The following is a 140,603-nucleotide window of genomic DNA, read 5'->3' as shown; positions in this document are numbered from 1 at the left end:
GCAACTGTGTTCTTTGACGTCAAGAAAGCATTTGACTCAGTACCCCACCCACAGATCATATCCTCTCTCCAAGCCGTAGGCATTTGTGGCAACCTACTGCATTGGACAAAAGACTATCTTACCAACAGAGAGCAAAGGGTAGTCCTGGAGGGAACTATGTCAGACCCTGTTGCAGTGACCTCAGGTGTCCCACAAGGGTCAATCTTAGGACCGCTATTATTCAACATTTTCATGAACTCAATTGCTAACATCAACCTGTCCACCAATGCCAAACTCATTCTATACGCAGACGATATCCTTCTCTACAAGCCCATAAACTCGACAATTGAAACTCAGGACCTACAGGGAGATGTCAATGAAATAAACTCCTGGATGCAATCTCACGGCCTCACAGCAAACCACTCCAAGACCAAACTGCTTACAATAACTCGCTCTACACGCACTATCCCAATGAATATAGATATAAACAACCATCGGATCTCCCCATGTGATACTGTAAAGTACCTTGGTGTTACTATCAATAATGATCTAAAATGGGCATGTCACATACACAACACCTGCAAGAAGGCCAAACAACATCTTGGCTTCATCCATCGCAAGTTCCATAAATCACCACCTCAGATCAGGAACCAGATCTACCGCACGGCTGTTCTGCCTAAGTTAGACTATTGCGGTGCAGTCTGGGACCCTCATCACCACACAGATATAAAAAAACTGGAAAGCGTCCAAAAATTTGCAGGGAAAATTGGAACGAAGCAGTGGAGGGCAGAATACCCTGACCTGCTTGCCTCCTTAAACTGGAAACCTCTGTCATCTCGAAGGAAAAACCAAAAACTGAAAGTCTGCTTTAATATACTTAACAATTTATCTATAATATCTCCCAATGTTTTCACCCTCCATCCTCGCCCTTCCCCCCGTCACCCTCATAATCAAATTATTTTTAAACCATATGTTAAAACCCTAGCCCATAGACATTCCTTTTTTGTAAGCGTAATCCCCATTTGGAATTCCCTTCCCCTAAATGTTATCAGTAGCCCTAGCCCATCTGCTTTTAAATTATCCCTGTCAAAATTATAGCAATAAGTTAAAATTTTTTTTTTCCTTTTTTCTTTTTTTCACTTAAGTAGAACTGCACCTGCACCTTTACTTTTTGGTTATGGACTGACTTCATTATTAGCTTCGTTTAGCTACCTTGTCATATCCTGTATGCTTCCTCTGCATCAAACATTATAAAAAAAAAAAAAAAAAAAAAAAAAAAAAAAAAAAAAAAGCTTGAACAGAACTTGCACATGTGTTACTTATAACTGAAGTGATCCTGTACCAGGTCCAGAAACAATGGAACAGGGTCACTAAAGTAGAAAGCTGTATATACCAGGAACAATGGAACAGGGTCACTAAAGTAGAAAGCTTGCTTTAGCTGACTGGGATCCAGCAGGACCTGGAGCCATACTTCTCTGAGACTCCAGGCTTCTCTTTGCTGTGATCCTAATCCACAGTGCATATATCTATATAGTACTACTACCTGTTCTCAAATGTTTCAGCATGCCTCCAGTCTGGTTTAGTTTTATTGCTCCTGAGTTGCTGTGCAAGTCATGCATGCATGATGATGATAACAACATCACTATAATTATGGCAATGCACTGCATTATATGGTTTCTTTATAATCATGTCACCAGCCGAGGGTTTGCACTTTAGTGCTCTAGTTATGTAGTTTTCCCTCGCTAAATTCACTAAAAGGACTTGTCAAAATCTTTGCGTCTCATTTGAAAAATGAAACACTCTGAACGTATATAATTATAGCCATTGAGTTTGTCAACGATGCCATGCTTGTTATAATGGGGCTCGACACAAACGTGGTCTCCAACTGCTGCATTAATTTCTTTAGACTCAGCCATTGTTTTGGTAGATGCATGCATGTGTTCAGGCACTGCTTCTCCCCTTAAATACCGTCTGGAATGTGTGGTTTTCCTCAGCATGCAGTGAATATTAAATATTTGTTTTTGGCTTATTTATCAGTAATTTTGAATATACAACACACTTACTTCGATTGTTACTGCTGGATTTAATTGCATTTTTATCTCCTAAACAAAAAGGAATAAATAATTAATGCTTCCCTTTGTTTTATAATTAAGTACACGAATAACCATACTATAATGATTGCTAATCGTTATGAAACTTACTTGCTCTATTTGTGTACATGCATATGCATGGTACCATGCGTATATCATTAATTTAATTATTTTTACTTTAATTATTTTGAGATTTTATCAACTGAAAGGGTTGTTCAGAAGGTTTAAGTAAAAACCTATAAGAGTACTCCCCTGAGAATACAAACAAACACATTCTAATGTACATGAATTTGAAACGTCAAATAGCTTAGTTTTGATAACTTCAATGAAGTTGAGCTTACAATGTCTTCTGGAAGAGTGTTCCATAAGTATATGGGGCATTAATGAAATACGAATGCCTATAACAGTTCATTCTCGATTGTTCACAAAATAGTGTGAGGTGGTGATGCCTTGTATTTGTTGTAGTTGTCTGAAATATTCCTCGAAATTGATGCAGTCCAAAGAGTTTAGGATCTTATAATTATGTTTGGCAACATGACAGTATTGCATGCCTTTGCGATAGTGTTAGCCATTGGAGTTCAGTTCGGGCTTGGTTGTACGATTTTGTCCAGCTGTGACTATATGTTTGTCCCACTTGGAACAGATCCAGTGGGCTGCTCTCCTCTGAACTTTCTCCAAGGCAGCTTTCCCAGTAGCTGTACGCATGCATGGGGACTCCATATCGGTGGCAGCGTACTCCAGAAGAGGTCTCACCAGGGCTGTGAACGCTCTTTTATTGGCTGATCTCCTGCATCTGTACATTGATCTGCGTAGATGGTTGAGAATGCGGGTGGCTTTGTGTGAGGCAGATGAGAGGTGCATAGTCCTTCCATTTTAGATGGCTGTCTATAATTATATGTACTCCTATAGGTACTTAAAATTGTCTACAAATTCCACTGGAGTATTGTTCATTATGTAAGTGTAACTGGGGGTGAATGTTTGTTTGATATGCATATAGAACCTGAGATATTGAGGGATAATTGCCATGTTTGTGACCACAAGAAGATTTTTTTGAGGTCCTTCTGTAGGGAAATGTAGTCCTGTTTGCATGATACATTTCCATAGAGTGTATACAGTCATCGGCGAATAGTCTAGTTTCTGAGTTCGTGTTGGCATTGATAGACTAGAAACAGTTAAGGCCCTAGGATAAACCCTTGAGGAACACCTGATGTGACAGTTGACCATTTAGAGCTTTGGGTGTCTAGAACAACGCGTTGTTGGCGATCATTGAGAAACGCCTTAATTCATGTAATTATATAGGCTCACTGTAGCAAGCTATAATGCAATGTGAGTAAGTAGATGTTTAGCTAATGGTCCTGTACTTTGTACTCTGTTAATTGTCGAGCTGTTCAACTCATATAATTAAGATTTCTGTTACCAATCAGTGGTTCCATAAACCATGCCACTATAGTGTAGACCTTAACGTTTAAATGCATGCATGTAAACATTACCGCTTTTTCTGGCTTATTCTGTTTAACTTGATAGTCAATATCATAAAATGAAAGCACCGCGGGTGGGTGCTGATGCCTCGGTGCACGTGGCTTTCCAGCAATGAATTTAAAGCTACTACATGCATATAATAGCAGACTATTAGCATGCACCATACGCTGGCGTAAAAGTTTCTTAATGTCCTTGATTGTTCAGGGTGAGGAATAACCCTAAATGATCTGAACTGGCCAATTCAGGCATGAAAGTATATATACAATTCACATTGTTCGGCCTTGAAACCAGCACTAAATGTATAGTTGATGAATGGTCTGTGCCTGAAAACCCCGAGTGGGACACTTAACAATTTGTGACAACGAAAAGTTACATAAGTGCGCATACATGTATGTAATGTGAAGGATGGAAATTAGCATTGAAGTCACCAATAATAATTAAATCCGATAGACAAGACTGATTTATAGTAAGTATATAAGTAATGCATCTGTGAGCGTATCAAAGTTCCTGAGGACGGTGGACGATAAGAGACACCAAGACATGGATGCAACGAACTTTAGTATATACGTGTGCATTTCTAAAGTCTTGAGTACTATAGTAAAACAGTGATATGCCCATAATTTTTGAAATAGTGCATGGCTATTTTAAACCTCAAACTCACACTCCCTTTTATGTAAAATGTATAGGCCTAATTATAAGTGGTAGTTATTTTTTTCTAGTGGTGGTTATTTTATTTTGGCCAGAGGTGGTTAGTATAGTACCAAGGGCATATGAAGAGAAGAGGGCATGCAACTATATACGTATTATAAATGGGCGGGGGTTTATTTCTAAGAATGTATTGCACGTGCACTTTATACTCTGACTAGCCTTTATTCCCTAGTGGGCGGTTGGCTAAATCATGGCTAAATATATATATAGCATATCCTGCTAACTCATCAATATAATACGACGTATATTATACACAGTATGCATTGTGAGTTGCATGCCCTCTTCTCTTCATACACCCTTGGTAGTACCAATTAGTTAATGGGAAATAATTACCAACCAAGCATGTGGCGATTGTCTGATCGACCATTACTTGAGGGACATCCCAGGTTACGGAGTACAAAATTAATGGTCCAAATGTTCCCATTGTACGTATAAGCAAGAGTATATGATATAGAGAGAGAGTATCGAACGTAGGCATACTGTACATCAGATGTATGCGGAGAGTAACGTGACTTCCTGTATCTGTCACAAGCTTGGAATTTGCACACTGATCAATCCAAGTGTGCATGGGTGATGTCATCTACTTTCTTGTAGATAGATAATATTATTACATCACCCACGCTTGGATTGGTCAGTGTGCAAATTCCAAGCTTAATCTTGTGATAGATACAGGAAGTCACGTTACTCTCCGCATACATCTGATGTACACGGTATATGCCTACGTTCGATACTCTCTTCTCTATATCATATACTCTTGACGTAAGTTGATGACAAGTCATGTGATGCTGAATAATTATGTGTGGGCATGTGTGTGACATTATAATTATAGCTCAAACTGTGTCTTCTCCTTCCTTCCTCAGCTCTGTAGCTCAGTAAAAATAATGTCCCCTGCATGCCCATAGTCCTGTGCCTTGCACTCTGTTGGTACGTTGCCGAGCTATCTCGATCTATAGCCTCATACAGTCATGTAGTTGATATTGGTGTACCGATATCAGTACTGTTTTGCAGTACTGTAGGTGCATGAAATTAAAGTTGATAGTGCATGTTTGATTAACAGACCACCCCCGCCCACTAGCTCCAATAGCAGCTATAACGAAACGCCTGCTCATGATGCTTGACTTCGGTCCCTAACTTATTTTCCGTAAACGCTTGCAGTTATTAGTGATCAAGGTGCACTCTCACGATGCTGTGGGGAGGGGGGAGGGTCTTTTGCAATTGTTTTAGCTATTACTATACCATGTTATGTAAGCCCTGTAAGTTGCTCTGTATAGTGTTAGACACTATTTTGATAAGATCTACATGGGAAGTACATGGGAAAAGTGCCTCAGAGCAGGTATACTATGGAACTTAGTATACCTGCAACTTACTTAGTATACCTAGTATTCTGTTGTTAAGTAATTGTATTGTTGTTAAGCCAGGCTGCTCCTCGAGGGCAAGGTTTGCGCATGCGCACTAGTATCTAGACACTGTTTTATTGGTGTCCATGTGATTTAGAAGCCCTCAGCCACTTTAGTACTAAATCAATGCCTTTGGGCTTCTAAATCCCATAGACTCCTCCAAAACAGTGTCTAACTATTATATAGTAACCATAATTTTTTATGATTGTATCACGATTGTATTGTCATAAAACGTAAATTTTACCTTTATTAAGTTATACATACGTAATTGACTACGATGTTATTGCCAATATACTTTTGCGTGCAATGGCAACCATTTTAACCAACGGGTCTTTAGCTTGATCTTGAATGTTACTGTTGATGATATCATAAACAGTTAATCCAGTCTTGCAATGGATGCAAAAGTGTCCACAGTTATTAGTCAAAAGGTCGTAATCATCCCATTCATTAGGATTCTCAGCGAAGTACTCAGCACTTTGTAGTACTTCAGTCTTTGTCAAACTCTCCAGTTTGTGTGATACGGCACATAATTCAATCGAGTTGTAAGTTACCAATCTCAGCGGACGTCTATCTAAGAATTCGTCCAAGCTTGCTCTCCTTATTTTAGCTGTGGACTTTGATTTCATCTTCCCTGGATTTCCCGTGAAGTGGATTACAATGTGTACTCCTGACTTGTTTATGCCGATGTAGATACCATGATGGGAATATACTCCCCACCCTCTGTAGGCGTAGATGTGGTCTCCTCGTTTCAAGGTGTTTCGATGAATTCCATGATAATAGCGACTTATCACTCTGTCTTTAGAATCATCTGTCTCAGAATCATTAGCCATTTTGATTCCAAACCTGTATGCACTTTGTCTTGTGTGTAACCAGATACGTTTACTGTAATAGATGTTGACTATTATAACTAAAAAGGGTGCGCCCACTCTGATAAAAAGGTGATAACTAGAATGGTGTTAAATATGGGTGGACCTGCTATATAGGGTACTCCCCTGGCACTTTTGGGTCCTTCCTAAAAATCAAAGCTTCAGAATGCCAGTATGATCAGGTGCAGGCCAATAATCTGATCAACTGTGAACCACAATGCCGCATTGTGGTTCACAGTTGATCAGATTATTGGCACTTGTAGTGATCCTGCATGGCCATGGGCCTAGGAGATCTTGTGCAGAATGACTACAAGTGCTATAGTGTATTGTTGGATGTTATCAAGGGGGGCGTATCTGTATACGCCCTTGATGTTATTAAATGACATGCATTAAGGTCACTGTTAGTTGCATACTTGTTTCAGATCAACCTCCCTCCTCGGTTTTGCTCACCTCCTCAATTAAGTCATTATTGCTGATGTCAGCCATTAATTGAGGCCAACCTCCTTTTTTTTTGACATTGCATTATTTTACCATGTGCCGCCATGTGCAAAGTTGCATTGTGCACCAAAGAGCCAGTGCGTAAAAAACATTAATTTTTATATAATTATTGTTCAGACTCTGTCCTTTTGTGTAGTTTCGTCAGTTAAAAAAACAGGATACGACGTCATCAAATAATGGGTAATGAAGACCTCCCTCCCTCATCGGGGTCGAGCTAGTATTCTCATCTGAAACAAGTATGCAACTAACAGTGCATGGCCTAATGCACTGAACTTGTAGTGAAAAATTTTGTGAAACATTATTATGTCCAGGGGCTATGGCTATAGAGTTTATTTTCACAGATAGATTTGTTTGCGATTTCAAAGCCTATATATACGTATACCTGAATGACCACTTATTACTACTTCATGTGCTGAACTGCATGCTTGCGGCTGCATGTAATAACTATATAGGGATGTATGCACATCACGGTATCTATACGCTGGCAAGAACAAAGCAGGAGAAAAAATTTAAATTCATTGACATGGGCACGTCGAAGCTAAGAGTTTTTACATTTTCAACACAGCAGCCAACAGAGCTTAATCACTTATGTACAAGTATAATTATACACTATATAATGATGTGCAGTATTATGATATCGCATGCATTGATGAATAGTCAGGTATAGCTTTCTATAGACGTAGATGTGATCACCTTAGCCACTGCCATTTTTTCTTGTTAGTGTGTGTGTGGTCTCTATCACTGTCATTATTATCACTCCTGTCTCAGGAAATGGCCTTGTGGTGAGTGTGATAATTATAGCGAATGCCACATATGCACACACCCATTGCTATTATGAACGTTTATATCAATGATGCTCAATCACAAAGTTTGGTGTATAAACCGTACTACAACAACTTCCTAAGACAATAATTATGGTAATTATATGCCTTGAACATGCAGAGCTCAGTTGTCCTAATGAATATTGGTATTAAGTCTCTCCTGTATCTTCTTTGTCATCGTTTGAACTGTCCCGACGAGGTAGTATACGTCTGGCCAATGGTCCCGTACTTTGAACTCTGTTACTTATCACGAATTCCCGAGGATCACTGTTGATGCTGGAGTTAACGATCAAAGATTCTGCCCCTGTTTTGCAGTAGTAAGCGAACGTTTCACAGTTTCGATGAACTAAATTGTATGTTCCCCAGCTCATGGGATTGCTTAAGAGTTCCTTTGCCGTTCTCACCACATCTTCAGCTGGTCTGCTGCAACTCGTGTGACTAGTGCCATATATCTTAAAGTTTGTGCGTGGATCGTTATAAGAGACCAGATGTAGCAGTCCACCATCAAGGAACTCTGATAAACTGCTGGAGGTGACAGTAGCCGAAGTCTTGCTGAACTTGTGTCCACTGACATGAATGACCTCTCCTCCTCCCTCCTCCCCCGTGTAGATACCGTGATGCTGGTATAAATGGAGGACTCGGTACACGTAGATATGGTCGCCTGGTTTCAGGTTTCTTCGTCGCTTTAGATGACTGGCAAAGTGTACTCTACTAGCCGAGTCATCTTCACTCATAGGGCAGCTGGGAGATCTCTCTCGAAGTACATCAATGCCCTCATTTGTGGAATTGTGTTCTTCCATCATTGTGTAGATCACTGTATAGATCTTGTGATATTGTTTCTTTTAGGTTCCCTGTTATAAGTTTTCTGTGTTGCCTCAGGGAAATTCCATTGGGTGTTTGTGTGGTTGAGCTGTTTTTGTTTGGTTGCCGTTTCCCTGGGGATCTGGATCCATGGTAGATCTAGTTGATCACTATTAAATGATCATTAGACACTGGAGTTGATAAGATCTGCATTGGAAGTACATGGGAAAAGTGCCTCAGAGGAGGTATACTATTAATGGGACTTACAATTTAGTCTATACTGCAACTTACCATAGCGGGAAATTTCGTGGGTGCACATACATTTTTCGCTATTTGGCTCCAGAGCCCTCAGCAGAAATGTTCGTGAGTTCTAGTATTCACCTCATGAAACCACACCCACCAATACCGGTGCGTGGGAGCTTATCCCAGTTTTAATGATCGCGTCTCCCCTCGAAAAACAAATACACATAAACAATGCAGCAAAGAGCATTGTACCGTGAGTAGTACCACTCCCTGCATGCATGGAGTCGGACATTCTCGTAACTATACACCGACCTGCATGATGCATCTAATCAGTTGGTTCCAACCTCCATGCATATTAAGAATTTATGAACTGTGAAGATTAACTGTTACTGACATCATTTAATGAGGTGATTAACAGCTGCTCACATTATTTTCATGGAAGCTGCACTGTTGTTGACATTAAGAAGGAGGTGTTTCCGAGGACTTTCATGTAAATCAAACTTACTAAATCAGCTAGTGCCTTTGGGCTTCTAAATCCCAATCAATTTCAACATGGTTTGGAGAGTGTGTGTTGTCTGTATCAGGCAGAGGGCTAGCACTGAATAGAGTGGGTGTAGAATGTTGCCACAAGTATGCTGGTCTAATGAATATTGTTGTGCATGCATCACCTGACCTGTCACTGCATGTGAGAACTGTGAGCTTTGAGTTTTTTCCCCTGCATGCGCTACTATAACAAAGGTGAGCATAATTGTTCTGATACATTTGTTTGCCTGGTGCATTCCTTTGTATTTCGTTGCTTTAATTATTTGCTCTAGTATACCGTAAGACCTCGATTTAAGGCGACCTACTCCAAATATGCGACACCCAGGAGCTTCAGCAATTTTCTTACCTCTAAAAGTAGCGACAGCTGCGTTGACAATTATTTTTTAATGTCGCGTTCTAAATAGAGGTAAATGTAGCCACTCCCTAGCCTCGATTGTAGCTAGCTATCCCACTGGAAAATCAGTGTTTTTAAGCGGCCTGAAATCGAGGCATATAGACTCTGTAAATTTACCTCCAATTAGATGCAACTCTCTAAATATGCGACACTAGGACTTCAATACAATTTTTCAACTCCAAAAAAGCGACCTCTGGCTTCGTAATTATTAAAAAGTGTCGCTTTAAATCGAGGTCTTACGGTAGGTCAAGATACAAGTAGCCTATTGTGATCCATTTCTTCTCTCCGTCACAGTTTTGTTTCAATGTCTGAGAGGCTAAGAACTGTTATCAAGACTATCGATGATCTCAAGTTACCTTATAGAGTGGCACTCAACCAAGCTGGCGAGATAATTGTGACTGAATACAATGCTGGTATTGTCTCGATATTTAGCCCCACAGGAGACAAGCTGCGAACATTAGACACTCGAGGCACAGCTGTTGGGGAGATGAAGGGTCCTCGTGGTGTGGCAGTGGACGGTGATGACAACATTCTGGTGGTGGACGGTAGTTTTGACGGTAGTAATGATCGACTGTTGAAGTTCTCACGTGGAGGAGACCTGATAGCAGCAGTAGGTAGTCATGGTGATGGTCCTGGACAGTTTAACAATCCATGTGGTGTGTGTGTCAACAGTGTCAATGGGAAGGTGTATGTGGTTGATAATGGTGCTTTCTGTGTTTATATCTTCAACTCTGACCTGACCTTTTCCAGCAAGTTCGGATGCTCTGGCACTGGTAATGGACAATTTAACAATCCCTGGGACGTTGCATTCGATCGTAGTGGTTGTGTGTATGTGGCTGATTATAGTAATAATCGAGTGCAAGTCTTCACACCCGATGGTGACTATCTGAGGCAGTTTGGGAAGCGAGGCAAGGGAAAGGGAAAACTTAACTACCCTGTCTGCATCTGTGTGGACAGTGATGATCTGGTGTATGTGGGGGAGTATGGGAACAATCGTGTCTCCGTGTTCACGTGTGAGGGAGTGTTTCTCAAGTCGTTTGGATCAGACGGATCTGGACCAGGACAGTTCAACCGTCCTTTTGGCATAGTAGTAGACCAGTGTGGTGTGGTGTATGTGTCCGATCAGGGCAATAATAGAGTGCAACTATTTTCCTAGTTTATTAAATTTGTTTTGTAATAATTTATTGCTAATAAATATTGAAATTGGAACCAGTGAATTCTTTGCCTATGCAGTAATGCTGTCCCTGCATGTGTACGTGCGTATTGAGTCTCTCCTGTTATAGTCGTACCTTTAGTATCGTACCTCACCCCACCCCTCCGCTGCAGGGTCTTCATGGTGACATGGTGCTGGTGGCGGGCGTCAAAACTGGTACTGCCAAGGTCAAGGTTTGTCTGAGGTGGAGCCTGACATCATCAAGCTACTACCATAAGCGTTCTAATTATAGAACCAGCTCGGTTAGGACGCCCTCTTTTATAACGCCCATAATTTTACTTTTTTCGTACATTTTTTCATGCTAATTATTTTTTACAATTAGAACAATTACGGTAGTCATTGAGAACATAATGCTATACATCACTCAGAATACTCTATATACCCACCCCAGACCTCCTCACTACAACAAAAGGACTCAGAAAGTGAGCATGTGTTGTTGAGGGGGACAACTTTTGCCACTGATTTTAGCATACAATTAGATGGTTCCTATAAGAGTTAAATGTGCGCTGTACGACTTTGAGAGGCTGTATTAAACTAGATTTTCTGTGGTCCAATTTTTAAAAAGTCTTAGAGTTTTTTAAACTGTCTGAAAACGGTGAGTTAATTAATCAACTATGAAGTGAATAAAGTCATTGACGGAAATGGCATATAATATCAAAGGATGAGGACTTATATGCATGTAGGAATTAACTTTTAATTAGCTTAATAGATGCATATATGCACAATGTCATTTGCCGTATTTGATTGTGTTCAAAGCGTGTCTGTTGTGCAGCACTAGTGTGTGTGAGACTGGGAGGTGTGTCCGGTGCAGCTGTTCTCACGGCCTCCTCCAACCAGCCAGTGTAGATGGGCTGTACCAAAACTGCATGGACCCAAAAATACGGACAGTGCAGAAAGTGACCTACAGAAAATGAGATGATTATGCCCACACAAGGAAACTATGACCCCAGTTTTGATATGTAAAATATCCCGACCACAAGAGAAGGCCGGTGGTGTGAGTGGGTGGGGAAAAATGGAGTCCACTGTATGCATCTAACCTTATTTATTAGATAATAGTAGAGTGGGTGTACAATGTGATCATTTGCATAGTAATGATTATTGTTCCATATTCGTACAAACGTCAATAATACTACAATTATTAGACACACGTATTATTGTACAAAATTAATATGGACCACTATAATTATCGATCAATGTTATTATTGTGCATACATCACCTGACCTGTCACTGTGAGAGCTGTGCATGAGTATCTATAGCAGCTGCTGCTTTTGCCAAGCTTCGAGCTTTTCTTTCTGCTACTAATATAAAGGTGAGCATAATTATTGTACACGTTCCGTTTGTAGTTTTCATTTAGCTCTATAGGTCAGTCGATACAAGTGCCCTTTTAACTTGTTGTTATATCCTTTTCTTCTCTCCATTACAGTTTTGTTTCAATGGCTGAGAGTGCTGAACAGCCTCTGGTCAAATTGAATGGACAGTATGCTGAACACCAAACAAAAATTGAGACCAATATCCGCTTGAAATTCAATGATATTCGTGAAGCTCTTGATGCTCGTGAGAGGGATGTTATGGCCGAGTTGGAAAACCACACGCAACAACAGCTCAAGTCCTGTTTTGCATATTCTACTCAAATTGTTGAAGCTTGTCAGGATTCAGTTCACATCTGTACTAGTAAAGAAGTGACTAACTATTGTGCGTTGAAAGTGGTGCCCTCAAGACGAATGAAGACAACCCAACCTCTTCCTGTTGCCATTCTGAATGCAATAGATTCCAAACAACGAATTGTTGGCTTGGATTTGTTGAACATTGAAGCCAAAATTGTCTCTAAGCTGACGAACGAAACCACAAAATGTGTTGTGAAGGAACGAGGGAAGGGAGAGTTCGAGATATCCTACCAGCCAACAGTGGGTGGGGCCAGCGAGCTGATTGTTAGTGTGGGTGGAGAAGAGGTGGCAGGAAGTCCATTCCCTGTGGCAGTCAAGACTCCGATCGATAAACTAGGAACTGTTATCAAGACTATCAATGATCTCAAGAAACCTCGAGGTGTAGCACTCAACCAAGCTGGGGAGATAATTGTGACTGAAGAGGATGCTGGTATTGTCTCGATATTTAGCCCCACAGAAGAAAAGCTGCGAACATTAGACACTCGAGGAACAGCTGTTGGAGAGATGAAGAATCCTCGTTGTGTGGCAGTGGACGGTGATGACAACGTTCTGGTGGTGGATAATGGTAATCATCGACTGTTGAAGTTTTCATGTGTAGGAGACCTTATAGCAGCAGTAGGTAGTGATGGCGATGGTCCTGGACAGTTAAACAATCCTTGTGGCATGTGTGTCAACAGTGTCAATGGGAAGGTGTATGTGGTTAATTACGGTGCTGACTGTGTTCACATCTTCAACTCTGACCTCACCTTCTCCAGCAAGTTCGGCAGCTATGGCAGTGGTAATGGACAGTTAAACAATTCCTGGGACGTTGCATCCGATCGTAGTGGTTGTGTATATGTGGCTGATGCTTCCAATCATCGAGTGCAAGTCTTCACACCTGATGGTGGCTATCTGAAGCAGTTTGGGCAAAGAGGCAGTGGAAATGGAGAACTTTATGGACCTGTCAGCATCTATGTGGACAATGATGATCTGGTGTATGTGGGGGAGCTTGGGAACGGTCGTGTCTCCATGTTCACGTGTGAGGGAGTGTATCTCAAGTCGTTTGGATCACATGGATCTGGACCAGGACAGTTCAACAGTCCTTATGGCATAGCAGTAGACCATTGTGGTGTGGTGTATGTGTGTGATTTTAGCAACAAAAGAGTGCAAATAGTTTCCTAGTTTATTTTTTGTTGTTGAGTTATATTTTTTTGTAGCATACATGTTGCTTAATGAAATTGAAACCTTGAAATTGAAACCAGTGAATTCTTTGCCTATGCTGTCCCTGTGTGCGTGTGTACTGAGTCTCTCCTGTTATAGTCGTACCTTTAGTATCGTACCTCACCCTGTCCCTATTCCTGCATGTGCATGTTGTACACTAATGTCTATTTAAATTGTAGATTGTGTTATTTATGTTTATGCGAGCAATTTCCTGAACTAATTTTCCATCCCCCCACAGTCTCGTGCATGGACAAAGATGATGTGCATATATAGTTTTGGAGTGCTTGCTTGTGAAGTGGATGCCAGATTTCCTGAAGCTGCTGTATTTCTTGGTCTGCTATCGTCGTATCGAGTATGGAAGGTGTATGGCGGGAGCTCCACCCACTCATCACCTCCTATACATGTGTCTCTCACTCCCCCCTCAGGACAGACCCTCCATGGACACTGTGCTACACCACATCAAACTCTGAGTCTTGGTAGCAGCCACGGTCCTCATATATATATATATACTCGTCTGCTCCCTTCATAAAAAAGCCAGCTCTCTGGGGAAGCTAAACTTACCGGTGGTTTTACTTCCCTATGTCCCCTCCAGCACTGGGGTCAAGTTAACTTCACTCCGAGCTCCCCTCAAGGTTGCTTCTCTTGGTCAGTGTACCTACTGTGTGTGTGTGTAGGGGAGGGGGGATACTGGTGCAAGCTGTGACCGTGAGTTACAGTCAATAGTTAATTAAGCTTGGAGTAATTAAATGCAAAAATTCGGCCTAAAAATAATTCTAACGTGGCTTGATATTGCTTGGTGAATTCCAGCGTCCAATAGTTATTAATAATTACGTATATTCCACCCACACACCCTCCACACGCCCACACACACACAGCTGCAGGTTGAGTATTAAACCGGACATAGTGTTAGTGAAGCCGCTGTATTTGGAGGAGGAGCCTGGATGCTCTCGGGAGGCAGAGCTCACGGCTCAGTCCACTCAGCCAATAAGATTGAGCAGCATCATCATCGCTGAAGAGAAGTGGTTAACCTTTCAAACTAAGACGCCTGTATGCCATGCATTATGACAAATGGTAGCCTATATAGGGACCCGACTAATTAGAGTGAGTTTAGGTCTCTCAAGTATTTACACATGCACAGTATGTTGGGAGCTACATAAATCGACCATTCTACCAGGTAGCTATACTGGAACAGGGAGAAGAACACAAGGCATTATTAGTCTTTGGCCATCGGTATTAGTGTTAATTCGTACTTTTTGGGGTGTTAATTGGTGGCTGTGATTATTATGATCTATGTCTCATGATGCTCCACAGAAGAAATGGATGGCCAGAACTCTCTATTGTACAAAATAAAGAACCTGTTTCATCTGGAGTTCTTAATGTAAGTAGTTAGTGCACCCACACACAACAATTATTCAATAACTTGAGAAGTAAGTTTCAAATACCGGCCTACAACACACCTTCCCACCCTACACAAATACACACACTTGTATCTTCACCCACACACACACTACACACACACACACACACCCACACACACACACACACCCACACACACACACACTCCAGTTAACAGCTCTGGAGGATGATGCAGTGATTGCTGCGTACCTTCTACCTGCTACTGGTGGTGTCAGGTCAAGAGAGATTTTCCTCTACAAGTTCAAAGCACATGAGGTTTGTTATGCAATATACCGTATATGCTCGATCAGAGGCCGCTTTTGTGTAAAGGCCGCTCTTAAATAGTACCCTCAGTGAAGTTTGACTCTAGCATTTCTGCACGTGGCAGACAAATTAATACCAGCACAGCTAGCTACATGTACGTAGCTACTAGGTACAGGTAGTAGCTTGTTAGTGCATTGCAAAAACTTTATCATGGCAGAGTTCAAGTTTATGTAGGTGAAAAAAAACTTTTAATGACAAACTAAAGGTTGTTGAATTAGCTGGAGTTAATAAACGCCTCTCTTAAACAATGGCCTCTCTTCTAGCTAAAAGTAGCCGCGGCTCCTGATTAAGCATAATTATACGGTATTTATGAATAGAACGTTCCCATGCATGTTATCATTCATTTATCCCTGCATGACATGATAATTATTGGATATTTTTCCCGTAAAATGTCCTATAGTACTGAGAAAATATCATACACAGAGCTATATAGCTAGCTAGCTATAGCTGGAGACAGAGCTGTGTAGGTTTGTTGTACAGCTATTTTCTTCTGATAGAGCAGCAGTATAGTAGACTTTCACCAAAGTTAGTGTTAAATGGGCGTGGCCTGTCCATACAGGCTCTTGTCAGCTTTCACTCCATCGTCATCCACACTGCTGTGAGTCTTTTGTTAACATAGCAGGCTAAGGGTAGCTATCAGAGAATGCTATCCGATGGGCTATAGAAACCTGTGTTGTCATTATTTTACTGAGCATGCATATACGATGCTATCCAAAGCCAGATACCAGGGAGATATTAGCGCATGCGCAAGCAGTCGATACCAGGCCCACTTTCCTGAGTGAAGTGCGGCCTGGGATCGAGGCTACCTTCTAGTCTATAGTGAATTAGATGAGCAGTCGTTAAATGTAAGAAGGATAATTTCGTGTAGCCTCCTGTAAGGGTGGGCCGGAGGCAGTACTTGTGTGTCTTAAGACAGCATGCATTTATCACTTGGGCAACTCACTTGATCGATTGTGTCAATGTGGATTTGCTAATTGTCTAGCAGGTCCACTAGTCCACTGTCTAACAGTTTTAGAGCTTCTCTTGAAGGCTGGGTTTCAGTTGCACCAACTCTTAATCAATGTGTGTATTCTCAATCCCTCTCAATAATGATGTTTGTTCCTTGTAACAAGTGGTCCCAGGCTGCTTGTATGGGCATTGGGTTGTGATGGACAATGAACACTTGGAAATAATTGCCTAGTGTTGATTGTTTCGTCTCTGTCTCGCTGGGTATCTCCTGGTGTGTTGTTGAGCTTGTATATATTGCTCATCCCTTCAACACTGGATTATTGTCATTATCAATAATTGATACGTAAATATCTCGACCACAAAAAAAGGTTGGTGGTGTGAGTGGGTGGTGTGAGTGGGTGGGGCAATAGAGTCCACGTCAACCATGCATCTCATGGACCCAATTAAGAGTGTTCTAACATAATTATACACATAGAGATTATCATCCGTATGTATGTATGTATGTATGTATGTATGTATGTATGCTGATTTTTGTATTATGATAAATTTTGTGATCTTGTGTGTGGGCAGATAATTATTGCTCAATCAAAGACTAATTGCTAGAGCTGCACCCACCTGTCATACCTCCTCGTGTGTGCATTGGGTGCATGATGTGAGATCAATCAACATGGTATGGAGTGTTGTTAACATGGAAGGTGACATTGTATGAGTGTGCGTTGTCTGTATCTCAGGCAACTGGTCAGGGGCTAACAATAGAGTGGGTGTAGAATGTTGCTAGGCAATATAGCCACAAGTATGTGTGTACCAATCCATAATTAATACTATGAATATTGTTGTGCATGCATCACCTGACCTGACACTGTGGGAGCTGTGAGTCTATAGCTGCTTTTGCCAAGATTTGAACTTTTCTTTCTGCTACTTATAAAGGTGAGCATTATTGTACATGTTCTGATACATTCGTTTGTAGTTTTCGAATTCTTTGCTATTATCATCGGCGTACGAAGAGAAGAGGGCATTCAACTCACTATATGTATGCTGTGTATGCATCATATTATAATTAATGAGTCAGCAGGATATGCTATATTTAGCCAACCGCCCACTAGAGGAGGTTAGTCACGATTAATTAAGATTATTCTTATTATTATTTGTCACCATTTTTTTAAAAACCCTCTGTAAAAAAAACAGCAACATTTTTTTTAAAACACACCTGTGAAAAAAACAGCACCATTTTTTAAAAACCCTCTGTAAAAAAACAGTACCATTTTTTAAAACACACCTGTAAAAAAACAGCATCATTTTTTTAACTGCTAATTTTGGCGATAATCACCCATAACTGCTGAGTCGGCACTTTTGATCTGCTTTCTTCCATTAGCTGGTTTGTCTCTCATACGAGTCGTAGTAGTTTAACACTATGATTGCTATACCTGCTACATCAAGACAGGAGTCAAAGAAACCTATGATTTGAGGCAACAACTCAAAGTTTGTGGTTTCTGGTTTGTTGCTTCTAGTACGACTATGCTACTCACTTTCTAGTGTCACTGAGTATTGTTAGCATCATTTACTACTAGTATAGACTGCTACAATCATGTTAGCTTAGCTAGAATAGTTTCCGTATGCACGCACAAAAACGGTGCATGCATGTGCAATGCATTCTTTACATATAAGACCCTGCCCATTTATAATAATTTATGATAGATTGTAGTTGCATGCCCTCTTCACTTCATACGCCCTTGTTATTATTATAAAGCTTGACACGCCTCCTTTTTAGCCTATTGTTATCCTTTTCTCTCCACCCTCAGTTTTTTGTCAATGGCTGAGAGGCCGAGTGCTGCTCAAGAAGCTCTCTCCAAAGTGGAGGACCAGCTGTCATGCCTAGTCTGTCTGGAGCCCTACACCAACCCTCGACTGCTCTCCTGTTTCCACGTCTACTGTCAACATTGTCTCGAGGATATAGTTGCCCACAATCGACAAGGCCAACTGGAATGCCCCAAGTGTCGCCGGCCCACCCCCCTACCCCCCACTGGTGTGAATGGCCTCCAGGCTGCTTTCCATGTACACCATCTCTTTGACATTCAGGAAACACTCAAGAAGGTGAGAGAGCCTCAGAAATTGGCCTGTGAGAAATGTTCTGTTACCAATCGTAAAGCCACCAGCTTTTGCCGACAATGCACCGAGTTCATTTGCGCGAAGTGTACCGATATGCACAAAGAATGGAAAGAGCTCAAGAATCATGAACTTGTTAGTATTGAAAAAGTGGAGGGAGATTTGATTCGCTTGGTTTCCCCAAAGAAGACGTTCCCTCGCTGCCCCAAACACGACGACAAAATGAGAATTTATTGCGAAACTTGTGGAGAACTGATCTGTATCCATTGCACCGTCCAAATACACAAAGACCACAAGTACAGTGTAATTGCCGACACCTTTGAGAGCCACAAGAAAGAGATCCTAGACTCCCTGGGACCCATTGAGAAACAGCTAGAGGCCACCGACACAGCTCTCGTCAATCTGGATGGACGACATGCTGAAATTATTGAACACGGAGGAAAAATTGCGACCAATATCCACTCGAAATTCGATGAGATCCATCAAGCTCTGTATGCTCGTGAGGGAGAGCTTGTGGCGGAGTTGGAAGGCCGCACCCAACAACAGCTCAAGAGTCTCTCTGCTCAGCGAGAGGAGGTAGAGATCCTCCAAACCCAACGTAGCAGCTGCCTGCATTTCGTGAGAGAGAGCATTCGTACCGGGTCTCCAGGAGACGTGCTCAAGATGAAGCAAGGTGTGGTGAAGCAAGTGAGAGAGCTGGTGGACACCTTTGACCCCAACACCCTAGAGCCTCGTGAGATAACCAACACCTGTTTTGTGCCTTCTGCTCAGCTAGTCAAAGATTTCAAAGAATTTGGAACCATTGGCACACCATCAGTAACTGTCACCCCTACAAAAAGACTCGACAAAACTAGAGTACAAGGAACCACTAGTCTTCGATTTTCAAACACAAATGATCAACTGACTCAAATTCCATCCTCAACCATTAAAGCCGAACTTATATCAAAATCAACGAATCAGACGACAAAATGTGTTGTGAATGAACGAGGGAAGGGAGAGTACGAGATCTCCTACCAGCCGACAGTGGGCGGGGCCAGCGAGCTGATCGTGAAAGTGGGTGGAGAGGAGGTGGCTGGAAGTCCATTCCCTGTGGCAGTCAAGACTCCGATCGATAAACTAGGAACTGTTATCAAGACTATCAATGATCTCAAGACACCTTATGGAGTGGCACTCAACCAAGCTGGGGAGATAATTGTGGCTGAATGCGATGCTGGTATTGTCTCGATATTTAGCCCCACAGGAGACAAGCTGCGAATATTAGACACTCAAGGCACAGCTGTTGGGGAGATGAAGAGTCTCCGTGGTGTGGCAGTGGACAGTGCAGTGGACGGTGATGACAACATTCTGGTGGTGGATAATGGTAATCATCGACTGTTGAAGTTCTCACGTGGAGGAGACCTGATAGCAGCAGTAGGTAGTTGTGGCGATGGTCCTGGACAGTTTAACCATCCGATTGGTGTTTGTGTCAACAGTGTCAATGGGAAGGTGTATATGGTTGATTATGATGCTAACTGTGTTCATATCTTCAACTCTGACCTCACCTTCTCCAGCAAGTTCGGCAGCGGAGGCAGTGGTAATGGACAGTTTAGCTCTCCCTATGACGTTGCATCCGATCGTAGTGGTTGTGTGTATGTGGCTGATTATATTAATGGTCGAGTGCAAGTCTTCACACCCGATGGTGGCTATCTGAGGCAGTTTGGGAAGAAAGGCCGTGCAAATGGAGAACTTAACCGCCCTGCCAGCATCTGTGTGGACAGTGATGATCTGGTGTATGTGGGGGAGTATTGGAACAATCGTGTCTCCGTGTTCACGTGTGAGGGAGTGTTTCTCAAGTCGTTTGGATCAAAGGGATCTGGACCAGGACAGTTCAACTATCCTTATGGCATAGCAGTAGACCAGTGTGGTGTGGTGTATGTGTCTGATTATAGCAACAATAGAGTGCAAATATTTTCCTAGTTAATTTTTGTTGTTAAATTTGTTGAGTTATTGTAACATTGCTACTGTATATTGAAATTGAAACCAGTGAATTCTTTGCCCATGCTGTCCCTGTGTACGTGTGTACTGAGTCTCTCCAGTTATAGTCGTACCTTTAGTATCGTACCTCGATAGCTCACCCCACCCCCCTTCACTGCAGGGTCTCCATGGTGACATGGTGGTGCATGGGCGTCAACACTGGTTCGGCCAAGGTCAAGGTCCGTCTGAGGGAGAGGGCGTTACAGGTGGTGGAGCCTGATATCATCAGTAGTCATTGAGAACATGATGCTACAACCCTCAGAATGCTCTACCCACCTCACTATACAACAATTGTATATTTAGCTTGTAATTATATATTATACATGATAACGCTAGGTATACTCCGGTCCATTCTGGATAATTATAGCCAGGCACGTACAGCCACACCACGTGCATGCTCCTGATAGTGGATCATTGTCTCCTTGCTAAATAATACAGAGCTACATTCGTTTATGCAGAATCTCTTGTGCCGAGCCTGTTTCCATGACGATACATATACAACCAGTGATTGGTCATATACCAGACTGCCCTCTATTGACTCAGACCAACAATCACAATATTCAGGTGCACTCTTAGCTTAGTTAAGTACTAAGATTTAAGGTGACGTATTTTCACATGTAGAAATGTGTTTCCAACTCTGAATCAATGTCTTACGTCTTTATTGTGTTGGTCTGTAGTTTCGAATTCCTGTAACGAGTGGATGATTTTAATTTTGAACCTTGAAATAACGCTGTATGACAATGTGGGTAGGACGTTTAAAACTTTTGATTGCTGCAATGTACGTGGGGATCGTCCAATCAGAATGCTCTACCCACCCCCCAGACCTCTTCTACAACACAAGGACTCACTGCCAGATAGTAAGTGTGTTGTTGAGGGGGAAAACTTTTGCCACTGATTTTAGCATACCATTACTTTGATAGAACTTCCTATAAGAGTTACATGTGTACAGTGGTGGCTGTACGACTTTGAGAGCCCGTAACTTGAATTTCTGATATCTGCATGATTGAGAATTTTGGTAGTCCATTTGATTTTCTGAAAGCAAAAGGAGAGCTCATTCAAAGGTTATTTTTTGGCCCAATTTCGGCAAAATATCATTGAAATAATTATTGGTGCCTTCAAAATGTGTAGGTTGATTGTGCCATTTTATGAGATTCTTCTCCGCTGCTCGGGTGTGTGTGTACAGTTGACTCTTGTTAATCCGGTCACCCTTGTGACAGTGCAGCTAGGTGGCTGTATGTATAATTATAATTTATGTGTATAATCTACATGTAATTCTATAGCTTTTGTTGTTGCTATTAATATGAGTCCTTACTAAAGCAACTACATATATTAATTGCCTGAATATTATACTACACACGTATACTATACTTATCCACAATTCCACACACACACACACACACACACACACACACACACACACACACACACACACACACACACACACACACACACACACACACACACACACACACACACACACACACACACACACACACACACACACACACACACACACACACACACACACACACACACACACACACACACACACATGCAGCGGCAATATTCTCCCTTAGTCAATTTCTCTCTTTCCTTCGCAATCCACCAGAACTGACATCTAACGAAATACTGCTCTTCAATCACCCTCTAAACAAGGGCGCCCTCACTATAACCCACGGCTCTGATCATTCTCCTGATAATGTCATTCACTTACTTGCCACTGTTTACTGCACCCAGACACTGGTGAGGTTCATGACGTCCCGACCCTCATAACCAAGCACCAGGTGGTGCAATAGAGATCAACGACCCAGTGCAAGTGACCACCAAACACCTCGTCATTCTCTGGGACCCCCAAACAGAGTTCAAATACCAGCACCAATTGAATGTGAGTGTGCTAGCTAGCTTGTTGAGAGCTAAACCTGTGTAGGGTACCAGCTACATAGGCTTGTACATGGCTTGTAATACTGTATAGCGGGTTATTTTCGTATAGAAATGTACGTATTTTTCGTATTGTAGAGCTTCAAATTAAAACTGCGAAGTTATTCTATATCGCAATAGGTTCAACATCATGGCTACAGGTCCACGTCAAGCTACAATTGTACATTTAAAACACCAGTTTTCTAGCAATAATTCATTGATTGTTATGTTTAGCTACCCCCCACCCACACACACACACAGCTCCTAATATCTACACTGAGAATGAGCAGGTGGCCGAGTATGAGATCATGCCGGGATGGTGCTCCAGTGAGGGGGGAGCCCATCCCCATCCGTCTGTTCCTGGCAGGCTATGACCTCACTCCCACTATTAGGGACATTAACAAGAAGTTTAGTGTTGGCTACTACCTCAACCTCGTGCTATAGTGGATGAGGAGGAGAGGAGATACTTCAAACAGCAGGTGAGGGGGCGTGGTGTTGTTAGAGGGGTTGCTAGCTAGGGGGTAGCTACTGGTAACAGTGGGGTGTGGTGTAGCTAGTGTACATGAGACTGACTAAATTGGCTATAATAATAATTATACATTAAAATTGTTAAATAATTATGTGTGTAACTTATAGTAGAGTAGACGTTAGAACGAGAGGGTTAGGATAGGGAATAACAATTGCAGTGCCGTTATTACTGGAAAATTTGGTGGGTTAAATGGCTTGCCCATTTTAAATTAAGTTTTTCCGGTGGACGCAACGTCATTGCAGCAGTGTCCACGCCTGCATGATCTGAGATGCCAAATAAAAAAACCCTAGAAGTCAGTTTGAATAATTATAATCCGCATAATTTTCCGGGTATACCGGTATGCTATTAATTTTTGATGTTATGTAAATTAAGTGATTGCATGATTGACGTGAACTCCTCCCCTGCAGGAGATTGTGCTGTGGCGGAAGAGAGACCCAAAGAGAGAGCAAGGAAAAGTGCCCCCAAGACAAAAATTACCTCACTGACTCTGATAGGACTGTACTTTGTGTGTTGTATGTTTCTCTATTGGAATGTAATGTGGGGGCGTTGTGTGTAAACAAAGGGAGGGTCTGAAGTGGGTGGTAATGGATGCAAGATGGCTACTGGTGCCTTGTTTATAGGTAGAGCTAGAGTGGAATGGAGCAGCTCTCTTGTTACCTTCAATTCCATAGGAGCAAGGGTTGCTAATAACACAGAGCAACACAGTAGCCACTAGAGTGAGGGACCACGACTATGGTGTAGTGTTCACCAGTGAGCCACTACTTGTTGGACAGATGCTCACGGTCACTATGACAGAGAAGGGAGAAGATCCATCTTTCAAGAGAAATCAACTGGTACATTGGACTGGTGGAATGGTGAGAGTTCATGTGACGGTGTTAGCCTCGACCCCAGGCCGATCCGTCTCCAATTGAACGCTAGGTCGCCTCCGAGCAATTGGAGACCGATCGGCCTGGGGTCGAAGCTAGTGGTGTGTGCATTGCTTGTTTATCACAATACCTGTCATAAAATCAATCTATACTGCTCTCTGGCAGGATATTGGTAGCCTCCTTCGCAGCCTCTCCTTTTTCTGTTCTTTGTCACAGAAGAGAAAATTGGAGGAACAAAGAAAGAACGAAGGAAGCTCTTCCTTCTTTCTTTCTTTGTTCCTCCAATTAGTCCCGTATTTTATCTTATTGAACTGTGATAAAGGACAGAAGAGGCTGCGAAGGAGGCTAGGATATTGGTTTCACCGGAGAGAACTCCACTCTGACACTCTGAGCTGAGAGAGATGGGACTGGTTACGATACCTGAAACAATGGGACCACAGTCATATTTACAATTGCAACAAGGGATTGGATCGACCTGTGCCGCTGAAACAGTCTCAACATTACGTTCAGAAAATGACCAACTACAGCACCAGCTAACACACTCTAATGAACAGTGGGCGAGAGCCAACCATCAGCTCACACATGCCAACAACCAACGACAATGATCTGACACAAAGAACCAACAGCGGATAGAGACCCTCAGAGGACAAGTAGACGTCCTCCAACGAAGAGTGGCCTCTCTCTCAACCACCAATCATAGCAGCCAATTCGACGTGAGATTCGCCACCCCCAACCTTGTCCTCTTATGTTGCTGCCACCTTCAACGAGTAAACAGGTCTACTATACCTATCTATGTTCTGCCTACCAGGACAATCGTGTTGGTCCCAACAAGCAAAGGATCCTTGGAGACATCTCCTCAGCTCTGGTTTATCTCCACCGACAGAGCTAGGGAACCCATCATCCACAGAGATGTGAGTTCTGTTCTGTTCTCCTCTCTCTACCCAACAACAGATGGCTTGCCAAACTCTCTGATTTTGGATCAGCCAACCTAGCTCGAGATGCCACTACTCCTGGAGAAGGTGCTATCCTGTACACTGCCCCTGAGGCATTTCCTCAATCTCCATACTCCCCACAACCAGCACCACAACAGACGACAAAGATCGATGTGTACAGTTTTAGAGTGCTTGCTTGTGAAGTGGTGTCTCTAACATTTCCGAAATCTGAACTGTTTTTCGTCTGCTATCGAGTATGGAAGGTGTATGGCGAGAGTTCCACCCACTCAATACCTCCTGTGTCTCTCACTCCCCTCAGGACAGACCCTCCATGGACACTGTGCTACACCACATCAAACAATTGGACTCGGAGCCTTAGAACGTTTAGCATCATTTCTAAACGTGTGAAATAGTTTTGCGATCGACTACCCCATGTTAATCATTATTAATTTTTGTTTTAATTTTTGTACTTATTTTATTTATGTGATTATTATTAATGTTTGGCCGTCTTAGCATTATATTGGTGCATGCATAATTATTTTTTTGTCTACTTTATAAGAATTATTCCGAGCGAAGCGAGGCTCTAATCGGGTCATGTTGAGAAGAAAAAAAAGTGGACGACGTCGGACACTTCAAGAGAACTAGTGGCTCTGGTTGCTGCAGACCGTAACGGTTCGACTTGGTTGGAGGACGTGTTAGTGATTGTACTGAGGACACTTGAGCTGCATTCTACAGCTCAGAAGGCCCTTTTTCAAGCGTTCTGCTCATAAGCTAGACAATGGCCAAGGTTCTAATTAGATTGATGATTCGTGACATTTCGACATTACTGCTTATTCTGTAGCCTCCACTTGGCTCACGGTTCTCCCACTATCGGAACATGGATTCACACTACACAAGTCGGCCTTCCAAGATGCCCTGGCACTACGCTATGGCTGAACCCCAACTTGCTTGCCCTCCAAATGCGACTGTGGCAAAAATTTCAATGTGGAGCACGCCCTCTCCTGTGCCAAAGGAGGGTTTCCTACGTTAAGGCACAACGAAATAAGAGATACCACAGCATCCCTTCTCACGGAAGTATGCAGTGAAGTGTGTGTGGAGCCCAACCTACAACCTGTGAGCACGGACCAACTCAACGGGGCCTCAGCGAACAGCCAAGAAAACGCACGTTTGGATATATCGGCCAATGGTGTCTGGGGGGAAGATTCCAAAAAACATACTTTGATGTGAGAGTGTTCAACCCCCTCGCCCCCTCCAACAGAAACCAGTCACATGTACATGCAGCAACATACAGAAAACACGAACTGGAAAAGAAACGGGCTTATCAGCAAAGAGTCCAGGAAGTTGAACACTCCTCTTTCACACCGTTAGTTTTATCCGTTACAGGAGGCATGGGCGTAGAAGCATCACTCTTCTACAAACGCCTGAGCTCACTACTTGCCCAGAAATGGGACATCACCTACAATAAAACTCTATGCTGGCTAAGATGTCGCCTAACCTTCTCCCTCCTACGCTCAGCCATCCAAGCAATTAGAGGTGCAAGATGTCGGTGGGACATGCAGCCAGGACACCCATTGAGATCGACCTGATCTCAGCAGAATCCCATCTCACAGGACAGTAATTAATATTAACAATAGTTATCTACTATTTTACGCGTACCCTTGTCACTGTACATGCCATTCCTCTAATAATTATTTTTACCCCACCTGGGGCCTACAAAAAAACAAAAAAACAAAAAAACATTGGTGCATGTATGTGTGTTATTATTCAAACAAAGTGGGGGAGGGGCTGCTCAAGATGAGGGGGTGTTGCATGGGGTCAGAGATCAGAAAGCGATGTGGAATCACTGAAAGCTATATAAAAAACTACATGAACTATCTCTCCTATACTACTAGATATCAAGATGAAGGCAGCCTTGATAGCAGCCACGGTCCTCACACTTGTCTGCTCCCTTCATAAAGCCAGCTCTCTGGGGAAGCTGAACGTACCGGTGGTTTTACTTCCCTATGTCCCCTCCAGCACTGGAGTCAAGGTCAACTTCACTCTGAGCTCCCCTCAAGGTTGCTTCTCTTGGTCAGTGTGTGTGTAGGGGAGGGGGATACTAGTGCAAGCGGTGACCCTGAGTTACAGTCGATAGTTTGAATGCAAAGATTTAAGCCTAAAAATAATTCTAACATGTCTTAATAAGTATTGCTCGGTGAATTTTTTTAATGTTCGTTTGGTGTTGGTTTATTGTGTCCTTGAGTGTTGTCCGGGTGTATCCTCCGTATTGCTTCTTACATTTAGTGCAGGTTATTAGGTAGATAATGTTGTTTGAGTTACAGGTGAATGAGTTTCTAATGGTGTATTGGCGACCTGTCGATGTGCTTTTAAATGAATTACCCGTGTTGCAGTGCTTGCAGGTTACACATCTCAGATGCTTGCATGTTTGGATTGTTGTTTTAGTATTGACGAGGTTAGGCATCATACCTGCACAGTCGTGTGTGGTTGACAAGCTCCTTCATTACCTAGCATAAGAATAATATCTATAATTTGCTCGTCTGTGTGGTTGATTCGTGCTACCACTAATTCATTGCGTAGAGTTTTGTGGCCTAAAGTAATAAATCGTGGATACGCTACGTATTTAGAAGTTTTGTAAAATCATGGATTTTAACAGACTAAATACTGGTGGAGGTAGACATTTTAAGATTGGTGGTCGCGTAGAGTTTTGGGGTGGTGTTGGTGAAAGGTATTGTTGTCTATCTTTGTACGTTATAGTTTCATTGTTTTGTTGATAAGTTTTTTGGGGTATCCTCGTTGTAATAGTCTTTGTTGGAGTAGTGTAGACGCCGGTATTGGTTAAACATATCTGATGGAATGTCCTCAGACGCTCTGGGGTAGTGAAGGCAGGAAATCTACGTTTTGCCTCGCACCACGTACTGGAAGTAGTTATCCTGGGATGGAATTATACTTGACTTAAAAAATGTGATTATAGAAATAATACACTTTAGATCAAAAAAAGGAAGTTTCCACATGATTTAGAAGTCCTCACGAGTCAGGGCTAGTAGAACCCTCACCGTGTTCGGGATACTACAATTACCAGCCCTTTGGGCTTCTAGAAACTTCCTAAACAGTGTCTATACAAATGCATGCATGTGATTGTTAATTTACTTGCAGAAAGCCCTTTGCAGAGACTTTCTTGATCTGTAGCTGGTAGCTTCTTCCTTTAATTCGGCAAGGCTTAGCTCACTGCTTGAAACCTGGAAAATTAATAATTAATATTTAGAGCTGCATGGTTGTAGTATCCCGAACGTGTAGAGAGGGTTCTACTAGCCCTGATTATAGATCATGCATAATATAGCAACCATGATTCTCAATTTAGTCAATCATGCACTATTCTTATCTAATCTTTGCTACATAAGTGAAGTAAATACCGTATAGCGCGAAATGTTCGAGGGGCTTAATTTTCGCGGATTTCGTGGGTTAGAATTCTATACGAAAATTAAGTCCACGAAAATTGTTCTTTAATTAGAATTACCTGCTATCGTGCAAATATTTAAAGGCGTGGCTTCCCGTAAGCAGTCATTCCGCGAACATTGTGCAACGAAATGGTTTTTAGAGGCCAATCCACGAAATATAAGTGCCTCGAAAATTTCGCGCTATACGGTAAGTATACTAAGTTGGATAGAACACTTCCTCTATAGCCTATCAGATTGCAGGCAAACATGATCTAAAAAACTGTTACTATTAATTCATAACAACTTCAATGCAGATATAAATAGATTACGCTGTCAGGCTCCTATATTATACCTCTGCATGTGCTTCTTTACACGTAACAATATTATTTTGTCTATAGAAAATCTTCTCAAGCGCTTGTATACCTTTGATAACATTTCCAGCTTGAACTCATCAGGAAGGCACTGGATTGGGCTAAAATTTTGCTGCTTAAACTCGGGCTTTGTAGTCAGAGATTTTGTTGAGAGGGTCTGGTCTTTCAGCTCCCCCTCCTCGTACAAGTTCATGACCGATATGGCCAATGCCCAGACTTCCTTAGTAAAGCTTGCCTGCTTAAAGATATTCTCCATTGTGCAGCGGCCCATATCCTAAGATTTGGACAAATATTATGAGCATGCATGGATCAGTTCTGTAAAGTACAATGTATATTAACAGACGAAATAGTATAATACCTGAGGTAAAATGCATCGCTTGCACACATCCTTCCATTCCACCGAGTCTTTTGGGGTTTCCTCCTCAGGAGCCTTACCGCACATTGAAAACAGTTTCGATCGGCAGGCCTCAAGCTATAATCATAGCAAAATGAATGAACACAGCTTATTTCTTAGAGGAATTTTGAATTCTTTAACTTACATAGTCCCGATGTGTCATCTTGTGGATAAAATGACTATTTGTGTTGTGGCGAGAGGCGAGCCTAAGTGCTTCATCGTCTGTCAGACCAACATACACCTCAGCAAGGACAGTCTGTAGCAACGTATTGTCTGGAGACTTGGCTGCTACTATCCTTCTTGCCAAGGCTGTATGCTGGCCTCCAAGCAGCTCGTACTTATAGGCGTCCACTCTGTTGGTGTCAAACACATCTATGCTCTCAACAGAAATGCACAGAACAGCAATCGGAGGTACACCTGGAGCAGAGGGATTCTTAGTGAACTTCTTCACTAGTTCCTCCACAAATACAGTGTCAACCGTTCTTAAACAGCATTGTGTTTTGGGTTCTGAGAGGTTTCTCAGCTGGAGATCAATAGTTCCTGCATGCATGCATATACAATATCAAGTGAGAGAAGTTCAATTGTGCCTTGGTGCGCATGCGCAAGCAAGGTTGAAATTGCATGTGTGATACAGTTGGCACACATGCAGCTTACCAATCTTCTTGGTGAAGATCGCATCGTCCATAGTATCTTTGTGCTTCATCCTCTTTCTCGATACTTCCTCCTCCTGCTGACTTCTCTTTTCTCCAAGTTGGTGGCTGCCGTCTATGCTTTGGGTACTTGTCAATGAAGACAGCGGGTGGTCATCCTCAGAGTCACCACCATCAGACAACGCCTCCTCAGTTAGCAACTCCGAACTGGTTGGCAGGGGGCTTACAGGAACTAAGAAGCCTCGGTCAGAATTGAACTGTAGATAAAGTAAGAATATGTACATACATATAGCTGCTGTAACAATTTTAATACCTTATCAGGTTAGCTAGTGTAGATTATAAACACGAGGTTTGTATACAGTGCATGATGTCAAGATATAGAATTCACACGTACAAACATTGATTGCCATGCACTGATTGTATGTTCAACTGTTTTCCCACGCATGATGCATGCATGGGTATATAATAATTATTATAAGCATGCATGCAGACAGCAATTTAAACGGTTATATATTGGTGGGTTAGCGATCATATATGAACTCTATACTATAATTATTAAGTAAACTTTATAATTATATAGAGTTATTATTATGTTAATTTTATGTACAATGTATGTAAACAAGTGATGTACATGAAAAACGCATTGTACATCAATTATTACATTTTCCCTATCACAAGGATCTATATGACCCCCCCCCCCCCATTATTCCTATGTGAAAACAGGGACTGTATCAACTGTTGTACACCTTAGCAATCACGCAGAAATGGGCAAGACACATTATTATGATACCTTTGTCAGTTGGTTGAAGACTTGAATGAAGTCGACTGCTCTCGCCCCAGGAGACAGCCTCAACAGTCGACAAAATGCTGATTTATTCCATTCAAACTCCTTCCGGTTCAGGAGCACAGTAGTCTTGCATTTAAATGTGACCTGTATGACCAATAAAAACCAGGATTATATCTGTGGTGCTTATTACTAAAATTACAACATTGTTATACATTATAGCTTACCTCAATGGCTTGATCTAGGTATTCTTTAACCTTATCACAAGTCTTTCTAGTAGAAGGAGTACCTATTGAATATACACTTTCCAAGACTGGGCGATTTGGGAGTTTGTAGCTCTTAATCCTTGCACCATTCTTGTACACAGTGATACCACTGACTCCACCCACGAGAAACTCAAAGTGCCACCTCTTGGTTGCAGGCATTCTTCACCTATGCTGTAAACTAGGGAGCTACAGTAGCTAAGCACGTACTACTAAGTGCAGCGCAGTGCAGTGCAGTTTTAAATGCAGCTGAATAGTGCTAGTCCATCGGCGCATGCGCAATAAAGTAGCCATGCGTGAACCCGCAGGTGTGATAGTTCAGTGCGCATGATTTGTGGCTTGCATGCATGCAATGATGAATGATTCATGTCCTCTCTATGATGGCAGTTATAGCCAAGACTCTCTCCTTATTGTGTCACCAGGGACAAGCAGTAAGCAAGACTCACAAACTAGCATCAGGGGTGCATGCACTCCTGCTAGCATAGCTAACAACAAGCAAGACTCTCTCCTCATTGTGTCTCCAGAACTCGAAACAAGCATAGTGCAAGACTCTCTCCTCATTGTGTCTCCAGAACTAGAACTCGAAACAAGCATAGCGCAGGACTCTCTCCTTATTGTGTCTCCAGAACTCGAAACAAGCATAGCGCAAGACTCTCTCCTCATTGTGTCTCCAGAACTCGAAACAAGCATAGCGCAAGACTCCCTCCTCTTTGTGTCACCAGAACTCGAAACAAGCATAGCGCAAGACTCCCTTCTTATTGTGTCTCCAGAGACAAGCATGACTACCAACACGCAAAACTCTCTGCTCTTATCTCCTGTTGTAGACAGCAGCCAAGAGTTGTTTGTGTCCTCCAGCTTCACTAACTGTGATGCTGACTCCGAACTACTCGAACTCATGGATTTTGATCCCCAATTTGAAGCTCCTTTGAATTCAACACCTGTCAAGAAGCGAAGGACAGAAGATCCTTTGGAATATGAGAGTGAATCTCCTGTAAGCTCTCATCGGTTTCAATGTTGTGGAAGGGTGTGTATTGCTGCATTTACTCAGCAGGAAGTACAGAAAGTTAGAGGTATCTTTAACAAAAAGAGAAGAGCTGACCAGAAACAGTTTCTGTTTGATACCTCATTGATATTTATTCCCTCATCAAGCAGACAATCATCGAGCTCAAGCAAGCTTACGATGATGCTCGAAGGAAAGCATGTATGCAAGAACGCCTTCTTGAATATTCTTGGAATTTCAAACAAGAGATTCAAAACAGTAACCGAATAATTCTCAAATGGCATTCACAAAGCCACTAGAAAACCCCACGTGAGAGCCGAGGCCTCAAAAACGTCTGAAGCCAAGACTTGGATGAGGCAATACTTTAATCTCATTGGAGATCAGATGCCTAACATCGATCGTGTACACCTTCCTCATTTCCTCACTAAGTACGATGTGTATGTCAGGATGAAGAGGGAGCTCATGGCTGGAGGAATCCCAGAAGATGCTGTTGTGAAAGTTTCTACCTTTTACCGCTTTTGGAAAGAAGATTTTTCGAAGGTGCTCATTCCCAGTGTAAGTATTAATTCTATTATACTATTATTATATAACCATAACCATATAATTATCCAATTTACAGCAAAGCGCTTTCAGCAAGTGTGATATTTGCACTAAGTTTGACCAGGAAAGAATGAAGAGTGGATGGAGGTGTGGATTTAAGGAGGAGTATGATCAACATCTACAGATTGTTCAGTAAGTGACTCTGCAAGCCTTTACCTTGTATTCGAGTACACATTACATTTCCACGCAATTAATTCTTTGCCTTTAGTCAGACAGCAATAAAATGTACCTAAATTACTCGTCCCATGTGCATAATTATACATCCAAAACGTAATTATGCATGGGTGCATGGGACTCACAATTATATGCATACGAATTTTATTCCATCTTGCTATTATTATTATGGTGACAGGCAAGAAAGGCGGAAGTATTATGGTCATCGGGAAAAATCTAGAACAAATCCACAACACAGTGTTACCATCATCATTGATGGCATGGATCAGCACAAGACCAATCTTCCTCGCCTCGCAAAGATCCCAAAGTCTGTGCAGGGATTGCTTCCTCTCAGAACACACGTCACTGGAGTGCTAGTACACACCCGGGTACCTCATGGAAAGTTAGCTCACGTCTACATTGACATGCTGCAATTCCCTCATGACTGCAACGTTACGATTCATGTGCTGCTCAAATCCTTGATTGCTCTAGATCATCTCCCACCAGTTCTCAACATCCAACTGGACAATACAGCAAAAGAAAACAAAAACAAGTTCTTCCTGGGGTTTTGCGCATTGTTGGTAGAACGAAAGATATTCACTAAGGTATCATTATAGTAATTATTACATAGCAACTGCATGCACTGCCCTGCCCTAATGACTATAATTATAATCATTCATGCACACATTGTCAATGCATGGTTGCCCATGCATGCATAAGACACTGTATACATTGTGCTATAATAGGTGCGGGTAAACTTCCTACCTGTTGGTCATACTCATGAGGACATTGACCAGCTTTTCTCAAGGATATCTAAGCAGCTCACTCTAAAAGGAGCTGAATCTTTACCAGGTAATAATTATGCATTCATAATTATACATGTAGTATGTAGGTATTATGCATGGTGGTCAATTATAATTATAGCTATAATTATACTTCCTATAAATTTATTAAGGTTGGTTTTGAATTGATTGTGACATTACATAATTATTGTTGCATGTATAATTGTACAGATCTCCAAAAGCAGATTACACAGTCAAGCACACCTACCCCAACGGTTGAGGTACTCAATACTATTTCTGATGTGAGGTCGTGGCTGGAACCTTGTATTGACGGACTAAATGGTCACTCTCTTCCACATTGCTTCAAATTCTTTTTAGAAGATGGGAAAGCTGTGATGTATTTTCGGCATTGGAGCAGTGATGCTTGGTGCAATGCTGATGTAGCAGTGAAACTACTTCTGGCAAGTCCGCATGTAATAACGTTTTTTTTGTCAGTGATCATAATAAATACCGTACAAGCACATGCATACTACATTATGTATGGCAACACACTTTGTGTTAGGGTGTATGCAGTTGTTATAATAATTAATAGCAGTTTTTTACAGACGCTGAAGTTCGAACCATAAGTATATTCTACAGCTCTCTAGGCCCTGATAATACACCCATTCGATTCTTGAATTCTTTAAAAAATTAATGTGCCTATTATGTTCATAAAAATTTGGATTTTGCACTATATAGCGTAACATTTTTGAGGGTTAAATTTTTGCTGATTCGTGCATTTTACTGTAACAAAAATGGACAATGTATTTATCGACCTACACCTCTTATGGCTATAAATTAAGCTCATGCATTCGTATAGATCAAATTACACGCTTTTAACTTTACATGCAAAATGTTTACTGTGCAGGAGATTCCATGTGGCATTCCAAATAGAGTTCACCTGTCTGACAACAAGATAGACCTGCCACGTCTACACATAGATATTCCAAAGTTTTATTCTTGGATCTCTGATGATGCTCGTATTTGGTGGGAGCAATTTGATATGGACGCTGTCTACTCTGATGATGAATTTGGAATTACCCCCTGGCCCTTGCTACATCTCCAAGAAGGTGAGCAAACTCTCATTTCAATCAGAATTATATACGTAACACCATAATATACTTTACATTACGTATATCACTTATATTCTAATAATTATTACACAGTTCGTCAACTGGCCCAACTCCCAGCCTCAGGATCAGCAGATATGAGCTGTGATGCGCCTCAGAATACCCAGCTTCAAGCTCTATTTGCTGCAGAGAATGAAGAGTGCAATGTAAGCAATAATTATACGACAGTTCAGCACACCTATTGCACTTTCCCTAAATTTATAATAACCTAAATTTAGGTCACTTTGCATAATTCTTCAACTTAGGTATATACGTAATGCATAAGTATATACACACAATTCCCTAAATTTAGGTCAATGTGTGCATGCACACACACAAATTATACCATCCCTAAATTTAGGTCACTGAGTAGGCTTCCTAAATTTAGGTTGCTTTGTTCACATGGTATCTACCTTCAAATTCAATGTCATACAGGTGTACACTGGGGCCTACCGAAAGCAATCACGGACAGACGTTAGGGAGGTGCAGGATTTAGCAGGTCTCAAGATTGATCAGTTGCTGGCAGTCAGAAGCTGTCCAAGCAGTAACATCGAGCCATGGATTGCTCAACTTCGATCAATCTCAGATTCAGAGGTAGGAGTTGTCTGGATGGAAGGGAAGTACAACAGCAAATGGAAAGTGGCAAGAAGACAGGATCCAGAAAACAAGAGGAAGCGAATTGAGTGGGAAGATTCAGTCACGAAATCCTCAATACTCTTGTACGATTTCCAGTTGACGTCCACCGGTCATCTACGTAAAAAGACAATAGAACATTTAAAGAGTGTATACCAAGAGCTAAAGCAAAGTATAACACCTAATGTTGTGTATATTTCATTCTGTTTATCGTGATACAAAATATATCTCTGTTAGCTTCTCCAAATCTAGTATGCTAAACAGAGTCAATAAAAACAAGTTAACACAACCATGGAATACAACAACAATGCAGATAAGATTTACAAATAGACAAAAAATCAAACAATTTTTGTTTCACTTAACTAATAAAACAGTGAATTCTATTCTGATCCTGCAAAAGAGAAAGGGAACTTTTAACAGTGAATGTGTTCAACACATTCACTGTTAAAAGTTCCTTTTCTCTTTTATTTTAATATGCTATGTTTTTTGTTCATAATCAGTTTAATATCCCTGTTAATTTCTCAAAGATTAGAAAACACCAATTATTTTCTATTGATACCCATTGACTTGCTTAACCAGATGAACATTCAATAAGATGAAGATCGAGTCATATACTCCGCATATACAAAGTAACATAGAAGTTAACGGAACGCTTGAAACAGTATAGTATAGTCTAGTCCATAGCTAGCTATGTTGTTGACAGTTCTGCAAGCTGGCTTCTTGCAAGTGCTGCTTGGGCCAATGCCTTGAGTACCACCACATCTCTTCCTGCTTGTAGTGAGGCGATTGCACAGTTACCTGCATGCATGCATGAAACGATGTGTTATGCAATTCTACCTAAATTTAGGTATACATGTACCATTAACTTTGTACGTTGTACCTAAATTTAGAGACAGTTGCATTATAATAATACCTAAATTTAGGTAAACTGCATGCATATACATGAACTCTACTTGTGTACATGTGCATGCATAGATACATTCCCATGCACTATTATACACATGATAATTACATGTATGTGCATGTATATAATATTATGCATGTAATCTTATTACATGTACTCATTACATATATACAACTACGCTATGCTGACGAGGCCCAACAAGGCCGAAACTATCTGACTATCATGGCAGGTGGTCCATAGTTGTTTGTACATCACAATCATGCTGGGTATCTAAAACATAAAATAGTAATCATGCATGCATGCACTGTCATCCTATAATAATTACCAGATTCACTTGTGGCATCAATAACAGTGCTCCCTTCAAAAGACAGCTTCTTTATAATGCCTGTCAGCACACAAATCGGAATCTTAGCAGTGGATTGATCAATACAGGGGAAGAAATTGGACCGCCCTTCCTCAACGAAGTTAAAGTGGTCCTCCTCCAGCTTTCCACTGAGTGAGTAGTGTCCCACTACCACACATCCAATTGATGGGATAAATCCCAGTGGATGAGTGGAATCTAAGCCACCTATAACAATAATGTTATGGGCTGTATAATAATTATTATGCTTATAGTTATGTACGATATAATAGGCTGCATGTGTACATAATAGTGCGAAATGTTCGAGGTGCTTATATATTTTGTAAAGGCCTCTAAAAGCAATTCGTTGCACAATGTTCGTGCTTACCAGAAGCCACACCTTAAATCTTTGCGAGTTATAGCAGATAATTAGTAGGATTGCTAACCCACGAAATCAGGAAAAATTAAGCACCTCGAAAAAGTTCACGCTATTATACAGTTGTTACACGATAAATATTATATACAGTCATGCGAAATATTTATAGCGTTGTTATTTTGAGTGTATAATTATAGCAGAGGCAAAAAACCGATGGATTTGCACACACCGTGTGACACAAGTTGTTAAATGTATAATGTCGATGAATTATTATTGAACATAGTTTACCTGTGCACGCTGTCTGCCAGTAGCACACATGCACTGACGTGTTCGTAGCACTTCAACAAACAATTCTTCAGTTCTTCAATTTTTGAGAGACTGGTGCTAATCAATGCAACATTAAATGTGCTCACAGTTTTCTCGGGTATTGTATTCAGCTGTTTTGTGGTGTACACAAGGCTTTGAATTTGTTCTGTTGTCCACGCCTGCACGAAGTTGAACAACATGTAAGTATAATATCAGGAGTGTTTATATACGTAGCTATAACATATACATGTGTTATAGCTGTACGTGCATGCATGCACATAATTATACCACGGGTATGTCAGCCAGGAAGAGATTTGAGCCCATGAATGTAGGGTAGACATCCCTAACATCTTGGCAGCACATGTTTGCTGCATCCCCTTCGACCACATAAGCCTTGCAGTGCCTGAACTTATATATATCAGCCGAGGGGACAACAGTGTCTGTGCTGCCTGATTTTTCTGCTTTTAGAGCTGCCTCACAATATGAACGAAAAGACGCCGGTATTGCATAGTAGTTACTAAATATCCCGACCACAAGGTGTGAGTGGGTGGGGCAATCGAGTCCTGATGTATGTATGTATGTATGTACCGTATATGCTTGATCAGGAGCCGCGGCTACTAAATGTTTCATTTTGCTGGAAGAGGAGGCTACAATTCAAGAGGGGCCACTGTTCAAGAGCGGCGTTTATTAGCTCCAGATAATTTAGTTTGTCATCAAAAGTTGTTTTCACCTGCATAAACTTGAACTCTGCCATGAGAAAGTCTTTGTGAAGCACTAACAAGCTGCTACTCATAGCTACGTACATGTAGCTAGCTGCTAGTAATAATTTTTTTGGCTGCCACGTGCAGAAATGCTAGAGTCAAAGTTCACTGAGGCTACTATTTGAGAGCAGCTACTCATTTTGCTAGCAAGGGAGGCTACTATTTGAGTGCGGCCTTTATACAAGAGGGGCCTCTGATCGAGCATATACGGTATGTGTGTTGATTTTTGTAATAAAATTATTATGATTGCAATACATTGATTTTGTTAATTAATCTATGGTGTGAATCAATCTCAAACGTGTATATTTAGATGGACCGTACCAAAACCGCATGGACCCAAAAATGCGAACAGTGCAGAAAGTGATCCACAGAGAATCAGAGATTGTGCCCACAATTAAAGGAAATTATGACCTCAGCAAATTTATTACCGTATAGCGGGTAATTTTCGTGGGGTAAAATATTCGTTATTTTCGTGACCTCCACGAAATTTTATCGTAGGCGTGGCTTATCTGAACGTAGGAATGCCGTGCAGCCACGAGACTAAACGAAATTTTTACTCACGAAAACTACCGTTTCTCGAGTTGAACGAATTTTTTACCCCACGAAACTTACCCGCTATACGGTATAACAGACAACAATAGAGAGTGGGTGTACTACTTGATCAATAGTAATGATTATATAGTGTTCCATATATTCATACAAATGTACAATAATACTTGTGTCTATAATTATGTATTGTATGTATTGTAAGTAGGACAAGTATTATTGTACGTTTGTATGGACCATTAATCATTACTATTGATCAATGCTATTGTTGTGCATGCATCACCTGACCTGTCACTGTGAGAGCTGTGAGTCTATAGCTGCTTTTGCCAAGTTTTGAGCTTTTCTTTCTACTACTAAACACTTTTCTAAAGGTGAACATAATTATTGTACACTATAATTATAGCTATACATTCGTTTGTAGTTTTCGTTGCTTGAATTATTTGCTATTATTATTATAAAGCTTGACACGCCACATTTTAGCCTGTTGTTATCCTTTTCTCTCCACCAGTTTTGTGTCAATGGCTGAGAGGCCGAGTGCTGCTCAAGAAGCTCTCTCCAAAGTGGAGGACCAGCTGTCATGCCTAGTCTGTCTGGAGCCCTACACCAACCCTCGACTGCTTTCCTGTTTCCATGTCTACTGTCAACATTGTCTCGAGGATATAGTTGCCCACAATCGACAAGGCCAGCTGGAATGCCCCAAGTGTCGCCGGCCCACCCCCCTACCCCCCACTGGTGTGAGTGGCCTCCAGGCTGCTTTCAATGTACACCATCTCTTTGACATCCAGGAAACACTGAAGAAGGTTAAAGAGCCTCAGAAATTGGCTTGTGAGAAGTGTTCTGTTACCAATCGTAAAGCTACCAGCTTTTGCCGACAATGCACAAAGTTCATCTGCGAGAAGTGTACCGATATGCACAAAGAATGGGACGAGCTCAAGAATCACGAAATTGTTAGTATCCAAAAAGTTGAGGGGGATTTGATTCGCTTGGTCTCCCCAAAGAAGATGTCCCCTCGCTGCCCCAAACACGACGAAAATATGAAACTTTATTGCGAACCTTGTGGGGAGTTGATCTGTATCCATTGCACTGTCCAAATTCACAAAGACCACAAGTACTATGTGATTGCCGACACCTTTGAAAGCCACAAGAAAGAGATCCTAGACTCCCTGGGACCCGTTGAGAAACAGCTAGAGGCCACCGACACAGCTCTGGTCAATCTGGATGAACGACACGCTGAAGTTGTTGAACACGGAGGAAAACTTGCGACCAATATCCACTCGAAATTTGATGAAATCCATCAAGCTCTGTATGCTCGTGAGGGGGAGCTTATGGCTGAGTTGGAAGGCCACACCCAACAACAGCTCAAGAGCCTGTCTGCTCAGCGAGAGGAGGTGGAGATCCTCCAAACCCAACGTAGCAGCTGCCTGCATTTCGTGAGGGAGAGCATTCGTACCGGGTCTCCAGGAGACGTGCTCAAGATGAAGCAAGGTGTGGTGAAGCAAGTGAGAGAGCTGGTGGACACCTTTGACCCCAACACCCTAGAGCCTCGTGAGACAACCAATACCTGTTTTGTGCCTTCTGCTCAGCTAGTCAAAGATTGCAAAGAATTTGGTGCCTTGTGTTTTGTTAATATTCCTCAAAAAGCAATCGCTGGACAAAAAATAAATGCACATTGTCGATTCCTCTCCGCCAAAAATTCAGCACCGCCAGAAGCCGAACTCGTCTCTAAAATAACTAATAAAGCTGAAAAATGTGTTGTGAAGGAACGAGGGAAGGGAGAGTACGAGATCTCCTACCAGCCGACACTGGGCGGGGCCAGCGAGCTGATTGTGAGAGTGGGTGGAGAGGAGGTGGTAGGAAGTCTATTCCCTGTGGCAGTCAAGACTCCGATCGATAAACTAGGAACTGTTATCAAGACTATCAATGATCTCAAGAAAACTCGTGGAGTGGCACTCAACCAAGCTGGGGAGATAATTGTGGCTGAATGGAATGCTGATATTGTCTCGATATTTAGCCCCACAGGAGATGAGCTGCGAACATTAGACACTCGAGGCACAGCTGTTGGGGAGATGAAGGAACCTCGTGGTGTGGCAGTGGACGGTGATGACAATATTCTCGTGGTGGATAATGGTAATCATCGACTGTTGAAGTTCTCACGTGGAGGAGACGTGATAGCAGCAGTTGGTAGTCATAGCGATGGTCTTGGACAGTTTAACGATCCGATTGGTGTGTGTGTCAACAGTGTCAATGGGAAGGTGTATGTGGTTGATTATGGTGCTTACTGTGTTCACATCTTCAACTCTGACCTCACCTTCTCCAGCAAGTTCGGCAGTAAAGGCAGTGGTAATGGACAGTTTAATGATCCTCGGGACGTTGCATCCGATCGTAGTGGTTGTGTGTATGTGGCTGATTTTATTAATCATCAAGTGCAAGTCTTCACAGCCAATGGTGGCTATCTGAGGCAGTTTGGGAAGAAAGGCAGTGGAAATGAAGAGCTTAACTATCCTGTCAGCATCTGTGTGGACAGTGATGATTTGGTGTATGTGGGGGAGTATGGGAACGATTGTGTTTCAGTGTTCACGTGTGAGGGAGTGTTTCTCAAGTCGTTTGGATCGTTTGGATCTCGACCAGGACAGTTCAATGGACCTTATGGCATAGCAGTAGACCAGTGTGGTGTGGTGTATGTGTCTGATCATGGCAACACTAGAGTGCAAATATTTTCCTAGTTGTTATTGTAACATATATACTATTAATTTTGCTTATAAATAAATTATTGAAATTGAATTCTTTGCCCATGCTGCATGTCCCTGTGTACGTGTGTACTGAGTCTCTCCTGTCTCACCCCACCCTCCCTCCGCTGTAGGGTCTCCATGGGGACATGGTGCTGGTGGCGGGCGTCAACACTGGTACGATCAGGGTCAAGGTTCGTCTGAGGGAGAGGGTGTGGCAGGAGGTGTAGCCTGATATCATTAAGCTACTCTAATACAGTCATTGAGAACATGATGCTACAACCTAGCTCGGCGTAGCCCGGCATCCGTTCCCAACGGGTGGCCGGGGGACATGCTTATATAGGATTTGTACTGCTGCACTGAGGCCAATCAGGTTGCAGTATTTCTAAGATAACGATATTCATAACCGGACATGCGGTTTTGCAGGGGCGTAGCTAGACATTAACTAAAGGGGTTTCCAGAGGAGGTACGACATGCGGTAAGCTCACGTGGCTGGTATGTCTTGATTGAGGCAAGAAAGACAAAGAAGTCGTTAAAAATGCATTCCAATGACGACATTCAACAGGTGGCAAGTAAGCGCCATAAAGAAACAAGTTGAGAGCATAAAACTCAGTGAATTTGTTGCTGGCTAGTAGCTAGAGTTTTACAAGTAGAGATTAGATTTGTTGTAAGAACCAAGGCTCAGATGTTGGCAGTGATCCTACCCTGAATGCAGGCACAGAATACTTATTAAACCGACTAGAAAAACATTTGCAATGTGAAAAATTGCTAGGATTGGCCAGGGGAACCACAAAAAAGCGTGGGAACAAGAAATCAGACGAGAGCATAACTCCAATCCGTTACAACGTCAATCACATGTATACTGGTAGTTTTCCCATGTTTTCCCAGCCAATATGCCACGCAATTTTTACTGGTGGAGTGATGACCAATCCCTATATATATTTATTATACATCCATTTTAGAATGTGGGGCACATAATCATGATGATTTGTGATGAATTGATGTTCCTAATACATGCAGTGTTGAGCACAGGTACACACAGTCCATCCATGCGTAGTAACATGCACGGACCGTACTGGTGACTGCATGGAATGATGTGGTGGAAGGAAGCTGATAGGTGGATCTGGAACACAGTCTATTATTTAATATACTATGTATTGTACATGTTCATGACGTTGTAACAGATTGGAGTTATGCTCTCGTCTGATTTCTTGTTCCCACACTTTTTTGTGGTTCCCCTGGCCAATCTTAGCAATTTTTCACATTGCAAATGTTTTTCTAGTCGGATTCCCTTTCTTTTTCAGTACAGTTTACGTATCATGACATGCATAAGTGGAACGTCAAGAGGCAGTACAAGAAGAGAAGACAGGACTAATCAGATATCTTCTCGAATATCTCTGGACTAATAATTATTGTGTAATGAGTAATAATTTATTGCTTGATAATTATGTTGAATTTGCGAATCAGTATTAAATGACAGCCATTTTAAGAGCATGATATCTAGCCAGTGCATATAGCATGCCTGTCAGAGAAAGGGAGCTAGAGCTGAACAGTGTGAAGAAAAGGAACACCTCAGGCTCTGGAAAAGCACTGCTGCACTGATTTTAGGCACACGGTTTATTAGCCATGCCTATCTATTATTATTGGCCACAACGCAATTGCTGAGTCATTAAAGATGGCGGAATTGTCTAGGTAAGAGAAATAGAGACTGAGAGGTCATCTGCCTCGTGGAAGCAATCGCAAATCTGAAGAAGCGCTTTGTAATCCAGGTTGTAGTCGTTTGGAAACCCTGTGCAGAATGTCCTGGAGATGGCTGTACTTGGAGTAAATGCTGGGCAAGAAACTTACTTACTTACTCACTTACTTACTTACTTACTTACTTACTTACTTAGTCAGTCAGACAAAGAGCGGTGAAACGTCGAAATAGTGCAATTTTTAAAATGAAAATATTCATTCGTTAAAATGTTTATGGATTATGAAATGAGAGATACAAAGAGAGAAAAGGCTAAATAAACTATCTGTTCAGCCAGTTTCTTGATGTGGCCTTTCCCTGCAGAGATAGAACAGTTTGAACATGAGTCAAAATAATTGAAATATTGCTAAACACAGGCAAACCCACTGCCAATCCTATGTAAAACCTACTGATACTCTAAAACAGAATTACACTAAAAACAATAATATCTCAAAATCTAAGTGGTGGTTGAAACTGGTTGAAAAGCTATTTCACATCAGTATAAGCCCAGCAATCAACCATCCTGATCTTAGAAATATCAAGTGTATTTCTTGAAAGATACACGCCAAACCAAATCCACTATCAAAGTACACAGTCTTGAATGATATTCATGCACAAGTTAATGAGATTCATAATCCTTTTGGCTGGTCATGTGACCGTGTCTTACCTCCTCTGAGGGGTTTCTAAGGTATAAGGCGGCGCGATAGCGAAATTTTTTAAGCCACGCCCACTTCCGGTGCCGCGCCCCTTAATTATGCCGGTTACACCCCTTATGGCTACATTTTTTGATAAGTCATAGCTTCAGTTCTCCTCGGCCTCATCTCCTAAACTTTATAGTTTATAAGTACAAATGTACTACCAGGATCAGTACCATTGGCATTGACAGTGGGCATGAGCTCTGAGGTTGGTGGCTGAGAATCAGATTGTGGTGAGACTGCATATACATGCAGTCTGGAGTCTGAGCATGCAGTAGAGGAACTGGGCTGACAATCAGGTCTTTTATCTTGGATTGCAGAAGCTAAACTAGTATTAATAATAGGCATTGAAATAAATCCAGGCTAGATATCAATCGCACACTCTTGCTAGTCTCCAGCCGATAAGCAGTATACACAGTCTGGAGTCTGACTCTGAGCAGTAATAGAGGAACTGGGCTGATCTTGGTCTCTTATCTTGGATTGCAGAAGGTAACTAATAGGCACAATAAATACAGACTGGATATTAATCTACTTGTGGTCAATATTAACTTCAGCACATGATCAGCCTCACCCATTTTTCAGCAAGCAAGGGGGTTTCTGGGCAACTAGGAAACCATTAAGCTACGCCCCTGGTTTATAATTTTATTCATAAGCAAACAGAGCAGCATTCTGTGGTTTATTCACGATGCTTACTAGCCTCGATCCCAGGCCGCACTTCCCGCTAGGGATGTGGGCCTGGTATCGCTGCTTGCGCATGCGCTAATATCCCCCGGTATCTGGGGGCTTTGGATAACATCGTTTATGCTCAGTAAAACTATGACATCACAACGAAAGGAAGTGGATTGAAGGAAGTAGATAGAAAGTTCGATTGAAGGTTTCTAGCCCATCGGATAGCATTCTCTGATAGCTACCCTTAGCCTGCTATGTTAGGCCACTCCAAGTGACACTCTGGTTTCTGGTCCTGAAGTTTTTCTAATTGCATGCGGGCGGGCGGCTTTTCTCATTATGTCATTATCAATTTCACCTTATGAATCTCATTATTTTGCAAATGAATATCATTATCACACTATTTTGTACCACATGGACCATTCTGCGCATGCGTAGTAGAAATAATGGGATAGAAATCCAATAATGAGATAGAAATCCAAGAATAAAATCTGATGCGGGCGGTGGACCAGAAACCAGAGTATCACTTGGAGTGGCCTTAACAAAAGACTCACAGCCTGCAACAGTGTGGATGACGATCGTCTGAAAGGAGTGACGGCTGATAACAGCCTATATGGACAAGCCACGCCCATTTAACACTAACTTTGGTGAAAGTCTACTATACTACTGCTACTGATTCTATCAGAAGAAAATAGCAGTACAACAAACCTACACAGCTCTGTTTCTAGCTAGCTAGCTATATAGATAGCTCTGTGTATGACTTTAGAATAATTATTTTCTCTGATGTATCCAGTATTATAGAAATATTTACCGGTAAAAAATCCAATATTATAGTATTATAGAAATATTTACGGGAAAAAATCCAATAATTTGGCGCATGCGCAAGCAGTCGATAGCAGGCCTTCTTTCAAAGGCCGGTGAAGGAGGCTAGATGCTTACTAGTCTCGATTTCCAGCCTCTTTGCAAGAGTCTGGTGAACTTCACTATCACCACTCGTGTCAGGCCCTAAGTGCCGCGGTTAGATAACCTAGTAGTGATAATTGGGTGTTAACCAAATAGTGTAGTGGTGGGTGTTACCCACTGTGTGGTGAAATTCATGCAATCACTGAATGGGTACAGGTACTAGGTGTGGCCAAAAATCAGTGTGGAACATTTAGTTTATGACTTTCAAGATTTAGTACATAATTATAGTGCAAGACTATGGAAAGACACATGAAGATGCAAGACGTGATAATTGAGAGTGCTAGAGCAATTGGGATCCATTATTTAAAGCCAGAGCAAATGAAAGCAATGTATTCGATCATTGGAGGAAAGGACACATTTGTGTCACTGCCAACCGGCTATGGAAAGTCAGTAATCTTTGCTGCATTACCTATGGCCTTTGACCAATTGAAAGGTGAACTAAAATTGCTGTATGAGTGTACCTATATATACGCCTTTTTCTGTTTTGCAGGAACATCTGGAAGCATTGTACTTTGTATTAGTCCCCTCACTTCGCTGATGATGGATCAACAAAAAAAGTATGCAGCTGGAGGATTGACAGTGGAATACGTTGGAGAAGCTTAGACAGACCGTAGTGCTATTAACAGAGTACTGAAAGGAGAAGCTCAGTTGGTGTTCATCTCCCCAGAGAGCATATTAGCGAAGGGTATTTTTCAAAATATGCTTCTGTCACCACCGTATATAAAGAATCTCGTTGCAGTAGTAGTTGATGAAGCCCACTGTGTTAAAACCTGGGGAGATGATTTTCGAGTCGCTTTTTCGGAGATTGGAGATTTAGGAGCCTCATTCCAGACAATGTCGGTGTTCACGCACTTACTGCTACCTCTACAACAGAAACATATTACATTGTCAGTAGAAGGTTATGTATGGACGATCCTACTTTAATTGCCTCCCCTCCTTTCCGAGACAATATTTCTTATGAGGTTCACTCTAAGATTGACGTTGAAAGCCTTGGTGAAAAAATTGCTGATGAAATTCGAGAAAAACGGAAGTCATACCCTAAAACAGTAATTTACGTACGAAGTTATGCCGATTGCTCATCTTTATATATGGTGATTAAGTGCAGTCTCGGATCCTATATAACTGATCCACCTGGATGTCCCAATGTTAAAGGTCATCGACTAGTTGACATGTTTACTAGAGTGCTTTCTGTTAGCAAAAAAGAAGATGTGTTGAATTCTTTCACCTCAGTTGACAGCACATTACGTTTAGTGATTGCCACAACAGCTTTCGGAATGGGTATTGACTGCCCAGACATACGAACCATTATTCATTGGGGTATGCCTTCATCAGTTGAGGAGTATGTACAAGAAACTGGGCGTAGTGGCAGGGATGGACAACCCTCACAAGCAATACTATTTGCAGGAAAAGGAGGAAGATATGCTAGTAAGAAAATGAAAGACTATGTTTTAAACAGTAGCATGTGTAGACGTCGTTTACTTTTTAAAGATTTTTTATATTACAAAGAAGACAGTATTAACGTAGAAGGTAGTAGTGGTTGTGACATTTGTGGCTTTATTGCAACGAACTCATGATTACATTACACACAACATGCAAAGTATTATTCTAGACTAGCTTCTTTAAGGTTGTGTTAACTTTTTTTTTAAGTTCATTTCTGGAGTTCAGTTTGAAAATACTTTTCTTGAATTTATAACTGGGATGGTTTCGGCCAGGAACATTGCTAAACACTTTGTTTTTGATCAGTGTATCAAAAATTAGCTTAAAATCTTTTTCAAAAGATGGATAGGGATGCCTATCACTTCGTATTTCATTGGTAGTCTCTTTCTCAAATGCTTCGCACACAGTTTGTATCGGCTGTAGTGTTTTCCCAGCTCTCTGTATTTTATCTGGTGACACATTGGAGCCCATGCCACGAACAACTGTCTTCAATCTTCGATTGAGATGCTCCATGTATAAATCACATGGTATGTTAGCACCTTTGTAACCTCTTGTGTTAATACACCTGCTCCACAGCAACTGCATCTTTTGCCTCTCAGAAAATACATAATGATACTGAAAAAGAATATTCACTGCTTCTTTGGCATAATTCCTATGCGCTGATGATTTGAAAGGCACCAAAAGCAGCTTCCAGTATCTTAATATGCGGTCTCCATCTGCCTCCCTTACAGCATCGTGAAACCCGTACCAAAGAAGACCCAACGAGAGAAGCTCTGTGGCGTATAGGTGCACCTTATCATTAGAATCGGGTGTTGTTTGACCAATCTGAGAAACATCTTGAAAATGCACAAACGTATCGATTATCTCCTTGGTTAACGTGGCCAAATTGTGAGCTTTCTTTTGCATTAAATGATGTGCAGCTGCTGTGACATGGCAATGTACAAGGAGGAGCATAAAGTCTTCGGCTGCATTCATGTTCTTCTCCGGGTCAGCTGGTACAACATTCCTGCATATTAGATTTCGAAGCTGATACATGGTGCCTACTTCCCGGGTAGACTCTTTACTATAGTGACGCCCCCAGACAAGCTGTGGCAACAAACATAAAAAGTTTATTGCAACATTCGAGGGTATAATTATTGCATGCATGCATGCATCCACATATAATTATTGTACTTTGCTGTACCCTCAAGAAGGTCATCCTAGTGTGCCAGTCCTCCACCACAGGGATGATGCCCTCAAGCCGATCTCCAGGGCTTTCCTCAGTGTCCCTCAGAGTCTGTGTTCCACGAATTCTGGCTACCGTTAATTGATCTCCTCCAAAAAGCACTTCCTATAGCCTTGTATCGTCGAACGTGATAGTGGTTCCGTTCCCAAGAGTAAATTTGCTTTCACAAGACAAAGTAGGGACCAGCTCCATGTAGTGCTTCAAAATTTGGCTCATCTCCTCCAGCTTATTCTCATTAAGAAGCAATACACTAAGCGGAACCTAATTAAAAAGTTAAGAGAGGCAAAGTGTTAGTATATGCATGCATGAGTAAATGTATACTAGTGCACTTTCTTTGTACGCTTCATACCGTTTTTGATGAAGATGCCATTTCCTCCGAGTATTTACTGGGGATGTGTTTCATGACGTTTTTCTTCTCACTGTCAAATACATCTCCCATGTGCTCAACTAGTATTCTGCATTATAATACAAATAACCTAATGGAACGCAATAATTATTTGCTGATACTTTACCGTGAAATTAGTATCTCCAACTCCGTTTTGTAAGCTGAGACGTCATCACTGGAGGCTAGTAGCTCTGATGCCTGTGGTTCAACTCGAGATGGTTTCTCTTCTGAAAACCTGCACATATCTATTCTATCACGAACAGCAAAACCATGAAAATAGTGCCCTTCATGGCCTCTCATATCTGCTCTTTGATACCGTGGCTTCACCCTCTTATCGAGGTTGTCCCCAACAAATTTAAATCCAGTCCAGGTGAAAGTGGAACTTGATGTTGGCTGGGACTGGTCACTTTGATTCTGAAGAAGTCAGTTTTAGATGGGCCTACAGTATTTATTCTAACCTACCTGAGGATCATCAACGATTAAACTGGTCTCCAGATCATCTGCTACGTTCTCATCCACCTCATTATCCTCAACAGATGTAATCGGACTAAAATCTGGATGACTATAGTCATCAGATGAGAAGCTTGCGTTAAGCTTGCTCAGAGGTACATCCTGTTCTGTCAGGGAGTAGTCCGCATCAGTAGCGGTTTGTGATGGTAGTGTCAGCGATCGATACTGTGATATGAGTATTCTATATACGCTAAAATTACTAAATGATACAAATTTTACCGATACATCCGCAGTGGGTTTGGGGATTCTCTCAATCAACTTGTCCCGCCACTCTTGTACTTCAACGTCATAGTCTTGAGAAATACCTCTCACAATGTTCAGCGATCCTTTGTGGGAGAGGCATAAGTTCAGTGGCTGCAGATTGCTGAACACCTTGGAATTAAACAATATGTGTTAATATTATTGAGTTATGATAACAATTAATTAATACCTGCTTGTGAGTTCCATGTCCATACAACATGACGGAAACAACCCTCTGGACTAACGATAGGTGTTGATGCCTGCACTTCAACAATTGGGATGCAATAGTGCAAATAAGGGGTATACGGTTTTCTGGGTTTGGTATCAGCAGCGAAAGCAGACTAGTGACATGAGAGTTGGAACCATCTTATAAAGCTCCAATCTCACTGTCTCCCAGCTGAATCGTTTCACTGCTTCATTGTTGTCCCTTAAAATTGAATCATGTTTATTTGTACCTATCTTCTTCATCTCATTTTTGATTGTCAGTGCCAACTGTGATAACAATGCCCTCTTTGCCCTAGGAGAGTTTATGGTACCAGAGGTAAGAGCGGTGTAACTCTTTCGGACCAAACGCCTAATGGCAGTCTGTCGAGATACATGTGATCAATGTACCTCAAAACTGGGAAAATTAGAGCTGCTTTGCGGTATCTGAGATGATGGTAGCTGAGTGGCTGCAGTTGTTCGTAGATTAGCTGCTGACATTGCTGCTGACGCTGATGGAATGGTTGCTGCTGACACTGGTGGAATGGTTGCTGCTGACACTGATGGAATGGTTGCATGGTACTGAAACAGATGATGGAATGGGTGGTGTGGGGGGTTCCTGCATAACTCTACTTCTTTTTGGCGGTGGTGGTAATAAGTTATCTTCTGCATGTCTTGAAAGCAGACCATTTATTAGCTCTGTTGCTTCCTTCTTTACCTTGCATAGCTTTTCTTGTTGAGCATGGACATTCTTCAGTTGTTTCTCGCACTGGTGACACAATATACTGTCACTATAGCACTAGTTTCAGGGATGCAATGCAGAGGTACTGGAAGGAGCTGCACAAGTACTTCTCTTGCTTCAGAACAGCTATGACCATTGAGCTTCTTTCGCCTTCGGTTGTCCAGAGACTCATTTGCACACAAACAGCAGTAGAGGCCCATATCTAGCTACTTTTTCGTGATGCAATAGCTTACGTAACAGTTTACACAACAGGCCACAACGGCCCACAAGGCACTTGACAAGCGGTTTCACACCCCAAGAAAATCTTGGGGTGTCTGCACGAACTGTTCATTGCAAGTTCACCCGACCATATACGAAGTATGGGAGGGCGTGGCCAGACTAGATGCTTACAGAGCAGTATTGCATAACACAGCAGTACAAATCCTACATAAGCGTGTCCCCCGGCCACCTGTTGGGAACGTGTGCCGGGCTACGCCCAGCTAGCTACAACCCTCCATGGATGTGTACATTCTGTCACTGTCCTATCGGGTGGAGAGACGGGAGCATGGGAGGTCAGAGGTCATCACCATGCCATCAGCAGTATTCAACGGAGCTGACCAATACGACACGACAATGGGGATACTCCACCCACAGAGGTTAAGGGCAACCGGACTGGTGGTGGGCTACACTGAAGCCATCCTACAAGACATCATAGAAGCCTATAGAAACTCTTACGTGCACTTCATTGATCCTTAAGCAGCTGTAGCAGTCTCTCTGTAGTATCCTAATAATTATTGTGTGTGTGTGTGTGTGTGTGTGTGTGTGTGTGTGTGTGCAGTTGCTTAGAGGCTTTGTCGGTGATGTCACCATTTTCTTAGCCACCCTCCAGACATGTTACAACTGTTTGCAGCACCCGGACACTGATGAGACTCGGCTCACTTTGATAAAACAGAGATACCGTACATTATGCAGTATGTATTGCTAGGAGCTCATAAAGAGGATTATCCAACTCCCACGCACAGTCCATTCTAATCTCCTGTTTAGCAATAAATTCAGTAAAAATTTAGCCGAAATTGGAATGAATATCTTTCATTAGCCATAAGTTTAGTTCCGTTGATCTAATGAAATGTTGCAATTTTCTGAAAGCTTAGAAAGAGACATTAAAATGATGTGTTTCAATTCGTTGCAGCTAGAATTTGTCACTTTAGGCCTTGGACCATGGTGTTGCCAAAAGTTTTATCTCTCAAAATAATAATTAGGCTGTCTGTAATCAGTGGACTGGACTACTGGACTGGACTGGACTGGACTTTGACCTGACTATTGCAACACCAATTACATTCCTTTTCCTCATAACAAGACCACAATAAGATTGTAAAAACTTAACACATGTACATCTATAGCTACATTACAAAACGCCTACTGTGGCAAGAACAAAAATTAATGTCTTTAGGTTTGCATGATGGAGTTAGCTTTCTGTATAGGAGGACAGGTAACTGGCCTAGCTGGTTGGGACCATAATGCATTCTTGCTTAATTGAACTACAATTGGAGCATCTATTATAGTTTTTAGGCTCAAACGTAGGTTAAATTGAAAATGGTACATTGATTGTCTGTACATTGTTGTCCGTGGAGAGTGAATATTTGCCATCTTTCATAGTGTACGAAGATCGAGTCTATGTGCATGCTCTGTGTGTATACCCCTGTCGTACTTTCCATGAAGCCGTTGCACATACACACTTATCTTTTCTAGTAAATTATAAACCACAAACAAGACGGATGAGCATACCCCCCTGCTATTTGTATCAGATCCGGTCGTAGTAGATACAAAGGATGTTATCCTGTACAAGGAAAATCACTTGAAAAAGGTGCTGTTTCAGGAGGGATTTGAAAAAAGGGCATGAATGTTTAGAGACACACTTGGGAACTGTTTACTCACTGTAGATCTATCTGTAACGTTTCCGTGTTTGTGTAATTTCCCCTACTTTGAGCCTATGTTTAACAGTTCAATTGTTGTGCAAGCAAGAATGCTGCTTATCATTGTGTTCTTATAATAGTCATGTATAGCTAGATATCTATGTTGTGTTTTTTGTTTTTTTATGTTTACAATCATTTGTCATTGTGGTCTTGTTATGAGGAAAAGGAATGTAATTGGTGTTGCAATAGTCAGGTCAAAGTCCAGTCCAGTCCAGTCCAGTAGTCCAGTCCACTGATTACAGACAGCCGTTTATAATAACAATTATAAACTTTGATTGATCAATATCACTTTTTGCAATAGTTAAAACGCAATCAAGCTTGTACAATGTCATTCACAATCGATTAACCTCGCATTCGATAGTACTGTCCCTATTCCTGTATTGTAGACTACTGTCTATTTAATTGTAGATTACTCATGTGATCAATTTTCTGAACCAATTTTCCCTCCCCCCACGTCTCGTGCATGGACAAAGATGATATGTACAGTTTTGGAGTGCTTGCTTGTGAAGTGGTGAATGCCAGATTTCCTGAAGCTGCTGTATTTCTTGGTCTGCTATGAGTATGGAAGGTGTTTGGCGGGGCTCCACCCACTCATCACCTCCTGTGTCTCTCACTCCCCTCAGGACAGACCCTCCATGGACACTATGCTACACAATTGGACTCTGAGTCTTAGCATTGGTGCATGAGTGTGTTGTTATTAATTTGTGTAAAGAAATTTTGTTAGCTTATTTTGTAAACAAAGTGGGGGAGGGGCTGCTCAAGATGAGGGGGTGTTGCATATGGGGTCAGAGATCAGAAAGCATGTGGACTCACTGAAAACTGTACTACATCATGCAAGATGAAGGCAGCCTTGATAGCAGCCACGGTCCTCACACTCGTCTGCTCCCTTCATAAAGCCAGCTCTCTGGGGAAGCTGAACGTACCGGTGGTTTTACTTCCCTATGTCCCCTCCAGCACTGGGGTCAAGTTAACTTCACTCCGAGCTCCCCTCAAGGTTGCTTCTCTTTGTCAGTGTACCTACTGTGTGTGTAGGGGAGGGGGGATACTGGTGTAAGCTGTGACCGTGAGTTACAGTCAATAGTTATTAAGCTTGGTGTAATTAAATGCAAAGATTTAGGCCTAGAAACAATTTTAACGTGGCTTAATAATATTATTGCTCGGTAAATTCCAGCGTCCAATAATTTATAGTGCAATAAATAATTAATGCCGTTTAATTATTATGCCACGCCCACACACACAGGTTGAGCATTAAACCAGACATAGTGTCAAAAATCTAACCATGCAGCTAACATACTTGTAGTGATACATGTCTGTCTCTCTCCCCTGCCCTAACCACACCCCCTCACACACGTGCAGGTGTTGGCAAGTCCACCCTCCTCCGTTCTATGGTGTGTCGTGAGCTGCGTCTACCAGCTGGTGTGAGTGTACTACACGTGGAGCAAGAGGTCACCGGGGACAACACACTAGCACTGGATAGTGTACTCGAGTGTGACACTGAGAGAGTGTAGCTGCTCGCTAGAGAGGGGGAGCTACTGGCCTCAGGGGACAAGGACACAGCAGCAGGCAGGTCTGTGTACCAGGGGTGGGAGGGGGGGAAATGTTTTAAATATAGTAAAATTACAAGTTATTTTATTACCAAATCAGTTGGTATCCAGCTATAATTAATTTAGGGTTACCAGTGGTTAGGTGTCCTAGTGTGTAGTGTACTGTGTGTTTGACGGCTAGTGAGCATTCGTATGATTATGGTTTGTGTGTATATTTTCAGTACTTATTTTTTCAGTACTTTATTTACCTTTCATCTGCCCCTCCCTCTGTATGTGTAGCGCTTCTGATGAGCTGACTGAGGTATACCTTCCACTACAGGAGATAGACGCTGACAAAGCACCAGCAAGGTAACTGTACCCAGTAGATCAAGTACCATCTTACACACTGTGCTCACTCACTCACAGAGCTGGCTGTATTCTGGCTGGTCTGGGGTTCACTCCGGAGATGCAAGGAATGCAGACCAGGTGAGGGGGAGTGGCTAGTAGGTGTGATCACATTGTGTGAGCTGACCCCGCCCATTTTATACAGAGAGATTTCCGGAGTATGGAGAATAAGATTTGCTCTGGCGACACTGTTTGCAAGGTAAGCAGTTTTTGGAGAGACTGAAGTGCTGACTTTTATTGGTATTTTGTGTTTCTGCAGACCTGACGTTCTTTTAGGGTTAATATAGCTGCTGAAAATGTATTCGTACGGAAGGATATTAAAGACATACCTGCTGTGCAATCAGCAACCCAAAGACTCTAGAGTTTCAGGTATAAGAACAAATACTGTATTAAGTTATTAATCTTGTTGAAACTTCTGTTTCAAGAATTTTTTAGCCCTCCGCTGTTGTAAACCTTTGTCATCCTAATAAGTGGCCCGGACCACCCTACTCTCTGGACTACTCAAGACTGTGGCAGCCAACAAGAAGATGCCTCTGCCCATGAAGATCTTTGAGATCTCTGACATTGTGCTGAAGGACACAGAGAAAGGTGGGAAGAAGTTACATGCAAGTATAGGCTTATAATAGTCACGGTAGATAGCTGAGTAGGAATGTCCAATTTCCAACTAAAAGATATTTAGTAGCTGTTTGGTAGTGCTACAATAATAATGGTGTGCTTATAAGATCAGTGATTGCATTCGGGCCCAAATCTTCTGTTTTCTGGGGGAAGGCGTGGGTGTTCTTTCAGAATCAGCCTGTTTTCAGAGTTATCTTTTAGCTGCCATAACTTGAATTCCGTGGATCCAATTCTAATGATTTTATGATTTTATGAAAGCTTAGAAGAGACCTTTCAAATGGTGTCATCAAAGTTTATATTTGAGAGATAAAAGTATTTGCCAATTTGGCCATACCATGAATAATAATAGCCCATGGTCCAAGGCGGAAAAATGACAAATTAGGGCCACAAAAAAATTTCGGATTAAAACACATCATTTGAAAGGTCTCTTTCTAAGCTTTCATAAAATCATAAAATATTTGACATTGGATCAACGGTATTAAAGTTAATGCCTATTGAAGAATCATGTTTGTCTTTAGAGCTATCTTTTATAGGCCATAACTTGTGTTAGGAACGTCCTATTTAAAAACCTCAAACACGCATTCTGTAGCTCTGAGAAAACACTGCATGATTAAAGTGTGTTAAAACCGCTAATTGCTCGCAGTGCCAAAGCTCACTAATTTGTGTGTCCTATGTTGTAGATGTGGGAACACGGAACCATCGTCGGTTGTGTGCAGTGTATTATAGTCGTACCCCCGGGTTTGAAGTGATCCATGGACTACTGGACCTTGTCATGCAGCTGCTGGAGGTGTCCTTCACCAAAGATGGCAGTGGATACTTCCTCAAGGCAGCTAAAGGTGAGGGTTGCATTTAAGCACAGCTGTGTATGTGTGTTATAGGGACTTGTGAAGGAACTACTGTATATGCATTCAGTCCAGTTTGTTGTAAATTTAGTTGGGAATTAGTGGCCTTGAGGTTTTTTGAAGTGCGTTTGTTGAATCCACTGGAAGATTATTTTGTCAGAAAATTAATTCCTAAAACTACACTTGCTCACTGCCCACACTTCTTCACTGCTTGTGTTTACCGCCCCCTCCCCTGCACACACACTCCACAGACTCTACCTATTTCCCGGGCCGTTGTGCAGAGGTGTGTGTACGTGGGAAGGTGATCAGGAAACTGGGTGTGCTCCATCCTGGTGTGTCTGTTGTGCAGCTCTAGTGTGTGTGAAACTAGGAGGTGTGTCTGGTGCAGCTGTTCTCACGGCCTCCTCCAACCAGTACCTGCCCTCCGTACTCTCCAGGGAGAACCTATCTCCTTAGGTTAGTGTGTGTTCATCTTGACCTCCTTGACAGTATGTACCCAGGTGTGTGTTTAGGGTCAATACTGCAAGGTCATGTACTGTACACATGTCATGTACATATAATTATAGCCTCGATCCCAGGGTAGGCCGGTGAACGAGGCTAGTACATATAATCCTTTTGTTTGTATTTAGGGTGCTTTAGTAACCATTAAAGAACGTACTCTTTTTAGAGGAGGGGTAGTTAAACACTAAACAGCCATAACTTTCAATGGCGTAGGCAGAGGGGGGCTGACGGGGCTAGAGCCCCCCCCCTTTTGTGTTTCATCAACTCTAAACCAGCTTGAATCACCTTGATCTGTCAATCTATTCTGCACTGCACTGCACTGCGTGCGTAGTTACTAGAATGATGTCATTCAATGGAAATGTGCGTGGGCAGGGTCATCTACTGCGCATACTGCTGATGAAAAGTGATGACCTTTTTTTTTAGGTAAAATTCCAAGCTATTCAGCGCCTGCACTCTGGCCCTGCTAATGGATTTGAGCCCTGCCCTTCCCAAAATCCTGGCTACGCCACTGACTTTAGTACCGTTGATCCAATATATGTCTTAAAGAGACTTTCAAATGATATGTTTAAATTGGTGTCAGAATTTGTAACTTTTCGGCCTTGGACCATGGATCCATGGTGTCGCCAAAATAATTGGTAAATAGTTTTGTAGCTCATGACATTTGATGGCACCATTTGAAAGGTATCTTTCATGAAACTAGTTGAAATTGAATGCGTTTTATGGCAGCTGAAACAGTCCCTATACAATTGATTGTTAATTGTTTGATTGTACTATTGTTTGGTGTAGTAGTTATAGCTCTTTTCCATTTTGAGCTAATTTTAATACCATGCCGATTGTGTTTAGGCTCATGTGATTCCCATATCTGGGTATCATCTTACGTTTAGGTGTTGTAGCTACATTTACAATCAGTGTAAGATCTAACCTCAGTTCTGAGGATGTACATGTGTATGTGGATTTGTTAGTGTGTGTGTGTGTTTGGAAAGGGGGTATGTATAAGATCTAACCTCGGTTGGATTTGCAAAATAAAATACATGTAGATGCTGTAAAGTCGAGAGTAGATAAGAGTACTCTTATTGAGTTTGACCTTCATAAAGTTGTTAACTTTGTCATACTTCAAAGTTTCATAATTATACCATTAGATTCCTTGTTAAAAAGCGCTTCTATCTATAATTATGCTGTAGAGCTGGTAAGCTCCAACCAGCTAAAAGTTAGCATTTTCCATGTAGAAGTCCCAGGCATACTTGTCCACTACATAAAGCATAAATGAAGCCATGATTTACCACATAACTTCCAGGGTCTAACTCAACGCAAATATACTTTAGTTTTGTATGTAATCTGTGTAAGAGCATGCGAGTGGTTGTAGTACGTGATCCATGAAGTGGGCAGAAGGGGAGAGCATGGAATTAGAATGGGAAATTGTTGGTCGTACCGGGGTAGTGTCGTACATATTTTGTGGATTTTGGGTATTCTGTAGAACTTGGGAGGTTGTGTATTTTTGGGGTTGGGAAGTGAACATTTTTTGAGGTTTTTGTGTATTGCGTTTAGTTGTGGTGAAAAATGTCTGGTGGTTTCTTGTAGTTGATGTTCTATATCTTGAGTTGGTGTTGTTATGTTAATCTGTACGTACTTTGGTCACAGAGTACAAGAGAGCATTAATTGTTGTATGTAGTCGTCCGTATCTATGCCAAGATTTATGTCTGCTGGTTTTATAGTACGTGACTTTGGGTCTTTGTTTATTAAGTTTGGCGAGGGCATATCGTGTGTTTGTTCAGGTTGGATGTTGTTTGGTTAAATATAAGTGGTAGCTTTTCATCCAATTCTGTTTTTTGTTTGGTCAATGTACGCTTCTAAAGTGGGCATTCGTGAATATACTTGAGTGTAAGTTACATAATTCAATTTCTGTAAAAACTTAATTCGTCTGTAGATATAATTATGGTCTATCTGTAAGGGATTGTTCAGGTTGGTGGGTGTTATGTTCGGTTTGGAAACTGCGTGTGTGTAGATTGGTTTAAGTGATTGATTCTGTGTGTGTGGGTTGGGTCTAGCAGGTCCACTAGTCCACTGTCTACCAGTTTTAGAGCTTCTCTTGAAGGCTGGGTTTCAGTTGCAACTCTTAATCAATGTGTGTATTCTCAATCCCTCTCAATAATGATGTTTGTTCCTGGTACACAAGTGATCTCAGGCTGCTCGTATGGGCATTGGGTTGTGATGGACAATGAGCACTTGGAAATAATTGCCTAGTGTTGATTGTTTCGTCTCTGTCTCGCTGGGTATCTCCTGGTGCGTTATTGAGCTTGTATATATTGCTCATCCCTTCAACACTGGATTGTTGTCATTAGTAAGAAAAGTTTTGCCGGATACGTAAATATCCTGACCACAAGAGAAGGCCGGTGGTGTGAGTGGGTGGAGCAATAGAGTCCACTCAACCATGCATTTCGTTCACCCAATTAAGAGTGTTCTAACATAATTATACACACAGAGATTATCATCCGTATATGTATGTATGTATGTTTTGTATGATGATGAATTTGAATACATTTTGTGATCTTGTGTGTGTGCATTGGGTGCATGATGTGAGATCAATTTCAACATGGTATAGAGTTTTGTTAACATGGAGGGTGACATTGTATGAGTGTGTGTTGTCTGTATCTCAGGCAACTGGTCAGAGGGCTAACAATAGAGTGGGTGTAGAATGTTGCTAGGCAATATAGCCACAAGTATGTGTGTACCATTATGGTCTAACCATAATCGATACTTTGATCCTATGAATATTGTTGTGCATGCATCACCTGACCTGTCACTGTGAGAGCTGTCAGTCTTTTTCCAAGCTTTGAGTTTTTCTTTCTACTACTAAACACTTATCTAAAGGTGAGCATAATTATTGTACACATTCTGATACATTTGTTTATTCCTTCGGTATTATTATTATAAAGATTTCCACGCCCCCTTTTTAGCCTATTGTTATCCTTTTCTCTTCCCCCTCAGTTTTGTGTCAATGGCTGAGAGGCCGAGTGCTGCTCAAGAAGCTCTCTCCAAAGTGGAGGACCAGCTGTCATGCCTAGTCTGTCTGGAGCCCTACACCAACCCTCGACTGCTCTCCTGTTTCCACGTCTACTGTCAACATTGTCTCGAGGATATAGTTGCCCACAATCGACATGGCCAGCTGGAATGCCCGAAGTGTCGCCGGCCCACCCCCCTACCCCCCACTGGTGTGAGTGGCCTCCAGGCTGCCTTCCATGTACACCATCTCTTTGACATCCAGGAAACACTCAAGAAGGTGAAAGAGCCTCAGAAATTGGCCTGTGAAAAATGTGTGAAGACGACTCGTAAAGCCACCAGCTTTTGCCGACAATGCACCAAGTTCATCTGCGAGAAGTGTACGGATACGCACAAAGAATGGGAGGAGGAGTTCGAAGGTCACGAAGTCGTTACTATCGAAAAATTGGAAGGAGATTTGATTCGCTTGGTCTCCCCAAAGAAGACGTCCCCTCGCTGCCCCAAACATGACGATATAATGAGACTTTATTGCGAAACTTGTGGAGAACTGATCTGCATCAATTGCACTGTCCAAATACACAAAAACCACAAGTACTGTGTGATTGCCGACACCTTTGAGAGCCACAAGAAAGAGATCCTGGACTCTCTGGGACCCGTTGATAAACAGCTAGAGGCCACCGACACAGCTCTCGTCAATCTGGATGGGCGACATGCCGAACTTGTTGAACACAGTGGAAAACTTGCGACCAATATACACTCGAAATTCGATGAAATCCATCAAGCTCTGTATGCTCGTGAGGGGGAGCTTATGGCGGAGTTGGAAGGCCACACCCAACAACAGCTCAAGAGCCTGTCTGCTCAGCGAGAGGAAGTGGAGATCCTTCAAACCCAACGTAGCAGCTGCCTGCATTTCGTGAGGGAGAGCATTCGTACCGGTTCTCCAGGAGACGTGCTCAAGATGAAGCAAGGTGTGGTGAAGCAAGTGAGAGAGCTGGTGGACACCTTTGACCCCAACACCCTAGAGCCTCGTGAGACAACAAACACCTTTTTTGTGCCTTCTGCTCAGCTGGTCAAAGATTGCAAGCAGTCTGGAACAATTTGTACAACATCAGTAACTGCCACCCCTACAAAAAGACTCGACAAAACCAGAGTACAAGAAGCTGCCAGTCTTCGATTTTCAAACACAAATCATCAACTGATCCAATTTCCATCCTCAAACATTGAAGCCAAACTTTTCTCTAAGCTGACGAACAAACCCACATACTGTGTTGTGAAGGAACGAGGGAAGGGAGAGTACGAGATCTCCTACCAGCCGACAGTGGGCGGGGCCAGTGAGATGATCGTGAGAGTGGGTGGAGAGGAGGTGGCAGGAAGTCCATTCCCTGTGGCAGTCAAGACCCCGATCGATAAACTAGGAACTGTTATCAAGACTATCAATGATCTTAAGTCACCTTGGGGAGTGGCTCTCAACCAAGCTGGGGAGATAATTGTGGCTGAAGAAGGAGCTGGTATTGTCTCGATATTTAGCCCCACAGGAGACAAGCTGCGAACATTAGACACTCGAGGCACAGCTGTTGGGGAGATGAAGAGTCCTCGTGGTGTGGCAGTGGACGGTGATGACAATATTCTGGTGGTGGACGCTGGTAATCATCGACTGTTGAAGTTCTCACGTGGAGGAGACCAGATAGCAGCAGTAGGGAGTCATGGCAATAGTCCTGGACAGTTTAACGATCCGATTGGTGTTTGTGTCAACAGTGTCAATGTGAAGGTGTATGTGGTTGATTGGTGTGCTGAATGTGTTCAGATCTTCAACTCTGACCTTACCTTCTCCAGCAAGTTCGGCAGTGAAGGCAGTGGTAATGGACAGTTTAGCTCTCCCTATGACGTTGCATCCGATCGTAGTGGTTGCGTGTATGTGGTTGAATATATTAGTGATCGAGTGCATGTCTTCACACCCAATGGTGTCTATCTGAGGCAGTTTGGGAAGAATGGCAGTGGAAATGGAGAACTTAACTATCCTGTCAGCATCTGTGTGGACAGTGATGACCTGGTGTATGTGGGGGAGAATGGGAACAATCGTGTCTCTGTGTTCACGTGTGAGGGAGTGTTTCTCAAGTCATTTGGATCAAAGAGATCTGGATCAAGACAGTTCAAAGACCCGTATGGCATAGCAGTAGACCAGTGTGGTGTGGTGTATGTGTCTGATCATGGCAACAATAGAGTGCAAATATTTTCTTAAATTTTGTTGACATTGCTAATGAATATTGAAATATAAACCAGTGAATTCTTTGCCCATGCATGCTGTCCCTGCATGTGTACGTGTGTATACTGAGTCTCTCCTGTTATAGTCGTACCTTTAGTATCGTACCTCACACCACCACCCCCTCCGCTGCAGAGTCTCCATGGTGACATGTATGGCCAAGGTCAAGGTCCGTTATGGCAGTGGGTGGAGCCTGATATCATCAAGCTACTTGTTATAACGCTACAACCCTCCATCCATAGATTCTGCCACTGTCCTTTGTCGAGTATCGGGAAGCATGGGAGGTCAGATGTCATCACCATGCCATCAGAGCAGTATTCATTGGAGCTGACCAATACGACAGTGGAGAGACTCCACCCTCAGAGGTTAAGGGTCACCGGACTGATGGTGGGCTACACTGAAGCATCCTACAAGACATCAGTATCCTAATATTGTGTGTGTGTGTGCAGTTGCTTAGAGGCTTTGTCGATGATGTCACCATTTTCTTGGCCACCTTCCAGACATGTTACACACTCCATCATGCAGCCTCTAAACCAAGTGCTGGAATACACGTCGTCCCTCCTCATCACCTTGGTGAGCAAAGGGTTAAACAAACAATGCTGATTGTGCATTCTTATGATTCTCCCTTCTCCAGGTTTCTCCATCGCCCCCGGCAACAGCTGGATGTTGGAGATGGGTAGAGACTACGCCATTACTGTGAATGTGTTCGATAAAATGAACCACAAGATTATCATCACTGAGGTCAGCCCAACACACACACACACACACACACACACATATGCACACACACACACACACACACTTGTTTGTAATTATTATAATTATGCAAGATAACGCTAGGTATACTCCATTCCATGAGTTTGGATAATTATAGCCAGGCACGTACAGCCACACCACGTGCATGCTCGTGATAGTGCATGGATCATTGTCTCGTTGCTAAATAATACGGAACTACATTTGTCCTTGCAGAATCTCTTGTGTCGAGCCTGTTTTTCCATGACGATACAACCAGTGATTGGTCATATGCCAGACGGCCCTCTATTGACTCAGACCAACAATCACAATATTCAGGTACACTCATTAGTTAAGTACTAAGATTTAGTCTACCTTAAGGGGACATATTTTCACAGGTAGATTTGTTTTTCAAACTCTGAATCAATGTCTTAATTAATTGTCTTTATTGTGTTGGTCTGCAGTTTCCTGTGCGGAGTGGATGACTTTTGAACCTTGAAATAATGCTGTATGACAATGTGGGTAGGACGTTTACAACTTCACATTACTGCAATGGACGTGGGGATCGTCCAATCAGAATGCTCTACCCACCCCCCAGACCTCACTACAACACAAGGACTCAGATAGTAAGTGTGTTGTTGAGGGGGACAACTTTTGCCACTGAATTTAGCATACCATTACTTTGATAGAATCCTATAAGAGTTACATGTGTACAGTGGTGGCTGTACGAATTTGAGAGCCTGTAACTTGAATTTCAGTAGTCTGATTTCAATTTTCTGAAAAGTTAAATGGAGCTCATTCATTTGGTATATGCTCATAATTATAGCCAGATTTCAGTTAAATACCATGGACTACATGCAGTCCTGGTCTTTTTCTGAAATGTTGTTGCTCATAATGTGGGGGTTGATTGTGCTATTTTATAGAGCTTCTTCTTAGCTTTCATGAAGCCATTGAAATTGAACCACCAGAACATAATGTAGTACGGTATCCCAGTATCATAAGGTTGGTGGAATTGTGTTGACTGCATGCAACGTGTATACTAGTACACAGTACATCCTTTGTTATACTGCACACCACTACTGTACTTATCTACACACCCACTCAAACACACACACACACAGCGGCAATATTCTCCCGGAGTCAATTTTCTTTTTTCTCTCCTCCTTTGCAATCCACCAGAACTGACGTCTAACGAAATACTTTTCTTCAATCACCCTCTAAATAAGAGTGCTCTCACTATAACCCACGGCTATGATCATTCCTGATAATGTCATTGACTTACTTGACTGTTTGCAGTTCCCAGACACTGGTGAGGTTCATGACCTCCCGACCCTCATAACCAAGCACCAGGTGGTGGAGATCAACGACCCAGTGCAAGTGACCCCCAAACACCTCGTCATTCTCTGGGACTCCCAAACAGAGCCCAAATACCAGCACCAATTGAATGTGAGTGAGCTAGCTAGCTTGTTGAGAGCTAAGCCTATGTAGGGTACCAGCTACATAGGCTTGTACATGGATTATTCTGGTAATACAAATAATTATATAAGCATAATAAGTGTGGCTTAGTGGTTAGGGTGGTGGCTTAGAAGATCAAATGATAGATAAGGTGTGGGTTCGATTCCCTTCTGAGGACTTTTCTTCCTTTCTTTAAGTAATTTCCCTAACTTTTAAATACATCATGCTTCTGTCAAGTACATAATCAAGTTGGGTCGTGACCCGGTTTCATCGGGCGACGACCCAACTTGCCCCAATCAGGTAGATTAGATTCTCAGATATCTGTGCTAGATTTTGTAGAAGTGTATAATAGTTAATATGTACGCACATGCATGATTAGCCACGGGTTGTATATTTTAGGAGAAAAAAGGAGAGGACTTGCTTGAGAGTATAGAGAATGAGATTTGGTATGAAATAGCAAATCAAGATTGTGTTACTTTTATGTGATCAACTTCCTGAACCAATTTTCCCTCCCCCCACAGTCTCGTGCATGGACAAAGATGATGTGAAGAGTTTTGGAGTGCTTGCTTGTGAAGTGGTGAATGCCAGATTTCTTGAAGCTGCTGTATTTCTTGGTCTGCTATCGAGTATGGAAGGTGTATGGCGGGAGCTCCACCCACTCATCACCTCCTGTGTCCCCTCAGGACAGACCCTCCATGGACACTGTGCTACACCACATCAAACAATTGGACTCTGAGTCTTAGCATTGGTGCATGAGTGTGTTATTATGTAAAGAATAAATATTATGAAGACATATTTTTTACCTTATTCTGCAAACAAAGTGGGGGAGGGGCTGCTCAAGATGCGGGGGTGTTGCATGGGGTCAGAGATCAGAAAGCCACTCACTGAAAGCTATGAACTATCTCTCCTATACTTTCAGATATCAAGATGTAGGCAGCCTTGATAGCAGCCACGGTCCTCATGCACACTCATTTGCTCCTTCATAAAGCCAGCTCTCTGGGGAAGCTGAAGGTTTTACTTCCCTTCCCCTCCAGCACTGGAGTCAACGTCAACTTCACTCTGAGCTCCCCTCAAGGTTGCTTCTTTTGGTCAGTGTACCTACTGTGTGTGTGTAGGGGAGGGGGGATACTGGTGCAAGCTGTGACGTGAGTTACAGTCAATAGTTAATTAAGCTTGGTGTAATTAAATGCAAGGCCTAAAAATAATTGTAACATGGCTTAATAATTATTATTCGGTGAATTCCAGCGTCCAATAGTTATAGTGCACTGCAATAAATAATTTTTAATGATTACGTATATGCCACCCACACACCCTTGATCCACACACACTCCCATGCCCAACCACACACACACTCCCACCCACCCACAGGTTGAGCATTAAACCAGACATAGTGTCACAAATCTAACCATGCAGCTAGCATACTTGTAGTGATACATATCTCTCCCCTGCCCTAACCACACCCCCTCACACACGTGCAGGTGTTGGCAAGTCCACCCTCCTCCGCTCTATGGCGTGTCGTGAGCTGTGTCTACCAGCTGGTGTGAGTGTACTACACGTGGAGCAAGAGGTCACCGGGGACAACACACTAGCACTTGATAGTGTACTCGAGTGTGACACTGAGAGAGTGCAGCTGCTCGCTAGAGAGGGGGAGCTACTGGCCTCAGGGGACAAGGACACAGCAGCAGGCAGCTCTGTGTACCAGGGGTGGGTGTTTTAAGTATAGTAAAATTACAAATGAAAAGAACTACCATATTGGTATCCAGCTATAATTAGGGTTACCATGCAGTATGTAGGTGTCCTAGTGTGTATAGTGTCCTGTGTGTTTGACTGCTAGTGAGCATTTGTATGATTTATGGTTTGTGTGCATATTAATTTTCAGTACTTATTTTCAGTACTTTATTTACCTTTCATATGCCCCTCCCTCTGTATGTGTAGCGCTTCTGATGAGCTGGCTGAGGTATACCTTTGACTACAGGAGATAGACACTGACAAAGCACCAGCAAGGTAACTGTACGCAGTAGATCAAGTACCATATTACCCACTGTGCTCACTCACTCACAGAGCTGGCTGTATTCTGGCTGGTCTGGGGTTCACTCCATAGAGGAATGAGATTTGCTTTGGCTAGGACCATTTGCAAGGTAAGCATTTTTGTGAGACGCAAGTGCTGACATTAATTAATATTCTGTTTTCTGGGGGAAGGCGTGGGTGTTTTTTCAGAATCAGGCCTGTTTTCAGAGCTATCTTTCAGCTGCTATAATTTGAATGATGTGGATCCAATTTCAATGATTTTATAATTTTGTGTACATGTAAGCTTAGAAAGAGACCTTTCAAATGGTACCATCAAAGTTCATATTGGAGAGAGTAAAACTGTTTGCCAACTTGGCCATATCATGAATAGCCCATGGTCCAAGGCCGAAAAATAACAAATTAGGGCCCCAACGAAATTTCGGATCGAAATACATGATTTGAAAGGTATCTTTCTAAACTTTCTGAAAATCATAAAATTTTTTACATTGGATCAACGGTCAACGGTATTAAAGTTAATGCCTGTTTAAAAATCAAGTTTATTTTAGAGCTATCTTTTAGAGGCCATAACTTGTGTTAGGAACGTCCTGAAACTCAAAGACGCATTCTGTAGCTCTGAGAAAGCACTATTGTATGTATATAATTAAAGTGTGTTAAAACCGCTAATTGCTCGCAGTGCCAAAGCTCACTAATTTGTGTGTCCTATGCTGTAGATGTGGGAACACGGAACCATCGTCGGTTGTGTGCAGTGTATATTATAGTCGTACCCCCGGGTTTGAAGTGATCCATGGACTACTGGACCGTGTCATGCAGCTGCCGGAGGTTTTTTTCACCAAAGATGTCAATGGATACTTCCTCAAGGCAGCTGAAGGTGAGGGTTGCATAAGCACAGCTGCATGTGTATGTGTGTTAGGGACTTGTGAAGGAACTACTATATACCGTACGGGTAGAAAATTCGAGGTGTTTTTAATTTCGCGTTTTTCGTGGGTGGCTGCAGAACACGAAAATTAAAACCCGCGAAAGGCTTTGTTTACGCATGCGAGATAGTGACACACCCTAACTCCACGAAATTTATTACCCGCGAAATTTTCCAAATAAGACAGAATATTGAATTGCACGAAAATTTACACCCTCGAAATTTTCTACCCGTACGGTATGCATTCAGTCCAGTTTGATGGAAATTAGTGGCCGTGAGGTTTTTTGAACTGTATATATGTGTTGAATCCACTGGAAGATTATTTTGCCAGAAAATTAATTCCTACAACTACACTTGCTCACTGCCCACACTTCTGCACTGCTTGTGTTTACCGCCCCCTCCCCTGCACACACACTCCACAGACTCTACCTATTTCCCGGGCCGTTGTGCAGAGGTGTGTGTACGTGGGAAGGTGATCGGGAAACTGGGCATGCTCCATCCTGGTTTGTCTGTTGTGCAGCTCTAGTGTGTGAGACTCGGAGGAGGTGTGTCTGGTGCAGCTGTTCTCACGGCCTCCTCCAACCAGTACCTGCCCTCCGTACTCTCCAGGGAGAACCTATATCTCCTCAGGTTAGTGTTTGTTCATCATGACCTCCTTGACAGTATGTACCCAGGTGTGTGTTTAGGGTCAATACTGCAAGGTCATGTACTGTACATAATTATGTCATGTACATATAATTATAGCCTCGATCCCAGGGTAGGCCGGTGAACGAGGCTAGTACATTTGTTTGTAGTTAGGGTGCTTTAGTAACCATTAAAGATCTAACGTACTCTTCTTGAGGGGAGGGGGTAGTTAAACACATTATCATAACTTTAGTACCGTTGATCCAATGTCAAAATTTTTAATTGCTTAGAAAGAGACTTTCAAATGATGTGCTTCAATCCCAAATTTCTTTGGTGTAATTTTTCGGCCTTGGACCATCAGCTATTATCTATGGTTGTGTCCAAATTAGTTTTGTAGCTCAAAATAATTTGAACTTTGACGGCAACATTTTTAAAAGGTATATCATTACAGAATATTAGAAAATCGTTGAAATTGAATGCCCAAAGATCATACTATTGTTTGATGTAGTAGTCAGAAGAGCAAAATGTAACCCACGTGACAACGTTAGAATCTTTCTCTCCATTTTGAGGATGTTCTTTCTTTGCAGCTAATTTTAATACCATGACGATTGTGTTTAGGCTCATGTGATTCCCATATCTGTGTATCATCTTCGGTTTAGGTGCATGTTTTGTGGCTTGTATAGCTATGTGTACAATCAGTGTAAGATCTAATCTTCTGACAATGTGGATTTGCTAATTACTTGAGTGTGTGCATGTGTGTGTGTGTGTTTGGAAATGGGGTATGTCTAACCTTGGTTGGATTTGCCATTAGTCAAAATAAGCTATAATTAAAGGTCAGTTTGTGTTGAGTTTGACCTTCATAAAGTTCTTATAACTTTGTCATACTTCAGTGAAATTGGATTCCTTGTTAAAAAGCGCTTGTATCTATACTCTGGTAAGCTCCAACCAGCTAAACATACTCCATGTAGAGTCCCAGGCACTGATGCTTGTCCACCACGGCATAAAGTATAAATGAATCCATAATTGACCACATAACTTCCGGGGTCGAACTCAACGCAAATAGACTTTAGTTTGGTAGGTAATCTGTGTAATAGCGTGCGAGTGGTTGTAGTACGTGATCGATGAAGTGGGCAGAAGGGGAGAGCATGGAATTAGAATGGGAAATTATTGGTCATACCGGGGGAGTGTCGTACATTTTTTGTGGATTTTGGGTATTCCGTAGAACTTGGGAGGTTGTGTATTTTTGAGGTTGGGAAGTAAGCATTATTTTTTTGAGGTTTTTGTGTATTGCGTTTAGTTGTGGTGAAAAATGTCTGGTGGTTTCTTGTAGTTGATGTTCTATATCTTGAGTTGGTGTTGTTGTGTTAATCTGTACGTACTTTGGTCACAGAGTACAAGAGAGCATATGTAGTCGTCCGTATCTATGCCAAGATTTGTGTCAGCTGGTTTTATCGGTTCTTTGTTTTTTTAGTTTGGCGAGGGCATATCGTGTGTTTGTTCAGGTTAGATGTTGTTTGGTTAAATATGAGTACGTGGTAGTTTGTCGTCCAATTTTGTTCTTGTTTGGTCAACAATGTACGCTTCTAAAGTGGGCATTCGTGAATATACTTGAGTGTAAGTTACATAATTCGATTTCGGTAACAATTTCATTCGTCTGCGTGTGTGTAGATTTATCTAAGTGATCTTGTGAACTCATTGTATTGACGTAGTGGTGGGGATATTGTACAGTATTATTAATGTTAGGGGTTGGTGTGAAGGAGAGTCCTTTACTGAGTAGTGTTGTTGTTCAATGTTCAGAGATCGTGATTATGGACGATTACATTGGGAATCTTGTGCGTGGTGGAAAATCTATCTTTGTTTGTTTTGGTTCCTTGGTTTTCTTTTTTGCCAAGCGTCTCTGTCTCGCTGGGTATCTCCTGGTGCATTGTTGAGCTTGTATATATTGCTCATCCCTTCAACACTGGATTTTGTCATTATAGCAACAAAAGTTTTGATACGTAAATATCTCGACCACAAGAGAAGGCCGGTGGTGTGAGTGGGTGGGGCAATGGAGTCCACTCAGCCATGCATCTCATGGACCCAATTAAGAGTATTCTAACATAATTATACACATAGAGATTATAATAATATCATCCGCATGTATGTATGTATGTATGCTGATTTTTGTATTATGATGAATTTGAATATATTTTGTGATCTTGCGTGTGTGCATGGGTGCATGATGTGAGATCAATTTCAACATGGTATGGAGTGTTGTTAACATGGAGGGTCACATTGTATGAGTGTGTGTTGTCTGTATCTCAGGCAACTGGTCAGAGGGCTAGCAATAGAGTGGGTGTAGAATGTTGCTAGGCAATATAGCCACAAGTATGTGTGTACCATTATGGTCTAACCATAATCAATACTTTGATCCTATGAATATTGTTGTGCATGCATCACCTGACCTGTCACTGTGCATGAGAGCTGTGAGTCTATAGCTGCTTTTGCCAAGCTTTAAGCTTTCTTTCTACTACTAAACACTTTTATAAAGGTGAGCATAATTATTGTACATGTTCTGATACATTCGTTTGTAGTTTTTGTTGCTTGAATTCTTTGTTATTATTATTATAAAACTTGACACGCCCCCTTTTTAGCCTATTGTTATCCTTTTCTCTCCCCCCTCAGTTTTGTGTCAATGGCTGAGAGGCCGAGTGCTGCTCAAGAAGCTCTCTCCAAAGTGGAGGACCAGCTGTCATGCCTAGTCTGTCTGGAGCCCTACACCAACCCTCGACTGCTTTCCTGTTTCCACGTCTACTGTCAACATTGTCTCGATGATATAGTTGCCCACAATCGACAAGGCCAGCTGGAATGCCCCAAGTGTCGCCGGCCCACCCCCCTACCCCCCATTGGTGTGAGTGGCCTCCAGGCTGCCTTCAATGTACACCATCTCTTTGACATCCAGGAAACACTCAAGAAGGTGAAAGAGCCTCAGAAATTGGCCTGTGAGAAATGTTCTGTTACCAATCGTAAAGCCACCAGCTTTTGCCGACAATGCACTAAGTTCATCTGCGAGAAGTGTACCGATATGCACAAAGAATGGGACGAGCTCAAAGATCACGAACTTGTTAGTATCGAAAAAGTTGAGGGGGATTTGATTCGTCTTGTTTCTTCGAATAAGGTGACCCCTCGCTGCCCTAAACACAACAAAAGCCTCAAGCTGTACTGTGAACCTTGTGGAGAACTGATCTGTACCCACTGCATTGTACAAATACACAAAGACCACAAGTACTGTGTGATTGCCGACACCTTTGAAAGCCACAAGAAAGAGATCCTGGACTCCCTGGGACCCGTTAAGAAACAGCTAGAGGCCACCAACACAGCTCTCGTCAATCTAGATGGACGACATGCCGAAATTGTTGAACAAGGAGGAAAAATTGCGACCAATATCCACTCGAAATTCGATGAAATCCATCAAGCTCTGTATGCTCGTGAGGGGGAGCTTATGGCCGAGTTGGAAGGCCACACACAACAACAGCTCAAGAGCCTCTCTGCTCAGCGAGAGGAGGTGGAGATCCTCCAAACCCAACGTAACAGCTGCCTGCATTTCGTGAGAGAGAGCATTCGTACCGGGTCTTCAGGAGACGTGCTCAAGATGAAGCAAGGTGTGGTGAAGCAAGTGAGAGAGCTGGTGGACACCTTTGACCCCAACACCCTAGAGCCTCGTGAGACAACCAACACCTGTTTTGCATACTCTACTCAAATTGTTGAAGCTTGTCAGGATTCAGTTCACATCTGTACTAGTAAAGAAGTGACTAACTATTGTGCATTGAAAGTGGTGCCCTCAAGACGAATGAAGACAACCCAACCTCTTCCTGTTGCCATTCTGAATGCAATAGATTCCAAACAACGAATTGTTGGCTTGGATTTGTTGAACATTGAAGCCAAACTTGTCTCTAAGCTGACGAACGAAACCACAAAATGTGTTGTGAAAGAACGAGGGAAGGGAGAGTACGAGATCTCCTACCAGCCGACAGTGGGCGGGGCCAGCGAGCTGATCGTGAGAGTGGGTGGAGAGGAGGTGGCAGGATGTCCATTCCCTGTGTCAGTCAAGACTCCGATCGATAAACTAGGAACTGTTATCAAAACTATCAATGATCTCAATAAACCTTGTGGAGTGGCACTCAACCAAGCTGGGGAGATAATTGTGGCTGAAGCCGATGCTGGTATTATTTCGATGTGTAGCCCCACAGGACACAAGCTGCGAACATTAGACACTCGAGTCACAGCTGTTGGGAAATGTGTGGGAGTGGACCGTGATGACAACATTCTGGTGGTGGATAGTGGTAATTATCGACTGTTGAAGTTCTCACGTAGAGGAGACCTGATAGCAGCAGTTGGTAGTCATGGCGATGGTCCTGGACAGTTTAACTATCTGATTAGTGTTTATGTCAACAGTATCAATGGGAAGGTGTATGTGGCTGATTTTGGTTCTAACTGTGTACACATCTTAAACTCTGACCTCACCTTCTCCAGCAAGTTCGGCAGTGAAGGCAGTGGTAATGGACAGTTTTGCTCTCCCTGGGTCATTGCATCCGATCGTAGTGATTGTGTGTATGTGGTTGATTATTCGAATTGTCGAGTGCAAGTCTTCACACCCGATGGTGGCTATCTGAGGCAGTTTGGGAAGACAGGCAGTGGAAATGGAGAACTTAGCTTCCCTGCCAGCATCTGTGTGGACAGTGATGATCTGGTGTATGTGGGGGAGAATGGGAACAATCGTGTCTCAGTGCTCACATGTGAGGGAGTGTTTCTCAAGTCGTTTGGATCAGAGGGATCTGGACCAGGACAGTTCAACAAGCCTTATGGCATAGCAGTAGACCAGTGTGGTGTGGTGTATGTGTGTGATCATGGTAACAATAGAGTGCAAATATTTTCGTAAATTTTGTTGTGAGTTATTTTACGTAACGTTGCTAATGAATATTGAAAATTGAAATTAGTGAATCTTTGCCCGTGCTGTCCCTGTGTACGTGTGTACTTAGTCTCTCCTGTTATAGTCGTATACCTTTAGTATCGTACCTCACCCCACCCCCCCTCCGCTGCAGGGTCTCCATGGTGACATGGTGCTGGTGGTGGGCGTCAACACTGGTACGGCCAAAGTCAAGGTCCGTCTGAGGGACAGGGGGTGGAGCCTGATATCATCAAGCTACTAATTGAGAACATGATGCTACAACCCTCCATGGATGAGTGCATGGATCTGCCACTGTCCTTTGTTAAGTATCTGGTGGAGAGATGGGAGGTCAGACGTCATCACCATGACATCGGAAGTATACGACAGTAGGGAGACTCCACCCACATAGGTCAAAGGTCACTGGACTGGAACTTCAATGGTCGTTTTGATTGTCCAATCAGAATGCTCTACCCACCCCCCAGACCTCCTCACTACAACACAAGGACTCAGATAGCAAGTGTGTTGTTGAGGGGGACAACTTTTGCCACTGATTTTAGCATCCATTACTTTGATAGAACTTTCTATAAGAGTTACATGTGTACAGTGGTGGCTGTACCACTTTGAGAATGTGTGGGTTGATTGTGCCATTTATGGAGCTTTCAGAAAAGCATCAAATCATTGAAATTGGACCGTCAGAACATAAAATTATGTATAATGGTATCCCAGTATTATGGAGGTGTGGGGTGTGCCTGGGTATAGCTGTATATAGGACTTTGAGAGGCCGTAACTTTAGATTACGTACACACATTATCATTTGCCATATTTGGTTTTGTTCAAAGTGTGTCTGTTGTGCAGCGCTAGTGTGTGTGAGACTGCATGGGAGGTGTGTCTGGTGCAGCTGTTCTCACGACCTCCTCCAACCAGTACCTGCCCTCCGTACTCTCCAGGGAGAACCTATCTCATCAGGTTAGTGTGTATTCATCATGACCTCCTTGACAGTATGTACCCATGTGTGTGTTTAGGGTCAATCTGCTCTGGTGTATATAATCTCGTGTAATCCTAGTTCATGTATTTGATTATGTGGTTTCACACATCCGTCCTCTAACCACTATAACCACTTTCAATGCAAACAGCCACTTAGTCTGCACAAGTAGCTCATGTGTAATTTGCTAGAGGATACATTGTAACGGCTGGCTTGCGAAGACTATAGCTCTGATAATTCCTGATTGACTAATTTCGCATTCGATAGTACTCTTGTTTTTACTAATATGTGTTGATAAAAATATGATGATCCCAGTATTATATCGAGTTTCAAATGCAGCGATTTTTCGATTGTGAATGAATTCTTATGTGTCTAAAGAAATAATTAGATTGCAATTTAAAACGCAATCAAGCTTGTACAGTGTCATTATAACCTCGCATTCGATATTACTGTCCCTATATTCCTGTGTTGTACACTACTGTCTATTTAATTTTTAATTGTATAGATTGTGTTTTTATGTGATCAATTTCCTGAACCAATTTTCCCTCCCCCCACAGCCTAGTGCATGGACAAAGATGATGTGTACAGTTTTAGAGTGCTTGCTTTGTGAAGTGGTGAATGCCAGATTTCCTGAAGCTGCTGTATTTCTTGTTCTGCTATCGAGTATGGAAGGTGTATGGCGGGAGCTCATCACACCCTGTGTCTCTCACTCCCCTCAGGACAGACCCTCCATGGACACTGTGCTACACCACATCAAACAATTGGACTCTGAGTCTTAGCATTGGTGCATGAGCGTGTTATTATTAATTTGTGTAAAGTATGTTATTTTGCAAACAAAGTGGGGGAGGGGCTGATCGATAGCTACAAACTACATTTACATGAACTAACTATCTCTCCTATACTCAAGATGAAGGCAGCCACACGGTCCTCATACTCGTCTGCTCTCTTCATATAAAGCCAGCTCACTGGGGAAGCTGAACGTACCGTGGTTTGACTTCCCTATAATATGTCCCCTCCAACATTTTAGTCATTGACAAGGTCAACTTAATTCACTCTGAGCTCCCCTCAAGGGGTTGTTTCTCTTGGTCAGTGTATACCTACTGTGTGTGTGTAGGGGAGGGGGGATACTGGTGCAGTGTGCAAGCTGTGACGTAGCCTCGATCCCAGGCCGAGTTTTCGCTTTTATAACGGTTAGGCGAACAACTGGGCCTGGTACTAGTTGTCTGCGCATGCGTCAGTCGTTCGTCAGATTCTGACGAATGGATATTCTCGTTCACTTTTGTGACATTTATATTCGTGTACTATCGTGTACTAGAAGTCAGTTCCCGTTTTATCATTATTTGGAATGGCTCTTAGCTGAAGCTTCTCTCTTCTCTGAAGCTTATTCTGAAGACTGAACAACAAGGAAAGAGGTATAAAGCTTTGTCAAGCTTGTTAAGGTCAGATATTTTTGTGTGGGCCCTATGGCTATGCTATCAAGTCTTGTTCATGTTTGGCAAGATCTACCGGTACGTAGGTAGACTATAGTTTCATCATTAATATGGTGGATCAAGTGAAGAGTGTGAGCTAGAGAACTTGGTGCTGCCATCATCAGCTCGTTGACAATGACACTATAACCGAGAAATTTAATATGTATAGATCTACACGTATTTAAAATGTCTACTTCTCTGTACAGGATCTAGGAGCAATGGCTAATATCCAGCTATCCCAACAGTGCTCCTCTTGGCTATAGTAACGGACGAGACTGGACAGTTTGAGGTAAGGGTTTAACCGTTTTGGTTTCTTTTAATATTGTCCTATACTCACAGGACTGGAGTATGACCTGCTCATTCGAGCGTTGCTGGGTAGCTCAGAGACATCAAGAGAATCTACGTTTTCTCAAGCAAAATTTAACTGAGTTACGAGTTGGGGCCTAGAATCACAGAAGTCCAGCAGCCTGCTAAATCTTTTTGAAACGTAATTTGAAGGCATTCAATCATCCTGAAGTTGCCCTGGGTCACTGTAATTGTGCTGCAGCACAACTGGCAACTCCCTAGGCCTTTGTGAAGCAGCTCCCTATGTGCATCTTTTGTGTACTCACTCTGTGCATTTTCTGTGTACAAATTTCGATTATTGATTTATTAAATATTTTTGCCGACCACAAATATACAATGAAACTTTGACGCATGCGCAGACAACTAGTACCAGGCCCAGTTGTTCGCCTAACCGTTATAAAAGCGAAAACTCGGCCTGGGATCGAGGCTAGCTGTGACGGTGAGTTACAGTCAATAGTTAATTAAGCTTGGTACAAAGATTTACAGATTTAGGCCTAAAAATAATATGGCTTAATATATATTGCTCGGTGAATTCCAGCGTTCAATAGTTATAGTGCACTGCAATAAATAATTATATTAATGATTACGTATATGCCACCCTCCACACACGTACATACACTCCCATCCATACACACAGGTTGAGCACTAAATCGGACATATATAGTGTCAGTGAAGACGCTGTATTTGGAGGAGGAGCCTGGATGCTCTTGGGAGGCAGAGCTCACGGCTCAGTCCACCCAGCCAATCAGATTGAGCAGCATCATCATTGCTGATGAGATCGGTGAGAAGTGGTTAACTTACTAAGACGCCTGTATGCATGCCAAACTAACGTACTGATTATGACAAATAAACTAGAAATAAACGGCCTGGTGGGACAAATAGTAGCCTAGGGACTCAGCTAATTAGAGTGAGTTTATGTCTCTCAAGTATTTACAACATTGGGAGCAACTGCATTTCCTAAAGTTCCAACTGACCATTCTATTAAGACTTACTATAGATAGCTATATACTGAAACAGGAAAGAACACAAGGCCTTTAGTCATTGGTATATTGTTTATTATACTCTCTAGCTGTCTCATGATGCATTGCGCATCTCTCCAGAGAAGAAATTAATGGCCAGAACTCTCTATTGTACATGAAAATAGAACCTGTTTTATCTTGAGTTCTTAATGCACACAACAACGAAATTCTGGGTCCTTGTAATTTGCTGCAGGCAATCCGATATTTCCAATAGGGAATACTAAAACCCCACCATTATTATAATTTCGTAACTGGTAGTATCGTTGATTAATGTCACATTTTTGTGTGATTTCTATAAAGGTTAATTGATGTGTTGCAATCCCAAATTTCGTCGGGGTCATAATTTGTTATTTTCCGCCTTGAACCATAGACTATTAGTATCCATGGTGTAGCCAATATATTTGTATGGCTTAAATAACTTTGATAACACCATTCGGAAGGTCGTTGAAATTGAATACGGAATAGTCGCACCATTAAACCAAAGATTACTATTGTTATTTGATGTAGTAGTACTCACGTGACAACGTTAGAATCTTTTCACTTTTCCATTCAGCTAATTTTAATACCATGCCGATTGTGTTTAGGCTCATGTAATTCCCATATCTGGATCAGAGGAGGTTGGCCACGTGTTATCAATCATGTGACATTCCTAAGGTCTCTGCTCACGTTATCATAGATACCGAATAACTGTAATAAAAATGTATAGATACTCTTGCTTTGCTGACTTGTAACACCGGACTAGCTGTGTCTGTTGTCTGGCTGGACCAAGATTAGCTAGACTATAGGGTAGAGTATAGTTCAGCGGTGCTGTATGTAGCTTGCATTGTACTGGCTGGCAAGAATCTAGTAAACACTGTATGCCAGTACTGATAACTCGCCAGAATAGAGGGGATCGCTGGGGATCGGGTTGGTTAATAAATACTTTATATTCAAAGTAGCCAGAGAGCAGGGCTCGAAATTACAGTCTGACACCTGACAAAATCCGGTCATTATGTGCACGTGTCCGATCATTGCACGTGTTAGTCAGACATTTTGTCGGAGCATACATGTAGAGCTAGCCAGAGATCGTTATATAGGGGTTAGCTATTCTAGCACTAGTAAGAGCCTTATCAGAGTTCTTGTAGCTCAGAACAAGAAGTGTGGATAAATGGATCAGTGAAAATGACCAAGAATTACAAATTGTCTCATGGCTGTACATTCAATGTAGTTAGCTAGTTGAGAGCAAGCGAACTGTCTCTGAAGTTCTTAGTTTATTATCTCTCTCTGGCTGAATGGTCGGTCTCTCTCTTTGGCTGGTGGGTCTTTCTCTACAAAGTTTCATGATAAGCTAAAAGGCCTAAGAAACTTGAACGAGTTTATTGATGGCTCAAGGATTATTCGAGAGTCCAACTTCGAAGATCATGCTGCCAGCCTCATGCACAAGAACCAATGACTTGTGTGCCTGATTTTGAATATAGAAATTGTATAGCCTAGCCAACTTAATTTGCATGTCAGAGCAAAATTACATGTTGTCAGATCAAAACATTAATTGGACTGACATGTTGACAGTCATGCTAATATTTTTAGCGCGAGCCCTGAGAGAGATACATAAATGTTGCCTTCAGTCTCCAATGATCGTGCAACACCAGCTAGAAGTTTACATAGAAAATCCTTGTTAATTTCTGTGCCAGCTCAGCAAAAAAAGTAGTGCACATGATCGTGTCCAACCTCCTCTGTATCTGGATATCATCTTACGTTTAGGTGTTTTGTGGCTTGTATAGCTACATGTACAATCAGTGTAAGAGATCTAACCTTAAATATACTTGTGTGTGTGTGTGTACGTGTGTGTGGGGGGGGTGGTCTGGTGTGTGTATGTGTGGGTTGTGTCTAGCAGGTCCACTAGTCCACTGTCTGACAGTTTTAGAGCTTCTCTTGAAGACTGGGTTTCAGTTGCACCAACTCTTAAATCAATGTGCGTATTCTCAATTCGAACTTTTGTATTATGACAAATTTGAGTGTGTGCATTAGGTGCATGAGATCAATGTCATAATGGTATGGAGTGTTGTTAACATGCATGGAGGGTGACACTGTATGAGTGTGTGTTGTCTGTATCTCAGGCAACTGGTCAGAGAGCTAGCAATAGAGTGGGTGTAGAATGTTGCTAGGCAATACTGATAGCCACAAGTTTGTGTGTACCATTGCATTGTGGTCTAACCATAATCAATACTTTGCCGGATCCTATGAATATTGTTGTGCATGCATCACCTGACCAGTCACTGTGAGAGCTGTGAGTGTTGTCTAGAGCTACTTTGAGCCGTTTTATAAATATTTTTCTAACCAGAGGCGCAAGTGGGCGGCCACGGGTATAGTATAGTCTGTTGGTTTGTTTGTTTGTGTATGACATGTGCATCTACTTACCTGGGTGCCATAGCACTGCATTTACAGCATAGATAGCCTAAGTGGCAGATTTTGATGTTAGAGCTTTTTTATCGTACAAAAGCTTGAGCTAGCACTCTACATGCGTCCTTTATTCTAGTAGGCCAGTAAAGATAAACGAGCCCCATAACTTATCCTTTTCTCCCCCCTTCAGTTTTGTGTCAATGGGCAATGAGGCAGTCAAGACTCCGATCAATAAACTAGGAAGTGATATCAAGACTATCAAGAAACCTTATGGAGTGGCACTCAACCAAGCTGGAGAGATAATTGTGACTGAAGCCAATACTAGTGTTGTCTCAATATTTAGCCCCAGAGGAGAGAAGCTGCGAACATTAGACACTCGAGGCACAGATTTTAAGGAGATGAGTCCTTATGGTGTGGCAGTGGACGGTGATGACAACATTCTAGTGGTAGATACTGGTAATTGTCGACTGTTGAAGTTCTCACGTGGCGGAGACCTGATAGCAGCAGTAGGTAGTCGTGTTGATGCGGGTCCTGGACAGTTAAATTTTCCTCATGGTGTGTGTGTCAACAGTGTCAATGGGAAGGTGTATGTTGTTAATAGCGGTGCTGACTGTGTTAACATCTTCAACTCCGACCTCACTTTCTCCAGCAAGTTTGGCAGTGAAGGCAGTGCTAATCGAGATTTGTACCATCCCTATGACGTTGCATCCGATCGTAGTGGTTGTGTGTATGTAGCTGAACCTGCTAATGCTCGAGTGAAAGTTTTCACACCCGATGGTGTCTATCTGCGGCAATTTGGGAAGGAAGGCAGTGGAAATGGAGAACTTGACGGGCCTGTCAGCATCTGTGTGGACAGTAATGATTTGGTGTATGTGGGGGAGAATGGGAACGGTCGTGTCTCAGTGTTCACATGTGAGGGAGTGTTTCTCAAATCGTTTGGATCAAAAGGATCTGGACTAGGACAGTTATATGGGCCTTTTGGCATAGCAGTAGACCAGTGTGGTGTGGTGTATGTGTGTGATCGTGACAACAATAGAGTGCAAATCTTTTCGTAGCTTTTTTAGTGAGTTATATTGAAATCTTTGCCCATGTTGTTCCTGTGTACGTGTGTACTAAGTCTCTCTTATTATAGTCGGACCTTTAGTATCATACCTCACTCCCCCCTCTGCTGCAGGGTCTCCATATAGAAGCCATCCTATAGAATCATTGTCATCAGGTAAAGACACTAGCTAAGTCTCATATAATACATACTATCATCTTATTCGGAGGGTGGACCGGTTACTAGAGGTGCTTAGAGTCCAAGTATCAGCATAGGAAGTGCGAAGTAGTTAGCTAGATTAACAGTTATGCAATGAGCAGAGGCTCTTATCCCCATAATTATAAGTATACGTCTTGCAATCTAGTGTGCATGGCTTTAATCAACCTTTCGGAGCTAACTCTGATATTCATAACTTGTGCAAAGCTAAAATAATATTTAGTAGCTGATGGCATGATCGTAGCGTTACTTTTGCAACAAAATTCATAGGGTTAACTCTATCTTCTTGCAGTGAGTGAGTGGGTGCTTTAAACTGATCTTAGGAGTGGTGGCCTTTGCCAATGTCCTATATACATGTATACAGTCCAGTGGAGGCTTGGGGTAGTGGATGTGGTCACAAAGGGATGCACAGTAATGATTCCGCCTCTGTATTCTTACAACTACAGTGGAACCCCTATAACGGGCACCTTTGGGGAACAATGTTTTGGCCTTTATACAGAGGTGGCCTTTGTTGAGAGGTTGTGTGTTTTGTACACAAACTGTTCATTTGGGACCTGGGTGCCTGGCCATTATATAGCAACTGGCCTTTATTCGGAGGTGGTTGTTAAAGGAGGTTCCACTGTATATTCTTATGCTACAAACCTATAATGTACATCCGACTAGAAAACCATTTGCAATGTAAAGGATTGGCCAGGGGAAACACCAAAAAGCGTGGAAACTATAGACACTTGTACATCATTTAGCATGCATGCATGGGCTAGAGCGCAAAGCAATAAGATAGACATAATTATACAAAAGAAGTGATAAGAACTCATGCGCATGTACATGCATGCATGCATGCAGTAAACATTACAACACAGGAAATATTAAGAACAAGAAATGACTAATGATCATTACAGTATTGGTGCATGTACATACAAAAATGTAAGGATTGGAACATTCTAATTTATTATGATACCATTGTGTTGGTGAACAACTTATAATTATAAAACACACCCAAACAGATTTCCATGGCAACCAAAGGTGGTGGTTTACACTGTAAAAACAAATGGGTTGAAATAACCCATTTTTGGTTGCCTGAATTGCAATTTTGCAATTCAGGCAACCAAAAATGGGTTATTTCAACCAATTTGTTTTTACAGTGTATGTAGCTAAAGGCTAAAAGGCCAATCGTTTTCAGCTGAGGTAGATCTATATGGAATGTTGGCACAACTGAGTGAACAATCCTGAATAGTTTAACCGTCATATATAATTATGCATTGTATAGTTTTGTAGTTTATATGTATAGCGGGTAATTTTCGTGGGGCAAAATATTCATTGTTTTCGTGGTTGAAGGTCTGACCACGAATATTTACCCACGAATGAAGCGACCTTACCTACCTTTACCTGCAGTGCAAGCAGCAACCACGAAAATTTTACCCACGAAATGTCTCAATATTGCTGAACCGCGAATATTTTGTCCCCCGAAAATTACCCGCTATATATATATACAGTAATATTATTATGTATACCATGCATGCAGTGGCGTAGGCAGTCCCGCCGCAGAGGGGGGCTGATGGTAGATCTGATGCATGCTCACAGCTGAGAAAAAGTGATGACCTTTTTTTTTAATTCAATGAAAGTCAGCGCCTATATTTATGCTCAACCATTGAGCCCCTGCCCTTCCCAAAATCTACGCCAGACTGTATAATTATATACAAAACTGATTACTACAGTACTGAATTATCGAGTTTTTGGGGTGCCTTTTCGCTTAGCAATTCACCTGTAATGGTATACTATATATCAGCACAATTTCTTAGAAATGTTCTAATCTTTAAGTACAATTATATTCTCACCCTATTGTGGCATTACTCTCTATATATTATAGGCTGTAGGCCACTATAATGGTTCGAATTGATTGTTGTACCAGCTAGCTATAGCCAGGTATATTGCCGACCTCCTTCCGGGCAATGGTATATAGAGGGATCAGGGTGCACGGCGGCGCCCGATTAGTATATGCATGCATGCATTCAGTCATCATTTAATGCGCTATATATATGATTTGCACAGGTTGACATTCGCAGCATCTTGTCGGCAAAAAGAGAAAGAAAAGGAAGAGATAGTGAAAGAGGAGCCACCATAAGAGGACTCGTTGTGCATGCATGGGTGTAGCTCACTCTGCTGTGTGTCAACAGTAACTATTTTAGGATTTTTTTGGCACTTTTTGACCTGCTTAGTCCATTGTATGTGTATATAGCTATCATCAACGCTGCGAATGCAGACTATTTTTTATAATTGTTGTACAGGCACGTACATGCGTATGCATGCATGAGTTTTAATTTTAGCCCAAGCATGAGCACTTGTAGTCACCATTCTTGTAGCAAACAATACAGTGGAACCTCCATAAAACGGACACCATTGGGGACCAGCCTTTTGGCCGTTATAGAGAGGTGGTCTTCCTTGGGAGGTTTCGATTGCCAGCTATGTATTTTCTATGACTCATTTCTTGCTGCAAATGAATCTTGGACTTGGAGCTTTGCTAACTGCTTCTTTAGCTCATACAAGCTTTGAAAAGGCTGTAGAGACAAGCTACAGCCAGGTTTTCACAATAATGCTATCTCAGCAATAATTTTCTGCTAATTCTGGGTGTGGCTGTCCCTTCTGGGAGGTAATTTTCCATTGCTAAAGCTAGTTGGGGACTAGAAAGCTGCTCGTTATACGGAGTAGAGAGGTGGTCGCTCCTGAGAGGTTGCTTTACATTGAAGTCATTGTAGTTTCAATCCGGACCTGAGCTCTTGGCCGTTTTATATAGCGTGTGGTTGCTCTTTGGAGGTGGTCGTTAATGGAGGTTCCACTGTATACTACCAACATGTTGTCTCGAATACCCGCCTCAACCTAAAATAGATTGAGGCGGGTATTCGAGACTAACCAACTTTTCATTATACACGGCTAGTAATGGAGGTCATCCAATTTGCTCAGTCATCCTGGAAACAATGGCGAATAGCACTTCCTCAGCATCTCTGCTCAGTAAATACCAAGAGTACCTGGACAGAGCTGCAGGTCTGAACCGCACAGAGGACCATGCTCCCCTCTCCCTCCCTCCTAAATTTAGTGTCGGCATCGTGGGGGGTGGAATGTCTGGCTTATATTCAGCGATTCTTTTACAGCAACACTTTCCAGGAGTTGAAGTCAAGATTTTCGATGCCAGTGACAGAGTAGGAGGCTCTGTGTACACTTACCGTTTCTCGTCTGAGCCAAATCAGTATTTTGAAGCTGGCGCTATGAGAATTCCATGCATTGATAGTCACCGACCTGTATTTTCACTCATTGAGTTTCTCAACAAACAGTTCCCAGACGATCCTATTGAGCTGATGGATTTCAAGTATTTGAGTTTAGAGGGAAACCGAGTTTTTGTCAACAATACGAAACAGAAGAATGGTTGCATTATGTCTGCTAAGTATGCTGCTGAACACTACAAAGAGCTTGGATTTCCGGAAGATGCTGTAGCCGATGGAGAAGCCAATAAATTATATCTTGAGGCACTGAAACCTCTCTCTGAAGCATTTGAGACCAATTTTGAAGCATCTTTGATGAAATACCACGACATGTCTTTTCGGGAATACCTCTCTCGTGATCTGGGTTGGAGTTCCAAGAAAATCAACTATGTTGAAGTTATGTGTTGTCAGACCAACGACTTGCGTGATGGACTGTTGGAACAGTTTTTCTTTGATGGCATTTTTGATTTCCAGCTAACATGGAAAACTATCAAAGGAGGTATGTCCAAGCTCCCAGAATTGTGTGCTGAAGCCGTTCAAAGAAGAAATGGAGTGATTTTGTTAAACTCAAAAGTCGAGTCGCTATCACAGTCAAATCAGAGTGTTAAAATTGGATTTTCTCAACCCAAAACAAAAGATCTGATCTACGAAGAATTTGATGCTGTGATTATGGCTGTTCCTTTGCCTTTACTTCGTCTCATTCCCGAAAGACCATATTTTGGTACGGACGCAGAACAAGCTATGAGGGCAACGTTGTTTGATCCTATGAGTAAATTTGGCTTGCGATTTCACTCGAGATTTTGGGAGCGACCTGATTTAAACCCCCCACCCTCGTTTGGTGGTCAGTCAACGACAGACTTGCCAATTCACTGGGTTATATATCCTGACTACGGAGTGGGAGAAAAAGAAAAAGGAGTACTTCATGTCTACAATTGGAACAGTGACTCTATGCAGTGGAGAATTCTGTCGAAAGAGGACAAGATAAAGAGGGCTCTGCACGATCTTCAATCACTCTATCCGGAAGTGGACATTGCCCAAGAATACGCTGGAGGTGAACCAGGGAGTGAACATTTCCTGAGCCAAGCTTTTGAAATAGATTGGTGGGGAATGACATTCTACCTGCCTGGACAGTTCCACGAGTTCTACCCTGCAATGGTCAAGCCTCAAGGGAATATCTATTTTGCTGGTGGGCATCTGGCCAGCTCCCTTGCATGGATTGTGAGTGGACTGGAATCGGCAAAGCGAGCGGTGTCGCTACTGGCAACCAAGTATGGGATCAAAGATGTGGACTATATCAGATAACTGTATTGCTATTTTGTGATTAAAAACAATGTTGAATAAAATGCAGTGATTAAAATTTGCTCAAATGGAAATGATCGTTGATGAAAAAGGCTGCAGGTGAGCAGCTACGCCCCCTTTATTTATCCTTTCGCAATCAAGCCCATAATATTATATCTAAACAAAGATGCTGGTGCCCATTTTCACGCTCAAACTGAACCAGAAGATCTTTCCCAGACTGGTGACGGTCGGACATTACGATGGCAAGCATCCATCGCTAACTGCAGCTACAAATGGTGGAAAGGTAGTGTTAATTCTAATTACAGTGCACCTCTCGACATTCACGTCACACGTTGGCTCTTAGGTTCCCTGTTCTTACAATCTTCTTACAATAATTATATACAACTGATTATAAAAACAGCTCTTGGGTTCGTGCTTACAATAATATACAACAGATGCAAAACTCTCGCTAATGATTACAGTGGAATCCCTCTATAACGGACACCTTTGTGGACAATGTTTTGAGAGGTGGCCTTTTTTGAGAGGTTGTAAACTGTTCATTTGGGACCTGGGTGCCTGGCCGTTATATAGCAACTGGGAGCTGGTTGTTAACAGAGGTTCCACTGTATTTTTATTCTGTGCAGGTTTTCATACACACACCTCACCATCGTATGTCCAGCCCCTCCCCCTCAACCATATCCACTGCACGTCTCTCTGTCTCGTCCTCAGACTCTGACATCACTCTGCTGAGCATCGGACAACATGTGACATCATTGGCAGCGGGGAAACTGGATCCGGAACTGGACCAGGACGTGTTGGTGGTGGGTACCCAAACAACGGACTGGCATATGATGTGGAGCAAAACTCTGAGCTGTTCTATAAGGAGGTGAGGGGGAGGGGTGGTGGGTGTGGTATACCCTGGGGTAGGAATAACTAAACGGTTACTTATTTGTATTGCCTTTCTATATATTGTTAACACAAAATGCATTAGTTTGAGATTTACATGTATGTGCAATGTATGTGCAATGCCGTGATTGTACCAGTTGGGTAACTCCTGATAGTATGTACAGTAAAAACTGTCTATAGTGGCCACCCTAAAACCAACAATGTCTGTATAAGATTTGACTTACTATGACACAGGTCCAAACACTTTATACTCTCTATGCAGCTGCCTGACAGAGCTAATACCAGGGCAGCTGGCGGACATGAGTAAGCCCCTGGCCTTTGTTGGGGGTAATTGTGCAATCACTGGACTGGACCATGAGGGACAAGACTCGTTCTGGACAGTGAGTATCTACTCAGTACCACTATGAAATGGTTCCTCTTCAATTTTGTTATGTATTAAGACTAGCTACTATCGAATGTAACAATAATTATTATAGCTATTGCTCATGCCTTGACAACCTGCCTAGGTAACCGGGGACAATGTGTGCTCGCTGGCCCTGGCGGACTTTAACTCTGATGGGAGGAGTTAGCTGCTGGTCGGCTCTGAGGACTATGACATCAGAGTGTTCCAGGGCGATGAACTGTACGCAGGTGAGCTAGTGTCTGCAGCTGTATAGCTCTGTGTGTGTATGGACATGTGTTGTGTGTAGTGGAGCCTCCTGCTGTACATTTGGAGAGCAAAGTTTAGACTGTTATACAGAGGTGTTGTTTTGTACACAAGCTGTGACCACATAACCAGAGTGCTCATAGTTAGAGTACTTTCAGCTGCCATAACTTAAATTACGTGGATCCAATTTCCGAGATCTTTTAATATGTTATCAACGGTCATATTTGAGAGATTGCCTATTAATTTGGTCCACCTTTAGGGAGAGTTTGGATAGGATAGTGAGTATAGCTGAACATACATACATGTTGCCTGTCACAACTTCACTTGACGTATCTTATGTTTACTTGCACAGAGATTAACGAGGCGGAGGCAGTGGTGGCGCTGTGGTCCCCTGCAGGGAGACAAGTTCAGTTACGCCCTCGCCAATGGAATAGTGGGCGTGTACAGCGGACAAGAGAGATTCTAGAGGATCAAAGTGAGTGTGGGAGTGTCTAGGGGTGTGTCTAACTATCTGTCCCTCAAAGCCTGTAGAATATACCATCTTCTTTTTGAAAACTGAAAATGTATGGACGATCAAGTAATGGATATTCATAACTATAAGTACTGTTTCACCCCACACACCCACACACAGTCGAAGCACCAGCCGATATGTATGGCAAGGTTTGACATGAACGAGGACGGAGTGCCTGATGTGATAACAGGATGGTCGAGTGGGAAGGTGGACGTTCGTAGCAGTCAAACCGGTAATGTCATTTACAAGGACACCTTCTCCTCCACCGTGGCCGGCATTGTGCAGGTGAAGGGATTAGTGTATAGTAACAGTGAGCTCTGTGTGTAGGGAGGGGATTATACATGTATCACATGTAGGTGTATTGGTACAACATGGCCATCTAATGATGTGTTTAGATTAGTGATTGCTTTCGTATCCATTAACATGGGCTATTATGACCTTGGTGATTTGTTCGAAAATGGGCTTGTTTTGATCGATCACTTTGAGTGCTCATAACTTGAGCTATTATAGGTTCACAATTACATTTGGTAGCCCTTTGAAATACCTGCGTGTATACCTGTAATATCATATAGCTATGTGTATATATACTTTGCATTCTAAAATTGGTTTTGTGCAGTAAGCTTTTCCAACACACTATCAGATTGTGCTTCTAGTGTATGGTTTTAGCAACCTCCCACCCCGCCCCCCTCTCAGGCTGACTACCGATTGGACGGCAAAGAGGAGTTGATCTGTTGCTCAGTGGAGGGAGAGATCAGAGGTTATTTGCCTGCCAGTATGGGGATGGTCTCCCAGCAACACAGCTTGTCATTGGGGCCGGAGAGCAAGGCACTGCAGGAGCTCACAAAGAGGAGACTGGTGTGAGGTTGTGAGAGTGTGTGGGCGTGGGGTGAATGAGGATCAATAGTTTTGAACTGTTTTGGTACCGTAAGTTACAAATATTATCACTGGTACAGTAAGGTCCATCCTTTGTGTCCCTATATAGAACTTAACGATGGAGCTAAAGAACTTCGAAATCAATGAAATGGTAAATGGCTTTGTCGATTAGTAACTACTTTTGCATATTTTATTGCTACAATATAATTTTCAGTATAAATTTCTGTGATCTGTATCCCTGGCCGGCAGGTAGCCTCGTCCAAGGACCCTGAGGGGGGATGGGTGTGTTCGGTTCTATGGGGGTGATTCCCGCCAGTACCACGTTCAAGACAGAGTTTGGAGTCATCATTCCTGACGGAGATGCACAGGGAAACGTCTCAGTGAGTGGGTGGGTGTGTGAGAACCATAGATAGAAGAGGAAGAGGAATTGGAAACGAAATGAGGGGATGGGGTTGTTGATTCCTGACTTTATGATTTCCATTGGTGAATATGCATAATAATACGCTAGCTAGGTAAGTATACGGCAAGTGATTAATTGTTCCCGACCTTCACATGTGGTGCTTCTTAATAATAGTATTAATTAATTATGTGAACTGTGCAGATTAACTTTCACTCCTCATTGTTGATAGAGCGAGGAGATGTTACATAATGTACATACCTTGATTGACAGCTGTACCATAATCGTATATAGCTGCAGTTAGCATTAAACTATCATTTTATGTTGGTGGTCTATGTGCATCCATTCATAATCATGTACAAAAACAAAGTATAGCTATTTAACTGCACTATACGTTTTACTATTGATTTATCCACACTGTTACTGTCTGCATGGTTACAGTTGACATAGTAACGTTGACTGATACATCTATAATGGATATGCTATAGGTGGCTTTTGTTTATTGTGCATGTGGATAGTTTTTGTAAACAATGCAAACAAGCTGAAAGTCCTGGGTCTACAATTATTGTATGTGCTTTGTGGTGATTTTGTTGTCCAATCATAAATCAGGGTCTTGATTCTCTACAAACATTTTTACATATGGCCCTGCCCCATAGGTTGTTTAATTATAGATCATGCTGAATACTAGGACATGATCATCAGCTAAAAAGGTGGAAAAGTGACCGCAGATGTATAGCTAGCTTTTTTGCCAAAATTAATGTTCAGAGGCTGCATGAGCAGCCCACCTTTCTTTTCTTGTGTGGGGAACACTATAGTTTTATCCTATAACTTGTAAGGGATTTCCATTGAATATACTGCATGTATACATATTGTTTTGATGGGAGTTACCCATGCAGGGGAATGCATTTGTGGCACTGATCACCAATATTATAATTATTATAGTCTATCTCAGCGTGATTGCATGGTCAGTTCACTGACTCGGCAAGATTACAAATGTACATACACATACAAAGTTGTTCATGCGTGATTTTGTAACCTAATATAACTAGTGTTCAAGCTGGCGCTGTGCTAATGCCTCTCGCCATGTTTTTGCTTTCGCTCAAAAGTATTAGAGTGTTATCTATAATGAATTTTATATTAAAGTTAGCTTATCTATATAAAGTCACTGAGAAGAAAAGACTTATTTACATGCATCTATTGTAAGTTATTATTTTTTGTATTATGTGGCTTACCAGGACATCAAGAAAGAAGAAAATTGATTCTTCCAGGATCTGTAGTTCAGTGTATATAATATCTAAGAAGAAAAGACCTGTGTACATGCATATTGTTATCTATATTGTTATATGGTAGTGTTTTGTGGCTTACCAGGCCCTCAAGACAAAGATGATTCTGCCAGGAGGATCTGGATCTGGATCTTGGATATTATTTTCTCACACATGGGGAATGAGCGCGCATGCGCATTACATCCACAGGAATAATTAAAGGGTGTGTCCAAAGAGATCAATTTTACAAATGGCTACTGTACTGCTAGCTAGCTGTTTTAACAGATATTTTCTGAGTATTGTAGCTAACAAAAAGCTAGCGCTTTAGTGCAAGGCTAACTCATATGTTGAATAGAAAGTTTGTGCGGACAGATGATGCTATGAAAGATTCTGAAGAGACTGCAACAGCCTTCAATGTGAGTCAAACTAGCCATAACTCGAGAAAGAAGCTTTAGTTTGCTAATCCACGAATCAAAATCCAAGAGAACGTGGCTAGAAGCCTATAGAAGCTGTTAGTTTTCGTCGCATTGTAACCGTTGAGCAGTTATAGCTGGAATACACACACACACACACAGACAGACACACACACAGTCAGCTTTACCGTATCCCTCGTGCGGCTACGCCTCGAGGCATAATTATGTGTACATATTTACTACCGTATAGCGGGTAATTTTCGTGGGGTAAAAATTCGTTATTTTCGTGGGCAAGCTGACCTTCACAAAATGTTAACGTAGGCGTGGCTTACCGGAACGTATGAATGCAGTGCAGGAACGAGACTAAACGAAATTTTTACTCACAAAAACCACTGTTTTCCAAATAAACGAATTTTTACCCCACGAAAATTACCCGCTATACGGTATAGCCCTGCATTGCAATTTTTCTCAGCAAGCTCCTTGCATGGGGGGGGGGGCAACCATGCAGGACACAGTACTAGTGATATAGCTATGCCCCTGTACCCTGTAGGGGGTGTGACAGGTTTTGGCTTCTTAATTCCTCCCTACATGAAGGTCAACTTCAGGCAACATAATTGTGGCCTAAAGATTAAACCACAATACCTATATGCTGTCATAATTTTGTCCATTGTATATACAGGCAGGCAGTACAAGTGTGTATTGTAAACCAGTTGTTTGCGGCTGGTTGCAACTGGTGCAACAGTTGTATATTGGTGAATTTCCTGAAAGTTGCCTGGTGTATGGTGGCCTTTAGTTTGGCTTTGTCTCTTTAGTTAGTGCATGTCAGAACATCGCACACTCGTCTGATCATTATGAGTTATGAGTACAGTTTTCGTTGCTTTAGCCACGGCCATGCAATTGCAGCGCTTAATTGACAACATGCAATTACTGGATACAAACTTTAATGCAGTAATTACAGTATATACATCATAAACACGTAATTGACTACAATGTTACGGTACTTGTGTACAGTGTGTAGAAAATTGTTTATTGAGAGGTACATACACGTTATAATTATGTTATTGTTGATCTCATTGGTGATGTGATTGCTTCTGATAGCATGTCCAGTGTGTCGTATGCAAACGCAACAGGAAACACCCACATGTTATGAGTTTGATCTATAATATGCCTTCGAAGATAGTATAAAAAAGTTTAACTTTTTTTCCAGTCTTGCAAAAGATACAAAAATGTGGACAGCCACGGGTTATAGCTAGTAGTCGTTTGGTTTGTCTGTTTGTTTGTTTATAATGTCTGAATCTATATACTCACCTGGATGCCAGAGATCTGCGTTTACAGCGTGGATAACCTTTTGATAGTGGTAGATTTTGATGTTATAAAGCTTTGTTGGCGAATAAAAGCGAGCAAAAGTAATTGAACTTGCATGCTGGCTGCATGGCTGCATGGCTAGCTACACGCGACCTTTATTCGAGGTACGTTTTTACAGCTGAAGTGATCCCATCCCAGGAGCAATGGGCTGGCTGCTGCATGGCTGGCTAGCTACACGCGACCTTTATTCGAGGTACGTATTTACAGCTGAAGTGATCCCGTCCCAGGAGCAATGGAAAAGGGTCACTAACGTAGAAAGCTAGAATTATGATTGTGGTTGTTGCTTCTTTGTTTTTTTTTTGCTTACCGCAACATATATATTCCAGAAGCCAAATTTCTAAGACTCACCAGGGTTCTTTGCTGGCTGACTAGGATTTGCTTTCCTGAATCTCTGGTGAAGTGTAATTATGCACAGTAGACTCTTGCTATTCCGGCCCTTTGAAGTACGGCCACCTTGATATACCGGCCATTTGGTTTGGCACTGAATGCTAGCTAGATGTTTACTGCACAAAAATCACCCTGAAATACGGCCACTCACTATTCTGTATAATTATACTGGCCCGTGCTGGCTGCCCCAAACAAGGTTTTCAATATAATTTTAACGGCCATATATATATATGACGTTTTGAGTGTGGTTTGGCAAATAAGATCGGATTACACTTAAATAGAGAGCAAAATGATTCATTTTCCTTCATTATCCTCGAGGAAGAACCGCAAAATTATATAGTCATTAGATTCAAGGTAAGGTCGTTTTTTTAGCCACGGCTATTTTCTGAAATACAACCACCTCGCTGTTCCGGCCAAGGGTGACTGGATTAACGAGAGTCTACTGTATTCTCTTGCCGATGTAGATACCGTGATGGAAATAGATTCTCTACTTTATATGTAGGTGTAAATGTGGTCTCTTCGTTTCAGGTTGACCGGCTGTATTGTATTACTAATAACTTTACTCTGAGGGTAGAATCATCAGTTTGGGGATATACACACATATGTATAAGTATACACACAAGTTTAACTCTCTCTTGTACATGAATTTTCCCCTTTATGTATAAATATAGCCGCTGCCATTTTCTTGTTAGTGTGTGCATGTAGTTTCTGTAATCTTGATTTATAATAATTCTACATGCTTGCTTGGGAGTCTCCCTGGAAATGCCTTTTTCAGGATATAAGCTTTTGTCTATAGTTTCTTTTTTGGAAGGAAGTAGATAGATCAGCCATATGATATTTATGGCTTTAGACCATTATCATTAATTTGAATATCATTAATATCAAGCACATTAAAAAGAGAAAGATTCATATAGTATATGTAGCAATAATTATGTGTGTGTATATATGTGGTATTTTCATTATCATTTATCTTCTTTGTCATCGTTTGAACTGTCCCGACGAGGTAGTATACGTCTGGCCAATGGTCCCGTACTTTGAACTCTGTTACTTATCACGAATTCCCGAAGATCATTATCGTTGATGCTGGAGTTAACGATCAAAGATTCTGCCCCTGTCTTGCAGTAGTAAGCAAACGTTTCACAGTTCCGATACGCTAAATTATATTTGCCCCAGCTCCCGGAATTATTTAAGAATTCCTTTGCTGTGCTCACCACATCTTCAGCTGGTCTGCTGCAACTCGTGTGACAAGTTCCTCGTATTTTGAGTTTTGTGTGTGGATCGTTATAGGAGACCAGATGTAGCAGTCCACCATTAAGGAACTCTGATAAACTGCTGGAGGTGACAGTAGCCAAAGTTTTGCTGAATCTTTGTCCACTGACGTGAATGACCTCTCCTTCTTCCTCCTCCCCTGTGTAGATACCGTGGTGCTGGTATAAATGGAGGACTCGGTACACGTAGATATGGTCGCCTGGTTTCAGGTTTCTCCGTCGCTTTAGATGACTGGCAAAGTGTACTCTACTAGCCGAGTCATCTTCTTCATTCAATGTAGGGCAGCTGTGAGACCTCTCTCGGAGTCCACCAGTGCACTCATTTGTGGAATTGTGTTCTTCCATCATTGTTATAGATCTTGTTATAAATTATCTAAACACTTGTTTAAATTATCTAAACACTTGTATATGATAAGGATTTTTGATTGCTTTGTTTTTATAGTGTGTTACCTATATAAGGGAAATTCCGTTTTGTTGAGCTGTTTTACTTACGTATACATAATTATAGCTGCAGTTTTGGAGGGAGTTACCCAGGGGAGTGCATTTGTGGTACTGATCACCAATATTCATTAGTCTATCACATGCATATACATTATAACAATGAATTTAGTACGTGTAAATCCCACTCTGTCTTGTCAGTCAGCCATTGTTTGAGTACAGATACTGCACTGCACTGCACATGCATATATAGCCATAGCCTCCCCATGCAAGTAGAAACTTAAGTTAATTTTTCAGTATAAACGATGTAAAAGCATGGTAAACTGTTTAGTGGTTTTATAATAGTCGCCCCGGGGGGGGGGGGGGGAGGGGATTTATATCAATATCAGACTCCCCACCAGTATAATATATTTATAGGACATATAGAGTTACTACATGCAGCTGTATATATAAGGGATGCTACTAGACACTTAATTCACTGCCCATTTCACAAAACTAAGGCCAGTTATTCTGTAAGCTGACAAAAGGTCACAAGTATACAGTGCAGCACATGTCTATATCCGAATTAATTCCGTATAACCGTATTAGAAAAGAGAAATCCGTATAAATCCTGAAGTAACCGTATACTTGGAGGCTCTGACTGTATAACAGTTGCATTGTGTGCTTTCCAATAATTATAATTATACTGACTATTATTATTATATATAGCCATGTACTTCCCCCGGGAAAGTCCTCTTTTTGCTACCTGACTGAGGACTGGAGTTGTATAATGTATAATTATACTTCCTCGATATAGTGTGCCCGTCTGACGGGGAGACACAAACACAGATGTTTCAGTGAGTGGGCGTAGTATAATGATTATAATGATCGACAGACTTGGCCATTGATCGACTTTTATTTTTTTGTGACCAAAGATTAATTTTCAAACAACTGTGTATATAGCTATATACGTACGTACATAATATATATAGCAGTTAGTAAACAGTACCTTCGAACTTTTAATGCTATTTCTTCTTTTCTCAATTTTTTTAAGATATTTAGCAATGTCCTGACTGTAGCTGTGGAAGGGTTATGTCGTTTCCAAATAGATAAGCATTCATTCATTGCTATTTGAGTGCCCTTTGTTATTAAGTTTTTGACATCAGTTTGCTCAGCAGTAGACAGTTCAAATGCTTCCAAGTAGAGTTCCACATCATCAAAATAATCAGCTATAAGTATCAGATCAGAGGTTTTGATTAACTGAGTTTCATCAGTCTTATATTCCTCTCTTTCAAGTGCAGTAGATGCAGCTATAGCAAATAATCAGTGTACGTAATTCTATCCAATAGATAATTATAATAGCGCATTACATATGATCACACACAATGCTTTGTAAGTAATTTATATCACGTTGTCAATGGTGTAATAAAAGTCATAAAGTTCCCTATTGTTGTAATTATTATTACACGGTCGCGTAGTCTCGAGGCATGATGTCAAGTGGTAAGGGGTCATCGTGATATAAATTATCACTTGAAATACACAGGCAACTTTCATTGTGCTTGTGCCTGTATAAAACATGCACTCGGTATCATGCTATATCTATTACAAACAACTTTGAAATATGGTCTCCTCATTTTAATTTTAATGGTGAAATGGCTATAGTGTAACTGGAATTAGATCTTCCTTGTATGAAGCTATACTGCCATTATAGGGATAAAAGAGCTACATGGATTGGAAACTGATCACGTGATCCCATAAGCTGCATATAAAATACATACACTGAGCTAGCTTAGATACAGCCGTGTTTCGCTCCCTACCCCCAGGAAAACTACTTCTACGGCTGTTTTGGAAAATCCAAGTCTCCCTACAACTTCAATTTAATGTCCCTTTATATTAGGTATCATTTAGAAATAACAGAAACAATTTTGGGATTGCTAGGAAGTAGCTAGAGGTGTACAGAATGAGCATTGCTTTCACTACTTCAGGATGTTTCTGACCTATAATACAGCTAGAACAACCTAAATAAGTAGTGTACTGTGTGTCATATAGCCTCAAGTATATTAAACAGAAGTAAAAGTTCAGCAGCAGGATTCTCACACTGACAGTAAGACAATTATCATTTGTGTGTTTTTGGCCATTTTTTTCCATGTATACAGTAGGTGGCCTCAAATAAATCCCGGAGTGAAACGCGGATAGTTTTCGAGGCGCTAAGTGTTTCCTATCCATTTCTCTCTTTTATCTATGCTGCCATTGTCACTATATTACCTATATATAGAAGTTATGGTGGGCTTTACTGTCAGTAATGAAATGACAATTACATAGTTTGGACATCATGTGATACTGTTCTATATTTAGTGTTGCTTAATTTAGTCTAGAATTATCTGTCCTTGTGTTCTGTTTTTTTGTGCAGTTGCTATTATTATTATTACCTTACTAAGTCATTGAACACTGACTGCCTCGATCTTGATTCTGTCAAGCTAGGTGATTTTCATAGACTTAAGTTTCATGAATACTGTGACATACATGGCTTGTAAGAACGATGGATACTCCTCCGGGACAGCCCCACTCCACTCTACGGGTGACATCTTGTAACTATGTTTACGCTCTATACCGCTTGGCATAATTATACGTAAATGAATATAGTAGATTGGATCAGGAACATGCACACACACACACACAACAAAGCTATTGCGTTAACAATCTTTTCTACCTTATTTTTTTTTATCAGTCCATATATATAATCATTAAATTAAGTACTCTGTGATTGAACACCATTAATTTTTACATTGATATATATCAGCACATAATATGTATAACGAGAAAAAATTTAATCAACTTGTATTACAGGTACAGCCTCACTATTATAATGTATATCAATGTGCATGTGTGTGACATATATTTTAATTAGCATGCATAATCCATTCTCAAAATTCTTCCTCATCCACTAATGTAGCTAGTAAATGTTTGGCAAGTGGTCCTGTACCTTGTACTCTGTTGGTTGTTGAGCGTTCCCGAGGCTTGTAGTTAACGCTTGTGTTACCGATCAAAGATTCTGTCCCTATTTTGCAGTAGTAAGCGAAAGTTTCACAGTTCCGATATGCTAAATTATATTTGCCCCAGCTGTCTGGATTATTTAAGAATTCCTTTGCTGTGCTCACCACATCTTCAGCTGGTCTGCTACAACTTGTGTGACAAGTTCCTCGTATCTTGAAATTTGTGTGAGGATCGTTGTAGGAGACCAGATGTAGCAGTCCACCACTAAGGAACTCTGATAAACTGCTGGAGGTGACAGTAGCCGAAGTCTTGCTGAACTTGTGTCCACTGACGTGAATGACCTCTCCTTCTCCCTCCTCCCCCGTGAAGATACCGTGGTGCTGGTATAAATGGAGGACTCGATACACGTAGATATGGTCGCCTGGTTTCAGGTTTCTCCGTCGCTGTAGATGACTGATATAGTGTACTCTACTAGCCGAGTCATCTTCTTCATTCAATGTAGGGCAGCTGTGAGACCTCTCTCCGAGTACAACAGTGCACTCATTTGTAGAATTGTGCTCTTCCATCATTGCTATCGATCTTGTTACGAATTTGTAGATCACCTGTAATCTTGTTGTTTTGATTGATGCACTTTTATAGTTACTGTTTGCCTATATAGGGGGGAATTCCATTGGTGTATTGCTTAGAGGGAAATTTCTTGGGCTGTTTTAATGACGTAGCTGCTGTTTTGGGGGAGTTACCCAGGGGAATGAATTTGCTAATATTCATTAGTCTATCTCAGCATGACTGGCAATATTACGAATGTGCATATACATGCATATATACAAAATGATGTTTAGGTTCGTACAATGAGGATATGGTAATAATGTAGTATAGGTATAAATATCTACTAGTCCTGGCCCTATACTATATTATTAACTATATTGTCTGCTAACCTTAGGTAATTTTTATGGGCAAGCTGCATGACCTCTACACAATGTATATGAAAATTTTACCAACGAAAAATGTAGGCGTGAAATACCGGAACGAATGCAATGCAGTGCACTAACTGAATCAAACGAAATGTTTTACTCTGTAGTAACTGATCAAAGTGCATTGTCTAGTTTCTCGGCAACAAGGTAGTATTTATGCCTCGGCCGGTGTGCATTCGCAGCAAGGTGTACGGTAGTGTGTTTGTCTGTCTGTCTGTCTTTGTATACTGGCTGTTACAGCTGGTCAATGATAAATGAAGTGCAAGTAAGAGTATCTAATATAGGCTTGGATTGCATTTACAAAATAATACTTCGTTCTCGAGTTATAGCTTAGTTTTGCTGACTTTGAAGTCTGTATGTTGCGACTCTTCAGACTCTAGCGTATGGCAAAATCTGTTGATATAACTTATATAGCTATTCTATTTAGTAATTAGCTCTCCACTAGAATGCTAGCTATTGCATAGTATATAGCTGCAAGAGTGAGAAAAGAGCCAGCTATTAATAATTATGAACTTTAAACCTTTTTAGCAATAATCATAGCCGATCATTTCCCACTCTATTAAAATGTTAAATGTAAATTGTAACTTTACATGTGTGTATTTAATAATAGTCTGCTATAGTACTTTAGCTTCCTTGTAATAAATCTTTTTTTTCCTCCATCAAGGCGGCATCAGTATACCCACGGTGCTTTCATTATTATGCCTCAGTATGCACAAGCGAGGTATACGGTATGTGTTTGTGTATATGTGTCTTGTGTGTCTGTCTGTGTAGACTGCTACAGCTGCAGCAGCCATTATTTTTAGACTTTGGACTTTTGGCATCCTTTTTACAACAATCATGGTCGATCATTTCCCACTCTTTGAATTTCCCTGCAATCTGTGGGCTGTGCAACCAATCGAGGCTTTGCGCCTTTCAGTCCAACGTTCTTTTTTTCGATACATCTTGTAATACCTCAATCAAATCCGCACGATGAACCTGTACTTGTGTTGATAAAATGAATCACCATTTGTTTTCCTGCTTCGTTCTTACCAGCATAGATACCGTGATGTGCGTACATCCCTATATAGCTTTCTATAGACGTAGATGTGGTCACCTGGCTGCAGGTCTTCACGTTAGATCAAATGGCTGCATGGTAAACTCTCTTGTACCATTTCCCTTCTTGTACAGCCACTTCCATTTTCTATATGTACAATGTATTAATTAGTGATGGGAATTGAACCCTTGTGGGTTTTCCTACCAATATTCATTAGGGAGAAAACTCTGTCTAGTTTCTGTATGTATGCATTCCTATATAGCCTCGATCGCATGTATATACATTTATCATGAGAAAACGATTAGCCTGATATTATTAATAAGCAACAATTTTGAGTTTTTATAATTACTATAATTATACGTCGAGTAATTAATTGTTCCCGACTTCCACATGTGGTACTTCGAACTGTGCAGATTAACTTTCACTACGTCATTGTTGATAGAGCGAGGAGATGGTTACATAATGTACATACCTTGATTGACAGCTGCACCATAATCGATGTAGTTGTTGGCTATCCGATTTCTTATTGTCTTTCATGTTGGTGGTATGTCTGTTTGTAATTATCATATTAATTTTAATGTACAAAACTGCTCTCGATAAAGTAGCTAGTTTACAGTTCATCGACAGCGTCAGAATAAATTACTATTGATTACTTTGTTGCAATTGACATAGTAATGTTTATTGAGATGTCTGCAGAAATGCTATATATATAATTATAGGTGGCTCGGAAATGCTATAAGTGATAGTTTTTGTAGCATGTTACACCCACACTTTTTTTGCATAGGGACAGTCCCCTCTGCTGGTGCCATACCTTGTGACTATAGTGCTAAGTGGTCCTTAATTATTAACCTGCGGCCAGCGGGTATAATGGTATGTTGTTTGTTTGTGTGTGCATGTGCGAACTCACCTAGATGTCATATAGCACCACATTTAACACATGGATTAATGAGCAAATGGACCTACCTGAGCCGAGTAATGCCTACCATTGGTCAGCTGTTACAACCACTCGATGAATCTAATAAGTATTCAAACAAATCTAATCCCAGCCCTTACAGGGAGACCACCACCGAACAACCTAGAAACAACCCTATACATGCATGCACTATACCTGCCAGGCTAGGAGGACTGGGTATCAGCATTCCATTGAAGAAGGCAGACAGCGAATTTCGATCATCACTCGCTATATGTGGGCCTCTCATTGATGGAATTCAATCGCACGACCATGTTTATGGATTGGAAACTCTTAACACACAACTGGACCACAAGAAAAACGTTAGAAGGCTGAATAACCATGAGAACACCTCTAAAGCCATGGAGTTGAATCAACTTCTCCCGGACACTCTAGCTGCAAAGAGCAATGGATCTTGCCAGCGAGAAGGGCGCTTCCTCGTGGCTGACGGCACTACCACTATCAGAACATGGCTTTACCCTACACAAGGGAGCATTCCAAGATACCCTAGCACTGCGCTACAGATGGAATCCAACAAATACTTCATCAAATTGTGACTGTGGCAGAGCTTTCTCTATTGAACATGCTCTATCATGTGCCAAAGGAGGTTTCCCGACTATCAGGCACAACGAGATACGGGACTTAACTGCCGACTTGCTCACCGAAGTATGCAACGATGTTTGCATTGAACCGGGCCTACAGCCAATTACCGAAGAAACACTCTGGTTTTCCATAGCTAATACCCAAGAAGGTGCTCGTCTTGACATCTCAGCAAATGGGGTATGGGGAGGCAGACTTGAAAAAACCTACTTTGATGTACGAGTGTTCAACCCCCATGCCCCATCAAACAGAGGCTCACTAGCAGCGTGCTATAAGATACATGAAAGAGAAAAGAAAAGATCCTACGAACAGAGAGTAAGAGAAATAGAACATGCATCATTTACACCTTTGGTAATGTCCACTATACTGGTGGGATGGGCAGAGAGGCCACAACCTTCTATAAAAGATTGGGCCTTCCTTGCTCTCGCACAAATGGGACAACCCTTACAGAAAAATCCTTAACTGGCTAAGATGCCGCCTATCCTTCTCACTAATTAGATCCTCGATCCAGGCAATATGAGGAGCCAGATCCTCTCGCGGCAAGGCAGTTATCACTGCGGAGCTGGCTACAGAATTACGTACAGCAATTGAAGCAATTGAAGCTGACTTTTTGTCATAGTAGACCACATTCATATCTCCATTTTCCTTCTTGTAAACAGTTCCATGTTTGTTAAAGATGCCTCCAGCTTCATGGACGTATATGTGATCACCAGCTCTCACTTCATCTCTCTCAATTTTTTGATTTGGAACGTGTACTCTGTCTTGTGTGTTAGCCATTGTTTTGATTAGTGTTTTAACTGACTATATATGGCTATATTGGTACTCCCCCCGGGACAGTCCCCTCTGCTATAGTGAGATATCTTGTGACTATAGTGGTCCTTACTTATTATAGACATGCATGAGTTTGAGTTTGTTTAGTATAATTATTGTATAACCATAATATTATGCATGTATATATACTATACATAAGTCTGGCTCAATAGGATATATTATATAGTGCTGCATGCGCAGCATTATATATATACTCGTGTTAGGTCAGGTATCCCTGAGGCTGTATAAGCCTGTCCCATTTCTCACTCAGTGAGGCTCTTATTATATGCCATTGTTATAGAGATTCAATTGTGATGATCAGTTTGGTAAAGGTTATTGATAGCTATACATAGCTCTAACGCAGTGTGTCCCTCCCTCCATGCAGCCTGGTCCTGGAGACTGGAGAGGGTCTGTCGTTCCTCACACGTCTCACATAGTCAAGACAACACTCATGCAGAAGATAATTTTTGCTGCCGGAATGGTGAGAATAGGGTACACATTATTTTGTTGTGTGTACTGTAATTTGTACTTATTGTTTGTACTCATTACATGTACAAACTCAGTCATGTTGAAGTATCTGCTAGTGTTGTGTAGCATAGCGATTATAATTTTTAGTGTGCAACTGTATATGCTGAAATTAACCATTATTTTGTAACCTCTATACTTCAGTATCCTACTGTTCACCCCCGCCCCCACACACACAGCTGTGCTCTATCCTGTACGAGTTCTAAGGGTGTACAAGTCAGCACTCCAGAAAGAGGGTTCAGGGATTTTTAAAAGTTGGTCAAAGACTCAAACTCCCAGTTTAAGATAATGAGCATCCCTCATGATGATTTGCCAATTTGCTGCGATTCCACGAGTTCTACCCTGCAAAGGTCAAGCCTCAGGGGAATATCTATTTTGCTGGAGGGCTCTGGCCAGCTCACTTGAATGGATTGAGTGGACTCAGTGGAGTCTGCAAAGAGAGCGGTGTCGCTACTGGCAACCATGCAAGTATATATGGGATCAAAGATGTGGACTATATCAGATAACTGTCATGTCATGTATACCTTGCACTTGATTTTTGTGCAGTGAGCAATTAATTAATGTTGAATAATTGCAGTCTAAATTAAAAATGTTGCTCAAATGGAAATGATCGTTGATGAAAAGGCTGCAGGCAAGCAGCTACGCCCCCTTTATTTAATCAAGCCATTGATATAGCTAGCTAAAGATGCTGGTACCAATTTTCACGCTCAAACTGAACCAGAAGATCTTCCCCAGACTGGTGACGGTCGGACATTACGATGGCAGGCATCCATCACTAACTGCAGCTACAAATGGTGGAAAGGTAGTGTTCATTCTAATTACAGTGCACCTCTCAACATTCACACATTGGTTCTTACGTTCCCTGTGCTTACAACAGATTGCTGTCTACGTGATCATAAAACTAATAATTATTTAGTTTTCTTCCTGTGTAGATTTTCATACACACACCTCACCGGCGTATGTCCAGCCCCTCCCCCTCAACCATATCCACTGCTCGTCTCTCAGTCTCATCCTCAGACTCTGACATCACTCTGCTGAGCATCGGACAACATGTGACATCATTGGCAGCGAGGAAACTGGATCCGGAACTGAACCAGGACGTGTTGGTGGTGGGTACCCAAACCAACGTACTGGCATATGATGTGGAGCAAAACTCTGAGCTGTTCTATAAGGAGGTGAGGGGGAGGGGTGGTGGGTGTGGTCTACCCTGGGGTAGTAAACGGTTACTTATTTGTATTGCCTTTCTATATATTGTTAGCACAAAATGCATTAGTTTGAGATTTACATGTATGTGCAATGTATGTGCAATGCCGTGATTGTACCAGTTGGGTAACTCCTGATAGTATGTACAGTAAAAACTGTCTATAGTGGCCACCCTAAAACCAACAATGTCTGTATAAGATTTGACTTACTATGACACAGGTCCAAACACTTTATACTCTCCATGCAGCTGCCTGACGGAGCTAATACCATACTGATAGGGCAGCTGGCGGACATGAGTAAGCCCCTGGCCTTTGTTGGGGGTAATTGTGCAATCACTGGACTGGACCATGAGGGACAAGACTCGTTCTGGACAGTGAGTATCTACTCAGTACCACTATGAAATGGTTCCTCTTCAATTTTGTTATGTATTAAGACTAGCTACTACCGAATGTAACAATAATTATTATAGCTGTTGCTCAAGCCTTGACAACCTGCCTAGGTAACCGGGGACAATGTGTGCTCGCTGGCCCTGGCGGACTTTAACTCTGATGGGAGGAGTGAGCTGCTGGTCGGCTCTGAGGACTATGACATCAGAGTGTTCCAGGGCGATGAACTGTACGCAGGTGAGCTAGTGTCTGTATAGCTCTGTGTGTGTATGGACATGTGTTGTGTGTGTAGTGGAGCCTCCTGCTGTACATTTGGAGAGCAAAGTTTAGACCATTGTACAGAGGTGTTGTTTTGTACACAAACTGTGACCACATAACCAGAGTGCTCATAGTTAGAGTACTTTCAGCTGCCATAACTTGAATTACGTGGATCCAATTTCCGAGACCTTTTAATATGTTATCAACGGTCATATTTGAGAGATTGCCTATTTGGTCCACCCTTAGGGAGAGTTTAGATGTATAGCTGAAAGTACATACATGTTTCCCTGTCACAACGGCGCTGTGTCCCCTGCAGGGAGACAAATTCAGTTACGCCCTCGCCAATGGAATAGTGGGCGTGTACAGCGGACAAGAGAGATTCTGGAGGATCAAAGTGAGTGGGGGTGTGTCTAACTATCTGTCCCTCAAAGCCTGTAGAATGAATATCCATCTTCTTTTTGAAAACTGAAAATGTATGGACGATGAAGTAATGGATATTCATAACTATGAGTACTGTTTCACCCCACACACCCACACACAGTCGAAGCACCAGCCGATATGTATGGCAGGGTTTGACATGAATGAGGATGGAGTGCCTGATGTGATAACAGGATGGTCCAGTGGGATTGTGGACATTTCATATAGCAGTCAGACCGGTAACGTCATTTACAAGGACACCTTCTCCTCCATTGTGCAGGTGAGGAAATTAGTGTATCGTATCGTACAGTAGACAGAGTCAGCTCTAGACCTTTTGTGCATGTGCGTGTGTAGGGAGAGGATTATACGTGTATGTATGTAAATGTAAGTGTATTAATTGATACAATGCTGTTTAGATCAGTGATTGCTTTTGAATCCATTCGCAAAAAAAGATGGTCTACATAATTATGTAGCTACAATGTACATGTATGTATTATAGCCTTGGTGAAATGTTCGAAATATAGGCCCTGTTTTGATATTAACTTAGAGTGCTTATAACTTGAGCTACATGTTTTACCATAGGTCGAATAGAGAGAGGGATTAGAAATGGAAGTTACCTCGAATTATATCCGCATTATGCCGGGGTGTAATTGAGGCTGTGTATCTAACGTTGAGTACCTTCCACTGTCTGCTAGATTATACTACATTTGTACTAAACTTACACTTCCAACTGACACTTGAGACCATATGGGACACAGTACACCGATGAGTTGCACAGTCTTAGCTATTATTAGAAGCATTCTAGGTACATAAAGATCTCATGGCATGACAAAGAACGTTTTGTACCTCTAGCTATCTTCACAAAAGTCAAAAATGTATTTTTTCTTTTCCAACTGAGCTCACCCACCATTAGGGGGCATGAGAATGACGTTTTAGGGGGGCTCTGAATATCTTGTAGTGATTATAATTCATGAAACATTGTTTCCCGCATGTTGAGCAATCGTAACACGGATTGACATCAAATTAAGGCTCTCAGCTAGGTGCCATGCTGCAAATTCAATGTAAAATATGTCACGTGACGCTACTTCCGTTTCCAATCCCTCTCGCTATTCAATCTATGGTTTGATAAGTACAATGTGACTATGACTATCGTTTTGTCCCTAACTTAACAATGGATAAAGATTGTAAATGGCTTTGTCGATCCGCAACTACTTTCTACAATTAGCTGTTAAACTGTTGATTTACGCATAATGTTTCATTGCCACAATATTACTACATACGGTACTAATAGCTCTGATTTGTACTCTTGGCCGGCAGGTAGTCTCGTCCAAGGACTCTGAGGGGGAGGTGGGTGTGTTCAAGACAGAGTTTGGAGTCATCATTCCTGACAGAGATACACAGGGAAACGTCTCAGTGAGTGTGTGTGTGTGTGTGTATGAGGGGTGAGGTTGTTGGTATTACAATAGTTTAGTTAAGTTTTCATGTATATCAGGTTTCCGTTTCTTGGTGACAATTTTGTCTAGTGTCCGTGTAGGTTTCTCGATTATTCCCATTCCAAATCTGCACACTGTCTTGTGTCAGCCATTATAAGATACTAACCTCTTTTGCATTGTGTAATAATTATATGAGTTATAGGTACTTCCCCCGGGGCAATACTCCTCTGCTGGAGACACAGTAGTGGTCAAAAAAAGTACCCGTGTTTACGTAGTACGTCCGTAGTACGTTCGAAGCGTTTCCGTTTTGACACCGTATCAAAAGCATTGAATTTACCGTACCAGTTGCTAATTACCGTTGTATGTTGCAAGTACGTTTTGCAGAAAAGTTTTAGAAAACAAACAAAGAGACAATTAATCCTAGTCATCTCGAGTATAGTAGCTAGACTGGTTACTTAGCTATGCTATGGCTATGTCTAGCTGTAAGTCTAGCTCTAGATCTACAACAAAGACATAAAACGCACCATTCACAGGTTCTTCTTCAACTTTCTCATCAAAAAGGATGTCTGCAGTCTCTATAGAGTCCTATCTCTGTTCTATGAAAACTCAAGTAATTAGCCTCTGATTACTCTCAGCAAAAACATACAACGTGGGCGGTGAGTGGGCGGATAATTATTGTTAATTGCCTGAGCTGCACCGCGCCTGTCATACCTCCTCTGATATACCGTATAGCGAGTAATTTTCGTGGGGCAAAATATTTGTGATTTTCGTGGTTGGAGGTCTGACCACGAATATTTTACCCGCGAATGAAAATTACCTGCTATACGGTACTCCTTTACGTGTTTATGGCTATGACATAAGATTGACTTAGTTAATGGGATGTGTACAAGTATTTGGGCGTTAGGTACGTACCTGACTCAGTAGTGGATCCAGTCAGCTTAAAGGTTACGGTAAACAGTTTGCTCATATGCATGAATATTTATGCTCATGATTAATTTATGATTTTCTTACAATGATTTTTGTGGCATGATAACTATATTGGTGTATCAATCTGTATGACAAGTATCAATCTTCAAAACATTTTTCAGTGGAAGCTCTGAGCCATCATTAAGTTACAAGAAACAACACAAACTAGTATAGTTATTTTATACTTCCAAAAATGCTTCTAGCTCCGTGTTCTTGCTTTTATAGGATACTTCTTACAATTCTGGAGGGCTACACAAAGCTTTTTCGTTTCAGGCCAGGAAACTAATACTTAAAATGGCTGACATGCAGAGCCAAGGAAAACAGCCTCTTGTGTGAGCTTAGTGGGTGGAAGTAGTTTATCATGCCTCGGTGCGCATGCGCAAGCGAGGTATACGGTAGTGTGTTTGTGTGTGTGTGTGTCTGTGTAGACTGCTACAGCTGCTCAAGGATGAATCAAGTGCAAGTAAGAGTTTCTAGTCATGTTTACTTGGATTTTAATTCGTGGATTTGCAAAATGATGCTTCGTTCTCGAGTTTATGTGCCTAGTTTTGCTTACTTGGAATGCCATTGCAGCCTTTTCAGAAGAGCACGTAGCCAAACTTGTTTACCGAGTGTTACTACTCTACTTAGTAGTTAGCTCTGCACTAGAACGCTACCTATGGTAGCTGCAAGAGTGAGGAAGAGAGCTGCAAGGCTCTGCTGATGGCAGCCATTAATTTTAGACTTGAACTTTTGGCATCGATTGTTTTTAACAACAACCATGGTCGATCATTACCCACTCTTTGAGTTTGCATGTGTAATTATTAACCCGAGGCGCGTGGGCGGCCACGGGTTATAGTAGTCTGTCTGTTTGTTACCCGAGGCGCGCGTGGGCGGCCACGGGTATAGTAGTCCGTTGGTCTGTTTGTTTGTTTGTAATGTGTGAGTCTACTCACCTGCATGCCATGGCACTGCGTTTACAGCATGGATAGCCTTCATACAACAAGTTATTAATTTTAATAGTGGCAGAATTTCATGTTAAACCTTCGTTGTCAAATAAAAACGAGCAAAAGCTAAGAAGCTTGTGACTGGGTCTGCTTACCTGGATGCTCTAGCACTGCGTTTACAGCATGGGTAGCCTCCACACAACAAGTCAGTACTTCTAATAGTGGCAGCTTTCGGTGTTAAAGCTTCGTTGTCTAATAAAAGCGAGCAAAATGTAGCTTGAACAGAACTTGCACATGCGTTACTTATAACTGAAGTGATCCTGTACCAGGTCCAGAAACAATGGAACAGGGTCACTAAAGTAGAAAGCTGTATATACCAGGAACAATATTGGAACAGGGTCATTAAACCAGAAAGCTTGCTTTAGCTGACTGGGATCCATGCAGGACCTGGAGCCATACTTCTCTGAGACTCCATGCTTCTTTGCTGTGATCCTAATCCACAGTGCATATATTTATAGTACTACTACCTGTTCTCAAATGTTTCAGCATGCCTCCAGTCTGGTTTAGTTTTATTGCTCCTGAGTTGCTGTGCAAGTCATGCATGATGATGATAACAACATCACTATATGCACTGCATTATATCAGTCTTCTGGTTTCTTTATAATCATGTCACCAGCCGAGGGTTTGCACTTTAGTGCTCTAGTTTGTCTGTTTGTTTGTTTGTTTGTAACGAGTATATCTACTCACCTGGATGCCATAGCACTGCGTTTGCAGCATAGGTAGTCTTCACACAACAATATCTTGGTTTAAATAGTGGCAGATTTTGATGTTAAAGCTTCTTTGTCGAGTAAAAGCGAGCAAAAGCTAAGAAGCTTAAACTTGCCACGTGGCCTTGAGTCAAGGTACGGGATCACTTCAGCTAAAAATATCTAGTCAAGGCTTGATTATGTATTTTCAGCTGAAGTGATCCCGTACCAGGAACAATTGAATACGGTCAAGAAAAAGTAGGATTGTGTGACTAAGGTTGTTGACTGACTCTGGATCCTATACGTACTCCAGCCTGGAAGGAGCCATACTTCTCTTAGTCTAAGACTCCAGGCTTCTTTGCTGTGATCCCAGTCCATGTGCACGTTGTTACTTTAGTTTTGAGTTTTGTTTTATTGCTCCTGAGTTGCTGTGCAAGTCATACATGTACATGATAACAACATCACTATATGCACTGCATTATATTTCTGGTTGCTTTTTAATCATGTCACCAGCCGAGGGTTTGCACTTTAGTGCTCTAGTTGCAAAAATAAGCTATTAGTAGCTTTATGTTATGTAGCTTTGGTATCTCCACCGAGGCATCAGCACCTGCGGTGCTTTCATTAAGAGTGTAGTGATTGAATTAGCTGCGTATAATATGCACATGTAACTGAAGATAAAAAACAAAGATGTGGTCTCCTGGTTTCTAACGGTGAAATACATAGCTCATGGTTTTAAATGCATGGAAGCTGTTCTGTGCCATTGTCCTCTGCGTAGTTAAGGCCCGGGTCTGGCTGTAAATACCAAAATTTAACACTATGTTCATACTGCTGTATTATTTGCAATATACAGTGTATGCTGCATCAAAATGATCCAAAATGAAGCACAATGTTTTCTTTTTCCAAAAAACTAATTAGCTTAATTCAATTATGCTAATTAGCCCCAAAATGGTGATGACGTCATGCCACTTTTAATAAGAAGAACTACAAATGCGGCCATGAAGATGCTAAGATCAAGCTTCAAAAACAAGGCTAGATGAACTTATCATTGCTAGGTACTAATATCCGGCGGGGGAAGAGTAGGAGTTACTGTATTCTTGAGATACACAGCATAGCCCTACCTCTAGAGTGGCTGTCAGAGCTAAAGAAGCCAGTATAGCTAAGGCAGTTTTGCACATATTGACTTCCCCCGCTGGAAATATAATCATGACAACCTACTCTATCTTTTGAGGGCCTAAACAACTAGTTTTACCTTGTGCAAGTCCACCGCATTTGTTGCTAAAGATTCTGTACAATAGTTCCAGCAGCTAGCTAAGCAAGTACCTTGACTTCTTCTTGACACGTGACATCAATTGCAATGAATAACATTAATAATGGTTATGAATCTCATTAACAGTACATCATCTACATTAAATGTTGGTAATGAATAGAATTAATCTTATCAGTGCCTGACCCAGGCCTTAACTACACAGAGTCACTAGTGGTTGTTTCCGTAAAGGTTAAGGGTGCTGGAACACCTACGCCCACGTACGCCCACACACACGTTGCTAGGGAAAGCTAACTATGAAACTACCTGCAGGGGAGACATGGATCCTTCACAGGATTATGAAGCAACACTCTACTAGTGTGCATTCCAAAAATGGAGAGGAAAGGATGATGACAACAGATTTTACACTTGATTTTCATCATATAGCTAAAAGAAGTTCCGCTTAGGAAACCAGTAGAGCTATGGACTTGATTGTTTGTTTGCAGGTGCACTACACACAGCTCTTCAACATTACGAAGAGCTTTTGTTGTAAAATCCCTTTGTTATCTATTTATGAGAATTTTTTGTCATGACACACCCTCTAGCGAAAAATCTAGACCGTACATGGACAAAGTCAGCCCGTAACTTTGTTCACCTTACCTAATTATAGCAGCATGCTAAATATAGACCAAGTCCTGTACGTAGATAGTCAGATCGAACACTTTTTATATCTGGCTCTAGCGTACGCGTACGCTAGAGTATAAATTAAGACGTAAGCCTGTAGACCACGCCCCAATTGCGTACGTAGAGTGCAGAATTAGCGTTGAAGATCAAGAGCCATTTGTTAGTAGCCTGAAGAGAAGAGATAGGCAACGCTGGGGCTACAGACAGCGCTGACAATTGGCTGGCTCATAGACTTCTGCCAGGGTTGGCTGCTGTTTTGATGGACTTTGAAGGTAAACTATGAACTAGCTTTGCTAGCTTGATACACAGGGCCTTGCTTTTCACTCCCTTCCCCTTCAGAGCTTCCATGAAAGCCTGTGTGTAATACCACTCTTGGACCTCAGTGTCACCAGAGTGCTGTGCTCCAGGCCAAGTTGGACCAGTCTCTTTGTCTGGGCTGCAGTAATGCTTGGCTTCCCCGGGCATCAGATTGGTGGAACCTCCGCTTTTGTGAGGTCCACACAGCTCCATCTGCTTATTAGCAGACCGAATAGGGAGGTTGGGGAGGCAGCTGATCAGTGAATGGTGTGTCGTAACTGCCTCCATCGCCAGGACATCTGGAAATGAGCTTCTGTGAGTGTGATACATAAAATAAATAATAACACAGATTGCCAACCTTCCAGACGAGTTCCTAGCGTGTTTGTAAGTATAGGTCCTCCATCCCAAGTTTTTTGCCAGAAAGGTGACTGTCCCCTTCATCTGGACAATACATGTGCATGTACAGTGAATAATTATGTAGTGGCACCGGGTCAGGTAGAATCCATCCATAGGAACCAACTTATTTTTGTCATCACCCCTGTTCACAATATTTTTTTCGTACCTGACCACAGGACCATTCTGCTAACTTGGTGGCAAGGATCTCCAGCTTCTGAAGGATGCGATGCCATTGTGTGCTGGAACATGGTGGAAGACCCAACCAGCCACTCAACCGGACGTATCAACATGCAGGTGGCCATTGAGGAGAAAGGACAACACTGGATAGTGCCATGAACAGCTCGAATCGTGGATAGTACACGTCTAAAGCACTGAAGAGAAACGTCTCCACTCGACACAAATGAAGACAGTGTGTATTAACATTAAAAGACAATCCAACCTGCTGTGTGACTAATGCTAGTTGAGGAACTCGGACACTCGTGCTGATTGTACTGAGACTGGGGTCTATTGGCACACTTACGTTTCTCCCATCTACTACTGAAGGCACTCCTTTGCTACAAATCTGGCTCTGTATTTATTGGATTGTGTTATTTTGTTATTGATTTATTAGTTTGTGTAGCTACCTGATTTTCTTTTGCAGCTTGTAGTTAATTTGATTGAAGACATTCTCACAAAACCACTATGTTGTTACTTGTGGTTACTACTATACTAGCGCACGCATTGAAATTAAATACTGCGTGTGCAAGTCTCAGGATCTAAACGTTGCATTTTTGTGGTTAAATTATGTCAATTTGTTACTATGTGCGGGCACCCTTAATGATATTCACAAAGTGTCATGAAACATAAGTACAAATGACGAATTAAGGGTACTCCCCCGGGACAGTCCCGCTCTTCTGAGGACGTCTTGTGACTATGTTTATGCTCTATCTGCATGTATATGTACCTCCCATCATGTTTGTTTGGCATATAATCAAATGAATATAGCAGCTCATTAGAAACACACACTTAACAAAACTATTGAGATCTTCATATCTAACATGCATGGAACAATTTATATACGTACATGTATATGATTTAAATCATAATAAGCAACATTCGCATGTGATACGTTCGTGCATTGTAGAGTGATTGGTGTGTTTTTTGAGAGGGTATATACAAAAGGTATAGAGGGGGATGTTGGCTTCAATCGTCATCCTACCGTACACTCGATCAACACGGAATGCTAACTTGTGGAAACCTATCTATAATAGTTACTTATACATAATAATAATAGCAAAAACGAAGGAGTGTAATAGTTGTGTTGTGTTTCCATAATAATAATTATGTGTCATCAGTCCTGGCCAGTGACCACACATATCACATATCTGTATATTATTATGGAGACATCGATTTGATCTGACTGTAAGTTTCCATACATTAACATTTTTACAGTATATACATGAGCAGCTATGCACATTCGATTCAACAGTATATATAATTATACTTTGTCAAGTTACCTCTTTGAGCACGGACTTGATTGTGATCACTAACTGAGGGTAACATTACTCTCTGGACCGAAGCTGACCTTTCCAGTGACGGAGACTCTTCATCTACAAAATGTTGGTTGTATAAACAATCAAATCTTGTGATAATGTCTTCACACAGAACAATACGTATTAATTTCAAATTATACTTGAGCAGTATATACTGTAAATTGACATGTTAAATGAACAAAAGTGTTACATGCAGTTGTATATTTGTCTGCGGATATTTTAACAGTTTAAAGCAAAAAGAAAAAGTTCAGCCCCATGCAGTGCCTCACCCTCGAGTCTGCTGTATGGTAGCGAATAAAATTATAATAGGTACTAAAGAGCATAGTACTCGCTGACATGGCTCTGTGCAATACCCCTGAGGCCAATGTTTCCATGCTTCAGGTCGCCACAACAGTACTGCGTGGGCGTAGGCGAAACATGGATGGGCCAGAATTTCACTGAGTCCACGCATGCATCTAAGGCTCAACTCAATTTAGTATGCCCGTTTGACAGGGCGGGAAGTTTTTTAGTGAGTGGAAGTTGCAGAATTAGCAGAATTAAGTCAAATAGAGTGTTGAATTAGCTGCGTAACTTTAAACGTGTGAAACTGCTCAGTAAGGTTATTGATATTTAATGCCATGCATGCATGGGTATTCCCCCGGGACAGTCCCACTCTTTGTGTTATGCTCTACCTCCCACAGATTGAAGATTGCATCAGACTTTTAGATCTTCATATCTATTACTGTAAACACACATATTCATATATACATACCAGATATACCTGAAAATAGTCCCAGGGAAAACTCCCACCTTCTATTACATTCTTGGCTAAAATAGCTTGCTATAAGCTAAGCTTGCCTATAATATTATAGCTAAGCTAGATTGAGTTATGGCTGCTACTGCTCTAGTGCTTATTAATCGTAACAAAAAAGAGGTTGATGTTACTAGATCTGATAGTATTGATACCCTTATAGTTCGTATTGAAGACACATTTCAGCTCGAGAAAGGCAGCATCTCTCATCTGCAGATATGGACTGAAAAGTTCGATGACTACAAAGATGTGGAAAAATTTGAGGAGGTACAAAATGGATGCAGAATAAATGCAGTGCTAACTACGGTGAGCGTGAATGAATGCTTACAAATGCTGGTTAGACGTATACCAGAGTTTCGTAAAAGTGCCAATTAATGCTTGGACACATACAGTTATCGTGCATGCATGTAGTCTATCTCGATACTGCATGCAAACTTTGATAACTGCTGTGCAGGTATAATTATGCATGGCATTTAAAATACACTAGCTAAATTGCGTATAGCTAAAAGAAAAAATTCCAAACCTCCCTTTATTGTTAAAAGCCTAGGATTGGCACTATATATTATATTTCTGTAGCTTTTTAGCACTTTTCACATAAAGTGTACTAATATCGCAATTCACCTCAAAGGGACTGACTATAAGTGTGCATAATATAAGTAAGTAAGGGTCTCGAGAAGCTTCTCTATAATTATACAGTCTTGGCCATGATTGGAGTTATGCTCTCATCTGTTTCTTGTTTCTATGCTTTTCGGTGTTTTTCCCCTGGCCAATCATGCTCCCCCTATAGGAGCCCCTGCATGGTTTCAACATTTAGATTCTATATTATTATAGTTACCGTATACTATCTTGATTACAATTTAATGCAGAGGAAACCAGTTTTTGTGCCGACTCCAGTTCCCCCTGAAGCTGAAGAGGCCCTACCAGATTGTAATAAACCTACAGTGGTAAAGCTAATTCCCTTATGTTAAATTTACCCTTCATGACTACTCATAATTATTTCAGAATGTATGTCAAACCTGCTTTGAGCAAGACCACCAAGAGGTGGTGCCTCAAGATCAGAGAGCAGGAACAGCCGGGGGGATCTGCCCACATAACAAGCTGTGGAATAAAACTGTCCTCAAGGTTTGCTTCCTGAACCCCATAGAAACCTCTTGGTCCTGGACATACAGTGGTTCCAAGTACCCTGTTTCTGGTGGTAAACGTGGGCATATGATTGACACTAGTGACATTCTCACCCTAGCCAACCTCTGGAACACCAAGCTGCCTCCTTTTATTCCTCTGGAGAGGAAAGAAAAAGTACCCGCTTTTGTACCAGTTTTAACCGCAATGGATTCCGACATTCGTGTGTGGTTTCAAAGTAATTTACAGCAACATTTTTATTTAATTAGTTGCATGGGTGATTAAGTTAGCTGAAATTTGCATTTATTATGTTCTCTGTACATGCATGTGCAGAGCCTGGTCAATCCTGTACTAAAGTTGGTACAGATGCTGAAACGGTTCCAAAAGGAGAGAAGGAGGAGAATGCTACAATATGGCTGGATCTGACTGGTGATGACAGGTACAAGGAGTACCTAGTGATGCACGAGTTTGGCCATGCTTTAGGTCTGAATCATGAGCATCAGCAAGCTTTTTTCTGGAACAACATTGGAAAATTTTTAAAAGAAGAGGAAATGACAAAGTATTTTGGCACCCAATATAAAAGGGATGTTAAAACAAATGAAGATCTAGGAACAGGATCTGATTATGACGCTGACAGTGTAATGCATTACTGGTGAGGCAATATATAATTACGACTATAATAACTAAACCATCATGCACCCTGTATAATTAATGTTTAGGTTTGATTCTGACTGGCTTAAGACTGAATACGATACCAAGGAGAAAGTGGAGCAGCATCGTGGCATCACTGACGAGGAAAGAAAAGCTCTGATTGGCTTTTTTGAAAGGAAAAACAAGGGATTGGCTGTGGAGATTTCCAGTATTGATCACTCATTCATTGCAGACACTTATTATGGTAAAACGATTTTTGCAATTAAGTCTCAATAATGTTTTTTTTATTTGTAGAACATCGGACTTTCACTACAACACCAACTGCAAATGGTGAGTATAAGAATCTGTATAGTATTATTTCGAGGGTATTAAGCTCTGCTATAATTTTCTGCCAATCAGAGTAAAATTAAATGTACACACGCAGATAATTGGAAAATGTAATGATCTCCTTGTGAGAAACGTTATGAGTAATCACAACTTGAGCGAATTTAATACCAGAAAAATGAGCTAAACAGTGAAATCGCAGACAAGAAAATATGTCACCTAATTGGTATAGCGGCCACCATGTATAGCCTTTACACATATGCAGGCTCTCCTTTTTCTGTTCTTCATCACAATCGTTTAAATATTGTAGGAATAAAAAAAGAAATAGAGGTCGAGTTAGGAATAAGGAGAGCTTGTATATCGGAAAGTCGCGTGAGGGTATAGAAAGGTGGTAGAAGGGTGAAAATGAGCATGGGCAATGCATGCAGAGCTAGAGATGTTGGACTGTCCACGTATATATAGAGATCTAATAAAACTCAGCAAGCTAGGCTGGACATATAGACTTGGAACTGGAAGTTTGCAAGCTGTTTATACAAGCTATAGCTAGCTATAATTATACCTAGCTAGATCTACTGGTCTAGATCGTGTGTTTAGATTCAGAATATCTTATATATATTATTTTTTGTGTCTTTCTAAATCTAGCTTAGTCACATGCATCATTATAATTCTGTGACTTTACGATTGCATTTTAGAGCTATTTAGCCACTAAGTTGTATCTGCATGTATAGTAACTGTTATGATTTAGCATCTTAAGCCATTCATAAAACCATGCATTATAGCTTTACCCATTGAGTGGTTTTTTTAGTGTAAGAGTGTCACCTTCTCCGATCATGCACATGCAAAGCAGTGTGTAAAATTATACTACTCTTTATCTTTCACGCACATGGGTATAGACTCGCTTGGATCAGGATCAGGCTCAGGCCCAGATCAGCCACCCCTGCAGCCAGCTGCACCTTCCCATGGGGTGCGAAGTGAGTGGATTCATATAATTATAGTGCATAGAAATAAATTATGCTGTATAATTATAATTATGTATGTTTCACTATCAACACTCACTAGCTATAATATTATGAATGCTAAAATAATTATATAGGCTCGGTAAAATAATCCTTAAGAACTGAGCCTATTATATTCCTAATTGCAGAATGTGGGGTGTTGTTGTATGGTTTTAAACTTGCTAGGATCAAAGTATAATAATTATACAGAATATGTGATTGTGTATGTGGGTATAACTGGTATAGACACACTGTCTCACTGTTTCTGGGGGTTCCCCTTAATTCCTATGGGCGAAGTGAGTGGATTCATAGTGCACAGAAATATTTTACCATGACACTCATGCACTAGCAAATAATATATGAGAATTTAATCAGTTATCTGTACTCTGTGTGTCTCACTCAATGAACTGAAGCTATAATTATATGCACTCCTAATATATATAGACTTGGTACTAGCTGAATATATAGCTGTTAAACCTATCAAATGCATGCAGTCGTGTCTTTTTTAAAGCTGTGCTAAAAGCTTAACTAGCACTGCTGCAGTGCGGACTAGCACCGTAAAAGTACGGTTTTACTTGCAAACAACACTTGAAATGACGCAAAAGTGGACATAGCCCCAAAAGTGGACGTAGCCCCAAAAATCACGCTTGCGTAATTTTTCTTTACCTATACTTGTTTTTCTATAGATATGCCCCTAGCATGCATGTGCAGGGCCGTAGCCACCAATGTTGTGCAGGTTAATAAAAGTGTGCGCATTAAAATGTGTGGCCACGCCCACTTCTGGTACCGTTGATTGTAGGATTTTAAAGGTTCTCAGCTGGATGGTAGCCTAGCTGGTCAGGGAGAATTGGAAGTGATGCTCTCTCAACGTTCACAGTCATAGCATGCATATATAGAGATTCATAAAAGGAGTTCATGTGTAAAACCCAGCCCCTTTTCCCATTAGAGCACTGGAGGGTATTAGCAGACACTTACGCCAACTTTTGTACTTTAAATGCATGACATAGAGATCTTTTTTTTTAATAAGTATCAAACATCACTTGTGCAACGACTGTGCAGCAAAAACAGCGAAAGTTAGTGTTTTTCTTTGGAAATGAGCGCAGCCTGAAAAGTAGCAGTTCACAAGACAATATAAGCGGACAGTGACGACAGTGACGACTATTTCCAATTAATGTAAAACGCCTTCTTTTAGTGAACTTCCGGATTTTGGTTGTGTGCTGATACGAACGCTTAGAGTGACTTCTAAAGGCAGAAAGATGTCACAGCAGAGGCCACTGGCAACTATATAATATAGATAAAACTCTCCACATAGAGATTCATGCTTTTTTGCTACGGTCTGCCTACTCTTCCGTCCGGGAATTCCTCCCAGTACTCTATGTGTTTACAGTAGTGACAACCATTGCCTATTTTTTAGGATCAAAGTATATATAAAATGTGTATAGTAACTGGTATAGATACACTGTCTCACTGTTTCTGGGGTTTTGTATATGGCATTTGAATTACCAATTGGTATAGATTACCAAATCTTGTATAGAAGTGATTGTGAGATTGCACCCTAGAGCCTGTATACTTATTAACAGCTAATTTATGCACCATCTGTCCACACTTCCCAGGGATTATATCGGCTATTTAATAACTATTCACATTGGTATAATCAAGAGTATAATTATGATAGAGATGAGAGTACAGTGCTTTTATGCACCTTTGCAACAAGCTGGTATCGCATTGTAAACCACAAAATAGTAAACATACAAACCACAGGCTATACACGCCTTATCAAGGAGGGATTTGAGAAATAGTGATGTTGTCTTGTTGATGAGCTGCTTAAAGGATATGATCTAAGGCTTACATGCATGCAGTAAGGACATAAGGTGGAGGATGATACACCAGATGTGTGACCTTATGTCCTTACTGTAAGTCTTAGATCGTTAGGTGTTTCTAAAACAGCTTCAAGAAGAACAATTTTATCTCTGGCACTTAGTTCCTTTTATAGTAGTACTTTTGTGATACCCTTGAATGTTTCAACCGTACTAGTTTCCTAAAAAAGCCTCACAGTCCTGCATACAGTAGAGGGGTTCATATTGAGATTTTCAGCTATTGTTTTGTATAAGATAACACATAATGACACACCTAGTATGTGGTGTATCATCCTCCACCTTATGTCCTTACTGTAAGCCTTAGATTTTATTGAACACATCCTTTAAGCAGCTACATGTAACAGCTCATCAATAAGACAACATCACAACTTCCTCCTTGCCTGTATAGCAGCCTGTGGTTTGTATGTGTACTATTTGTGGTTTACTATGTGATACCAGCTTGTTGCAAAGGTGCATAAAAGCACTGTATCAAACGTAGGCATACTGTATACATCAAATGTATGCGGATATATATTTGCACACTGACCAATCCAAGCGTGGGTGATGTAATCTTCTTTTCAGTGTGCAAATTCCAAGCTTGTGATCTATAGATACAGGAAGTCACGTTACTCTCTGCATGCATGTGATACACAGCATGCCAAACCGATCGATACACTCAAATCATACTAACTTTATAAGTATAATTATACAAGCCATTTTAACTATTGTTTATCTATTGCTATATCCATACATTCACAGTCGAACTCTCCCCCTCTCACAACAACACTCTATGTGACGTAGTTGCATATAATGGGTGGAACATGTGGCATAACATCGGTAATTATCTGGGTTTGTCTGAAGTCAATTTGGAAGCCATTCTGGAAAAAAATCAGTCGAACGTTGTGAGACATTGTTTCCGTGATATGCTGCTGAAGTGGTTTGAAGATAGTCCCTGCTACCTTGACACTTTCCTAAGTGCTCTCAGATCAGATACTGTGGGTCTAGACACCTTGTACTTAAAAGTCGAGAAAGCCATTTTAAAAATTGAGGGTGATAACGATAGGAAAAGATCAGCTCAACAAATGAATGGTGATTACATGCAGGCATTCACTTAGCTTAGTATATATAGAGGAGAGGCGCAAGAGTCATGCATACCAATACAGTTACATGTACCACTATACATGCACTAAGGCTTATATGAATGTCACGTATACTGTTGACAAATGCTTTTTTACAACAATGTTTGGTCATAACTAATTATCATACAGATTACAATAATAATAATTATACTGATTACAATAATTATGACCACATTAGGTGCACTAGGGGATCAAGGAAATGGTGGACAACAAAGTAAGCAAATGTAGAGTAGTGACATGCATATGCACAATAACTATCGTATCCTAATTGCAGGTGCCAAGAAAGCACGAAAGTGATACGACTGACAAATTTAAACTGAAAACGATATTTGTACTAAGCCTATAATAGCTATAGTAACATAATAACAGCAGATCCTTATAGATTATAGTCAGTATTGTCTATTTTTGTACTAGTATAATTATTACCTTTGCAACTAGAGCACTAAAGTGCAAACCCTCGGCTAGTGACATGAAACCAAAAGACTGATATAATGCAGTGCATATAGTGATGTTGTTATCATCATCATGCATGACTTGCACAGCAACTCAGGAGCAATAAAACTAAACCAGACTGGAGGCATGCTGAAACATTTGAGAACAAGTATTACTATAGATAATATGCACTGTGGATTAGGATCACAGCAAAGAAGCCTGGAGTCTCAGAGAAGTATGGCTCCAGGTCATGCATGGATCCCAGTCAGCTAAAGTAAGCTTTCTACTTTAGTGACCCTGTTCCATTGTTCCTGGTATATACAGCTTTCTACTTTAGTGACCCTGTTCCATTGTTTCTGGACCTGGTACAGGATCACTTCAGTTATAAGTAACGCATGTGCAAGTTCTGTTCAAGCTACATTTTGCTCGCTTTTATTAGACAAAGAAGCTTTAACACCGAAAGCTGCCACTATCAAAAGTACTAACTTGTTGTGTGGAGGCTACTCATGCTGTAAACGCAGTGCTAGAACATCCAGGTAAGCAGACCTAGTCACAAGGTTATTTAAGCTTCTTAGCTTTTGCTCGACAAAGAAGCTTTAACATCAAAATCTGCCACTATTTAAACCAAGATATTGTTATGTGAAGGCTACCTATGCTGCAAACGCAGCGCTATGGCATCCAGGTGAGTAGATATACTCGTGACAAACAGACAAACAAACAAACAAACTAGAGCACTAAAGTGCAAACCCTCGGCTGGTGACATGATAATAAAGAAACCAGAAGAGTGATAATGCAGTGCATGTAGCATGTATGACTAGCACAGCAACTCAAGAGCAATAAAACTAAACCAGACTTGGAGGCATGCTGAAACATTGAGTGGTACATGTCACATTAGACATGCACTGTGGACAGGGATGACAGCAAAGAAGCCTGGAGCTTAGACTTAAAGAGGTATGGCTCCTGCCAGGCTGGAGTATAAGATCCAGAGTCAGCCAACAACCAGTCACAATTTTAGCTTTCTACTAAAATTATATTTGGTAAGGATCACTTCAGCTGCAACTACGTAATCAAGGCCACGTGTAGCTAGCTAGCTGCCAACGTGCAAGTGTGCAAGTTCAAGCTTCTTAGCTTTTGCTCGACAATGAAGTTTTAACATCAAAATCTGCCACTATTTAAATCAAGATATTGTTGTGTGAAGGCTATCTATGCTGTAAACGCAGCGCTGTGGCATCCAGGTGAGTAGATATACCTGTGACAAACAAACAAACAAACAAACAAACAAAAAACAAACCAACAGACTACTATACCCGTGGCCGCCCACGCGCCTCGGGTAACTAGAGCACTAAAGTGCAAACCCTCGGCTGGTGTCATGATTAAAAAGAAACCAGAAATATAATGCAATGCATATAGTGATGTTGTTATCATGTATGACTTGCACAGCAACTCAGGAGCAATAAAACTAAACCAGACTGGAGGCATGCTGAAACATTTGAGAACAGGTAGTGGTACTATAATAGTACCACTACAGTATAGATATATGCACTGTGGATTAGGATCACAGTAAAGAAGCCTGGAGTCTCAGAGAAGTATGGCTCCAGGTTCTGCATGGAGTAGGATCCCAGTCAGCAGCAGGAGCTATAATTCAAGCTTCTACTTTAGTGACCATTGTTCCTGGTATATACAGCTTTCTACTTTAGTGACCCTGTTCCATCGTTCTTGGTACAGGATCACTTCAGTTATAAGTAACGCATGTGCAAGTCTGTTCAAGCTACATTTTGCTCGCTTTTATTAGACAAAGGAGCTTTAACACCGAAAGCTGCCACTATCAAAAGTACTAACTTGTTGTGTGAAGGCTACTCATGCTGTAAACGCAGTTCTAGAACATCCAGGTAAGCAGACCTAGTCACAAGCTTATTCAAGCTTCTTAGCTTTTGCTCGACAAAAGAAGCTTTAACATCAAAATCTGCCACTATTTAAATCAAGATATTGTTCTGTGAAGGCTATCCATGCTGTAAACGCAGTGCTGTGGCATCCAGGTGAGTAGATATACCTGTGACAAACAAACAGACAAACAAACAAACTAGAGCACTAAAGTGCAAACCCTCGGCTGGTGACATGATTATAAAGAAACCAGAAGACTGATATAATGCAGTGCATATATAGTGATGTTGTTATCATCATCATGCCATGACTTGCACAGCAACTCAGGACTAAACCAGACTCGACTGGAGGCATGCTGAAACATTTGAGAACAGGTAGTGGTACTTTAGATAATATGCACTGTGGATTAGGATCACAGTAAAGAAGCCTGGAGTCTCAGAGAAGTATGGCTCCAGGTTCTGCATGGAGTAGGATCCCAGTCAGCAGCAGGAGCTATAATTCAAGCTTTTACTTTAGTGACTCTTCTGTTCCATTGTTTCTGGTATATACAGCTTTCTACTTTAGTGACCCTGTTCCATCGTTTTCTTGGTACAGGATCACTTCAGTTATAAGTAACGCATGTGCAAGTTCTGTTCAAGCTACATTTTGCTAGCTTTTATTAGACAAAGGAGCTTTAACACCGAAAGCTGTCACTATCAAAAGTACTAACTTGTTGTGTGGAGGCTACTCATGCTGTAAACGCAGTGCTAGAGCATCCAGGTAAGCAGACCTAGTCACAAGCTTATTTAAGCTTCTTAGCTTTTGCTCGACAAAGAAGCTTTAACAGCAAAATCTGCCACTATTTAAATCAAGATATTGTTGTGTGAAGGCTATCCATGCTGTAAACGCAGTGATGTGGCATCCAGGTGAGTAGATATACCTGTGACAAACAAACAAACAAACAAACAAACAGACCAACATACTACTATACCCGTGGCCGCCCACGCGCGCCTCGGGTAACAAACCAACAGACTACTATACCCGTGGCCGCCCACGCGCCTCGGGTAACTAGAGCACTGAAGTGCAAACCCTCGGCTGGTGACATGATTATAAAGAAACCAGAAGACTGATATAATGCAGTGCATATATTATAGTGATGTTGTTATCATCATCATGCACTGGCATGACTTGCACAGCAACTCAGGACTAAACCAGACTGGAGGCATGCTGAAACATTTGAGAACAGGTAGTGGTACTATAGATATAATTATGCACTGTGGATTAGGATCACAGTAAAGAAGCCTGGAGTCTCAGAAAAGTATGGCTCCAGGTTCTGCATGGAGTAGGATCCCAGTCAGCAGCACAGGAGCTATAATTCAAGCTTCTACTTTAGTGACCCTGTTCCATTGTTCCTGGTATATATAGCTTTCTACTTTAGTGACCCTGTTCCATTGTTCTTGGTACAGGATCACTTCAGTTACTAGAGCACTAAAGTGCAAACCCTCGGCTGGTGACATGATTATAAAGAAACCAGAAGACTGATATAATGCAGTGCATATATAGTGATGTTGTTATCATCATCATGCCATGACTTGCACAGCAACTCAGGACTAAACCAGACTCGACTGGAGGCATGCTGAAACATTTGAGAACAGGTAGTGGTACTATAGATAATATGCACTGTGGATTAGGATCACAGTAAAGAAGCCTGTAGTCTCAGAGAAGTATGGCTCCAGGTTCTGCATGGAGTAGGATCCCAGTCAGCAGCAGGAGCTATAATTCAAGCTTTTACTTTAGTGACCCTGTTCCATTGTTTCTGGTATATACAGCTTTCTACTTTAGTGACCCTGTTCCATCGTTTTCTTGGTACAGGATCACTTCAGTTATAAGTAACGCATGTGCAAGTTCTGTTCAAGCTACATTTTGCTAGCTTTTATTAGACAAAGGAGCTTTAACACCGAAAGCTGTCACTATCAAAAGTACTAACTTGTTGTGTGGAGGCTACTCATGCTGTAAACGCAGTGCTAGAGCATCCAGGTAAGCAGACCTAGTCACAAGCTTATTCAAGCTTCTTAGCTTTTGCTCGACAAAGAAGCTTTAACAGCAAAATCTGCCACTATTTAAATCAAGATATTGTTGTGTGAAGGCTATCCATGCTGTAAACGCAGTGATGTGGCATCCAGGTGAGTAGATATACCTGTGACAAACAAACAAACAAACAAACAAACAGACCAACATACTACTATACCCGTGGCCGCCCACGCGCGCCTCGGGTAACTAGAGCACTAAAGTGCAAACCCTCGGCTGGTGACATGATAATAAAGAAACCAGAAGAGTGATAATGCAGTGCATGTAGCATGTATGACTAGCACAGCAACTCAAGAGCAATAAAACTTAAACCAGACTTGGAGGCATGCTGAAACATTGAGTGGTACATGTCACATTAGACATGCACTGTGGACAGGGATGACAGCAAAGAAGCCTGGAGCTTAGACTTAAAGAGGTATGGCTCCTGCCAGGCTGGAGTATAGGATCCAGAGTCAGCCAACAACCAGTCACAATTTTAGCTTTCTACTATAATTATATTTGGTAAGGATCACTTCAGCTGCAACTACGTAATCAAGGCCATGTGTAGCTAGTAGCTAGCTGCCAACGTGCAAGTTCAAGCTTCTTAGCTTTTGCTCGACAATGAAGCTTTAACATCAAAATCTGCCACTATTTAAATCAAGATATTGTTGTGTGAAGGCTATCTATGCTGTAAACGCAGCGCTGTGGCATCCAGGTGAGTAGATATACCTGTGACAAACAAACAAACAAACAAACTAGAGCACTAAAGTGCAAACCCTCGGCTGGTGACATGATTATAAAGAAACCAGAAGACTGATATAATGCAGTGCATATAGTGATGTTGTTATCATCATCATGCATGACTTGCACAGCAACTCAGGAGCAATAAAACTAAACCAGACTGGATGCATGCTGAAACATTTGAGAACAGGTAGTAGTACTATAAATATATGCACTGTGGATTAGGATCACAGCAAAGAAGCATGGAGTCTCAGAGAAGTATGGCTCCAGGTCCTGCATGGATCCCAGTCAGCTAAAGCAAGCTTTCTGGTTTAGTGACCCTGTTCCAATATTGTTCCTGGTATATACAGCTTTCTACTTTAGTGACCCTGTTCCATTGTTTCTGGACCTGGTACAGGATCACTTCAGTTATAAGTAACGCATGTGCAAGTTCTGTTCAAGCTACATTTTGCTCACTTTTATTAGACAACGAAGCTTTAACACCGAAAGCTGCCACTATTAGAAGTACTGACTTGTTGTGTGGAGGCTACCCATGCTGTAAACGCAGTGCTAGAGCATCCAGGTAAGCAGACCCAGTCACAAGCTTCTTAGCTTTTGCTCGTTTTTATTTGACAACGAAGGTTTAACATGAAATTCTGCCACTATTAAAATTAATAACTTGTTGTATGAAGGCTATCCATGCTGTAAACGCAGTGCCATGGCATGCAGGTGAGTAGACTCACACATTACAAACAAACAAACAGACCAACGGACTACTATACCCGTGGCCGCCCACGCGCGCCTCGGGTAACAAACAGACCAACATACTACTATACCCGTGGCCGCCCACGCGCGCCTCGGGTAACAAACAGACCAACATACTACTATACCCGTGGCCGCCCACGCGCGCCTCGGGTAACAAACCAACAGACTACTATACCCGCTGGCCGCGGCACGGCCTCGGGTAACAAACAAACCAACAGACTACTATACCCGTGGCCGCCCACGCGCGCCTCGGGTAACTACCTATGCTGCAAACGCAGTGCTATGGCATCCAGGTGAGTAGATATACTCGTTACAAACAAACAAAAAAACAGACAAACAAACAGACAGACTACTATACCCGTGGCCGCCCACGCGCCTCGGGTAACAAACAAACAAACCAACAGACTACTATACCCGTGGCCGCCCACGCGCCTCGGGTAACAACACCCGCTTCGCATAAGATCATGGCTTTATAGAAGAGGTAAGATCATGTGTCAGGTCACCGCTATGTATAGGGCTGGGATCAGCAATATTGATGGTAAAGGTATCGCATGTACTGGTGAACAATACTCTATGCAGCTCTACAATATGCTTTGGCTGATATTAATTTACCACTATGGCTGATAGATACCCACTAAGTGAGGATCAAAAAAAGACCTTAATAAGATTTTATGAGGAGGGCATGCAAAGTAAGGGCAAAACCTGTGCATTATTTCATCTTCAGGCACAGAAGGCAACCAATCTCCCTTTATATAGACGTTGTTCTGGTAGGTTTAATACCATAAATAGATCTAAATGGCATAATTAATGTCATGGGGTGAATGCTCTATGCATTCATGGAGAATTCACCCCATGCGTTGAGCTCAGTTGAGCTTCATCGCACAGCAGCAAATGGATATAACTTTGTGAATCTATAAAGCTGAACGATACAATCAGAAAACAGTCGCCTTCAAAAATCGTCTACAAGTTTCAAATTGCCTATTATTTTCCAACTACTGTCTCACTAGCAGAGCAGTCTATGAAAGTGTCTAGTTTGCTCAAACAGCTCATTTTGTGTCCACACACACACCAATCACTCTACCCCTGCTGCGCACACACGGGGTAATTACAGTGCCACCAATTAAAGTACCATGTGAGCTCATAATTATAGCACTTTAATATCATCGTTTATACAGTACAGGTACAGCTAGCTAGCTACAGTAAAACCTGTTCCAATGACTACTCTGATCATTACTATCCCTATGCTGATGTTTTTCACCTCCACCACTTCACACGTTAATTTAAGACGAGTGGTCTATAATGAAGGCCGCGATTCATTATGTTGTGTACATGATGTCAGTGGCAATATTATATTTATGTACATATTTATATGTGTAGAATTGGATTAGCAACTACAAGAGATCTCAGCGCAATTATAAAGGCGATAGCCCAAGAGTAGGGATTGCAAGCAGTGACATTCCTGGTGGTCCAGGACCACTAAAGAAAGGCAGATTCTTATCAATCCCCAATGCATATAATGTGCATGTTGCAGAATTCCTCAAGTCTGAAAGTCAGTATTACAAATACTTAATCTGGGTGCTATATTAAACGTTAAATCGTCAAAACTGTACTGTGCTGTGTGGCATTTTGTTTGCTACGATGTTTTTCTACTGAAGTGTATATAGATAGCAATAATTAATATACCCCCCCCCCCCAATAATGTTCTAAAGTGACTACTATAGTTATACATCATCTGTTTCATGGGCTGCAATAATAATTTATAGATAACCACAATAAGAATAAGCTTAAAATAATTCACAAACGTTATGTTGTTGTTTGCACTTGTGAAATGTGTATGTATACCCTTTAGGCTGTACATAATTATATTTTTTAACACTCACCCTGCCTACAACCAAGGAGAAATACTCAGCAGCCGCAGAGAAATGGCGATCTATGTCAGAGGAGGAAAAAGCAAACTGTAAAGAACGAATCGGAGAATATTCAAAAAGCAAAGAAGTGACGTGGCCAAAGATTCAGAAAGTGATGAGACAGATGAATTCTGGGGTGAGAATTAATCTCTACATAAATAGGCTAGGATTGTACACCAACTGCATAGTAACCTAACTGAACATGTACTACATGTATATGCAATCAAGTGAGGAGTGTTTCGTTAGCTTGTTAAATTATGGACTTATAATTACAATACGTCGACATGTCTCTGATCAATGCAATGGACTCTTGCTCTCATTCAATGTACATTTGTATCAGTACACATTATATACACATGTTGCCTTTAAATTAATAAGTTGCACGGTCATGCATGCACTTGTAGTAGTCACCTAGATAAATGACCGATAACAGCAAAATGTACAATGTGTATAAACAGCTAGTGCTTACTTTCATAAAAGTAAGATGTAAACGAGACTTTCACTACTGGATGCTCTTTCAGATACTGTACGCCTCTTTCACTTCCTCCAGTAAACACCTCCCCTTTATGAAAATGTAGCGTTACTGTCTCAACTCCCGCCGCATCACTTAGTGATTGTGCCTGCATTTTTATTTAATTTAATTTATTTTACTGATTACACAAAAACCTAATGCTACATTTTCATGAAGGGGATGTGTTTACTGGAGGAAGTGAAAGAGGCGTACAGTATCTGAAAGAGCATCCAGTAGTGAAAGTCTCGTTTACATCTTACTTTTATGAAAGTAAGCACTAGCTGTTTATACACATTGTACATTTTGCTGAGTCATGGTGTCTGGTTTATTCAGGTTGTCCTTATAATGAACTTTCATATGACTCAATTTTTGTATAATAGTTCTCCATTCAATTCCATAAAATTGTGTCTCCAGAATCTGCCGAGGAAGAACTTCCTGAGTCCACTCAAAGAGCTACTTCTAAAAAGTTGGTTGAACAAGTGAAGAATATTTTCCAGCAGAAATATGGTGAGCTTAATTCTGTGTGCTTACATTAATTTGAGATGAGTTATATATAGGCCACGGTGATGGTGCGTATATAGGTAGCGGGGGGTGCTTGTTAGGCCTTGGGAGATTTTGTTAGCATAATAATAGGTACTCATGAGCATAATTTTAGAGAACTACATTTCCTGACTTTGACGGGTACAAATGAAAGCAAAAAGTAGTAAGTCATACCATGCAGGAACACTTAAATGTATGTGCTCGTGCTCCTGGTCATGCAGTATCAGTCATTTGTTTTTTCAACAGCAACTTTATTTAGGCCTAGCACTGCTTTCATATTTGCTCTATATACGCCAATAACCTGCCATGGTGTCATACAGGGGAGAGGGAAAGGGAGATATCCCTCCTCTGGCGACAATTTCCCCCCTAAATTTGCATTCAGGTACTAGTTGTATGACTGAGTGTCCATAGCCTTCAGGGTAGTGAAATAACTATATTTAGGTGACTTTTCAAAGCATGCCCTATTTCCCCTCTATACTTCAAAATCCTGTATGACACCCTGCCTGCTACATGATATTGTGCTCAGTCCCCCCAAAACACAGTCGTGTCTGGTGGTCTGGCAGTACTATATATTCATCATTGATTGATGTATTTTCTGTTACGATATCTAAACACACGTAATGTACGTATAATAATATTATAATTATACTCCCCACAAACATGCAAGATTTACTTCTGGTGTAGCTATCTCTACGGGCCATATCGGAGATGTTCCATATGACAGTGAAGACATTGTAGTGAACCTGAAGGGCCTACCAACGAATATAGAGTTCAAAAGACCCTCACTGTATGGAGTAAGGCAGCTTCAAACGATCATATCAAATAAATCAAAGTTTGAAATGCACGATAAGTTTGAGGTTCATTAATAGGGGTGGGTATATATTATGCTTTTTTTCGTATGCTCACAAAGAATTATTATGTGACTGTTACTGTCGATACTCAAAATTGCATGTACCCACCCACCCCTAGTCATAACTAAGTGAAACCCCTAAATGCGGGACCGTAGAAAATTATGATTATAAGCTAGTATAGATGTGTTTTTGAACATGCACCCATGGGCATTTTTCTTCCGCCTTGCAGTACGGAGTGTGCACACAGCGCTAAGGGAACATAACTACCAACAACCCGGTGCCGTAGAAACTCAAGACTGATATGCTCCAGATATATATATATATATATAGCTAATAGTCACCGTCTGTACTCGATCCATGGTAAAAATGTAGACACGTATTCTTTTGCTTATAATTATATTGTTGATTGGTCATAATTATTTAAATGATATAAAATTAATGAACAAGCATAATTATAATTGCTGACCTATTATATCTAGCTCAGGTTAGTCTAAACGATTGTAAATCGTCCGTAAGCGTCCTTTGGTTTAAGTAAATAGCAAGTTAATGTACACAACAAGGCCGTAACCATGGCAATGGTGTTATCATCCTGATCCATTTTACGTATCTAATGTGAATCCCGAATAAAAAGGTACACAATGACAATGAATAGACTGCAATGCACCCTCATTTATGGCCTGTATTTTTGAAACGGCCTTAACCAATTACCTGAGTAGGCTATATAACTGGATCGTATATAGCTATAATGATGCATATGACTTTACAATATATAAAACTGGCCAATAATTGCTATAATAAAATTAAATTGTATTGTGTAACACATGCATGTGGCTAATTGTCTTCAGGTGGAAGGTTGTCACATAACATAAATTATTATCAATGATATCAACAAATGTACACAGAAATTCAAAATCACACATTCATGTCATCACTATCTACTGATTCATCGCATGACTCCTGTTCCTCAGCCTCAAGCTTTCGTAACCTCTCAGTTCGTTCGAAGTGCTCTTCAGCAACACTGTGCCAATAATCAATATCAGTTGGTTGTTCTTTATCAAAGAAATCCGGTGAATGGAGATCACAAGTGTGGCCTTCATTAGGTAGTTCGTTAACGTCTACGTAATACAGTGCGAAAGTTTTTCGGAGTGTGAGTACTTTAACACAAAGCTCACGAATGTGGGAATTGATCATTCCACTTTTCCCCATTTCTTCAACAGTTTGCTCATATGATGGTGTCAATGGTAGAGAAGTAGTGAGTCTATCAATCTGATAATGCATAGAAATGAAACGTTTCATTTCAAGTTTTATTAAATCTATTTCCTCTCTGGCTCGCTGCTGAAGAAAATACTTGTTCATGGCATCACGTCTAACATTAGCAGGGATATCAATATCACTTGAACTTGAAGAAACCCAAAGGTGTGAATGAATGTTATTTACCATCTCCCAAGTGATTTCGCATGGCAATGATTCCTGTTCTAAATCACAGGAAAAGGCTGTTTTATTGTACACAGTAATCGTCTTCTTTAGTTGTTTTGTGATGTTAGTGATAATTATTTGCTGATATTTTATGGGTCATGCTATGTCCAGCTGTAGAGCCAACATAAATAATTTTAGTCACAAAGATCAACTGAACGTACCAGAGAATTTGGTTTTAACTAGCAGCATATACCATCGTTGCCGAGCAATGGACTGGATATCACCAAAGAGAACTAAACATTGTTTCACGCTTCGGCTTTGAAGGAATTCGTTGTACACTTTATCACCAGCTTTCTATCTCTCTAAAACACGATTTTCATTTTCAATGTGTTGTAGTTGATGGTTCAATCTGTGAAAACATTATTATTAATATGAACTTGCATGTACTTTAGTCACCTGATCAACTTTCGTGACAATAGTGACAGTGCAGTCACATCAGTACAAGATTGCAAATCACACCTACAGTTATGGGAAAAAACTTCGGCACATTGTGTTCTTTTTAGGATCTTACTGAATTGCCAGAAGGACTGGAGATGCTCAACCTAAGATTCTTGCCATACGTTTTCTACGTGTACTTGCATGTCTATTATAACAGAATATTATTTTAGCCACACATAATAATTATCTTTTACTTTCACTAGTTGTGCACCCTTTAGATTTGTCTTCAGCGTACCAACGCTTAATGTCATTCGAAGTGAATACAGGGTCTGTGAAACAAATCAACATTAATTTTAGGGATATAATTATCATGAATAATTTGTTATTGCCAAAAATTAATACCGCCACTAGAATCAGTCCTGAGTGCTTCCAGATCGCTTGAGGTACCCTGCGCTAAGTTAACAGCTTTTTTCATTCTTTCAACCAGTATATCACCTATATATAATTATATACATGTACAGTGTAAGTTTATAGATAAACGAAAGTTACCTAGGTTCATTGAAGACTGGTACGCAAAAAATGACCAAGAGCATCATTCAGAACATCTATCCTGTGGGATCGATGGTCTCATCTCTTTTGTCATTTTAGAAAATCGTCTCATATAGCTCCATAAACGCTCAAGAACCTCACCATCAGTCAGTCCAAAACCTTCTTGAAAACGAGGGCTGAATTCCAGCTGATGGTAAGGACAAAGTTAATTCAGTGAGTATATACACAACTTATCACCTGGCACTGTGTTACATGCCCATAAGAATGGAATACAGGAACTGCAAATTTAAATCGGTCTATAAGGGGGTTCTTCTTTCCCTAGCTAGCTGTTATGTAAAACATCAATGACAAATTAATGGTGAGGCTATTTTAATTATGTTTGTAACAAGATGATGCTTCAACAGACACCCAATGTGATAAAGGAACAAAATGGAAATGTCACCACAGGAATAGAGTTCCAAAAGCTTATCCAGTAGGTACACAGCGTAGCCATCTCTGTAACAGTAATGAATTGTACGGCTCATCCCCGTGACTAACTTGCCAAGGTTTTGCTAATAATTGTGCAACTTAAACCTGTCATACACGTTCAGAACACTTTTAATTAGAATCCTAGCTGGGCTATAGTACACTGCAAAAAACTCACCTTTCTCCAAACTTGAAATTCAGAAATTTCAGAGGGAATTCATGTCTACATGCAAGTCCAGCAACTGCTGTCTCATCAAGTGCTGCGTATCTCTGTCGAGATCTTACAATACTCCCAGCAAGGAAATCATTACAGCCCTACAATAAGACATGAATAGCAACTGATCAACTCCGTACGTAACATATATATACCTTTTTAGAAGCTCTTTTTGTGCTCGAGTAAGAGTTCATGAAATTATCAACTTCTTTTTGGTCAACAAAGTACCTTCCTTGGTGATGGGCATTCCTGATACTTACACCAGCAGATTTTTTTCGGCAAAGACCAAACATTGCATCATAGGAGATATGAACTATGCCACCTCTTTCCCCATCCTAAATGGAATCGAACACAAAAATTATGCGACGTTAGTATTGAAATACCTACCTGTGAGAGAAATCATCTGGCTCAGTAGATATACCATCAAGTGTTTATAACTTGAAGTGGTAGTATCTGTTGAATAGGAATTTTGATCTGAGATACCACGTATTAACAGTGCAAGTACCTAAACTCCTCAAATGAGTCAATTATGGCTGGATATACTTTTCGAAACTGTATTGAAAACGAAAGTATTGGATATGAAATTTAAAACACTGCCATACGTCAAACCTGTGGGTAATCTGGTCCTAACAAATTTAACTGGGTTTCCAAAGCTTGAGCAAAGTCCATTACAGCCACCTGACAATCTAGAATCATAATTTTCATCTTTAGCAACAGATCAGTCGAGAAAGCTAGTGTTGGTCTGGTTGGTGTTGCAGCCCACAGATTCAACCTTAACAACGTTAAAGGTTCAGCCTCGCAATGACAAAACACAACACACAATTGGTGTTGAATTCCTATAAACCATAAGATACAACACATACTCACATACAAGTTTTGCAAGTTACCTGTTGCATCAACACAGACAACATATTTCTTATACTGAGTAGGACATTCGTGGATGGTTTTGAGAATCAATGTAGATGGGTACTTAAACCGCTGGAATCGATTCTAAAGAGAAGCAAATACAATACAGATAAAAACACGTGATATAACGTACGTTGATCCATTTCTCTGGTGTATGAAATGCATTCCCAAGGAAATCTTCATCACTGTGGTGATTAACCGTACAACTATCACATAAGAATGTAGTTGGACCACATCGCACAGATGCCATCGCGACTTTACACCTATCACATACAGTTGCCGAGGGTATACAACTCATTGCTACAGTTGATGAGATCAAAGATGGTAAGAGATTATCCCATGCCGATGCTGCCTTTTCACGTCTTTGATAGTGAGCAGATGGTAAATCACCATCTTGACTTGGTTGGTCATCATCTGAGCCCACACCATCAAGATCACATGGATCACTGCCATCTTGCAACTCATCATGATCTTCACTATTTTGTTCACAGTTGTCCCGACAGGCTTGGCTAGCTAGTGGAGGATAGACCAGGGGTGTCTTAACTTTCTTGAACCTCTTCTTATATTGATGTCCAATCTTGCGGTAGCTTTCCGTGTGCTAGAGATAGTGAGAATAGTTTGGACAGGGGGCTAGCAATCCACTGAGCTCCTTCCTTCAGAAGCCTGCCAGGAAGTTCATCAGGTCCACTAGCCTTCGATGTGCATGTATCTATCTTGCTCAACAGCTTGTAAACCTCATCTTCAAGTATGACAATGTCTGATGTCTTCATTTCACTGGTTGTTTTGTCCAGGTCTTGCTTGATATTCTTCAGGGAACTTGTATCCTCTTTTACCAATTTTGACACAAAGAATCTACAAAATGTCTCCGCCTTCTGAAAGGGATTGGTGAGGGGTATAGCACCTCCATGATGGATTTCAGGAATCTGATAACTGTGTCCTCTGATGTTTTTCATCCATCGCAGTGCTTAGGTTGGATATGTTATGACCTGCAAATGATCAAGGTGGTCTCTTCAGTTCTGGTCATGTTGCAGACTTTATCAGAGATAGCCCTATGCTTACTAAAGTGATGCAAGTGTTTGGCCAGCTTATACAGTATAGGCTCTTCTCTTTTTCTTTATTTGTAGAAGTGTTTCATCCGAGAGCCAAGACATTCTCTTTTTCGGTTTCAGGGTGACTTTGGGAATACACTGATCTGCCGCCAATAGAAGAAAAAGGCTAAAGGGGAGCAGCTACGCCCCTTTACTAGAACCAGCTATATAGCTAGCTAGAGAAGATCAGGCCCATCTAAATATGCTGGTGCCCATTTTCACGCTCAAACTGAACCAAAAGATCTTCCCTAGACTGATGACGGTCGGACATTACGATGGCAAGCATCCATCGCTAACTGCAGCTACAAATGGTGGAAGGTAGTGTTAATTCTAATTACAGTGCACCCGCTCAACATTCACACATTGGATCATACGTTCCCTTGTGCATGTTTACAATAATTATACAACAGATGCTAGATTATAAACTATCACTAATAAATATTTTTCTTCCGTGCAGGTTTTCCACACTGGCGTATATCCAGCCCCTCCCTCTCGACCACACCCACTGCACGTCTCTCAGTCTCGTTCTCAGACTCTGACATCACTCTGCTGAGCATTGGACAACATGTGACATCATTGGCAGCGGGGAAACTGGATCCGGAACTGGACCAGAACGTGTTGGTGGTGGGTACCCAAACCAACGTACTAGCATATGATGTGGAGCAAAACTCTGAGCTGTTCTATAAGGAGGTAAGGGGGGTATGTGTGTGTGGTCTACTCTGGGGTATGAATAACTAAACGGTTACTTATTTGTATTGCCTTTCTAGATTGTTAGCACAAAATGCAGATTTACATGTATGTACAATGTCGTGATTGTACGAGGTATCTCCTGATAGTATGCACAGTAAAAACTGTCTATAGTGGCCACCCCAAAACTATGTCTGTATTAAAACATAAAGATTTGATTTACTAACACAGGTCCAAACAACTTTATTCTCTCCATGCAGCTGCCTGACGGAGCTAATACCATACTGATAGGGCAGCTGGCGGACATGAGTAAGCCCCTGGCCTTTGTGGGGGGTAATTGTGCAATCACAGGACTGGACCACGAGGGACAAGACTCGTTCTGGACAGTGAGTATCTACTCAGTACCACTATGAAATGGTTCCTCTTCAATTTTATTATGTATTAAGTAGTTACTACCGAATGTTATAGCTATTGCTCATGCCTTGACAACCTGCCTACATGTAGGTAACCGGGGACAATGTGTGCTCGCTGGCCCTGGTGGACTTTAACTCTGATGGGAGGAGTGAGCTGCTGGTCAGCTCTGAGGACTATGACATCAGAGTGTTCCAGGGCGATGAACTGTATGTAGGTAAGCTAGTGTCTGTATAGCTCTGTGTGTGTATGGACACGTGTTGTGTGTAGTGGAGCCTCCTGCTGTACATTTGGAGAGCAAAGTTTAGGCAATTATACAGAGGTGTTGTTTTGTACACAAACTGTGACCACATAACCAGAGTGCTCATAGTTATGGCACTTTCAGCTGCCATAACTTGAATTACGTGGATCCAATTTCCGAAACCTTTTAATATGTTATCAACGGTCATCTTTGAGAGATTGCCTATTTGGTCCACTTTAGGGATAGTATAGCTGAACGTACATGCATGTTGTCTGTCACAACTTCACTTGACGTATCTATGTTTACCCGCACAGAGATTAATGAGGCAGAGGCAGTGGTGGCGCTGTGTCCCCTGCAGGGAGACAAGTTCAGTTACGCCCTCGCCAATGGAATAGTGGGAGTGTACAGCGGACAAGAGAGATTCTGGAGGATCAAAGTGAGTGGGGGTGTGTCTAGCTATCTGTCCCTCAAAGCCTGTAGAATGAATATTCGTCTTCTTTTTGAAAACTGAAATGTATGGACGATGAAGTCAGGGGCGTGGCCAGGGGGGTGCTAGGGGTGCTCGAGCACCCCCAACCAGCCTGAGTCAAGTATAAAAATCACAGAGAAATGTATCTGATTATCCAGCTGAGCACCGGCCTTCTATTCCAGATCTTGCTGCAGTTAGGCAGCTAGTATAGCAAGGAAAACTATTCAGTCTCTACACTGTGAGGTATTCTGGCTTAAATCTATAACTCTTTTGTGATCGTGGCCAGCTTCTCTATGCAAATAAACGTTCAGCCACGCCCAATTTGGCAGATAAGTCAATTGTGACATCATTAATAAGAGGTGTGGCTTCCGGTCAACCAAATTTTGGCGCTGCGCGCCCTCTTTCATCTGTGATAGCACCCCTTTCTCCAAAATCCTGGCTACGCCCCTGGAAGTAATGGATATTCATAACTATAAGTACTGTTTCACCCCACACACCCACACACAGTCGAAGCACCAGCCGATATGTATGGCAGGGTTTGACATGAACGAGGACGGAGTGCCTGATGTGATAACAGGATGGTCCAGTGGGAAGGTGGACGTTCGTAGCATTTAGGCTAGTAACGTCATTTATAAGGACACCTTCTCCTCCACTGTGGCTGGCATTGTACAGGTGGGGGAATTAGTGTATCGTATTGTACAGTATACAGTGAGTTCTAGACCTCCCTGTGTGTAGGGAGGGTTATGTGTTTATATGTAGGTGTAGGTGTATTGGTGCAATGTGGCTATACATGTATGTAATGATAATTATGTGATTGCTTTCATTTCCATTTGAGGAAAAAAAATTTTAATTATAAGGAATTTGTCTGAAATGGGCCTGTTTTGATTAGCTCACTATGAGTGCTCATTACTTGGTTCACAATTCAGTAGATAGGTACATTTGGTAGCCCGGCCTTTGAAGTACCAGCATGCATGTATACCTGTAATATCATATATTATGTGTACACTCTGCATTCTAAAGTTGGCTCTATGCAGTAGGCCTTTCCAAGCACACTCATTGTATTGCTATAGTGTATGGCTTTACCCACACCCCGCCCCCCTCTCAGGCTGACTACCGATTGGATGGCAAAGAGGAGTTGATCTGTTGCTCTGTGGAGGGAGAGGTCAGAGGTTACCTGCCTGCTAGTATGGGGATGGTCTCCCAGCAACACAGCCTGTCATTGGGGCCGGAGAGCAAGGCACTGCAGGAGCTCACAAAGAGAAGACATGTGTGTGAGGTGTGTGAGGTGTGAGACTGTGTGGGTGTGTGAGTGTGTGGTGAATGAGGATCGATCGTATCATAAGTTACAAACGTTATCTCTGGTACTCTCAAGTTAAGGTCGGATTCTTTTATCCCTACAGAACTTAACGATGGAGCTAAAGAATTTTGAAATCAACGAAAAGGTAAATAGTACGTGAAAATGGCTTTGTCAATCAGCAACTACTTTCTACACCAAACTTAAAAATTGTTGATTGGCGTTTAATTTTGCATATGTTTCATTGCCATAATAATTATTACTACAATATTAATTGCTCTGATCTGTACTCCCGGCCGGCAGGTAGCCTTGTCCAAGGACCCTGAGGGAGAGGTGGGTATGTCTGGTCCTATGGGGGTGATCCCGGCCAGCACTATGCTTAAGACAGAGTTTGGAGTCATCATTCCTGACGGAGAGACACAGGGAAACGCCTCAGTGAGTGGGCGGGTGTGTGAGGGGATGGAGCTGTTTGTTCCTGGCTATTGGTGAACGCTTAAAATGGCCGGTACCGTATTACTAGAATATTTTGCGGGTGAAAAATCTTTGCGAATGAGCCAAATCAGCAGAAAATTTGACCCTTTGCAATCTAACGATTGCGTTCTGGCAAGGATAGTGTGTATTTACTAGTAATATAGGATTTTATTGTTGCGAATTGATCGACCATCGCAAAGTTCGCAAATTTTCCAATGCTGATGTCTTCTTCTGCGTGGCCGCGTTAAGTTCTGTAGGGATAAAAGGATCCGACCTTCTGCGTGGCATTCCTATTAAAAGTAAGTATACGTTACGATACAGTAAAGACTATTCTCCCTTGCTATGAATGACAGAAGGCTAATAATCGATCAGTGTTAGAATAGAGGGATTAAAGTGAAAGCAGAACGGCCTTTACAGTTTAGACTAAACTTTAGTGAGTTTCTCTAAAGCAAACAAGAATGGGAAAGACCATACATTAAAGTAGTGTTCATAGAGTCTATTTCATGAAAGAAGCTAGGCAAGATAGCTTGGAGTAGCCTTATAGAGGGATTAATATGCAAAATTCAAAGAAAACTGACCTTCAATGGCCCTGCACAGCACATATATATTTGACGTTCAGACAACTTTCCAAGAGTAGCACAACTTTGTACTTGGTATATTTTCTTTATGAAGCACATCTCAATCGCAATATCTAGCTCTTGTTTTTGCGAACAGACAAAAATAAGTGTTCTTAGCTTAGCAGCCTAGGCGTAACGCGCCTAGAAGACTTCAAAGGGTTTCGCCCACACAACGTACAAAACATAGTAAAAACGTGACGTCTAATGACGTGCGTTTCCCTATGGTTGAACATAGTTAATGCCAGATAGTTAACTAGGGAACGGCTTCGGGCGCGTGGTCCAGAAAAGATAAAAGGGGAGGGGCTGCTCGGGTGCAGTATCGTGTTATCAACAAAGGGGTACAAGGGTAGCTAAAAAACGGGGGCCTGCATGAGGGTCCTGGTAACAGTAACAATGATGGTAAGCTCTCCCATTGGTCAGGGAGAGTAGGGAACGAGAGGGTAACCATGCAGTTGCCAGGCTTCACTCTCAAGCTGTTTACATAACTGTAAAGTGCATGGCCTCTCGGTTCTCAGAAACCCCACCCACCCACCACCTCAGTTGTCCCATGAGTAGGAGTAATGTTGTCTACTATACTTACCTCATGGACCAGTGCTGGAGGCATATTTAGTCGTACGTATGGGCAAGATCCTGCTTCTCAGTTTAGAGGGTTTAGTATAGGCCCTGGAAAATTATGCTCCTTTTTCTGCCTATTATACTTTTGAGCAGTGCCCCAAATTCAGCCTATTATGCCCGTCGAAAGAACCCATTATGCCCCACATTGACGTCATAAATAATCTTTTTTCAGCAGTAGTAACAACTCTTGTATTCTGGTATTGTACATTTCAATACAACAAGAGATAATTTCATTCAATTCATATATAACTGAAGACTGAAGATTCTTCTAGATGTAAAAGAGGCATTTAAAAGAGTTAAACACGTTCAGCAGCACGTTGCATTTGCACCAAACTGACCAAATTCAAAATTTTAACCCTATTATGCCTCTATTATGCCAGCATAATGACCTAACCTATTATGCCCCAAATTATGCCGGCATAATTTGCCAGGGCCTAGGGTTTAGGCTGTCAGGCATCCTACAATTAGGCCATCCAAGTATATTTTCGCAATGGATGGAGGGGAAAAATAGGGCCAGTATATTCTAGGCCATTAGATACAATTATTTTCAGGAAATGTAAGTGATGCTATATGACAGCAGGATTTATAGGTGGCAGGATCTGCATGCCTACTGGCACGCCCCCCACAATCGGAGCCACGTGGAGCTATCCACATGGTTTTGTGTGTCTTAGAAAGTATATCAGATCAGTGAAACTAGTTAGCGCGGATTTAATTTTTGTGGAATAGCGCCTTTTTGCTGCAATATTAAATTCGCAGTTTATGCCTAATCCGCAAAAACCACGAACATTTATACCCTCGAAATATACCCGCTATATACGGTATACGATAGTGTGTTTGTGTGTGTACGCTATTTCAGCTGCTCAAGGATCAATGAAGTGCAAGTAAGAGTTTCTATAGGGTTCTAAGCTGCTCAGTGCCATTGTCACTATAGTATAAACTCTCGGTAATCTGGTCACCCTTGGGACAGTGCAGCTTGGTTAGAATAGCGAGGTGGCTGTATTTCAGAAAATAGGGCCGCGGCTAAAAAACGATCTTACCTCGAATCTATTAATGACTATAATTTTGCTGTTCTGTGTCTCGAGGATTAAGAAAAAATAAATCATTCTGCTCTCTATTTAAGTGTAATCCACACCCAAAATGTCATATCCGGCCGTAACAAACGTATAGCATAAAATTACATTGAAAACCTATACGGAATAGCGAGTGGCCACATTTCAGGGCGAGTTTTGTGCAGTAAACATCTATAACTAGCATTCCGTGCCAAACCAAATGGCCGGCATATTGAGGTGGCCGTATACACTTCAGAGAGCTGTATTCTATTAGTGGTTAATTCTGTATAAAGGTTAATGATATTCATAAAGTGTCATGAGACGATGGGTACTCTCCCGGGACAGTCCCACTCTCGATCCTGGGGACATCTTATGCATGACTATAATTATGTTTATGCTCTATCTGTATGTACCTCCCATGATGTTTGTTTGGCAAACAGTATACTTTCTCAAATTAATATAGCATGCAGATTGCATCAACTTATTAGAAACAGACACTCACACAAAACCATTGCGACCTTCATATCTGCATTTTTATTATACAGACAGACAAACAGACAAAGAAACTAACCAATGACTACTATTTTTACCTGGGGCCGCCTACGCGCCTCGGATTGCATTGTGTGTATATAATTATACCGACTATAATTATTAGCTATTATAGGTACTTCCCCCGGGATAGTCCCTCTCTGCTGGAGATATCTTGTGACTACATGTCATGATTCTTATTATATGCAGGTGTCGCCTACGTCTTTATCCCATGGCCATGAATTTATTGTGCTGAATCATGCAGTACATGTGTGAATCTCACTCAATGGGATATCAAGTGATGTTTCTTTGTACAGTGAGTATATATATTTAGACTACATTACATCATCTGTAATTGATCTGATTGGCTAAAAACAGTAGATTACATGGAAGCATAATCTACAAGAAGGTACTTATTCTACAGGAAATGGGCGCATATTCTACAGGAAGTGGACACATATTCTACAGGAAATGGACGCATATTCTATAGGAAGTGACAAATAATTTGCAGGAAGTTCTCAAAAGTTGAAATGAAATTTTTAGTGAAAGTGACAAGAAGATGACAAAAACATTATAAAAACACAGAATGCAATAGTTTGTTCAGTCAATATCCATTCTTTCCATGTCCACTGTTGCTTTGTATTGCTTTTTCCAGTTGGGCATGGGCAAGGGGGGCCAGGAAGCATCAAAAACACTTTAGCAGTCGCTTGACACTTTCTATAGAGTTTTTTAAGGTTCCATGCCGGTCCAGTCTGCTCTATACCCCCTCCACTCCACCACAGAGCTTCATTCTTCTTCTTGTAGTGTTGCAGTCAGTTCTAGCATAGTTCTAGGTTCTTTTTACTTGTCTGTTCTTTCCAGTATCTTCAAGAAGCGTTTCATAAGCTTTACTAAGTTTTTTCATTGTTTTGAAGCCGTCTTCTTATCTTTTTCTGTCAACTGGTGTCTCTCACAGCTCTCCAGCTCGTCCAGCTCGCACAAATTCAATTTCTGTTGCTACGCACTAAACCTGGCTTTTTATAACCACGCCTCGCGCATGCGCAATGAAGTCCAAGTTAGATAGACCACACCCACTCGTAGAATATGTGTCTTAGTAACCACCTTGGTTACGGTTAGATTCCCTCGGCTTTGCGCCTCGGGCTAACCGCAACCGCGGAGGTTACATAGACGCATATTCTACTCTTAGGTGTAGTCTATCCTATACATATACTTGCATGTGCATTAAGTTCCTGCTGCATGCATGTATGTAAATTTGGTTTGAAGCATTATTGTACCTAGAATATGTCATAATGGTAGAGCGCAGGATGCATGCATGTATATAATAAGTGTATCTAGAAAGGAAAAAACTGCAGAAAAATTCACGTGATGCATTGAGGCCATGCACACATCACAGTACGCATGCATACATGCTAGATACACTTATTATATACATGCATGCATCCTGCGCTCTACCATTATGACATATTCTCACCAACATTGAGCCACATAATGGAATTGTAGCTATTTTATAATTAGTCATCTGTTTGCACTTGCTTTGGTTGAAATATAGAGTAGATTGTGCAGACCAGGCTTGTAAATATAATATATATGCAATTAACTATTAATAATTATAGCAGATTTGTATATGAATATTCATTTAGGTGAAGTCGTGGATTGATGGCAACTTCATGCATGCATGCCCCTGGTGAGGATGCAGTGACCACACCCACTCTCTCTGTTTCCCATTTCTCACTACGCACCAACACCCCCTCCGTATTACTTGGACCCTGCTCATGCCGAGCGGCTATGCTAATGATTAAACAAAGAACTCTTTTTTCTGTGGCATATGTTTGTATAATAGGCTGTATGTGTACGTATATACGTACGCCTTCTTCGTGTTGGTCCTGCAGCAGCAAAATAATGTCAGTTGCACATACAATACCACACATAATAGAATTGTACAAAATAAGCGTATAGTAATAGCTATAGTTGTATACCATGCATGGATATCAAGGATTTGTACTACCGAGGGCAGTGCACAGCCCAAGGGTATACACATATACAACTGCATGCACGAGGTAGTACAATAACAATATACATGCATGCAGTGAGCTGTTTGCAGGTGAGCAAACTCAGAATATATACAGACAGACAAACAGACAAAGAAACTAACCAATGA

The 140,603-nt window shown here is 41.5% G+C and overlaps 15 protein-coding genes, 5 long non-coding RNA genes and 4 pseudogenes across 31 annotated transcripts; 17 read left to right on the top strand and 7 right to left on the bottom strand.

Moving 5' to 3' along the window:
• Positions 1–7,987: 7,987 nt before the first annotated feature.
• On the bottom strand, positions 7,988–8,638 carry LOC135333101 (uncharacterized). Its single transcript, XM_064528025.1, has one exon. It carries the CDS (start codon positions 8,636–8,638, stop codon positions 7,988–7,990), a length of 651 nt encoding a protein of 216 aa, XP_064384095.1.
• An 885-nt stretch (positions 8,639–9,523) lies between these two features.
• LOC135334346 (E3 ubiquitin-protein ligase TRIM71-like) lies at positions 9,524–11,040 on the top strand. The gene is made up of 2 exons (XM_064529507.1): positions 9,524–9,620; positions 10,114–11,040. The coding sequence occupies exon 2, from the start codon at positions 10,124–10,126 to the stop codon at positions 10,973–10,975; it is 852 nt and encodes a 283-aa protein (XP_064385577.1). The 5' UTR covers positions 9,524–9,620; positions 10,114–10,123; the 3' UTR covers positions 10,976–11,040.
• Positions 11,041–11,146: 106 nt separating this feature from the next.
• LOC135334318 (E3 ubiquitin-protein ligase TRIM71-like) lies at positions 11,147–14,511 on the top strand. The gene is made up of 2 exons (XM_064529459.1): positions 11,147–12,342; positions 12,457–14,511. Exon 2 carries the CDS (start codon positions 12,467–12,469, stop codon positions 13,856–13,858), a length of 1,392 nt encoding a protein of 463 aa, XP_064385529.1. The 5' UTR covers positions 11,147–12,342; positions 12,457–12,466; the 3' UTR covers positions 13,859–14,511.
• A 267-nt stretch (positions 14,512–14,778) lies between these two features.
• LOC135334369 (uncharacterized) lies at positions 14,779–15,588 on the top strand. Its single transcript, XR_010394260.1, has 3 exons — positions 14,779–14,998; positions 15,209–15,275; positions 15,464–15,588. It is a non-coding gene; the product is annotated as an uncharacterized LOC135334369 (long non-coding RNA).
• A 1,821-nt stretch (positions 15,589–17,409) lies between these two features.
• Positions 17,410–20,692, top strand: LOC135334302 (E3 ubiquitin-protein ligase TRIM71-like). The gene is made up of 2 exons (XM_064529437.1): positions 17,410–17,491; positions 18,364–20,692. The coding sequence occupies exon 2, from the start codon at positions 18,374–18,376 to the stop codon at positions 20,621–20,623; it is 2,250 nt and encodes a 749-aa protein (XP_064385507.1). The 5' UTR covers positions 17,410–17,491; positions 18,364–18,373; the 3' UTR covers positions 20,624–20,692.
• Positions 20,693–28,939: 8,247 nt separating this feature from the next.
• On the bottom strand, positions 28,940–29,495 carry LOC135334366 (uncharacterized). The gene is made up of 3 exons (XR_010394256.1): positions 29,269–29,495; positions 29,088–29,201; positions 28,940–29,003 (listed from the first exon to the last, which is right to left on the bottom strand). It is a non-coding gene; the product is annotated as an uncharacterized LOC135334366 (long non-coding RNA).
• Positions 29,496–30,982, bottom strand: LOC135333100 (uncharacterized). Its single transcript, XM_064528024.1, has 5 exons — positions 30,785–30,982; positions 30,564–30,704; positions 29,778–30,030; positions 29,593–29,663; positions 29,496–29,540 (listed from the first exon to the last, which is right to left on the bottom strand). The coding sequence occupies exons 1-5, from the start codon at positions 30,980–30,982 to the stop codon at positions 29,496–29,498; spliced, it is 708 nt and encodes a 235-aa protein (XP_064384094.1).
• Positions 30,983–31,163: 181 nt separating this feature from the next.
• LOC135334339 (uncharacterized) lies at positions 31,164–32,090 on the top strand. The gene has a single exon (XM_064529492.1). It carries the CDS (start codon positions 31,164–31,166, stop codon positions 32,088–32,090), a length of 927 nt encoding a protein of 308 aa, XP_064385562.1.
• A 7-nt stretch (positions 32,091–32,097) lies between these two features.
• LOC135333099 (uncharacterized) lies at positions 32,098–35,352 on the top strand. Its single transcript, XM_064528023.1, has 8 exons — positions 32,098–32,375; positions 32,440–32,552; positions 32,773–33,178; positions 33,320–33,425; positions 33,587–33,816; positions 34,263–34,464; positions 34,561–34,670; positions 34,939–35,352. Exons 1-8 carry the CDS (start codon positions 32,172–32,174, stop codon positions 35,350–35,352), a joined length of 1,785 nt encoding a protein of 594 aa, XP_064384093.1. The 5' UTR covers positions 32,098–32,171.
• A 404-nt stretch (positions 35,353–35,756) lies between these two features.
• LOC135334361 (uncharacterized) lies at positions 35,757–37,648 on the bottom strand. The gene is made up of 4 exons (XR_010394248.1): positions 37,351–37,648; positions 37,045–37,241; positions 36,366–36,608; positions 35,757–35,934 (listed from the first exon to the last, which is right to left on the bottom strand). It is a non-coding gene; the product is annotated as an uncharacterized LOC135334361 (long non-coding RNA).
• Positions 37,649–37,935: 287 nt separating this feature from the next.
• Positions 37,936–41,365, top strand: LOC135334308 (E3 ubiquitin-protein ligase TRIM71-like). Its single transcript, XM_064529443.1, has 2 exons — positions 37,936–38,740; positions 38,878–41,365. Exon 2 carries the CDS (start codon positions 38,888–38,890, stop codon positions 41,090–41,092), a length of 2,205 nt encoding a protein of 734 aa, XP_064385513.1. The 5' UTR covers positions 37,936–38,740; positions 38,878–38,887; the 3' UTR covers positions 41,093–41,365.
• Positions 41,366–44,281: 2,916 nt separating this feature from the next.
• Positions 44,282–46,759, top strand: LOC135332828 (recQ-like DNA helicase blm-1; annotated as a pseudogene).
• On the bottom strand, positions 46,757–49,464 carry LOC135333098 (uncharacterized; annotated as a pseudogene).
• A 4,801-nt stretch (positions 49,465–54,265) lies between these two features.
• On the top strand, positions 54,266–81,269 carry LOC135334345 (E3 ubiquitin-protein ligase TRIM71-like). 8 transcript variants are annotated; one of them, XM_064529504.1, is made up of 6 exons: positions 54,266–54,359; positions 65,912–66,069; positions 66,537–66,744; positions 75,099–75,242; positions 78,050–78,922; positions 79,034–79,161. In XM_064529504.1, exon 5 carries the CDS (start codon positions 78,060–78,062, stop codon positions 78,912–78,914), a length of 855 nt encoding a protein of 284 aa, XP_064385574.1. In that variant the 5' UTR covers positions 54,266–54,359; positions 65,912–66,069; positions 66,537–66,744; positions 75,099–75,242; positions 78,050–78,059; the 3' UTR covers positions 78,915–78,922; positions 79,034–79,161. The 8 variants fall into 8 exon arrangements, 7 of the variants coding, with proteins under 7 accessions (XP_064385574.1, XP_064385575.1, XP_064385573.1 ...); XM_064529503.1 differs by lacking the exons at positions 54,266–54,359; positions 65,912–66,069; positions 66,537–66,744 and adding exons at positions 73,799–74,405; positions 74,456–74,603; XM_064529502.1 differs by lacking the exons at positions 54,266–54,359; positions 65,912–66,069; positions 66,537–66,744 and adding an exon at positions 74,884–74,900.
• Positions 58,480–63,980, top strand: LOC135334299 (E3 ubiquitin-protein ligase TRIM71-like). 3 transcript variants are annotated; one of them, XM_064529432.1, is made up of 9 exons: positions 58,480–58,597; positions 58,715–60,886; positions 61,122–61,155; positions 61,229–61,559; positions 61,621–61,727; positions 61,956–62,057; positions 62,183–62,344; positions 63,015–63,164; positions 63,695–63,980. In XM_064529432.1, exons 2-4 carry the CDS (start codon positions 58,725–58,727, stop codon positions 61,385–61,387), a joined length of 2,355 nt encoding a protein of 784 aa, XP_064385502.1. In that variant the 5' UTR covers positions 58,480–58,597; positions 58,715–58,724; the 3' UTR covers positions 61,388–61,559; positions 61,621–61,727; positions 61,956–62,057; positions 62,183–62,344; positions 63,015–63,164; positions 63,695–63,980. The 3 variants fall into 3 exon arrangements, with proteins under 3 accessions (XP_064385502.1, XP_064385501.1, XP_064385503.1); XM_064529431.1 differs by having other exon boundaries at positions 62,840–63,164; XM_064529433.1 differs by having other exon boundaries at positions 61,122–61,168; positions 62,840–63,164.
• Positions 69,010–73,781, top strand: LOC135334303 (tripartite motif-containing protein 2-like). The gene is made up of 4 exons (XM_064529438.1): positions 69,010–69,268; positions 69,403–72,182; positions 72,521–72,631; positions 73,205–73,781. The coding sequence occupies exon 2, from the start codon at positions 69,413–69,415 to the stop codon at positions 71,654–71,656; it is 2,244 nt and encodes a 747-aa protein (XP_064385508.1). The 5' UTR covers positions 69,010–69,268; positions 69,403–69,412; the 3' UTR covers positions 71,657–72,182; positions 72,521–72,631; positions 73,205–73,781.
• A 763-nt stretch (positions 81,270–82,032) lies between the features above and the next one.
• LOC135334314 (putative L-amino-acid oxidase YobN) lies at positions 82,033–83,713 on the top strand. The gene has a single exon (XM_064529453.1). The coding sequence runs from the start codon at positions 82,087–82,089 to the stop codon at positions 83,668–83,670; it is 1,584 nt and encodes a 527-aa protein (XP_064385523.1). The 5' UTR covers positions 82,033–82,086; the 3' UTR covers positions 83,671–83,713.
• Positions 83,714–83,789: 76 nt separating this feature from the next.
• LOC135334330 (Bardet-Biedl syndrome 2 protein homolog) lies at positions 83,790–100,535 on the top strand (annotated as a pseudogene).
• Positions 91,369–92,019, bottom strand: LOC135333097 (uncharacterized). Its single transcript, XM_064528022.1, has one exon. It carries the CDS (start codon positions 92,017–92,019, stop codon positions 91,369–91,371), a length of 651 nt encoding a protein of 216 aa, XP_064384092.1.
• Positions 100,536–100,590: 55 nt separating the features above from the next.
• LOC135334348 (Bardet-Biedl syndrome 2 protein homolog) lies at positions 100,591–108,144 on the top strand. Its single transcript, XM_064529512.1, has 7 exons — positions 100,591–100,775; positions 100,906–101,148; positions 101,424–101,549; positions 101,676–101,799; positions 102,137–102,214; positions 102,362–102,517; positions 103,555–108,144. Exons 1-6 carry the CDS (start codon positions 100,659–100,661, stop codon positions 102,394–102,396), a joined length of 723 nt encoding a protein of 240 aa, XP_064385582.1. The 5' UTR covers positions 100,591–100,658; the 3' UTR covers positions 102,397–102,517; positions 103,555–108,144.
• Positions 108,145–111,108: 2,964 nt separating this feature from the next.
• Positions 111,109–117,794, top strand: LOC135334313 (uncharacterized). The gene is made up of 10 exons (XM_064529452.1): positions 111,109–111,556; positions 112,117–112,194; positions 112,253–112,607; positions 112,703–113,021; positions 113,089–113,264; positions 113,315–113,350; positions 114,238–114,315; positions 116,955–117,284; positions 117,513–117,548; positions 117,609–117,794. The coding sequence occupies exons 1-10, from the start codon at positions 111,329–111,331 to the stop codon at positions 117,629–117,631; spliced, it is 1,659 nt and encodes a 552-aa protein (XP_064385522.1). The 5' UTR covers positions 111,109–111,328; the 3' UTR covers positions 117,632–117,794.
• A 6,170-nt stretch (positions 117,795–123,964) lies between these two features.
• On the top strand, positions 123,965–127,361 carry LOC135334368 (uncharacterized). Of its 2 annotated transcripts, none has more exons than XR_010394259.1 (3): positions 123,965–125,221; positions 126,011–126,103; positions 126,821–127,361. It is a non-coding gene; the product is annotated as an uncharacterized LOC135334368 (long non-coding RNA). The 2 variants fall into 2 exon arrangements; XR_010394258.1 differs by lacking the exon at positions 123,965–125,221 and adding an exon at positions 125,781–125,866.
• Positions 127,362–127,870: 509 nt separating this feature from the next.
• Positions 127,871–132,194, bottom strand: LOC135334358 (uncharacterized). Of its 2 annotated transcripts, XR_010394244.1 has the most exons (13): positions 131,109–132,191; positions 130,957–131,059; positions 130,679–130,905; positions 130,575–130,621; positions 130,225–130,522; positions 130,034–130,170; positions 129,391–129,577; positions 129,244–129,336; positions 129,096–129,170; positions 128,975–129,046; positions 128,860–128,922; positions 128,625–128,812; positions 127,871–128,574 (listed from the first exon to the last, which is right to left on the bottom strand). It is a non-coding gene; the product is annotated as an uncharacterized LOC135334358 (long non-coding RNA). The 2 variants fall into 2 exon arrangements; XR_010394245.1 differs by lacking the exon at positions 130,679–130,905 and having other exon boundaries at positions 131,109–132,194.
• Positions 132,195–132,265: 71 nt separating this feature from the next.
• On the top strand, positions 132,266–135,654 carry LOC135333096 (Bardet-Biedl syndrome 2 protein homolog; annotated as a pseudogene).
• Positions 135,655–140,603: the final 4,949 nt, after the last annotated feature.

This window comes from Halichondria panicea, chromosome 3 (assembly GCF_963675165.1).
Source record: "Halichondria panicea chromosome 3, odHalPani1.1, whole genome shotgun sequence".
Taxonomy (NCBI): domain Eukaryota; kingdom Metazoa; phylum Porifera; class Demospongiae; order Suberitida; family Halichondriidae; genus Halichondria; species Halichondria panicea.
The sequence above is the reverse complement of the archived record's forward strand: the minus strand, read 5'-3'. Positions and strand labels throughout refer to the sequence as shown.

Excerpts from the sequence above, each read along its gene's own strand:
- LOC135334318 (XM_064529459.1), top strand. The coding sequence starts at position 12,467 with ATGGCTGAGAGTGCTGAACAGCCTCTGGTCAAATTGAATGGACAGTAT.
- LOC135334346 (XM_064529507.1), top strand. The coding sequence starts at position 10,124 with ATGTCTGAGAGGCTAAGAACTGTTATCAAGACTATCGATGATCTCAAG.
- LOC135333097 (XM_064528022.1), bottom strand. The coding sequence starts at position 92,019 with ATGGAAGAACACAATTCCACAAATGAGTGCACTGGTGGACTCCGAGAG.
- LOC135334313 (XM_064529452.1), top strand. The coding sequence starts at position 111,329 with ATGGCTGCTACTGCTCTAGTGCTTATTAATCGTAACAAAAAAGAGGTT. Across the intron at positions 113,351-114,237 it reads TACAACACCAACTGCAAATG|ACTCGCTTGGATCAGGATCA; the intron begins GTGAGTATAAGA and ends ACATGGGTATAG. Across the intron at positions 117,285-117,512 it reads ATCAGCTCAACAAATGAATG|GTGCACTAGGGGATCAAGGA; the intron begins GTGATTACATGC and ends TGACCACATTAG.
- LOC135333101 (XM_064528025.1), bottom strand. The coding sequence starts at position 8,638 with ATGGAAGAACACAATTCCACAAATGAGGGCATTGATGTACTTCGAGAG.
- LOC135334314 (XM_064529453.1), top strand. The coding sequence starts at position 82,087 with ATGGCGAATAGCACTTCCTCAGCATCTCTGCTCAGTAAATACCAAGAG.
- LOC135333100 (XM_064528024.1), bottom strand. The coding sequence starts at position 30,982 with ATGCCTGCAACCAAGAGGTGGCACTTTGAGTTTCTCGTGGGTGGAGTC. Across the intron at positions 30,705-30,784 it reads ACCTAGATCAAGCCATTGAG|GTCACATTTAAATGCAAGAC; the intron begins GTAAGCTATAAT and ends TTGGTCATACAG. Across the intron at positions 29,541-29,592 it reads GTTTAAGAACGGTTGACACT|GTGTACCTCCGATTGCTGTT; the intron begins GTATTTGTGGAG and ends CCTCTGCTCCAG.
- LOC135334299 (XM_064529432.1), top strand. The coding sequence starts at position 58,725 with ATGGCTGAGAGGCCGAGTGCTGCTCAAGAAGCTCTCTCCAAAGTGGAG. Across the intron at positions 60,887-61,121 it reads TCAAGACAGTTCAAAGACCC|AGTCTCCATGGTGACATGTA; the intron begins GTATGGCATAGC and ends CCTCCGCTGCAG. Across the intron at positions 61,156-61,228 it reads CATGTATGGCCAAGGTCAAG|ATTCTGCCACTGTCCTTTGT; the intron begins GTCCGTTATGGC and ends CTCCATCCATAG.
- LOC135334302 (XM_064529437.1), top strand. The coding sequence starts at position 18,374 with ATGGCTGAGAGGCCGAGTGCTGCTCAAGAAGCTCTCTCCAAAGTGGAG.
- LOC135334345 (XM_064529504.1), top strand. The coding sequence starts at position 78,060 with ATGGGCAATGAGGCAGTCAAGACTCCGATCAATAAACTAGGAAGTGAT.
- LOC135334339 (XM_064529492.1), top strand. The coding sequence starts at position 31,164 with ATGCATGCAATGATGAATGATTCATGTCCTCTCTATGATGGCAGTTAT.
- LOC135334303 (XM_064529438.1), top strand. The coding sequence starts at position 69,413 with ATGGCTGAGAGGCCGAGTGCTGCTCAAGAAGCTCTCTCCAAAGTGGAG.
- LOC135334308 (XM_064529443.1), top strand. The coding sequence starts at position 38,888 with ATGGCTGAGAGGCCGAGTGCTGCTCAAGAAGCTCTCTCCAAAGTGGAG.
- LOC135333099 (XM_064528023.1), top strand. The coding sequence starts at position 32,172 with ATGAGGCAATACTTTAATCTCATTGGAGATCAGATGCCTAACATCGAT. Across the intron at positions 32,376-32,439 it reads CGAAGGTGCTCATTCCCAGT|CAAAGCGCTTTCAGCAAGTG; the intron begins GTAAGTATTAAT and ends TCCAATTTACAG. Across the intron at positions 33,179-33,319 it reads AACGAAAGATATTCACTAAG|GTGCGGGTAAACTTCCTACC; the intron begins GTATCATTATAG and ends GTGCTATAATAG.
- LOC135334348 (XM_064529512.1), top strand. The coding sequence starts at position 100,659 with ATGCTGGTACCAATTTTCACGCTCAAACTGAACCAGAAGATCTTCCCC. Across the intron at positions 100,776-100,905 it reads CAGCTACAAATGGTGGAAAG|ATTTTCATACACACACCTCA; the intron begins GTAGTGTTCATT and ends CTTCCTGTGTAG. Across the intron at positions 102,215-102,361 it reads AGAGATTCTGGAGGATCAAA|TCGAAGCACCAGCCGATATG; the intron begins GTGAGTGGGGGT and ends ACCCACACACAG.